Source organism: Cucumis melo, chromosome 9 (genome assembly GCF_025177605.1).
Source record: "Cucumis melo cultivar AY chromosome 9, USDA_Cmelo_AY_1.0, whole genome shotgun sequence".
NCBI lineage: Eukaryota > Viridiplantae > Streptophyta > Magnoliopsida > Cucurbitales > Cucurbitaceae > Cucumis > Cucumis melo.
Genome location: NC_066865.1, coordinates 20,447,540 through 20,569,162, shown reverse-complemented (window position 1 = coordinate 20,569,162; position 121,623 = coordinate 20,447,540). Strand labels below are relative to the sequence as shown.

Here is a 121,623-nt window from a genome sequence, read left to right as displayed (position 1 = left end):
TACTTATAGTTTTTGAAAATTAATTAAGTTTATGCCCTCTACTTTATCTATAAATTTCTTTAAATACAAGCAAAAACTTCAAAACTAAAAAGGGGTAACTTTTGTTCTTAAAATGTAACCAAGAATTTAAGTGAGTCATGGTGTGAAATTTATGAGAATATGAACCTAAGCTTTTAAAAAACAGAAAATTGAAAAATAAAATAGGTATAAAAAATTAACTCGCAATTATATCGTCCTTAAACTGTCAATTGTAAAATTTAAGTCCTCAAACTCATAGACAATGTGTTAATTTTGAGCCCTCAAATAACCTACATAATGGTAGAAATTGTAGCAATTGGTATAAATTTGAGGGTTCAATTTTTATTATTTTATTGTTTAATTTTTACTTCCACTGTAATATACTTTATGCTCCAATTTTAATATTTGTATAAGGTTTGAGTATTGGTTAACTCAATTTTTACTAACGAAAACTTAAAAGGTGCACTTGCAACCTACCACCATATGCTTACAATTATTAACACAAAATGATGATGAAAATTGATGAGGTAAACAAAAGCTTTCATTTTTCTTTGAGAATGAAAATAAAGAAGTGTGTGGAAGCTAAGCATGGAGGGGGTATTGTGTTATGTTGGGGAAGTTAGGAAAGTGACAAGGAAAAAGGGATAATATTCAACCAAAGAAATCAAAATTGTGGTGCTTTTAAGATTGGTTTTTATAGCCATGCACACGTGAGAACCATATAATATATATATATGTATGTATGTATATAATAATTAAGAAGGGGATCGAGGGGGCCTTGTTCATGTGGACTACCATACTGCCCACCATGTGCATTGGCCTCTAAAACACTTCAATCCAACACTTATTACAATCAATGATGTTTTGTGTTTCTATGTGTTTAATCATTCTTCAAACTTTTGGGGTACCACACAAGTTATATAGCAAACATGAGGGTACTCAAAATATATATATATATATAGTTTAATTGTAATGTTTCTGTCTTTCTATTAGGGGCTAATTTTGGTTATTTAGTATTTTTCAGGCCTTTGAGATTGATGTATATTCATGATCGTAGGGATATTCTCTGTTTTTTAGATTATGTTGGATAATTATTTACCCATCGATTGTTTGGTTATCGTTTTTTTTTTAATTAAGTTTATTTTCTATTAATTTCTTATACTGATTTACATTTTTTAAGTCAAATATTTGTGTTCTAAGTTAAATTTCACACACAGGCTGTAATAACTTATTTTTTTCTCAAAATTTGGCCCTAATTTTTAAAAATACTGGTAAAAATCTATATAACAGAGCATGCAATAAATCTAACATATCTTTATAAGATTATCTTCACTCTACTCATGAGAATATTAGAGAAAGTAGACTTAATTTAAAAAGAAAATTAATAGACAAAACAAAAATGTTACCAAACTAATTTTAACAATTTTATTTATATATCTTTTTTAATTTTATCAACTTTGAAAATATTTTCAAGATATTCGACTTACATTTAATATCATAATGATTAATTTTTGCATATAGTTTGTTTTCGATGATATAATGAGTTAGTAATTTTGGAAAAAATAATTAATTATAAAGTAATATTTTTTAAAAAAATTATAAATATAATATAGCAAAGTCTTCTATCAGTGATGTTATTGATAGACGACTTTTATGATTTATCAGTTATAAACCAATATTTGCAACATGGTCTATGAGTGATAGATTTTGATATATTTTGCTATATTTACAATTTTGTTAAAATGTTGTTATCTACTTCATTATTTTGAATATAATTGTTATATTTGCAACTATCTCGTTAAGTTATTTTCACACTGATTTTTTCCGTCACTTATATTTTTCTTGAAAAAAAAACTAATTTAGAAAGCAAGAAGGTCAATGGGTGCACCAAGATATCTCAACTAGGTTGACACTTCTATAGTATCTTATCTCACACCAAGATAAAAAACGATGTCATTAATTGATGAAAAAGGTTCAAAACGAGTTAGAGAGAAGCTCGAAAAATTACGAATAGATTACAAAAACAAATTTAGAAGTAATATTGCAGTAGTATGTTCCTAACCTTAATTTTCAAAACCCAAAAAAGTAAATATTAACAAACCCGGATTTAAGTTATTTCTCTAAAATTTGAGAGGAAGATAATTTGAAAAGTGTCATGTAGTGTATATGAACCTATTGTATCAAAAATATTTTCTGTCTATATTTATGATTACCCTTGCTCATAAAACAATCGTTACAATATTTTATATTTAATTAAGGGTACATCAACTTAACCCTAAAATAGAAATTGCAATTTTGAATATTTATTGTATGTATATATTATTATAAGAGATTTGGAAAGAAAGGAAGAAAGGGATAGAGATCGGATCCTAACCCACAAGGGTGGGGACTCGAGCCAAGTTAGGCAGAATGTGTTTGGACTTTACAAGTCAGTTTGTTTGTGTTTCTTTTAGATTTGAATAATGATATTAGAAAAGAGAAATAATAATTGGAGGAGTGAGTGAGTGTCCCAAGAATGGAGTATTTTAATTTGTATATCTTTGAGTCTATATTTGGTCCTACCAATATATTTGGTTCAAGTCTTTTTACCCTTTGCAAAAGTAGGGTTTGTGTATGTGTGAGTTTGAGAGTGATTGAAGAGTAAAGTTTAATTTCCATCCCCCACACACTGTTTTATTGGAAAGATATGAAGGGATTGTAAAGCTGACCAAAGCTAACCCTTTCTCTCTTCTAATTTTCATTTTTTGCCCTAATATTCATTTGTACATCTAAAAACATGATCTACAAATCTACCACATACAAAATAATCTAATACGATTTATTGTTTGTTCTTTTTTTCTATGTGATCATAGCAAAAAAAAAAAAAAAAAAAAAAAAAAAATCTTCAGTAATTGATATTTTGGATATGCTTCTTATAGTATACTAGTATAGATATTGTACTTCATATACTTTAGACACGTAGGTAAAACTCTCTTTATTCGATGGTATATATAGTGCTCTTTACAAAATTAATATGACGTTTTCAAGTTCGATCCAATTCTCTCATTGTCTCATTTGTTTGTCTTAAAAAACGTGAGTTTTATCACAAAAAAGTCTTAATTATTATTAATGTGTGAGTGGAATAACTCATGGGTTGGACAAGACAATTCATATTTACAACATAGAGGAACCGACAAAAAGGTCTTGTTGATTGCAACTAAAAATGTCAATAATCCCATTCACTTAATAATTAGGTTAAAATTGTTGGTTTAATTTAATATAATACGGCTAGAAAAAAGAGAGAGAAAGGAGGGAAAGAAATGAACAACATACTAAAGCAACTATAACAAATGGAAATTATGTTTTTATCATTTGAAATGGATTATTTGTTGAGAAAGGGTTGTGATCATAAAATGGGTTGAAAGAAAGGGTATTTTGGGTATTTTTGTCGCTTCCTCGTGACTAAAGTGAACCTAAGGTTAGCTGACCTAAAAAACAAAAGTATGTATACTATGAATAAAGATATCTAAGAAATTAATAAAATGTGTGTAATATGAATGAAAGATACTAAATTAAATAAAATAACAATGTTTAAGTGGTATAGAATTCATTTGTTCTACACTTCGAAATTTTGAACGTTTTCCTTTCATCTGTTCAATTAAAATATTTATATATTTAATCAAAAAAGATTAAAAAATACCCAAAAATTTCTAAAAGTTATATTTAGTGTTTGGTAACATAATTGAAAGTTAGATTTTAATTCAAATAATTGTTTAGAATAGATTAAATTTAATATTATATCTATAAATAGACATCATAAAATTTGTAGTTTTTCTTAATAAAATATTAGTCGGTCATAAATTACATTGTTTGTAGTTTATGTGAGGATTCTATATAATTATTATTTTGTAATATTGAACAATTTATAATATATTAGATCATAAATATTATAAAATTACTTTTGAGATCTCTTAAAATCAAATATTAAGAACAAATTAGATGAAGGCTTTTGTAAAAGTTATATGTTTTTCTGTTTAAAAGAATTTATGTATCATAATTTACGAAAAGTTGATTAATTAAAAACCATATATAGGAAATTTTGCTAATTTGTTAATTAATAAGCAAACTAAAAAAAGTAAAATGAATTAGTGGTGATCTGCCAAACTTTTCATCACTAGAAACTTTGAAAATCTTTGCTTTTTATCTGTAAAAGCATCCCAAGATTTGGTTGGAGAGTACCAAACACTCTTTTTTTATCTGTTGAACTTTGAAAGAAGTTTCTTCCTTTTAATGGCAGATTATTATTTTCCTTTTATAATTATGGGCACACACAAAAAAGTAGCCCCCTGGTGTACCATGTGACCAATTGATATCAAAATAGACCACCAAGATCTCGAGATCGATCTCATTTTATAAAAATATCGATGTATATATATATTATAACATAACTCTTCTAAAATATTTGTGATTTAAGATGGTTGAGACTATTTGTTATAATTATTCATATTATATAGTTGAATTCTCTTATGTCATTCTGGTTGGATTTTACTCTAATGTAGGTATTTTTCAAGTAAAATTAATTTTATTCTCCTCATTATTTTGTATTGTTATTCTTCTTCATCTATTATAGTCGCAATCTCTTACTCTATTTGATTGGGATCTTTTTCCAACATAATATTTTGTTTATATTTTTAGTATTGATTAATTTAAAATATCATGTTGTTAGTATATGATTCCACAAGGAAATATGTGTTTTATTACAAATTATGAAAAAAATTGAAAGTTTAAAGTTGGATAAAACAGAAAAGAGAAGAAGAAGACTTTGATTTCTTCAAATGAGTTCTTAAACACCACATGTGACAAATATTTATTTTTATTCCAAGGACCTTAATTAATATAAGATTCCAAATAAAGACTTTCCTCTACTTAAAAGATGGAATTCTAACCAAAATGTATTAACATTTTTTATGAACGTTAGAGGTGTTTTGTTTGTGCTTTTCGTCGAGGTTCATTTCTGCTTTTTTTTTTTTTTTTTTTTGTTAGGTATTTTGTTTATGTCTTCACCTCAAGTTGTAAAACAATTTAATATATTAAAAAAAATCACCAAACACAAAAACAAACGAGGTCTTTTCAAGAGTATAACAAAATGGTAAAATATTCACTGTATATAGGACAATTCCGAAAATGGAAAAAGCTCAGATGTCCATCGTGTAAAATACCAAAAATGTCTCATCAACTACGTCATCAACAACGCGCGTGTAATATATTTGTGAACGTTTAGATTTGGTTATTGTTTGGTACGCGTGTTTAGATATGACTACACTATCTTTTCAATTCTATCGTTTAATTTGTTACACGATTGTTTAATTTGGTTACGCTTAAATTTGGTTACATAATTGTTCACCCAAATCTAAACAATTTTTTTTTAAATTTTGGTACACAATTTTTTTAATTTTTTAGTACACGATCGTTTAGATTTCTCTAAACGATAATTTATTTTTTCTACACGATCGGTTCTAAATGATTTTTTTTTTAAATTCTTTATATACGATCTTTTATTTTTTTTACACTATTGTTTACATTTGGCTACTCCAATCTAAATGATTTTTTCAAGATTCTTTAGACACGATCTTTTTTTTTTACACGATCGTTTACTTTTTTTACACGATCGCTTACATTTGGCTAATCCAATCTAAATGATTTTTTTCAATATTCTTTATACACGATCTTTTAGATTTTGTTATTTTTTGTATATGGTCGTTTAGATTTGGTTACCCAAATTTAAACGACGTAAGAAAAATAGGAAAAGAAGAAAGACGATGGAAAAAAATCAACGATGAAAAGAAGAAATACGATGGAAAGAAATCGCAGCAAAAAAAAGAGAGAAAAAGAAGAAAGTCGATAAAAAGAAATTGCAGCAGAAAAAAATAGAAGGAAAAGAAGAAAGACCATGAAAGAAATCGGATGAGGAAGACGATGAAAGAGATCGTGAGGAAGAGAAGAAAAATGGAAGGGTAAACTTGGAATATTTTAAAAATGGCTAATTTTATGGACTTTGTTACACCGACCGTAAATAGTTTGGTGTTTTGTTACATTTATGAAAGTTTTCCAAAACAAAATGTGATTCGTTTTAAAAGTTATTTTCTTGAGAAAAAACTCATGGTTAATACTAACTTTTATTTGATCATAATCTATCATGTTATTAATTTAAATTAAGTATGAATATTTATATTTAAAAAGTTGGAACTCATTATTCAAATAATCAAGTGTATAATAACATTTTTAATAATTATAAATGTAGCAAAATCTATAAATAGTAGATGATATTGTTAGTAGACTTTTATCGTCAATATAGTGAAATATATAGTTTACCCCTAATGTCCTAGAGCTTAATATACATTTTCTTTGGGATTGATTGTTGTATTTATAATTGTCGCCTAAAAATTGAAAGATAAAAAGAAAGTCATCTTTCACAAAGTTCTACCATGAATCAAAGAAATTAAAGGAAAGATCCATGATTTTATAAGAGGAGAATAATTGTATATCTTTGATGGTATGAGACTTTATAAGGAAAATCTAAAACTTATAAATCACGGGAGACTCCGAATATATGTTTAAAGTGAACATCATCATACTACGTAAAACTATACGTAAAACTATAAATTTCGTAGAGTAGGATTGCTTTTATTGAAATTCTATTTCATCTCTATTTCATATTATGTAAAAATACAATGGAATGGCTTGTTTTTAACATCTTTGACCGAAGTGAAAGAGCAAAATCTTCCAAAGACTTTGCTAAACCTTAGCCTTTGATCAACTTCGGGAAGATTTATTAACTATTTCTATTATATGCTTCTCCAAACTAATCCTATTTTTGTCATTTTGATATAATCGCTACAATAGCTTTCCATTGAAGTATTCTTCTCTTATGTAGCTTAGCTTCTTTAAGCATTGTGTGTGTATATATATATATGTTCCTAAGTAATAGTGATGTAGTTTATGACGAAGTACAAAACTTATTCGTATTTAGGAGTTTAAGTTTGTTTAATTTGGAGTGTACCTTCAAATTAAACAAGATGTAAAAAGAATGCTATAATAAAAATAGAGATGATCCCAATCTTAGAAAGAGATTAAGTTAAATATAAAAGGTAAGTTGTATGAGAGTCACCGTAGAAAGTGATAATATTGGTTACTAGATCTTCGTGTCTTTCTATTTATGTTTTGTTTTGATGATATTGATGGAACTTGTGTTGTTCGGTATTAGATTCATCCATGAAACTTAATTTTTTTCTTACCATAAAATTCATATATTAATTCAAAGCAAATAAGGTAACTATGTGCATTATCCCTTTAATTTTTTCTTACCCTAAAATTCAAAGCATATGAGAGTAGTTTGAAGACAAGATATATAGACAAAATAAGGATAACAAGGCATGTGGATTCTTGGATGAGGACCAAAACTATTTAAAACCCCCCTTGGCTTTGTAATGGTCATAAATAACAATACATTCACATATATATACACACAACAACAACAAGTAATCAATCTATATTGTTAAAAAGGAGAGAGAAATGTGATGGTTCATGTAGGGCGAACCACGGACAGCAACTGGGTCCATAGAGAGGGACCGAAATAAAAACTCAACCATTAATGGTGAATTGGATGAGAAAAAGAGATCCTTATGACAAACCATGTCATGACAACACACTCTTTACTTTTCACTTTATAATTTTCCTACCCTAAATTAGGGTTTAAGTTGGTCAAGTTTTGAAATTTTCTAATTCTATTGTTGTAAATGATATTTACTTTTGGGAGACGTTGTTATATGATATACTATTTTATTTTATCTATCCTAACTCATTCTTAAAAGCTTCGTGATTAATTACGACAAGTTTAGTCTTTAGAATATTTTAAAGTTTGTATATATATTATGGTTTCAAAATTTTCACATAATTTTCTTAAAATTTTTTATTTTCTTTATCTTTTATTAATAATGTATTTTCGGGTCGTTTTATGAATTTTAAAATTTTGAAAGTTTATAAACTAGAGAAAATTTGTGGTTTAGAATGTTTTGAAGATAAAGTTTTCAAAGTTTAAGAACAAATTTATTATTTTAAATGTATTTTTTATGAGAAGTAAATAAATGAATGTAGTGTGTAAAATATTAGTATAATAATAAATTCTCATTTTAGAGTTAAATACCTCATCAATGGATCCTTTTCAAACTCTTCCAAGTGGCTCTCTTTAAAAGAACTCTCCAAACCCACATGCATACACAATACCTTTTTCTTTACACTCAACACAAGTTTACATCAAATTCCCTTTATCAAACTGAAAGCAATGTGTATGTATATTTATATCCTTCAATGTGTAGAAAAAATTAGATATATTCAAAACTTCAATTTTAATTTTAACTTTTAAGTTCCCTTTCTAGGCAAACAGTTTTTTCTAGGATTTAGCACATTTAAACTTTGTTTATAGTATTAAATCTGTGTTTCCTAAATTTAACTTTTACTTTCAAAAGGCGATAGTGGTTTGTTTAGTAAAAATAGCATCATATCGGTGTGATTAACACTAATAAATAATAATACATCCACCAAAAAGTTTTTTATTTTTTATTTTTTGTCGTTGATTTAAAATATTATAATTCATATAATTTAAGCTTTAATTTATTTTTTATTTTATATAATTTTTTAAATATAAGAGTGTTAGATTATATATATAAGAGAAATAGGATCGTTTATAAAAAAAAACTATATTAGTTATTGAAAAAAAATTATGATATTGAATTCATCGATTTAAAATTTTAAGATATATAAATCGGTCGTATAAGGAATTAAATGTACAAAATAAATTTTATTTTACGAAGAATAAATTAAAATTTTTTTGTTAAAAAGTGATGACCCGAATAAAAGTTCACTAAAAAAAGGTATATGCAGTGTAGATATGATCTAAATGACTTTGAAAAGGGAGGAAGATCCATCGAACCAGAAAAGAGACAAGGCCACTCTGGCCGAGGAAAAGGGAGGGAACACAAGTCCCTCACTTGACCTTAAATAGAGGCTATCTAATGCTATTTTATATTGATACACATTCTTAATTACAAGTGTCATAGATTGATTACATAAGAATCACCGTCTAGTTCTTTCGTAATATATTAAAATTTTGGTCATACTTATAAATTTAAATCCTTGCTTGAATAAGTATATAATGAATATAACTTTTATAGGTGATTTTAGATTTAAAAAGAAAAAAAAAACATGACAGTTGACATTTTGATGAGAAGTTTAGAGGACACAAGAAAAAAGACATACTTAACACTAAGAAAAATTAATTGCACTACATGATCCAAATGGGCTTGTGGTAAAAAATTAGACCAATTAGATAGAATAGACATTTTAGGAATAATAATAATAATAACGTATATAACAATATTTTTTAAAAAAATGTAAATACAATCTAGTCTATCGATTATATACTTTTATTGCTAATAGATTCTTATAATTTATTAGTGATAGACCAATATTTATAACATGATAGATTTTCTATCGTTATAATTTTAGGGAAAGAATCTCATTTTTTACTCTCAAATTTTAAAGCTTCCATATATTATTTACTCCTTTACACAAGCATCCAAGAGTATATGTACCAAGTGCAACATCCAATTACAGACTTCATTTCTTTTATAGATCAGTTTCTTTCCCGTTCTAAAAAAATTTATTGTTATCGTGTGAAAGTCATAATCTTTCTCCTATCTAAATTTTGGCATAAACAATAACATTTTCTTAAAATTAAATAAAACACATGTCTGTTTGCACATCTTTTGTAGGTCACGTTCTTCCCTTACTCTAAACAAATATATATATATTATTAGGGATAAACATAATCCTCTAACCTATTTCCATTTTCTATCCTTAATAATATACCACGGATCTTTTACTATCTAATCACTCCAACAATATATGTGATAATCATCATTGATATATATATACATATACTAATTACAATGAACAACTATGATTATTATATGTTGATCACTAATTATTGATGAGTAATTTCTAAATAGTTATTTTATAATACTTTTATCTCAATCATCGAAAATCTTTCCCTACCATTATTGTCAATATGAATAAAACAATACTGAACATCCATAAATGGAGTTGAGATGGGAAGTTGGGTTAATTAATCAAAACCTAAACTATAGCTACTTCCATGAAAAGATGTTAAAGGTTGATGAATTATACACAATGTTACAATCATGGATTTATTATTATTATTATTATTATTTATTTATTTGGAAAGTTAGGAAAATGAATAATTGAAGAATTGAAACAAAAGCATAGCACGTGGGAGAGATCAATAGAGTGATGGGTAGTGTAGTTGGTCCAAATACAATCCAACAAATTTGAGGGTTATAAAAGCAAAATTATAAATGAAAATTTATTCAAAAGGGGCAATATATATTCAATTCATTTAGGACATTTACTTCTCTTTTCAATTGTGGACCTTTTTGTTTGCTATTAGTTTCACATCTTTTTCATCTCTATTTAATTTTATTCTATCATCAAATCTTCTTCTTCATTTTCCCTTTCTTTAATGTGCTTTACTATACGGCCCCATTGATCCCTATATATCACCTAAATATATAACTTCATCATCAAAATTTCATAACTCTCACTTTCCTTCTTTATATCACAACCCTAACAAAATTAATTTTTCCTTGATTTTTCCCATCTTAAAAAGTGGTATTTTTGTCTCATGATTACGATGTCTGTGGTCTCAATTCTCCCTACGAGAAATGGTTAATTAGTTGAATAATTTAAGATAAATATTCTCTTTTTTAGTGGAATACATTGTTTTAGAAGCGAGGGATATTCGTTTTAATTGGTTGTATTTTTACATTTAACAAGTCATTATTGGTGTGAAAAATGTGTTAGAATAATTGTATTTTTCCTTTTAAGTTCAACCATATAGAAGTTAATATTTTAGATATCTTAACCAATATTGAATTAATCTCATGTCCCATGTATTAGAGAACATTTTGTTAGAGGCAATTACATAGATAGCATGAAATAAATATGTAATATTACATTACCAAAAAGTTTGAATTTTAGAAAATTAAAGGATCGAGTAATATCCAAATTAAACTCAAATTCAAATGTGTTACTAACACTTTGAGCTCCATATTGAAGATAACTATATGTTCTTGAAATCTCTCTCTCTTTCTCTATATATCATACTTATACATATACATATATGCATATCGAGTGCAAAGAGGATGATTTTACATTTTTTTTTCCTATAAATATTTTTATAATGACTATTTTATCCTTATACCTCTAGTTCAAACTCTTTTGACGAGACACATATTTATAAAATGACGTCGCAAAATCATAATAATAAAATGAGCAATCTATCAAATGGAAAAGAGATGTCTTTAAATATCTCTCGTGAGATATGGTGACAATCATCAGAGGAGTAATCATCATCATCATAGCCTTAAGTGTTTTCCACAAGGTGCATTTATGTGTGACATTTTCATGATTCAACAACTTGTTTCTTTTTTCATTCTTCCTCTTCGGAGGTTGAAGTTTTGTTCGTTTTTAAATAAGTGATTTTTTTTTTTTAACTCGAAGGGATTTGATTGAGAGGTTTTCTAAAATTTTTGATAACTTGTTTAATTTTTTCTACCTTTTTATTTTATTGAAAATGAAAATGCAGGAGAAGAGAAGATGAGAATGTGAATGCATGTAAGAGAAATCTAAAACAAGTGAATACAGATTTTCTTTTATGATTAATTTTGATTTTGATTTAGGTTTAGGTTTTTTTTTTTTCACTTTTTAGTTATTTTGATATAAATTTTTGTGATCTTTGTGATTCAAATTTTTGAAGGTAAATTCATTTGAAGCAACCAAAGTTTTGAATTTATTTAAATGATGTATTATATTAGGGAAGGGAGATAGTAAGGGATGACTTGAAAAATTAAGGATAAAATTAAGGATATTTTATGCTTAATTGGCTTATGACGGGATTAAATTAACTTTTTTAAAAAAAAACATTTTTTGATAAATCATTTTCATTTAAATACTCTCACTATAAAATATTTTTACATAAAAAAAATTTTTTTGCTATATACTAAACGTGATTTTTTTACTAACGTCAAATTATTATAAGAAATAATTATAAATCAGGATGAACTAACAATTTAAAATAATAGTCAAAAGAGTTGGTGGAAGTGGTCGTCAAAATTGATCATGGTGTGATAGAAATGAGATGTGATGGTCTGATTTGGCCAATAGAAGGTGGTGGATAGTCACGACAACATAGTGAAAGTGAGGAAGATAACTTTTAGAATTGTTTAGGTAATTTTAAGAATTATACAAATTCAGACATATAAACAATTACATAGTTAAAAGGTCATTCTTTCTAAAAATTGTTAAAGGTAAAAATTTATTTTATAAACTCATTTTTTTTTATCTTTTTTAGGAAAAAAAGCTTCAACTTTTCCTTATATGTATTTTAAAAGAAAAATGAAACCCTTTAAAAGGCACAACCAAACCTCATCCATCATTTTTTTGAACCAACATATTAAGTTAATTCAATTACAATGTTCATTGGTTTATTATAACATGTTGTGTTTGGGAGATTCAATTAAATTAAGAAAATTATTTTAAAGGCAAAACTACTAAATATTTATAAATATAATAAAATATAAGAATCTATCTAGTTGTAGATACCAATAAACATTAATATAGATACCAATAAAATAAAAACTTTCATTTAATGTCATTATAAATGAAGTATTTAATTTATATTTTAAATTTTAAACAAATAATTGATATGATTTCAACCTATTAAACATTCAAGAAAAAATATTTAGAAAAAAAAAACAAAATGTTTAAAATAAAAGAAAATTAACTAGATCAATTATCTTCATAATATATTGATAAGGAATAATCCATTTAAGGATTATTTAAGGTCAAATTTCACTGATTATAAAAACAATTTTTTAAAAATGAAGTGACTAACTATTTCTTGAAAATTATAGTTAATTTTTTTGTCTTTTTAAATTTATTAATAGTTTCTTTGCATTTTCAACTTACTAAATTTATAAATATATTATTTTATTAATATTACAAAATTTATCCAAAAAATAACTTTGACATCATTAACATTGCACGTAACAAAAGGTGAGTGTCAGATAAAGTACCTATAAATAATTCTATTAGATGACTTCCAAACAAAGAGTGAGTAATCTCTAACGTGTTTATCATTTGATATCGAAGTATGATAGATTCAATATTAGTGTGGCGATCTTGCTTAGATTGACCAAAATTCAAAGCTTTGACAAGCACGATTACTAACTTTAAAAAAATTAAATTACTAATTTACATAATAATAATAAATATTAAATTACTAACCTGGCGAATATTAAACCATTATCATTATATTCAACTTATCATTAATAATATAAATTTTACTTTATGATAATGAGTTTGAAATGGTAAATCACAATCAACAATTCCCGTACGGGGCTCCAAAAGGCAAACTCATGGGCTTGATTCTGACAGCCCAATGAAAGTTGGGCCTGAGAGTTAGGATGATTGGGTGAAAGTCCAGCCCATAAGGTGGCCTATTTCAAGTCTTTTAGTGAAGCCCAAAATGCAGCTCATGGATAGTCCATAGTAATTTGAGAGTGTCATGTTATCGTTTGTATGGAAATTAAAATTGTTACATTCTATTTATTTATACACACATGTTCATATCTTGTTATTGCTACTTCTTTTAGAAAACTATTTAGAATTTATATTATGTTTGGATTAAATTTACAAGCTTCTAAACTAAAATTTCAATTTCATTAATTAAAATAGTATTATATGCATTTCACGATCGCTATATTAATGTCTTATATCTAATATATTACTAACATACTTAGAATATTTCATATATTCTTGTTCATCGATGAATAGTATGTTGATGAACTAGAGATTTAACATGTTTACTTATTGATATCTCATACACTAATGATTGGACTAATAAATGTGATGCTCTTGTTGACTAATAATATTTAATAGAATACCACATACCTTTCTACTTTGATATATTGTTAATACGCTAAAAAAATCTAAAAAAAAGTTTTAAGTACATTATTTGGATTATACTAGTGTATCAAAATTTACATTTAAATTTGTAATATATTGATGTATATATATATATTCAGTATACCAATTTAGAAATTCTTTTTTCGTAAATCGGTGTGAATATTTGTCATAATGTATGCATTTATACAATTGATTTATTTTAAAGTTAGTATATCAATCTATTCCAATTGAAAAGAGCAATAAAAATAAAAATATTGAGATTACAACAAAATAAAAAATAAATAAATAAGTAAATAAAAAACTAATTATATAGAGAGAGCAAAATTAAAGAAGAAATGAGATTTTTTTAAAACGAAAAACCAAAAAGTAAACCAATTTCACTATTTACTTTTAGCTATTTGAAGTAAAGAGTGATAGGTGGGGATGACATTTAATTAATTTGTTCTGTTCAATCAAGGAAAAAATTTATAATAAATAATTGGGATAAGTTACAATTTTTAGTTTTATCCCTCAATTTTAAAATTTAGGAACAAAGGTTTATATGATTTTATTAAATATGACCTTTATGAAATATAGAGTGGAAAAGGGACTACTTTTTATATTACTTCTTTTTATCTACTTTCTATCCTATTTTATCTCTCTAATAATAACAATTTATTCTATTTATCAAATTTTCTTCCAATAAATAGGTTCATTAATTTCTATAATATTTAAGATTAATATAATGAGAAATTTTTATACTTTATAAATAGTTTAGTTATTATATGGGGAAAATGCGGCATAAATAAATAAAAATTTCTAATTAATTCATTAAATTAAAAGCAGATAACTACTTTTTTTTTTTTTCAATACATCAAAATGAAGGAGAAGAGAGAGAGAAAAATAAACACAAAAGTTCCGGCGATCAATCCGACCTCAGATTTCCGTCCGGCGACGGCGGAGCCACCCGATTCATCATCCGGTTTGTGGGGAGGCTTCTTATAGTAATAAGGGAAGTACGGCAGAATAGGGTCCGGCGGCGGTGGAGTGACGCCGTCAAAGCTGTTGCCGTCCGACGGCGGCGGGTTATATGGGTAATAAGCAGCCGGCGGAGAGTAGTACGCGGGAGGAGAGTAGGAGCTATAGCCAGGCTGAGACGGGGGAGATGGAGTCGCCGGTGTGGTGGTGCCAGGGCCGGTGGGCGGAGGGTAACAGGGATAGGGGCAGGTGTCGTCGGACCGTGTCGCCGGCGGGAGGAGAGCTATGACCAAGGCGAGGAGCACAGCCGGGATGGGAGAAGCCATTTTTAGGAGGAGAGAGGAAGTGAAGTTTAGAGAGAGAAATTTTGGAAGAAACAGAGAGAAGTGTGAAGTGAAGAGAAAGTGTCGATTTGAAAAGGGGAATTTGTCAAGAGGAGGAAAGAAAAAATGGAAAAAGTGGATTTCTTTTTTTAATTATCTTTTCCATTTCCTTTTTGGAAATTATGTAATAAATATATATATGAATACAACTTTTGAACTTTGAAAAGTAGTTTTAAAAAAAAAACTTTACAAATGATTCATCAATCAACTAATAACATATGTATAGCTTTTTCATTTAAAAAAGAATTATTAGTATATTTGCATTATTTTCTCTTGAAGTCAAAATCAATAAGATTTGAAACAATTTTATAAGAAATACTTAAAAAAGATAATAATCTAGTCTAATCTTTTCTTTTTTTTTTTCTTTCAAGGAAATAATCTATAGTCAATCTACAAAGAATACTAAGCAGATATGTCTAAAAAACACAATCAAAGAAATAGATAAAATGGGGATGGAAAAAGAATATTCTAGATAGTAACCCAAATCATTTTGTAGATAAATATGAATATATGATGAGGTGTATATATATACTTTTTCTTTTAATAATTGTAGGTGGAAATAATTCAATTATGTGGACAATTAAGGTGGAATTGGAAATAATACTGAGTGATAAACAATTGATGTTTCTAAAATGGCTAACAATGTCACAATTACATAAGTTGACCAAAAAAAGATATGTAAATTAATCATGTATTATGCTTCGAATAATTACCTAAACAGAGTCTTATTAATCTTTCAATTCTTACATTATAACCAAATACAACTTGAAATTTAAAATGGTATATGCAATAGATTCAAACTCTTCTTTCTATATAATATCTAAACTTGTTAGAAGTTCAAATTTGATTGATGCAAAACCATTGAAAACAACTTAGGACATTAGGTTAATATTAAGACAATTTTGATCGCATTATTAGATTTCCGAGCGGATGTATTTCTCTTTGTTGCCTCAATTCCTATAGGTGAATAGTGTAGCACATTAAAATAAATCCAAGAGATTCAAAAGTTATATAAAACATGATAAAATAGGGTACTTAAAAAGACTATTAGAACTTATTATCTAAAGTAGTAAAATACATATTTCTTTTCAATGATTCAATTATAAGAATTTTAAAGTTAAACTTATTTGAATTTGAGCAATCTTGTACTTATAGGTAACTTTTGGAGATTTTCTTAATTAGGACGATAGAATTATTGAATTGAACCATCTTAGACCAAATGGACAAAAGGACAAATGCAAATTAAAGGCTATATATATATATATATATAAAAGCATATAGCTTTGCCGAAAGTTACCCATTTGTTGAACGACGATACGTCTCGACTTAGAGAGGTTAAAGGGTCTACACCCTCCAATTCCAAATTCTAGATTTAATTTCGGAGTTCTAGGTTAGTTCATCTCGTACATTATAACTCTATTAACACAAGTCATTGTTATAACAAAGACCACACCAATGTGAAAATCTCTCTCTCAATTTTTTTCATCATTCTAAATTTACAAATTGATGCATCAAGTTTGACATAGGATGAGACATTGCACAAGAAGTAATGTAAGTCCCAAAAAAACAAAATGACATTTGGTTAATAATTGAGAATATAGTTTTGGCCTTTACAAGTAGCTCAAATTAATTAAATAATGAACTTGAGACATCCCAAAGGATGCAATGATTATTTCGAGTGTCATTAGGTATAAAATTCAAATTCTAAATCATGACTAACTCTTACACTTTTGGAACATTACTTTTTCTACAAATCAATAATATAAGATTGTGTTGATCAAATTTGAACCCAACTTATACTAAAATATATGCCCTTAAGCTAAACTTGACGTATACCAAAATTGATAAGCTTAAAACACATTATATATAACATGTATTGTTGTTCTAGAATATTGATAAGTCGGTAATTACTTTGTATAATTTTTTATATTCACACCGATATTTTATCATCTTTTTAAGTGTTTTAATTTTCCTCACATCCTTTAGTCCTAATAAACATTCAATTTTGTGCAAAATTTAGCTTAGATAACATAAACACTAATTAATACTTATACTTCAAAAATACTTCACCAAGTGTACTATACTATATCAATTCCATATAAATTTGTATATATATGGATCACTAGACTAAGTAATATATTATTTGAATTGGCTTTGCTTGACCAAATGACTAATTCTTCCACTTTCAAGTTTCCTATTATTGAAGTCTCCACTCTCACCAAAACAATAAAGCCTTGATTATCAGTTTTACCTAAAGATTCCACATGACCAAACACAAATTCCCCCAATTTTGAAAATTCTTTTTTATGTTTCTACCAAACTTTTATTATTATAGGTTTCTCAACTTTTGGTTGAGTAGTTTTCTTTCTTTATTTCTTTCTTTCCTTCTTCCTTTCCTTCTGTCCAAACTCTTGTTATTTGATTCATGGGATTGGAAAGTTCAACTATATATATATAACTAACATTTGATTTCTTTAAATTTTTATATTTAGATTATGTAGGGAAGGAAGGCTTATTTAAAAGTTTGTTTATAAAATCTTAGTTTTAATCGCCAAATCTATAATTTTTCTTGATTTAAAGTATATAGTTAGAATTGAAGACCAAATTTTGAGGAATGTGAATTTTCAATGAGAACGTTGCTTTTCATAATTTGTCTTTAAAATTTATGTTTATTTCATCTCAATTTTTTTAGCATTGTTTCATGTTTGTTTAACTAATACTTGAATTTGTTCTTTTGTCTTTTGTTAAGTTTTCAAATTTTGGTATAATTATTTAAAATATTATTAGAATGTGGATAACAAAACAAACGTATAAGTTGCTTAATTTTTAAAAGGAGAAAAAAGAGTTAAATGAATTTATTTTATTTTGAGAATCCTTAATTTCCTTGTATATGATTCTTTTTATAAAAAATTAAGAAAAAAAATTCTTTTCATAAAACATGAAGAAAAGAATTGTTGAAGGAATGTAGCATATGCATTTTATGGAACAAAAAATATTATAACTATAACTACAAACCCCTTTTCGTAGCTAAAGAATATACATACATATATAGATAGATATTATAAAAATTATTTGATTTCAAATAACAAAATTATCAAAAATATTTAGATATAATAAAGGTTTAAAATTTATCATTGATTTGATAAACATTGATAATATATTAGTGACATTAATAGATAATGATAGAAGTCTATCAACATTCCTAATACATTTTGAAATTTTCTTAAATTCAATATTTGGGTTAGTTTTGCTAAATTTAGAAACAATCTTATAATTATAAATCTGGTCAATTATCGTAATAAAATTCTAATATTACATTTATTATTATTTAAAAATAATAATCAACATGGAAAAAATCGTAAAATAATTTCATACATGGAATTAATTATGCAGAAATTCTTTCCAAAAAAATAACGCCTGCAATTGATTGAATTTAATTCTGATAAACGTAACTTTTTTCTAGGAAATAATTTGTGAAGTATTTGAATTTAATTTTATTTTTTAGAAAAATCTAAATTAATAATAATGACTATTTACATAAGGATATTTTTGTGAGATAAAAATAAGAAAAAAAATATATGAAAATTCAAGAATAAAAAATAAAGTCACCGGAGAGGAAACTTAAAATTAAGTTTACTGACGCAATTAGAAAAATGTCAGTAAAAAAATCAAAATCTACAAAAGGACTAACCAAGAAAACTCAACAGTACGAACAAGAAATCTTAATTTGGAACAGAATCATCTACAAAATTTCCATCCAATCGCCTTAAAAAAATTCTCATCCTTACTTCGAGAGCCAATGCCTCAATCTCCTCAAAAGAAAAACTTACAAAGATTGAAAATCAAACCAAAGCTCATCATTAACCATAGACAATGAGGATTAAAATGAAGGGTAATTCAAATTGGATGAAATCCATAATTTTGGTGGGTTTTGATGGGTAATTCAATTCCCAATATCCCAATTCTCACGCCAAACACAGCTGGAAAGTAGAGTGATTTAGACGTGTAGTGTAGGTTAAGCTTAGTTTAATTTATAACTCCTAATTATGTTTAAATTATTTTAACTAATTTTTTACTTTATTTTATATATATCTTTTTTCAACAAAAAAAAAAAAAAAAGTTGACAGACTTTTAGTGACTTTAAAAATTGTTAGTCACAAAATGTGTTGTTGGAGTTAGGTTTACTTTTATTTCAACGAATAGCCTAAAGAAGAAACAAAAAAGAAGGAAAATAGAAAGCAGCCTATGATGGAAAGGGAAAATGTAGACATAATAGATTCATTAATTTCGTCTCTTTTAAATTAGTAAATACTTATTTAGGATGTATTTAAGTATTTTTTTTTCTTTAAATAATATACATAATCAATAGTGTAAAGTTATTAATTACGAAGTTGGAATTTTTTCACTTTTTTAAATAATTTTCTGCTAAACGGTGTGATGTGTTATCATTAAATTATTATTTTATTAACATATTCAAACATATAAGCATGATGGTTAAGCAACGAAAAACTACTATCACTAAAGTGTACGTATTTGAATATGTGAAAAAAATGATTGGTCATTTTTAGTGATTTGTATATAATACATACATATGTATATGTATATTAAATATATTGATGTGACATAATATATAATAGAAGTAAACCGGTTGAGGTTCGACAAGAAGGTTTGTTTCCACTAGATTAACTAAATTCATATGCATGTTCATCTTTCTTTTCTTTTCTTTTTTCATTAATACATTGTCCTTTTCAACGGGATAAAAACACATACATGTCGTTGACATCAATCCCTATCGATCTTAAAAAGCTATTAGGATAAAGAAAAGTTAAAAATAAGATTTGAAAATGGGTTAGATCCTTAATGAATTAGATTAGATTATTAGAGTTTATGTGTTAGTGTCGGTGGAAAGAGTTTTTGGTTTGAAATTTATATATATATATATATATATATAAAGTGTGGTTGTTATATCTACCATTGATTCCCATTTCCATTAAAAATGTTGGGTCATCTTCTTCTAAAGTCTTTTTCTTTGATTCATGAATGTCCAATATTCCAAAATTTATCAACTTTATTTCCTTTCTATTCATGGTTTTCTTTTTATTAAACAATTCTCATATTTTAGACTTTTTTTTTTTGTCCCTACTAAACATTTTCCAAATTTTATATATACCTACCTCATTCAAAGTAATCCCCTAATGAAAACTTTTAAAAATAAATATACATATACTATATGGATAAAAAAGATATTTATTATTTTACAAAATTATTTCAAAAGACAGATTTACTAAAAACATTTACAAATATAACAAAATGTTTAAAGTATGTCGTCAACATAGATAGTAGTCTATTGTAATCTATCTCATATATCTCGTATAAGTTGTAATATGTTGATATATTTGTAGATATTTTCATTTGTTTTGCTATATTTAAAAACAATTTTTATAGAAAAATTGCATCATATGACAAAAAAAATTAGAAAAAAAACAACATCATATAGTATCTCTTTTTTGCATATTGTAAATATGACAAATAATTAGATATATCATACCGCTATCAAAAGACTGTATACTTCTAAATTTGCTATTTTTACAATTTAGAAAATATAGTGACTTGAGTTTTATTATTATAAATTGTTTTCTATTTTTGCAAATGCTCTATTTTTATATTAATAACTTATAAAAAAAATAAGATTATTATATAAGATAAATGCAATTTCATTATAACATTTCAATTCGATAAACAAGTTTATATATATATATATATATAATGCTCTACAAACTCTTACTTAAAATTCCCTCAAAATATTGACGTACATACTTATTGATTACATAAAAATTTTCAAAAATCTAATTGAAAAAAAGTCTATATATCCTTTGGCATGGACATCTCTCTCATGTGAATATTCTTTAAAGAAATTGTGGAAGGGATAAAAGTTAAAATGCTAAAAAAGAAAAGCTGTGTATCTTTATTTAAAGAAAAATGATACGCAAGAAAATATTTGTCATCCTTTTATGTTTTATGATAATAGGATTCATGTCACTACATCTTTTAAATTGTAAAAGTAGCAAATTTAAAAGTAGATAGTCATTTGATAGTCCTTCAATAATTCTCTAATAGTCTTATGATATATTTAATTACTTTTCATATTTTTCATATTTGCAATATGCAAAAAAAAAAAAAAAAAAAGATGCTATGGACTGTTTTTTCTAAATTGTTTTGTCATATGATACAATTTCCCATGAATAAATTTATTGATGCAATTATTTTATCTATTGATAAATTAATGTAATTGATATAATTTATATTGAAGATTATAAATATATTTATGAACAAAATAACATTCAAACGAGAGAGTACGAGAATATAAAATATGGTTAAAAGAATTTAAAAGAATTAAAAATTAATATTTATCTTCGTAAGCTGTAGCCTTTTGGGTAATTTAGTCCTAAAACTTCAAAATTAAACTTTACCTTCCTACAAAGTTTCATTTTTATAAACTTAAAACTTTTAATGTTATAAGTACAATGTAATATGTTGGATATGATTTTAATTATTGATATTAATAAAATCATAAGAAAAATAATAATTTTGAAAAAATAGATATATATATTGTTTCCACCTTCGTGGATAAGGCTTCCTCCCCTTTGTAAAAGATAAACATATTCTCTCTTTTTCTCCAATTTTACGAACCTTTTAAAAAGATGAAAAGATACTCTCTACTTTCTATTTTTACAAATTAAAAAGAAACTTACCTTAATTTTATTGTCTATTTTTATATTTCATTTATTGTCACCGATTTATTTCAGTTGTAAACACTCTTAGACCAATAATTATTCGGATTGTATATTTCTTCAACCCAAAATAACCCTTATCGGATAATGAATCCAACCCACACCTAAATCTCAATTTACCTCATGAAATTTTTTCTTTTTAAAGTCTAAAAAATGTTTTTAAGAATTGTTGGAGAATTAATTATCTAAAAAATCATAAAAGTAAATTAAACTAAAATAGATATATGTATTTATAATAGTAACATAAGTGGTAGGAAAAACATATTTTTTAAGAAATTAATAATGAATAATCCATGAACTAATCTAATTAACCTTTAAGATTTTTAACCATACGGATTTAGTTGGGTTTAAATTGATCAAATTTTCGAAAAATTGGGTATTTTCAATATGCATGCCTAGTGCTACTTCTTTCCATAAAATGGAGATGGAAAAATAGAAATCAATTGAACCAAAATTTTAAACCATGAAGGGATTATATGTTGATTTAAAACCAAAATTTAATCTTGAATTATATGGTCTAAGAGAGGGAAAGTTCTTTACAACTGCCATATGTTCTCCAAGTTGTTGTACTTAAAATATTATCATTTTCCCTTTGAACTTATCTTTAATGGCAACCACATCTTCAAATTCTTATCCTTAGCTTCTACCTTTTTAACCAAACCAAATTTATACTTCATTAAATATTGTATTGATTACTTTTTTTTTTTTTTCTTTTTTAACTTCATTCCTAATCTTCTAAGCATTGTTGCTTCTTAATATATTATGTTTTCTTTTCAATCAAATATTTACCGTTATTAATGGATTGTTAAAGAAAATGTGTAAGTTTGAAGTTTGTAGTTTTCTTATAGTATATACCATCAAATTTCATTTCTTTTTTGTTGATAAGATTTTCCTCCAAGAATAACTTAAAATGACGGATTTAAAATCAACTTTAATAAAAAGAAAAAAAAATGTAAAATTTATAGTAAATTACAAAGGGTAAGTCTAAATTGGTTTACTTTTCAAAATTTATAATTTAGATGGAGAGTTTTTTATTAATACAACTTAATTTGATGTTTCCCTTAAAAAAGAATGGAATGGATTTCTCCCAAATTAATTATTGTAATAACTAAATTTTGATCCAAAAGAGATAATTTTATCGTGTAATGACTTTGATCTTAATCGTCTCAGAAAAAATATGCTCTTCAAAATTAGCTTAACATATTTAATTAAATGACATACTTGTTAAGAAAAGGATTAGAGTAAAAAAAACTTAGTTAAACGAAGACAAAAAGAAAAAGAGAGAGAGAGAGGAGAAGGCATAAACTTCATATATATTTTCATTGAGAAAATAAAAAATCAATTAAAGGAAGAAAAAGTGGTTTTATAAGATCTAAAATTGATTTTTTAGATCGACAATTAAAGGGAAAACATTATCAACTATAGCCCAAGCTATGCTATGCTAATTTGGCAATTATATATATATATATATATCATGTACATTAAAAAGAAGTATAATTATAAAAACTCTTCTAGATAAAAACAATGATAATAATAAGACTTTAGCCCAAGTCATCATAGCAAAAAAAAGATGGTGGTAGGTTTAATTTCTTTTTATGTATTGGTTGTTGGAATAATGAGGACTAGTTCATCTCATAAAATGTGAATGAGTGGAACTTCCTTCTTCTAATGTTTGTTGGAATGAAAAATGAGAGACGTCTAGATGAGTAAAGGTATATGAACTACTTAAAGTCCATCGCAAACAAAATTTGCACATTCACATTTACTTGGAACAACTATTTGGTGTTTAAAAATTAACCAATTATTGGACAATTATTATATTACTTTTATATTTCTTGCTTTAGTATTTCATGAGTTTTGTGATATACCTTACAGACCTTGAAACAATCTCTATGAGACGTTCAATTGTGTGTATTATACTTGTAACAACTCAAAAGAAAATACAAAAATTAAAGGAAAAAAAGCACGTTAGACACAAATTAAAATTTTTTGAAATATATTAGACACTAAATTTATTGTTTAAGACATAACGGACCCTTTTCAAACTTCATGGACAATATTGATTACAAAACTATAAAACTAGGAATCTAAACGACACTAATTATAAAATTTCAAAAACTTAATAAATATCAAACTTCAAAATCTTAAAAACTAAACTTGTAATTAAATATAGATATTTTTTCAAAGAGTTAATTAACTTTCTCATTTAAATTTGTTAGCAAAATGATGCGTAATTTTCCTTTTTCTTCTCTTTTTTTATAAGAACGAAAAAATAAAAAAGAGTCAAATAGACTTTACAAAGGAAGTTGTATTTTTTTATCTCTTCCTCCTCAACTAACTAGTTTGTTGGTTTAAACTAAAAGTAATGATTTCTATGCAAATTTTAACGAGTTTGGAATAATTTTTTAATTGTATGATTTTTTTTAAAAAAAAAAAAATTGAACGTTATATTAAACTTTATAAATTCTAAACATATGTTCTACAATTTATGAAAAGAAAAGCATATCAAAATATGAACACGTCTTTCCTAATATAGAGTTATGATTACATCAATTACCTAAATATAAGTTACAAGTGTAAGAAACTTTTAATAAATTTAGAGATAGAGGTGAAAAACTTGGACTTTTCTTTTTCCCAAAATATATCAATTAGTATATAGGACACGTGTCAATTTGAATCCCTTGTAGAAAAGAAAAAGAAAATACACTTTTTAGTTTTTAGTCGATGAAGAGGCCATGTGGATAATGAGGTGTAATATTATATCATAAAAAGAAAATTAAAGTGAAAAAGAAAAAAAAAAAGAAAAGATGAAGTCGGAGAGTTTAAGGGAGAAAGAAATCCAGTGGGGCCGCACTTTGGTAAAACCGAAGATGATCATCCTCGTAAGCCAAAAATAAGCCTACACCTGACCTTATCGCATCTCGTAGAACTCTCTGACACCCGATCCAATGGCTCGGGATCGGGTCCCCACTTTCCAAGTACACTACGCATTCCCCCCTCGGAATTTGAACTCCCACACGTGTCATTACAATATTCGTTAGCCCCACATTTTAATTTACTCTTTTGCCCTCTACCACTTCTTTTGGCCGGTGCTTTTCCCTTCTAATTCCACTAACAATCCTTTTATTTTATTCATTACTTTTTAGATCCATTTAATTTAATTCCGCTCCACACACCCTCATCTTTCTAAGATTTTGATTTTAAGGACTTTGATGTTTGATTAGATACAAATGAAAACAACATTTAAAATTAAAATTAATTTGATGTGAAAAAGTAGATAAATTTTATGTGAATTGAACAAGACATTCTAAGTAAGCTTGGTTCCATTGATTCAAGGGGTTGTAACAAACTTAGGTGGGAGGGGAAAAGGAGCTTTTTGCTTTTGGAGAAAACGACGCCGTTGAGGAATATTTAATAATTAAATTAGAAGGAAGATGGGAAGTCGCATTTTAACAACCAATGGGGCCCAGATGACAAATTAATTTTCGTATTCATCTGTTAATGGATGACTCTAGATAATCCAAGGTTATATCACTCTCATAAATAAATAAATAAATAAATAACACATATTTCCATAAATTATGAAGAAAAAGTATCATATGGCTCCGTCACTACAAATTTAAAAAATGAATTCATTACGAATATTTTAAGTTAAATCAATAAAATGTAATCAGTTTTAAGTATAATTATTTGCAACACAAAACTCAATTATATGGTTTGTGGGACGATAGCGATTGAATTCGAATCATCCAAATTAATTCATATTGAAAAAGGGAAAATAATCGCACTTAATAATTTTGGCCTAATTTTCCATATTTTCATTGAGAAAGGAGAGAAAAATAAATTGCTAAACAAAAAACACAGAAATTTTCTCATTTTTTTCTTATCACAAATTTCTGGACAAATCAAATATTTAGTACAAATTACAAAATTATTGGACAAGAAAATTATGATGATGAACCATAAAAATTCTAAAACAATAATATCCCAAATTTAAAAATTTCTCGTACGGGGGAATTTGTTTTACCTTACGAGAAATTCCATTGAGATCCCACCGTTTCTAACCGACCAACAGAAGCCCGGCCAGAACAACCCCAACCGCGGCGGCGGCGGCGGATCTTCGCCCGGCGGCGTTGTAATTCTGGTCGATGGGATAGAGGTCGCCGGGAGGTCCAGTTATGTACATGAACGACGGAGACGGCGGCGGAGGGCAGTTGGGGTTTTTGGGCTCCTTCTTCTTGGGGGGTGGGGGCGAGTAGTAGGGGACGACATCGGGCGGCGGAGGAGACGGCGGCGGGGGGTGAGGGGTACACCAGCGGTGGAGGGGGAGATGGGGGGTTTTGTTCGCATGGGGCGCACTTGACGTTGGGGTCGGTGGGGGTGGTGGTGTCGTCGAGGCGGCGGACGGTGGCGGAGGTGAGGGCCGAGGAAGGGGAAATGAGGAGAAGGAAATTGAGAAAAAGGAGAAATTTGAGAGGAAGCATTTTTTTAGAGAGAAGAAAGAGTGGGAAATTAGTTAGATGGATGGGTGCATGGAAACTGTATAAAACTTTGAAGACTTTTAAGAGAGAGAGAAAAAGGAGTGTTTGGATTCCCAGCTAAGGGAATAGTTTTTTCTTTCTTTCTTTCTTTCTTTCTCTCTTTTTTTTCTTTTCATTTTCTTTCTTCTTTTTAATGTCATTTTTATTCTCCTTCTTATATTTAGTAGTATCGAATCTATCTTATACGTTCATCACTTTTACACACAATGAAACAGTAGACATTTTATATTTCTTTTAATATAAGCATACATACACACACACATATACATATATATATATATATATATATATGTATGTATTAATAAAGTTGAATTGATGAATCAAAATTTAATGAATGTAAAAAATTAAAGTACAAAAATGGTATTTAAATTAATTGGTAATAATAATAAAATTAATAATGTTGGTTGGGAGAAGGAATGGGGGAGTGCATGTGCATGGTCCATGTTAGGGGTCCCACCATTCGGCTTCTCACAAATGCCGTCTGATTCACATTGCTTTTCCCCTCGATGCATTTTATTAAATTAGTTTGACCAACGAAAAAGAAAAAAACTTCTTCAGGAAGAAATTAAATTTTACGAAAAACAATTAATTAATGTCCATAAATTCCTCAATTTAGATTCAAAGTAAAAATTATCTTTCTGAATGAAATTAGATTAAGAAAACTACTTGTATTGATAAATATTATTCACTCTTAATTGTTATAAAGTTATTGGATTTGAGTTTTAGACTATTCACACCCCATTTTTTTATTTCCTAAATTGGAAAATTGTTTATTTATCATTGCACTGATTTTATTTTATTAAAGAAATTTTCATTTTAAACATTTAATTTCATTCAATTTGAGGATTAACATAGGGGTAAAGTTAGTAATTTTGACTTTTATTTGTTTATTATTATAATCTTAAAGGATTCTGCTAGTTTTTTTATGGCTTAATTTTTTAACAAAACATTCAACTATTTATGGTCCATCTATGAAGTTAATTTTTTAAATATTTCAGGTTTTGTTACAATTTTTAAAAGATCAATTTTCAATTTAGTATAGTTTATTTATCTTATTGGTAGTCCTTAATGTTAATGAATGAATTTGGTTTGAGTATGGAAATTTTTTTGTTAATATAAGAAAATTAAAACACTAATATGGATGTTGAAGGGTTTTTCAAAAATAATAATAAAACAACAAATTATTTACGCTTAAAACACTAATACGGATGGAATATGATATATATTCGAGCGTTTACTACAAGAAATCGGGGTTCTCCCGACACCGAGAAAGACGTCGGCAGAAAAATCGTTGGGAATAGCTGGCTCTTCTGACGCCAAGCGTAAGACGTCGGGAGAAAAAGCTTGTCCCGACGCCAAGCATAATGCATCGAACACACGTTGGGAATAAGGTCACATTAATTATGGCAGACATGTATTCTCGACGCATTATGCATGGAATCGGGGCTAGCATCGGGAATAAGGAGCATTCTCGATACTATTATGGTTCATTGGCAAAGCCTCGTCGTAAATTAGGGTGGTGCATCGGGAAAGGTGGAGCATTCCCGACGCCGTAAATGGGATCTCCCAACGTTTTTATGATGCGTTGGGAGATCCACTGTAAATTTATTTTAGTTCTATGAATTACATAACCGAAAAAAAAAGAGTAAGAAAGAAAGGGAGAAACGAAAGACGAACTGTTTCGTCGCCGCGTCCTATCGTTGTTGCCCTCATCGCAGTCCATCCTACCGTCGTCTGCCGCCATACATTGATGTAAGTTTAAAATCGTTAATTTTTAGGTTTAGGGTGGATAGTTTAGGGTTTTTTTTTTTAAAAAAAAATTGTTTTAAGAAAATTTTTTTGAATAAATTTTTTTTGTTAAATGTGTTTTTGTATTGAAAGTGTGTTGAATTAAAAATTTCAATTAATGTTGTTAAATTGAAATTTTGAAAGGGGAGTTTATGGTTGAATTGAAATTTTGAAGGGGATGAATTTAAATTTTGAAGGGAGCTAGGGTTCAGGGTTGAGAATTTAAATTTTGAAGTGTGGGGGAGGGGGGTTTAATTGAAATTTTGAAGGGGTAGAGGGATGAATTGAAAATTTGAAGTGGGGGAGGGTTGAATAGAAATTTTGAAGGGGGTGAGGGGTTTGAATTTAAAATGTAATATGTGTTAATATTGGTTTTGGCTATCCTGCAGTTATGATAGTCTTTTTTGTTTTGAATTTGTTTCTATTTAGGATGATTATCCTGCAATTATGGTTGCCTTTTTTGTTTTGAATTTGTTTCTGTTTGGGATGGTTTCAACTGGTGGTAATAGGATAGCTTGTAAGGTAGTGTTGTTAGAAAGGGTGGGTAGGATGTGAAGATTGAAGTATTTTGTTGTTAATAATTAGGTTGTGTTGGGTAGACGACCAGGCTACTCAAAAGGCCTTGGTTGGGGACCCAAGCCGAAGGCCCACAAGATGACGAGTGCGAGCATTTCCATGACGTCATGTTCTCAGTCGGTCACAGAAAGAGAGATTCAAATATAAGCTAAACTCGATCAACCTTTGGAACAAATTGAATTGCAAGATAGAAATTACCAAGCGTTACCTTCAGAAAAGGAACAAATACGAAAGCTGATACAAGACATGACTCGGGCATAGCAAGGACCACCACATGATCTTTAACTTTGCGGTACGTATATATGTTCCCATTATTCTTAAGTTTTTGCAATGATAGTATACAGTGATGCTATAGATATATGTACTAAACTTAGCTACTTTTGTATCATTATAGGACCCGCGATGTAGAATGGCGCGTACGAGCCTCATTAGGAGACGTATGACTTTGTTTGTTTTTTTTGTATTATGAATACTCAATTTTCACTATTATGAACGCTATTATGTTTTTTAAACTTCTTCGTATTACAAATATTAAATCTTTTCTTTTTTGAATTTGTGTTTGTATTTCGTAATTTATTAATTTATACTGAATTTGCTTTAATTTAATCCAAAACGAATGTCATTATTTCACAAAAATAGAGAACTTGATTGAGCAAAATATTTTAGGAAAAAAGTAAAATTATCTATTTAAAAAAACTACATATAAAAAAGAATTTCCGACGCAATATAACGTCGGGAATAAGATGTACACAACATGTCGGGGATCGTTCTGCTGACGCATGTCCAACGTCGGATAAGGAAACGTCGGGAGATGTAATTTCCGATGCCATGACATGTGTCAGCAAAATGTGCGTCGAGAGAGTTATTCCCGACGTCTTGTTGGTCACGCGTCGGGAATCCTTCTCCCGATGCGTTTCTTCTGACGTGTGTCCCGACGTTTTTTTCATTTCTTCCATACGTTGCTGTGCGTCAGGAATCACTACAAGAGACGGGGGTACTCCCGACGCACAAATACGTCGGCGAAAATGCAAAGTACGTCGGGAAAGGATATCGTCTATGCCGACGCATCTCCCGGCGTCGGGAAAACCTCTTTTCCGACGTTTTTTCCCGACATAATGAACGTTGGGAAATATTTTTATATATTTTTTTAAATATTTTATTTTTACTTTTTTCCTTATAATATTTTGCTCAAACATTCACAATGATGTTCGGATTGCTCAAAAAAATTTCGTGACGTTTTGGATTAAATTAAAATAAATTAATAAATATACAAACACAAATTAAAAAAATAGAATTAAAATTAATAATACGAATAAGTTGACTACAACAAAATATAGTTCTCAAAATAGAAAAAACATAAACATAATGAAAAGTCTCACAACGAGGTGCGTATGCGCGACATTCTACACCTTCAGTCCTAAAAATGGTATAAAAATAACTAAGTTTAATACATAATCATATATTGCAAAAACTTAAGAATAATAGAGACAAATACGACGTACCGCAGAGCTAGGGATCATGTAGTGGTCCCTGTTGTGCACGAGTTAGTTCTTCTATCATCTTTTTCATAGCTTCCACTTGTGAAGCTAATGCTTGGTGATTCTATCTTGTACTTCAACCTGTTCCAAAGCTTCATGAAGTTTAGCTTGTAATTCAATCTCTTTTTTTGTGGATTGCGAACAAGATGTCGACGAATTGCTTGCACTTTCCATTCTGCGGGCCTTCGGCTTGGGTCCCCAACCAAGGCCTTTTGAGTAGTCTGGTCGTCTACCCAACACCTAATTGCATATCTCATCCTCAGAGAGTGGCTGACTACCCTCTGTGGTAGGCTGGGATTCGAGTTCCAACATTTGATTCTGTAACAAATTTAAAAATTATGTTAGGTAACGCGCAAAAATATATAATAAAAGTAGATAATTAATAAGGGTATAACTTACATGCGCATCCTCGGCGGCCTACGACACGAATGTCCCAGCTCGAACGTGTGTTTCCCGGAACAATTCCACACGATCGACCGGCTGCCCTCTTCTTTCAGCAAGCTCATACTGTCGTTGTAGAAACGACTTGGACCCACTACTATGATTGTAAGGCTTCTTCTGTCTAGCAGCCTTGTTTGTCCGTGATTGCTCTTGCATTAAAACAATTATATTGTTTATTTCTTATACATATTAAAACTTGTAATCATAATTAATCATGACAAATACCTGGAATGCACGGCTGATATAATGGTCGCAGAGGAAGTGCCAATCCTCATCACGTCCAACCAATGCGTTTGGTGGGTTGGCACGAGCCTCTTCCGGGTCGCTGTACTTTTTGAAATGTCTATGACAGTCGACCCAGAACTCTTTAAAGGTCGTGAGCATCTGATGCTCAACAAACCTGTTCATTGCTTGATCATTGAAATCAAGCACAAACAATCGCTACACATTACAAACATAACACATTAGATTGATTAAAGTTAGATATGTTTCAAATGAAATCATATATAAATGTGTAGTGCATTTAATTACCTGGAGGTCGCCCTTGACGACCTTAATGTATTCTCTCCCAACGTCCGCACGCACACGCCTATTGTCTGGCTGAAGCGAACGGCGTGTGGAGAAATAGGCTTCTCCGCTCTAGGGGCGATCGTCATCGGAATGCGCCCATTTATTGCAACGTGGCGCTCTAACTCCAAGAGTCGAGACTGCGCACGTCTCCTAGGAGTCGGAGTCGTTTGTTGAGAAGAAGATCCTGCTCAATAAATAGACAATAACATATAAAGTTAGAAACCCCTACATGAAATATTTGTAAGTTAAAAATGAAGAAAATTCTTAGACTCACCCGTATTGTCGCCCACAGATGACGACACTCCCGCAATGTTATCTAAATCATCCTCAAACTGGAGGAACATATCGTCCGTCTCCATAAAATTTGATCGTCGATATGACATAATGACTATGGACATATAGAAAACAAACATTCAATAACCAAATACGAACACATAGCTAGAATCAAAATATATAAACTAGATATAAATATGTGCATACGTGGTTTAATTTGTCACTATAATTCCTCATCGCTTGCATATGACAAGTGTTCATCCACATTCTACAAACCCCTCCAAACTACAGAGGCTACCATAACTGCAGGATAGCCAACACAACCTAATTATTAACAACAAAATACTTCAAGCTATCCTACTACCACCCCTTGAAACCAGCAAATTCAAAACAAAAAAGGCTACCATAACTGCAGGATAGCCATCTCAAATCAACAATAAAAATATTCAACACAAACAGGCTACCATAACTGCAGGATAGCCAAAACAAATCTTAACACACATATTACATTCCCAATTCAATTTAACTATTAACCCCTCCCCCCCCCCCCTCCAATTTCAATTTTCAATTCAAATATAAACCCCCCTCCCAATTCAATTTTCAATTTAACAATAAACCCCTTCCCCCAATTCAACCCCCATTCAATTTTCATTTAACTGTAAAATTCCCCCTCAATTCAATTTTCTAAAACAAAAATCCTAAACCATTCAAATTTCAAATTTCAAATTTCAATTTCAATTCAACCACAAATTACACACACTCTATACAAAAATACATTTAACAAACAAAAATTTATTCCAAAAGAAAATCCTAAACTAATTTTCATAAAAAAAACCCTAAAACATAAACTTAAACTAAATAAATTTTCATTTTCCACTTACCTAAAGTGGCAGACGGCGGCGAGGGACGGCGGCGATGGACGGCGGCAGAACAACGACTGAAGGGCGACGGAAATCGCGACGACGATCTCGACTTCTCCTTTCTTTTCCCCTCTCGGTTTCAGTTCTGTAAAATACAAAACTGAAACGATTTTAAAGGGGATTTCCCGACGCAGTGACGTGGCGTCGAGAAATCCCTCAAAATGCGTCGGGAAAAGGGGAATTCCTGATGCTCATTAAACGTTTTTCCCGACGTTTCATGCGGCATCGGGAAAACCCTATTCCCGACGCCGCTCCCGACGCACTGTTCACGGCGTCGGGAATAGTTCGTTTTTTAAAATTAATTTACCCTTTTTCCGACGTATTCTTCGTGGTGCGTCAAGAAAGATTGTTTTCCCGACGTATCTCCCGACACGTTGTTGACGGCGTCGGGAGAGCCCTTATTCCCGACGTTCTTTATGCCGACGTCCTTTTCGGCGTCAGGAATGCTCCATTTTCTTGTAGTGAATCCCCCCGTCTCTTGTAGTGGTTAAACATTTAGGATTGTTTTGAAGTAAGATAAGATGTCCGATCATTTAGAAATTTTCAAAAATCTTTTTATCTTCTAAAGAGTTTTGGATATTCTTCTCAAATATGGGTTTTTTAGATTTCCTTATAGAAGACATTTACTTTCTTAATTTCATTTCTCTTTATTTTCTTCTTATAATTAAAATGAAAGACTAGTTTACTATGTATTTAAACATTTTTGTTATATCGTAGTTGTTTTTATTCTTTTAGAAAAAATGTTCAAATTTAAAGTATTGAATTAAAATTTATTTTGTAAAAAAATCTTAAATCAATATATATTATTTTTTTCCAAAAAAACTACCAAAATGTAATGATAAAACTATATTAATTTAAGAAAAAATACAAATTAATAAAAAACACATATTTTATATTTAAAAATGTAATCCAACCACACTATTACTATCTCACCAATATCTTACACAAAAATATTATAAGAATAAATTAATTGTCTGACAAAATTAGTCAAAATATACCTATAAATTAACTCAGAATTAAACAAAAAAGAAAAAACATGCATACACCAAAAGAAAAAAGAAAATGTTGAAATGGCTTTGTGAAAGAAAATAATTATATATAGAATATTACTAACTTGTCATATAACTCTAATGACAATACTCTCAACTATAACATGTTTAAGAATATGGAATCAAACATATACATTGTTAATAATAAGCTTTACTTCTTAAAATATTAATATTGAATATTTCGAACATACCTTTTTTTGTATGAAAATGATCACATCGATATATATTACACGTTATTAGGGGTATAGTAAAAAAAAAAGTGACGATAAGAAAATGAAAAAGAGAAAAAGTATTGAGAGAATATATTCCCAAGGAATATATATACAGAGATGAAAGAACCTTTAAAGAAAGTTTCAATATATAGATGAGAATAAGAATATATGTCAAAGTGTATACATTAACCATCACATAATTGGACTAAATCCATTTTTATAGTGTTGCATTACATTGATCTTTACAAATGATTTGTCAAGTTGTTTTATGGTCGGAGGATGTTTGTTTCTCTTTAAGTTTTACATGACTTTGAGCATCCACTTATAGAATTGGATCGTATCTATGTTTTTTACTTTGAATCTTTGTTTTCTTGAGTTGTGTTTTTTAGAGTGTTATGGGTAAGTTTTGATTCGTTTTCTTTTATTTTTGTCTTTAATATTGCTTTCTTGTATCGACTACAAATGCCTTTGCTATTTTCTCCTAACAAATATCGTCATTGTTTCTTTCTTCTTTAATAATTGCCCCTTCGACTACTTCTCCTCTATTTATTTTATCAAACATTTACAATAATCTCATGCCCTCTTCACTTGTATTCATGGACTTTTTTCCTTACAAATATGTTTGAACACCAATAGGAACAAACACTATAGATAATAAGGATAGTTAATTACTTATTACCTTTAATAGGTCTCTCAAGATGATCAAGTCAACTTCGTCGCCTTAACTAATGTCATTTTATCATCCTTTTACTCCTAAATAGTTTTCAAAGGCTTTCTGATCATGTTTAAAATTATAACATAATTCTTCAATGTTTAATTGCAATATTCCAAACTTCTATCAATAATGGAAGAAATTTTAGATCATACCTTGAATTCAACGCTTTTTACACCTCTATATAAGAACGCATTGTGAATATGATCTATTATCTTTTGAAGAACATTAACCTTAAATTACTTGACGTCAAAGATAAAGTCTTTTTAGAAAACTTTTGGTTAAGTCAATCCAAAGAGTTTTATATGTGCCCTTTAAGGCTTATCTAGCTATTAAGCCTAAATCAATTAAGGTCCAAAATGGTTGTTTTATTTATAACCATTAATAGTCAAAGTATTGCTTACAATCAACAAATTACTAAGTTGATTATTACTAGAGATTTAGTTTGAAGACAAATTAAAGTACTTGAAGTAGTTAGAGATTTGAAGTATATGACAATTTTTTGAACCAAGACCAATATTTATTAGCTTTATTATGGTTATATTATTTCTAACATGATTGGTTAAATTGTTGTTGAAAGGTGTGCTAAATTTTTTTAAGAAAAATTAATAGTTGTGAGCTGAGTTGTGGCTATGGGACAACTATCACAATCAAGGCTTTCTTTTATCATACTCAGCTCACACATGATATTGTCTATTATAGAACTCTTGTTGGTCATTAAAGTCAATAATTGATCTCCATAATTAACAAAATGAATATTATTACTATTTTTTACATATATTATTTATTTATTTTTATTATTCTAATCATTTTCCATTTCTTGAGAATATCATTTATGTCAAATATGAAAGTCATTTTGAAACCAATAAGTTTCACGTTCATACCAAACCATTTCAATTTTTAAAATGAAAAACAAATAAATAAATAATAAAAATATATTGAAAATCACGTTAAATTATATGGAAATACTACACTGTATTTGATAAAATTTTATTTATTTTAAAAATGTAACTATCTATTATTGATAGACAACAATAGACAATGATAGACATGAGATTGAAGAAATTGGAGTGCAAGGTAAAGATATCATCTACGCCTTTTGCACCATTCCGTAAACATTTATAAATCTTTAATTTAAAATGTGAAACTTAGATTAAATTTGATTGTGGTATAAAAGGATGAATTTTTAGGAAGGGAATAGGAAATTTTTATTTAAAAGAAACAGTATAATGTATTAATAGTGACAGAGAAAATGATACGAAAGTTAGACAAAAAGTTGCTATCTTTGATAACACATCAACCATGCTTTATATTCATTGTCTTCACTCCCAAAACTATTCCATCATCTGTTTGGTTTTTAAAGATTCCATCTCTTTGCTTCTCTTCTTTTTTTCTTTTTTTTTTTTCTTTTTTAATTTCTTTTTCCCTTTTCCCTTTTTAGATATATTTGTTGCTCCATTACTTTTTATCTAATAACATAATTTTGAATCTAACACAAATCATATATTTATTAGATAGATACTAAAATATGTCAAGATCTTGTTTAAATAATTATTAAAAATTTTAAATTTTTTTTATTTTTACGATGGAGTATAATACAAATACAATAATATATTAACAAAAGAAAAAATTAAAGATAGGTTTATTTCTAATCGTTAAAGTAATCTATTTAAATAGGTGAATGGAAGTAGTTATTAGGATCGAAGGTGTCAAATCGAAAAAAGTGAAGTATAAAAAGAAATGAAATGTATTTGATAAAAGGGTTTAGAAAGACAAAAGATAATTTGGAAAAAGGGGTGTGATTTAAGAAAAAGTAGAGAGGATTGAATTAAGGGGACCGACATGGAAGGCAGTGGAAGTAATAGGGGGGCGGCTAGTGAAGGAGAAAAGTTTGGGAATAATATAATTAAAATAAATATAAAGATTGGAGAATAATTTTATAATATGGCCACCCCCTTTACATATTTCCACACATTTTATCACTCAAATTCCCCAACACAAACAACAACTCTCTCTTTGCTTTCCATTAATTGAAATTTCTAGGCTAATCTTCTATCAGTTTTAAATAACATAATCATAAATTTGGGAAGATCGAAACAATAACCATCACTAAAGACCATGTATGTATGAAAAAAGTATAATTAGAAACAAGTTATTGAAAAGACTTTGAAAAAGAAAAGGATCTTATATCAAATGACCCAAAGTTTTTTTTTTTTTTTTTTTTTTTTTGAAGTATTAGAATATCTTTAATCAATTATGACACTATGATTGACCACATATTAAATTTAATTGAGCTTAAAATTTTACTATATTGCAATCTCCTTTTTATTTTACTATTATTGATTCTTCTTATGTTACACATAAATCGACCATTAGCAGATGCAACATCGACTCATAAGTATCAGATAAAAACAAAAGTCAATGAACAAATTTCATTTCTCTCTACCATTACACGATTAGAGGCATCTTAAATGTGGGCCGAGGCCCGTGTGAGGCCTCACGATAGTGATGGGCTCAAAATGGGCTCCGAAGTAAAAGCATATTTCAAAATTGGGCTGTCTCTCAATGGGCTGCCTAAATTACTGGCCCATAACAGAAAGAAGACAAAAGAGAATTCAAAAGCTTTGGGCCATCTCCGTCAGCATTGTCTGCAGCTCCTCCAGGCTGTTGTACTTGCAATCCTTTAAAACAAAAAATAAAACGTCAACTCTCAAGATGTAAAGTCAAGAGTCAAAGGAAATATTGAAATTATAAAACTGAAGTTAGGAAGAATGTTTTAAAAGAAAGGGGAGCGTAGTGGGAAATGGGGTTTTATGTAATGTGAGATATTATTCAAAAGCTTAAAATCCATACGTACCTCATTCCTTACTTTAGCCATAAGTGACACCATTTCTTGCATAAAATCATAGAATCCCTGCTTCATACCCAACTACAATTAATCACTAATAATAAGAGGCAATAAATAAATAAAATCCACTCTTTTTTTTTTATAAAATTTAGGAACAATGTAACAGTATTCAAATCTTAATTGTTATTCTAAGTCAAGATTTCATATCTCAATTTTGAAAAAATTAAAAGAAATTGTACATCAGCGGCCTCACCTGATCGTGAACATCTTCGTCATCGTCGTCAAGATCATAGAACCCAGCATCATACATTGCTCTCTTCCTCTGGTCCGACAAAACTACACCAAAAATTAAAAATCTCTTAATCAAATTAAACCCAAATGATTAAAAAAGAAAAAACAAGATTTCACAAAAGATTCATGAAAGAAAAAGGGTTGTAGTTAGAATGTAAAGATTAATACCTGAATAAGCTTGTTGAATCTGCTGGAATTTGGCTTTGGCTTCACTCAACAAAGCAGGGGAAGCCCTTCTTCCCGCCCACCGATCTGGATGCCATCGCTGCACAAATCAAACATTATTGGCATTTGGTATTTCCAAAAGAGATTAAGAGAAAAATGTGTTGCAAATGTTACCATTGCCAGGCGGCGATAAGCGCTACGAATTTCTTCGGGTGAAGAATCCGAACAGACTCCGAGAATGGTGTAATAAGAATTGGACCCGAAAATATCCCGCTCCATTTCTTCCATAGACGTACGGTGTGTAGAATTGATTGAATAGTAAGTAAGTGGGGTTTTATAGAGAGACGGGGGGAGATTGGGTTTTGTTGTTGGCTCATCCGGAAGCTTCCGGATGGGAGATAAAGATGAGATATTTTTTAACGTTTTAGATATTTTCATACGATCCTTCTCGACCATTCAAACCCAAAGACATTCTTTTTCTTTTTTTAATGAATAAAGGAGGGAAGAAAAAAAAAAAATTTTGATCGCACGGAATTTCATAGTTCGAAAAAATATGTGTTCTTAATTTTTGAAACTCTTTCACGAAATGCGGTGGCCTTTATTGTTGTAAGTTTGTTTGTTTTTTTAAATGCTATACTTGAAAATATCTTAAACTTTAAGCCAATTTATAATTGTGGTGTTATTTCATCAAATTACAAATTGATTGATTAAAAACGACACGTGTTTACCAATAAACACACATCTTGAATAGACCTTTATATGAAATACCATTATGTGCATCTTTTTTTGTAAGTTTTTGTTTCCAGATTGCCTATAGAATAGATCTTTATAAAATTAAATGAATATTTATTTTATCTATTTGGATTTACTAGAGAGAATAAGATGTTTAAAATAAACTTTAACGGAGTGTTTGAGGTAAATAATAGATTATTATAGTTGCTAACATTCCAAATCTAAGATAATTTTTAATTAATTGATTGATATTTTGGTTCGGAAGTATAATTTGGGTGTCTGGATAATTTGATTTTAATTTACCTAAAATTTTGGTTTTTGTGGATTTTGGATTTAAGGATATTAAATATATACCGATATATATTTAATTGGAGAATTTGGAATAATTAATGAGAGAAAGACATTAAATATATATTGATTTGAGTGATTAAAAGGATACTAAATATATATGTTGGTAAGGGTGTTGATCCCACGACCTCAACAATCCGAATTATACAATCCAAATTATAATAGTTAGATTGGATTAATATTTATTTTAGGTTGGGTTCGGATTCAAATTACAATTTTAAAAATTTTAAGTTATTTCAGAAAATCACTTTAACCCAACTTAACCCATTTATATTTCTATTAGTATACATTTAATTTGGGAAAAGAAATTAGGAACTTGAACTTATATATATTTTTATGACTCGAAGTTAAAAAATTTTGATTCCACCAAACTCAACACGAATTATATATATATATATATATATATATATATATATATATATATATTTTGAAATTATCAAAAATAAAAAAGAATTTTCTCATTTTATTTTGAGAGGATAAATAGTTTGTTAATTTTTTGAAAAAATCATTAATTTTTTATTATTACTATTATTTAATAAATGGAAAAAGAAATAGGTCACGAACTCACGTTTCATCCTTACATTTGTTCAACTTCAGTCTTCACGCCTCATCTCTTTGACTTAGCCTTTCCTCTCTTCACTCTCATCTCCGTCACCGTCTCTTTCTCATCTCTAGCATTCACCATCTTCTTCTCAAACAAACAATAATCAAACCTAACCCATATTTTAAAAGTTGGATTTGGAATATGATACGATCAACTTAGGGTTCGAACTCCTTTTACACTCGTGCACAATGTAGCATTTTATGTGCTCCTTATCTCCTAGCTATAAAAATTTTAGTTTTTAAAAGAGATATTTGGAAAAAATAATTTTAAGCTTTTATCTTGTGGGGCGGGGGAGATGAAGAGCATGTGCAACTATACTAACAACAGTGCCACAAGAATTAAAGGTGCCAGCGTTCAAAAAATAAATTATCCTTTTATCTTCTTCTTCATGCAACCGCTCTCGCCCCCTCCCACCTCTGTTTCATTCGCCGATTGTCGGCCCCTCCCATCGACGCTAACGTCACGACACAAGCCGACGCCCAACGCCACGAGCCATTTCCCTCTGCGCCGCACGCTTAGCTGCCGCGATCCCATGTCAATCTACCAGATTGGGTAAGTTTTTGGTGTTTTCTTGATGGGATTTAGATACCCATTTTAGATTGGATTAAACTTGGATCTTTCTTGACTTTGAAAGGTTTATTGGGTGTTTTTCAGAAGTACTTTTGGGTGGAGATTAAGTCGCTGTCAAGCAACCTTTTGGTGTTTTCTAGCGACTTTTGGTATGCATATTTGAGAGATAGCTGGCGTTTTCAAGAATGCACACCTTACTTCATAGAAAGGTTAACAGATTTACCTCCTAGGCTCAGTAACAGGTCTTTTACTGCCCTTTCCATATTTCATTTTTCAGGTGAAAGTAGAGGCAAGTTGTCGACTAACAAAGCCGTGACCGACTGTTGCTTCTTAACATGTTCACATAACTTGTGTTCACATTATGTTAGATGAGATATATGCAATTTGGACAAAAAATGAAATGCCAACTCCTTGGGTCCAAAGTTGGCTCAGGCTCATTTCCACGAAGCTAGTTCTTCTACTAATGACGTTTGTTCATATTGTTGGTCTCAAGTTTATCAAGAAAGGCATCCAAAGTAATATCCTTAAAGCTATAATTATTTGTGAAGGCCTTCATAGCATTACCTAACACAATGTTTACCTTGTTATTGTGGAGAGATAGAAAGCATTTAAAATGATTGCACTTTAATCTTTGCTTTTTTTTTTTTTTAATAGCGACAATCTAAAGATTTATAGAAGGAAAGAATTGTTTGATTTAAACTTTAAAGTAAGTAAAAATATAGAAATACAAAAATTGTAGGTGAGTAAACTTGTGAAGTTGATTATATACATCTAATTCAAATCCTCACACTCAATAAATGTTGTAGTTCCTAACTAATACAATCCATTAGCAAACAATGAAAATTACTATTTCTAAGAAGAAAGAAAGAAATGAATGAAATTACTGTAAAAATAAAAATGCCGTTTTTTCTCCCAAACACATAGAAATTAGGTTTGAGAAATTCAAAGCAGCATCATACCCCTAAATTCATCAAAACACAAAACTCCATCGCCATCCAAATCAAATTTAGCGATCATTCTCTTACAATCCCCAACACTCCTCGATTCCCCAAGACGGCTAAGCATCCGCCGCAAGCTCACCGGAGTAATCACCCCCAATCCTTCCATTTCATACATCTGAAAAGCCTCCCTCACCTCTCGATCATCATCATCATTATCATCAACCCCCTTCACCAACCTCCCAAACTCCTCCATCCCCAGAAGCCCGTCGCCATCGGAATCGTAGGCAGCCACAGCCGAGGCGGCCTCCGCTTCGGTCAGATCCAGCCCAGTGAGAGCAGGGAGGCGGGTGAAGAGATCGTGAGGGGAAACTTTGCCGTCGGAATCTGTGTCTATGGTGTAGAAAAGCAGAGTGTGGTAAGGGGAGAGTTTGTCCATGGTTATGGGAGATTAAGATCGGAATTGAATAATGGTTTTGAATGATGAAATGGGTATTGATCGAAGATGGAGATGTTTAAATATGGGGAAGGAATTTGCGCGTTAGGGATTGAATTGGCGTGTGTAAAGGAAGAAGTTGTATCGGTTGGCGGCGGTAGGCGGTGGATCGTAAAGTTCTTAAGTTTATTACTTATGGTTTGACTATGCTTTTTACTTTGGGAGACTTTTCTTATGAACGACCCTTTCTCTAACACCTTAAAGCAAAATTATGAAGTACAAACAGTTTGATATTGATTTATTTGTATGAATCAAAATTTGAAATTAAAAAAAAAAAAAAGAGTTTTTACATAAACTTTAAATTTTATTAAATTCAACTTTAAATTTAGATGAATAATGTAATTTGTTGTTAAACAAAAAAAAGTTCCTTTTTCTAGATTAAAAAGTCAACAAATTCAAAGAGAAAGGATTCCCCCATGAAACTTCTCTTAGCATTCATTGACTTCCAAAATTATAATCAAGACTCTTCTTCCATTATATACTGACCAATAGAATTTCATGGATGCTTCAAGATTATTATATCTTTTCCTTGAATTTTCCATATTAATTTCTTTTATCATTATTATTCTTTTAAGCTCAACCAATTATTCTGTTTATTACCAAAAGGTATATGAACATAACCAATACCTCATCATTAATTATAGGAAGATGTGAACTATATAAGAAGATTATATGATTGATGTTTTTAACTTTTCTTGCTGAACGTTTGAAACAATATGCAAACTAGCAAATCAGATTTGAATGTGAAGAAAAAAAACTATTTAACATTCTATTCTGTAGATAGTCAAAAACATGGTTTGGTTCCTGTTCATGATTTTCTGAGTTGGTCCAACAATGAAGCAGCCTTCCGCCTTGCTCTCCCCGTTCCGTTCTCCGCAAGTTTCATCAATGGTGCCATCGCGCCCAGCCTTGTCAACCATTCCAGCTTCTCCCTGTCTCCCTTGCAGAATGCAAGCAGAACAGCTGCTGCATTCTCCTTGCTGCGAGGTGACCCCGTCTTCAAAACATCAGTCAAAACAAGCAGTGAATTTGCATTCCCCATTGCAGCTTTCGCATCCGGATGGCCGCAAAGAATCGACATTATATAGAGAGCATCATCAACCAAGGAACCATTTGAATCAGAGAGCATTTTCAACAATGGTTTGACAATCCCAGCATTCAAAGCCCTGCCCTTGTTCCCTTGGTACATACACAAATTCAATAGAGCTCCTGCAGCATCTTTCTGCCCTCTCGGGGTACCGATGTCGAGAATTTCTAATAAGTCCGGTATGACACCTGAAGCCCCTATTATTGCCTTGTTCTCATCGGCTAACGACAAGCTGTAAATCGTCGCAGCTGCACATTCTCTCCCTTCCATGCTCCCAACTTTGAGGACTTGGGAAATGTATGAAACTGCACCAGAAAGCATAATAAGTCTCTTGTTTTGCTCATGAAGTGAAAGGTTAAGAATGCAAGAAATTGCATTTTCTTGTGTTATAACATCTTTTGAAGATAAAAGGTTAACGAGCTGTGGGATTGCTCCTGCTTCTGCTATTTCAACTCTATGCTCTGAGCTGCTTTTCGATAGCTGTCGAATCTCCGTCACGGCGATCTTTTGCTCTTGAACCGACCCAAATGATAGGTGTCGAACCAGAGTTTTGATTGGCAGAGGAGTTCTTCGGCAGTCGTCTTCAGACGATCTACACTTCTTAAGTTTCCCGTTGGTTAGTCCTTCCTCTAGCTTGACATTGTGCTCTTCACACCATTCATATATTAGTTTTCTCATTATAAAATTTGGAGTGAGGATTAGTGCTTGGAGCTGCTCCTGAGTTTTTGGACATATTCTATTTCCTCTGTCTATCCACTTTTGTATGTTGGATCTTTCATATGTCTACAAATTATTGTAATCAAGTTTATTATTAAATTGACTAACAAAGAAAACAAAAGAAAACAAAAAACGTAAAGAGTAGAGATATTGACAAAAAAAACTTACGTGGTTCATTATCAGTATGTTAGCTACGTCTGTAGCCAATAAAGTTCGAGAGTTTATATAACATACTCCTCTAAACACTAGAACGAATATTGCAAATAGAAACAAATACGACTTGGTCGTTCTAAGCACCAAATAATATAAAATGATTTCATTATAATTGTATGCCTTTTCTAAAAAAAATCAGTGAAATGAAAACAAGCATGATTACATGTTTTCCTAAAAGTATTTGTCTCGATTAATAGAATTGTTAGATCACCAATCAACTAAAAACCTAAATCAATGGATTACGATACATTTAATTATGTCAACACTTAGACAAAGAGTGAATCAATGGTGATCATACCTGTCCCGTCGAGATGATGACAGGATCCAACATCAACTCATAGGAAATGGGGCATAAGAAGTTTTCAGGAATTTCAATTTCCAGAGGCTTCTTAACCTCATCTTGGCTCCTGCTGGCTACAACATCTTCCGTATCAGAATGAACAACACTTGAACACTCATCAAAACAAGAATTCACCGAATCGAGACTAGCCAGATGATCGCGGTTTCGAGGACGATGCTGAGACTCATCTCCATCATCAACGCTAGCCATGCTTCTGACTTCATTATTGATCATCCATTTTACGGAACTTCTTGCTTGAAGCTTCTTTTCTGCAGGGTTAGACATAGATTCATACTTGTGTGATGCTCTCCTTAATTGAGCTCTAACCAAATCAACCTTTAAAAAAAAACAAAACAAGAACATTCTCAAACGTTTGAGGAAAAGGCAAAATAATGTAACTAACTACAACATAGATCATTTCTTTCACTAACAAATGTACCAATTAAACAGCAATCGAAAAGTTCTTGAAGTTGGTCGTTGAGATTTCGGGTTCAAATTTGATGATAAACATGTTATGTTTACCTGTTCTTGTACTTCGTCTGAGACACAAAATTGATCATATGGCAGATTTGAAAGTGCAGTTTCCAATCTTGTTGTCACATGCTTGAATTGTAGAACCAGTTTTTTGGTACCTTCCTCCTTAATTTAAACAAAAGGATGTTAAGAATATATATGTGGAATTAAAAGAAATAACAAGGATCTACTTTAATATACTTTGAATACTCTTTGGTTGTCATATTTCACAACATATTTCCAATTGATTAAGTTAGCATATAGATGATGTTAATGACGAAGGCTCATCAATCACAAAATTAAAAGGTCTAGATGTAATTGGAAGTTTTTATACAATTTTGAATATGAAGTTTGAAGTTTTTTATTTTTTTTAAATGATGGCTTAATTTATCAACAGTAAAAATTGAGAACCAAAAATCATGAAAGTATATATTCATATATGATAAAATATACTCTTGAACTTAGATTATAAGGATCTTGAAGATTTAAATTTAATGTTTAACTGATATTGAATGTTTCATAAGTAACATGTTTGGTCTGATATGAATTTCATTTCTATTTGGCAAGTTTGTTTTCTGGTTGGTTCTTAAATTAGTGGTTGGTTAAGTTTAAAATGATGACACGTTGTTAACATAGGCCAATTAAACTTTTCACATTATATTATTTTTAAAAATGAAAAATTATTTTAAGTGACAAAAAATTTGGAAAATATTTACAAATATATTATATATTATTTTTGACATTTCTCTCCCTTCTCAATCGAATTGAGCTCACCACTTTGTAGTAAAAATTAAATAAAAGGACTCCCACCAAATGGACCATTGACCACGTGTTATTGATAGTTAAATTTCCATTTTGCATTTAACAAAAAAAGAATGTCCATAAAATTATCAATCATTGCCAAAATAGACATTCGAAGGTTATTTTAAAATGGTTGAATCATTCTTATCATGTTCGTAACCATTCTCCAATATGTTGAATAATCTAAAATCAATTTGAATAGTATGATGATCACATCTAAAAAGTATAGAACCACACATCCCAAAGATTAAAAAAATAAATAAAAATAAAAATATAGATAAATCACTAAACTAAAATAAAAAAAAAAAATTCAAATGTAAAATTTAAAAATAAAAATAGAGAGGCAGGCCAACAGAACCAAATTTCCACCTATCAACGAAAGGAAGCTCGAAAGTTGAATTCTCTTACAAAAAAGAATTAAAGATGAAGATTCACCAATCTTAAAAAATAGAAACATAAATAATAAATAAAGAGTAGATGAGGAAGGTAGCACGTAGAATGGGATTGAAAATTTTGCCAAATCTGCACTGAATCAAAAACTCAAAACTGCAGACTTATTACATCAATGGAAGTAACACAAACAAATGTAATCTTTAATAGAAAGACAAGATGAACTCACCGTCGAAGCCGCACAACCCTCCTCGTCGTATGCAGAGAAAGTCAAAGCCGTGTACAGAAGCCGCTTTGCCGCCTGAATTGCTCCAACCACTTCGGAAAGGCAATCCAACCAAGAAGATAAAGAAGTAGAAGACCCATCATCATTCGATTTCTCAAAATTGTCCCCGCTGCCACTGCAGAAGTTTGTTATCTCCTCCGCCAGATGGATCAGGAGGGCAATCCGACGAATGAGATCGGTGCAATCTTTCTTCATAGCGTCTCCAGTGCCAGCGATCGACCTCCCTGACATCAGAACAAAGTCACGTACAAGGTCAAGAAGTTGCAGCGCTAAGGCCCGCCTCCGGCCATCTCCCATGACTTCGCTGCTCATTGCCACACCTAGGTGTTTAGTCTTTTCTCTCTTGATAAAGCAATCAGAATATCAAGGAGAAGCTTCGTGTTGTTTGTTTTAATATTGTTTGTGCCTTTCGAAACTTTTCATGTTTCCATCAATAAATATATTTTTATGAATTGAGAAGACAGGAAGGTAATGATTCAGATTGTTACAACAATGGCCAATCCAATTTTGATTGACTTTGACACTGTCTTAATATCATATATTATATGAAGCAATTTGGTTGCTGATGAAATATGATAGCTAAACAAATTTGAGGATATCATTCTGAAGAATATTTTTATCATATTAAATATTATGGTAAAGACAGCTGTATATCTCCATAAAACTGCCAAAACACGAGGCTTGAGAACAATAGCTTATCCTATAGTTTGGTTAAATCTTCTTAATCGTCCCTGTTGGTGAGGAATTACGTTGATTTCGATGAGAAACTGACCTAAAGTAAAAAACTTCTTCAACTATATTGGTTTTATTATTGCCGTGACTAATTTCTTATTGAGATTGAAATTTCTATAAAATTTGAATTCATTTAGAAGTGGTAGGAGACTGAAGAAAATCAGAAAATTCAAATTAAACTATGGCTATAGGGATAAAATAAAATAGTGAAAAGTACGGGAAGAAGAATTGACTCAAGAGTAAAATACAAAAAAAAAAAAAAAAAAAAAAAAAAAAAAAAAAAAAAAAAAAATTAACCAAATAAAATCTACCTGGTGAGTAGGAGTTGAATATATATAACCAACTTTTGTAGGTGAATTCAACCGACCCTGCAGACAGCAACATTCATATTTAGCTGATAGAGTTCAAAATCCAAGCTCAAAAAAACACCGTTCAAATTTAGCTGTTTATCACATATCCCAAATCAAGATATCGAACAATTGCACTGGATACATCAAAGAAAAAACATTTGACATCACATAACAAGTCCCTTGAGTGATGATGATATTTCGAAAGATAATGTTCCCTTAATAACATTTTATAATTACTAGTTGTACACTATGAACCAAGGAACAACTTTTTATGGGATCAACAAAGTATATGTTTGAGAGTGATTTTGTTCAAAAATCACTGTTGCAATGTTTATAACAAATTTAAAAACAAGCTTTTAATAATTCAAAATCAATTCAATATTTGATTTTACACTTGTGAAAGCATTTTCATACTATCAAACCTGATTTTGAAGGATTTAAAAGCATTCTCCGCATGATCCTAAAAATGACAAAAGTGATTTTACTTTTAACCATTTTAGAATCACTCTAAACATGTAAGAAATAACATTCATAATTGTACACAACTATCACTTATTAGATACCTCAGTGGAATCCTTGAGAGGCACTTGAAACTGCTTGGCCATTAGAAGATGTACTGGAAATGCAATTAATGTTTTTGATTCTATTTCTTCGAAGGGAATAAGGATCTATTCCAGCCTTGTGAGCTGCAACAACACCAATGGCTTCCCAATAATTTGCAACTCTTACCTGCACAATATGCTTAGTTACTCTCTGTGACAAATATCTTTCTGCAAGGGTTTCAATAATATATTTTGTTTTATAAATACGATCAGGGATTCGGATGATTTAACATATTTTTTTTATAAAAATCACGTATGTTTTTAGTTTAAATAAAAAAATAATGAGCCTAACCTATAGGATTTTCTCTACCCTTTTTTTCCATACCCTCACCAGAGTTTGTAGGTCTTTTTCTTCAGTCCATGAGCTAAGACCAATTCTATGGGAGACTTAAATTAATCACAAACACTAAAGCGACCAAATACCATAGGATCAAAATAGCTTGTTTTTGGTTTTAAAAGGTTCCACGATCCTTCTTCCTTCTTCAATTTCAACTTCGGCCAGTACGTAAGAGGATGTAAGTTCACTAGAACTCAATATTTTGACTTCCAGATTGTTCCAATTACAGTTTCGTCAGCAACAACCAGAAAAGTGAAGAAGATAAAGCGTTGTAGAAGTTTTCCAATGCATACCGCCTCAATCCCAAGTGACTCTGGAGAATCGCTGAGAACTGTATCATTTTCCTCTACTGCAATGATAAGTGGCTGCAAAAACGGACAAAGTTTACATTACTTGGTCGATGTCAAAATAGTAATCCAAAGCAGTCTCTTAGAAATGAAATGTACTGACGTCATTGGTTAGATATTGCTTCTACAAAGCATGTATCCGCACCAGACCGTCCAGATCCAACTGCACATTTACAATGTATTAAATTCACAAATTTGATCACCTTGTACTGTTTGCTTCTGGCAAAAGCAAGAGTGCCATCCCCTCCACATGCATTTATAGGTACAATAACACTATCAACATCATTTGCTAATAGGCAGTCCTTCCCCAATGAATCAAAATTCTTACTCAAGTACTGAGGCGCATTACTTAACCCAGAAAGTACACATGGTAAGAATGTGAATCCTAACTGCACAGGATGGAGGCCTTGAAAGCATGAGAATGAGAAAAAAAGAGAACGAGACAAAATTTGCCACCAATGACAGAAAAGAACAAAAGTACGCAGTTCGGTTAATATTGTTTATAGTGGGCATATTTCAGTTCAGATTAAAACAAATGCAGTAAATACAAGTTTTCCCAAAATATGGACTTTAGCTTGTGTGTAAACTGAGTAACTTTTCTTTTCCTTTTTCTCAAATGTATACTGCAAATCATTATTTCCTCTTTTTAAAATAAGTGAGTATTGCAGAGAAATACACTTCCAAGAGTGACTGAACAAATTGGCAACCCCACAACAAGTGATACGAGACAGCTTGACACCTACCAAGAACGTATCACTGCAGGAACAACACAAGGGAAGAACATCTAGTCCACAGTGTTAACTCTCTCATGTAAAATCCGCCCCACAAAGAATTTACCTTCCTAGGGATGTTGACCATCTAGATGGAGAAGAAAGTAGAGGATAGTAGAGAGGGGAAGGGACAAACAATAAACAAAAGAAAGAACTGCAACAGAACCCTAGAAGAGTCGAGAGTCCAAAGCCTAAAATAACTCCTCCCACAAAACATTTGCTGATCCTGAAGAATCAAAACGGGACCCACATTATCTAACACCTCTCTGTTAGAAAAGTAATGTGTAAAACCTAACTACAACGAGGGATCTGTACATGGTAAAATAGAAACCACAAAAAACAACTTCTTGCTTGAAATGCGATATAAACGCGGAACAACTCACAAAGAGTTTTATTGCCCGCCCCACACCTATCTTTCAAAAAATAATCACTAAGCCGTCCTAAACAAAACATTTAATATATGACGATAAAGCGGGGAAGCCAACGGCAATCACTTTCCATTTGTTTGCATTTTTGCAACCCTAAACCCTAAGCTAAAGAAGCGGTTAGTTGCATTGTTTTGAGAACTTCAAAATTAGAGTTTTTTTAAAATAAGAAAAGGAACTACTTTTGCTATTAATTAAAGTTCAGTACACACAATAACCGAGAGAATAAGTCCAGAGTATTACTAACCTCTTCTGCTGCAGATTTTGGAGATAGAGATGTACACAAGGGAGTAGGTGACAAAGCAGGAGCATGAGCACATGGAATCTGAAACTCCTTCACCACAAGATGGCTAATAATAGCCTCAACCCCTGCCAAAGTATCAACTCCCTAAAAACGAAAGATTGAAAATATTAGATATCATATAACTAGATACACAATAGAGTAGATACACATCTTAGAACTGCTTCTTGGATTGTTTACTTAAACATTGCATTACTGAAAAAAAACACATGAAGACAATTTGTAAACAGCGATTCCTTTTTCTTATTATTATAACCGAGTTCTTTAAAACTCTACCAGTAGAACTGTAATAAAAAGAAAAAAAAAGCTCCGATTTAATCAAATCAAATTCACGATAATCAGGAGACTCAGAAAATATTTACAATCATAAATAGTTCTATCAGGTCAAAGGACAAAATTCAACTAGAGGGCTTTCCTTTGAAATAATATCAATGCTAACTACAACTTTGGGGCATACTAATGGTTCCTAACTTTCTATACAACTGTAAGCAGAGTCAACGTTTATGGCCTATTTCATAATGAGATAGACCAAAAAGTATCCTCAACAGCTCACAGCAGTAAAAAAGGTACGGTCCAAATGAAGTACAACGGGAGTTGGAGAAACTAAGAAACTTCCATACCATCCCTTGTCGATAATTATCTGCCTCTTCAACATCATCATCTGGGAAACGTCCAACAACTGCAACTGCATTCACCTTTGACCGGTTGATTAATGTCTGCACGGCTCTAAGCAGTGAGGCAGGATGTCTTATCCTCCCAGTTGATTGCCCAGTCGTTAGATCAATCCACTTCTCTACCTATCAATTATCAGGCAAGCGATCTAAACTTTTATAATCTTACGTTAAAAATAAATAAATAAATAAATAAATTTTGTAGTTTTTCCTGTTGAGCTAAGGCACACAGAACTGATCTTGAAAGCACAACTATGTAATATTCCTCATAGTCAAAATACTCAAAATTAACCAGCTTATGAGATTCATACTATAGATATTATTTATCTATGTACTCCCTAGGCGTGAATATGCCAAGTTAAATTAGATATCTCATGTGAGTAAGAAAATAATACCACTAGAGGTGTATCTGTGACAACATATTCCATCACAGGCAATCCAAGGGAAGCTCTAGCAGCATCAGCCACTTGCAAGTGACGAATTCGAAGCTCTTTCTCCATTCCAGCATCAAGAACCAATCCTACCTGATTCATTCAACTCTAAAAATACATTATCATGTTGCAGGGAAGTCACTGATGCAACCCAGACACCACTAGCCTTAGCAAAATACAACATATGACAGCTAGTTCAAAGAAAAGACAACCACATTAATCAACATATACCCGATTCTGGTGAACAGGTTGTAGAGCCCATGAGCCTTCTGCAAACCGATCTAGTGCATAGCCTTCAACATAAAGCACATTTTGCATCGGCCAGTAAAGCATTGCTGCATTAAGCACCTAAAGAAATTTCCACAATTTCTGACAATAAGCAAAAGAAAAAAAACAAAACTTAATATCGTAAATATATCAAGGCAAGATGAAATAATTACGTTAGGGTGAGTTATAAGGCAATCAACGACGGAGGCGAGGGCACGAGCAACCGGCAAAGCGTCACCTGCGTATCCACCAATAGCAGCGCCTACTCCCGTCGGGACTATCATCACACTTGTATACTGCCTTTTACACTGCGTATTCATTTATAGAAACAATCGGAATCGAATTAGTGCAGTAATTTGAATTTGGAATAACTGTATGCCATGTGGAAATGAAGGAAGTGATATCAAAGAGACGAACTCACTCCGGCGGTAGCGGAGCAGGAAACGATCGACTTTAGCGGCGATGACTGAGATGTTGTCGGGAATCCATTCCGGCGGGGGAACATCGGGAGTGGATAACTGAGATGAAGGGACATTTCTGGCGGTACCAAACTACCAAATGAGAAATGAAAATGCCGCGGAATTGAAAAAGAAAGATAACACAAAAACAAATAAACAAAGAAACCTTAATTTGGGCCTATTATTACCTAACTCGAGCGGCCCAGATAAATTATCATTAAGGTCTAAGGTTGGACGAAGAGAACATACATTCCTTACAAGCAAAATGATAGCGAACATCACCACTTACGAAATTAACTAAAAATTTAGCAAATAATAAAATTCAAAGTAACAAATATTCACCGGTCAACTGGTAAAAATTCTTAAAATACTAAATCTATCTTTGAGCGTTTATCATTGATAGTCATAACAATAGACAACATGTTTCTGAAATAAAAAACTATGACCAATAGCATCTACCAATGACAATGGCTATCAAATATTATCGCTAGTAACTGTTGTAAATATGAGGCTTTTAGTTTGAAAAAAAACTTAGAAGCATCGGTAAGGTGGAAAATAGAAAGTTAACAAATATAACAACCATTAGTGACAGCAATCATCTGTCGTTGATAAATTTTTAATTTAAAAAATTTGGAAGAAGATTCCACGATGGTGATTATACATGAATTGTGTAGTCTTACAAATCCTTATGCTACATATGCAGTTATTATATCTTTCTACTATACATTCTATTATTATATCCTCATGCTATATATATTTTCCTTTTTTTTTTATAAAGCCATTTATGCAAGTGGTCACAATAAATTTGTATTGTCATGAAGCAATCTTAGTAAGTTTGATGTTTGTTTTAGTATTAAGAATCTCTAACTTCTTTTAATACCTTAATTTTGAGAGTTAGAGTTTAGGTCTGTTGTAGTATTGAATTTGTACATGACTAGATTCAAAATTGAATCATAGTTAGATAAATACCTGACCAAACCACTAGAACTTTTAATATATATATATATATATATTTTTCTCTTTTTTGGGGGGATTCCCAAGATCCCAAATATATCCAGAATCTACAAAACCCTAATCCAAATCCTGTTCTTCTGTTCAAAGTAATGCACAGAATCAAATCTGTTCTAAATCCAACGACTCTCTCTAGTCTCATCTCATCCTCACAGTATTGTACGTTTTCTCCACAAGTCCCCCTCACACAAAGACCATCAAAGTCTGTTTTCTGAAACAAAGAAAAACAACAAAGACAACAAAGACAAACAAACAGACAAGACAGCTTCAAATTTCACAAGCACCATCTTTGAAGAACAATAAACAAAATACACTGACAAAAGAGAAAAGAGAAAGAGATCCCCTAGACACAAAAAAACAACCCCCCACCCCAAACATACACAAACAAAATAAAAATAAAAATGACAATGATCTTTGTCCCTTTTCTTTCTTACATAATTGAGCAACTGCTGCTTGTGTTCTCATCACTGAACATATCAGCTGCAGAGTTACTGTTGTAGCCATGAACACAAGGATAACTTGGATGAACAGGGCTTGGATTGTAACTGAAGTAATATCCTGTGTTTGATGGAACCAATTGAGCTCTATTGTACATCATTTGAGGCTGTTGATTCATTGCTTGCCTATTTAGCATGTTGTTCATGTTCATCAATGGTTGCTGTTGTTGATACTGGTTGTAGCCACTCATGAAGGTTGGTTGTTGCTGTTGTTGTTGGGGATGATATTGACCTGTTGCCATGGAGAATCCAGAGGTGGATGATGGTTGATAGCCATAACCATAGCCATTGTTTTGTTGAAGGTGAAGTCCTTGAGAGGCGTTTGTTGAATTGACATCAATTGACGACGGAGTGGCGAAATTTAACAGGTTGCCACCATTGAATCCCGCCATGCTCATCATAGAATTCAGGTCGTTGTTGTTCGCTCTTTTCGCTTCCCCAAGATTGATACTTTCCCGGCCGTTACCAAAAAGTTGAGCATTGTTCATCTTCAGAGCTGCCAAAGTTTTTCTGTCAATCTCAGATGGGGTATTTTTTATTGACATTGGCTGATTCGGGTCTATTTTCTTTCCATTTCCAGGTTTGTTGTTAATACTTAGGTGGTGGTGGTTGTTCATCTTGCCATTTCCCGCAGCAAGCCCGGGAATTCGGTTCATCCCAATGCCACCTTTCCCGGCATTATTCGCTTCGATTGCTCGCTGCCTGAGGATATCTCTGAACTGAAGCTGTGCAGCTTCATAATCATCTCCTTCCTCAACACAATCAACAACTTCATCATCTTCACAGTTGAACGAAGTCAGTTTAAGATGCTTCGGTTCCTTGTTCGGAGTTTTATCGTCTTTGTTCTTTGGTTTCGGGCTTGGGTTTCCTTTCTGTGACCAAAGCTCAGCATGTTTTCCAGCTCTCACCAGCTTATTGATCAAAGTTGAAGAATCCACATTACCTAAAACAGTAACCTTTTGATTCTCCGCACCTATTTCAACCTGAAAAACTCCTGTTCAAACAATAGAAATTTCATCAAAAGGCTGTTGTCAAAACAAAATGACAAAATTTCCTTTTTTTTCACTAATTTACTTACACTTTCCCAGTAAACCAAACAAGCCAAAGCACACAACTCAACTTTCCATCACAACAGACAATTTCCAATTTCTCAAAGCAGTAATCTATTCCCTAACCTACAAAGTTTGCATTTTTTTTCAAGAATTAAACAAATTCCACAAAACCCATGTCTCCTTAGAAACTTTATTTTCCATTTTCTCTCATAATCCCAGTCCCCAAACAAATTCCACAGCAGCATTACATTACCATTGACCCAAAAAGGAGTAAAGACAACAAGAATGAAAAGGAGATAGGCAACAAAAAAAAAAAGGTAACAAAATAGAAAGGCAAAAGAACAAACCTTCTATCCTTTGAAGAAGTTTCTTAACTTTCAGCCTACACCCATCACAGTGAATGTTCACTCTGAGATCACAAGTCTAAAGAAAACAAACCAAAAAAAAAAAAAAATTCAAAAAAAAACAGTCACACATGTAAAAGAAGATTCCTTCATGAGAGCAAAGAAGAACCAAAAAAAGACAACTTTAGAAGAAGAAAACAAAACAAAACAAAACATAGTGGAAAGTGGTTTATGAAGAGAGAAACGGAAAAAGGGATGAAAACCTGAAACTTCAGTAGCTTAAAATCATCCTCTTTAGTCATTTCTTGAGATGAATGTGTTAAGAGGATAGAGAGAGCAAAGAAGAATGGGATAGGAGAAGTGGGGTTTAATTTATTAATAAGAGGAGTTTCCTCCTCAAAAGAAGAGGGCACATGGGAGAGAAGAAAGGACTGTTTGGAGAGAGATTTTGGTCTTGGTTTTGATTTTGAAAAAGGAAAGAAGTCAGCAGCAAGGGAAGAGAGGGAAAAGGGAGGATTTTTGGAAACAGGGGAAAACAGAGTGAGAGGGAGAGGGAGAGATAAAAGGGGTTTTTTTGAATTGGGAGATGATGTGATTCAACGTTAAACTAAACACTGAGGAAACAAATAAAAACAACAGCGACTTGACAGCCTCTCTCTCTCACTTGCCCTATGCCTAAATCCAAATACTTTCTCCATTTCTTTTTTTTATATCTCTCAAATTTTATGAATTGTTTTAGATGACCAAAAATAAATAAATATATATATATATATAGAGAAAAATTAACCAGTTAAAACATTAATTCTACCAATTTTGATATCACTAGTTTATCGTTATTTATCACTTTGTTATACATTGATTTGGTTTAATTTTAATTACATTTTTAGAATATTATAATTTTCATATCTCTTTTCTTGAATTGTATTATAAATTAAACAATTTGAAACTAATGGTAGTTTTCTACACAATTTTGCAACTAATTGTAATCACAATGGTTGAAGCCCTAAACATCCATTGCCTACTTGGAGTTGGTGCTCCAATCACAATGACAAGTTCATATGTCTACATATGATAATAAATCAATAATTTTATGATGCATCGATTTGTTTTCAACAAACTTTAACTGCTTTTACAAAAAAACAAAAAAAGAAAATCCAAGTGAAAATCTTACCATATTAAGAGTGAAAATAATAATTATCACGAATCATTTTCTGACTATGAATCACGTGTTTAGGAAGACAAAAGAAGTGGAGTAAATTGGTCAATGGGCCGAGTGAGGAAAAAAAAACGATAGGCATTGGGCCAAAATACTCTTTTTTGTCCACCTTAGCCTATGAGGGCGAGGAGCAAGGTGAGTAAGGCAAATAGCCCAACTTGACCTCCTTGACCGAGGGGGAGATAAGTTGGATCATTTAGCCAACATACTCCCCTAAGTTGAGGACAAGGCAAGTTGAGTCATTTGATTTAATTTACAATTCTCGACTTGGAGAAGCTAAAGCTGAGAGATGGATCCTTTTTTATCCCATAAATTACTTCTCCCAGGGGGAGACATCAAGTAAAGCGATTCTCATTTGAAAAATGGAAAGGATTTTGAATGACACATTTACTATTACATTCACAATTTTAAATGAACATGCCATGCACTCTCTCAAAGGGAGCCTAAATGTGATTACAAATAAGTAGAATGTTATAATTGATTTATCTTATATTAGTGGATTTATTTTGTATTGGACACAGAGGCCATCAACGTAAGTAACTTATGTCACAAAATTGGGTTGCTAAATTCCATGTGTCTGTTTATTTTGGTTCAATCTTTTCACTTATCATTAATTAACATTCTTTTGACACTTGTAAAATGAGAACAAAAATTGAAAAACAAAATGATGTGAAAATAAAATGTATAGAATTAATTAGCAAATAATGAAGAAATAATAATTGAATTGGTTTTTGTTTGTTTTGGAAATTAGAAAAGAAATGGTGAAAGCAGTTTGAAGGGGTGATTTCACATCTCCCCGTGAGTGGTGGGACCAATCTGATGGTTTCAGTTACGAGGACCAAATGTTTTTTCCTTATAAACATTTCCTTCTTTTCCCTTTATTCCTCATTTCATCCACTCACTCACTCACTCACTCACTCACTCACTCACTCACTCACTCACTCTTTTCTAATTACTCTTTCTACCCCCCCTCTCTCTCTACTTCACATTCTATAACGCATCTCCACGCTCTCCCTTCTCTCTTCTCCCTTCTCCACATCCCTATGCCTCTTTTTCTTCTCCCTTATACCCATTTCTTTCCCCATTTCTATTATAAAACTTAATACCCAATTTTAATTTATTTCTCTCATTGCATTGCATTGCATTTCTTCCTATCTAACATGGATTTATTTCTTATTAACGTCAAAAGTCGGAGGAGATTTAACTTGACTTCCAATGAACCGAAATCATTGTCACTAGATTTTAATGGTAGGACGTAATTCTCAAACATCATCCGATTGACTAAAAATGATATTCACGACTGACTCAAATATTATTTTGAACTTCAATAATTTTTTAGGCATTTCATCTAACATTATCGTAGAAAGTGTGTAATTTTTAGGTTTTTCTTTGTTAGTCACACGGGTAACTTAGTAATCCATGAGTTTGTATCACATGCATGCTCGAAGCAAAATATCACCTCAATTTTTGATGGAAGACTATCTTCCATAAGTGAGTCGTTTTTGTTTTTTAATTTTTTTTTGTTCTTTAATTTGTTTAGTTGTTTTATTGTTTTTCTAAAATTAAAAAAAGTAATAAGAAAAAGCTCTAATCTTGCTCTCAAATTATTGAAAATTTCATTTTAGACAAACCTCGCAAATGGTCTCAATATATCATTTTATTTATCAAAAAGTATCCTTTTTTTTTTTTTTAATAAATCAAAACAATGGGTTTTGACGAAGAACTTGTCAAATTGTAAACTATGAACTTCATCAGACTGTACTTCAAACTTAAATAATAATAATAATTAAAAAAAAATAGGATGGAAACTTTTAATTAAAGTTTTAAATTACATATTTAATTGGAAAAATCTTTTCCAATAAAGTTCCAATTTGATTAATCACTTTTAAACCACTTCCTAAAAAGGAATTTACATATAAATTAGAAACCAAAACGAACCTAGATCAAATAAATAAAGAAATATATATATTAAAATACTAAAATACTAATAAAAACAAAAGTAGTGCATGGGGAACAAGTAAAATAAAATGGTAAAGTAGGAATCTTGGGTGTGTGTATGTGCATATATAGAAGTAATTTATGAAGTGTTGGAAAATGTTTTTGTGTTTGTTTTTGTATTTTGTTTTGCAATTGGTGTAGCTGTCCATTGAAGTTGAAGTCTTCTGTTGACTAACTTTAAAAGGCAAAAAAAGTAAAAATAAAAAAAAGTGAAAAAATAAACTTAGAAAGGAAGCCCAAAATACTCTTTCTCTGAAAGAAACAATAATAGGACTTAGGTCCCCTGTACTATAACCAAGGATCAAACATAAGGTGTCACAATTCAACATACTATCAAATATTACATTTAATATTTTCTAATCAATCATAATGAATTTAATTACATTTATGTACTTGTCCTAATAAAACTCAATTCTAATAAAATTGTAATATAAAATTCATCAGTGTTATTTACTCCTATGTGAAAATGTAATGGAATATATATGATTACCATATAATTGTTTTTTATATTACAATCATATGCTAAATAAAAACAAAGTAAATGATGGAAAGTTAGTACAAAAGAAACTGTGAGTCCCATGTAATAATAAAGTTTGATTGATTAATGACTCCTTCATTTGCAATCAACTTATATTATCAATCTAATGGTCCATTGCAAATTTCTTAATGGAGCTCGCGTTTCTAAGTGAAAATGGATGGATAAAAAACTCAATAAGTTTAATTAACTAATGAAATTATCTTAAAATATAATTATTAAGTGTTTCGTCCATGACTATCTTTTTAATATATAAAGCAACATAAATAGAACACACTATTAAACTAACCTCTCATCATGATCGATAAAGAATGTTATTGATAAACATCTTGTTAAAGGTGTTGGAGAATTGCATGAATGATTTGTATTGTCTTTTGTTCAGTAGATAATTTATTTGTTTAGTTGGTTCCTGCATTTAATAAAATAAAACAAAATTGGTATTCAATTGAAATAACTCAAACAATTAATTAAGAATCCTTTGTGTTTTTTCTTCTCTTATGAAAAAATATCATTTTTTTTCCTAATAAATGTAATTGGGTTGTCTTTTTTTTTTTTTCCTAATTCGTAACAATTTTCATTTAGCAATCAAACTGTTTTATTTAATTATAGGTTTGGAGGTAGGGTGGTATGTATTTGTATAAAATTGCACAAGAGACAACAAAACAATTGTAAGATTAATAAAATTTGTATTGATTTATTACGTTATTTTCAGAAGGGTAAACGCGACGTTAGTGGGGGTGGGTGGGGGTATGTGTGAAATAAAAGAGAGAAGAAGAGTTCACAACAAACCAAACACCAACACAAACACAAACACAAACACAAACACAAACACAGTAAGTAAAACTGTAAAAAAAAGCCAAAGGCTCTCATAAATGCAAAGGAATTAAACAACAGTGAGAGAAAGGGTAAAAACAAATAATTTAAAATTTATGTTGGAAGAAACAAAGAAAGAAATAATAATAATAATAATATGTTGATAGATAATATATACTTACTTACTTACTTACTTACTTACTACTGCTGCTGCTGCTGCTACTTAGTAGAGTAGGGTCATCATTACTTTCTACCTATTTTCTGAAACTCTTCTGTCCAATGTTTTCTTTTCTCTTTTCTTCATCTCTTTATTCCCAATTTCCCATTTCTCAACAAACCCTTTCCATTCTATTCTCCATTTCCTTCTTCCTCAACTTCATCACATTCAATGCTCTCTCTCTCAATAAATAATTATATTTCTCTTCCAACAAATTCTTTTGCCTATTTGTATGACTAATTTACTTATGCACTACTTTAGTTTGACAATTTGTGATGTTATTAACTTAATTATGTGTTTTGGGTATTGGAATTGTTGTGTATTTGAAGGTGTGGGGTAGAAGAAGATCTTAAATTCTGTTTCAACAAATGAGGTAGACACTGGACAGTGATAAATAGAAGTGAAAGAATAGAAACTGTGGAGTGAGTAAAAACATCGTACTAAGGTTAGGTTTTGTAATAATAATTGTCTTATTGTTTATTCATACCATCCAACAAACTAATCTACACTTATTAAATTTCAATAATCAACTAAACAAAATATTAAAAGCATAGGAAAAGTTTTAAAAAGAAATATACGTGCGACACAACCTTTAAATGTTCAAGATTGAATTCAACCGTTTAAACCATCTTTTTCCAATTTTTTCAACTCATTGGATTCGATTTATAATGAGAAAATTTAGAAACGTTACTTTGAATTTAGGGTAATTAGAATGGATAGCAATTGTTAGAATAATTATTAATTATATGGCAACATTTTAAAAAAATTGCAAATATAGCAAAATTTATCGGTGATAGACTTCTATCGTTGATAGACTCATATAGTTTATCAGTGATAGACCAACATTTGCTACATAGTCTATCGATGATAGACTCCTATCATTGATAGATTTTGACAAATTTTGCTATATTTACAATTTTTTTAAAATGTTGCTATATACTTAATTATTTTGAATATAATTGCTACATTTGCAACTATCCCTTGAATTTATTTGGTATAAAATCCTAAACCATGGATCTACAAAAACTCACAGCCAAATATCCTATCGAGATTTAAAAAAAAAAAAAAAAATTTGATTTTCCTGTCAAAAGTAAATATTTTGTCCACTAAGGTATGTTTGAGCATTCAAAAATTTGACATTTGTGAAAAACAAAAGGGGAAAGGGTACACAATTGGGCCTATAGGCCCAATGTGGCCTAAAATGGACATCTTTAGTTGATGCGGCTAACATGCCCCAATTGAGCAAACATTTTCTTGAGGCTTTTAATTAATATTTTAGACCGATCAATTTATCAAAAGTAATTTTATTTTTTTTATAAATATTATTTTATTTAACTATCTTTAAATTAAATTGTATTTAAAATCGACATCGACTTAAAAACTAAATATAAAATTTATTAAACTATAATGACTTAAATGGACAAATCAAAACGATATTGTTACAAGTAATGTTGGAGATGAAAAAAATGTAAAAGAAAGTAGGACACCAATTAGGTCGCTTGGCTTTGGAGGCCGATAGCAAAAAAAAAAGAAGAGGGAAGAAAAACCAAGCTTTAAGCCGCCTCAAACATAGCAACTTGTTTCATTCTTTGGAGCTTATTATTATGTTGGTAGCCCCCATTTGGCACCTACATATGTATAAAGCAAGACACATTTCCTTACTTAATCTTCTTTTCTACATACCTTGCTTTCCTTTTGACCCCTTGTTCTACTACTACATAACTAACTTAAATATCAAACTAACTGTTCTTATATTTTAACTAACATATTATCAATGAATTGGGAAGACAAATATGTGTCTTCATTATGAAAGTAATTTTACACTACAAAAAATCAATAACCCAAATGTTTGTAATTAATTAATTAATGAATGGGGTAGTCCAAGAAAGAGGAAAAAAGATCATACCTAACCAGATAGGAATGATGTCACATTTATATTCATACATCATATTATGGATTAAATATATTAGAGCATTAGCTTAAAATCTACCGTTTCTCTTCGATAAGAGCTTTAACTTCTAACCTGACCATACGATAAAAGATTCCATGTTTAAATCTTCTCACTAAATATTTATACTAAAAAATTCTACTCTTTTCCATTAAAAGAAATTTTTGAATGAAAAAATTAGCCAAAAAAATAAAAATAAAAACCGAGTTCCAAAATTATAAAAAGCTAAACACTTCATAATCTAATTTAGTTAATTATATTATCTTGGTATTAATAGCAAAGTCAATTGGTATAGATTATTTTTTTTAGGTTAGAAGTTAGATTCTTTGATCAACTTAATTATTAAAACAATTATAATGTCTTTTGTTCAAGATAAGGTAAAAGATGGTCTATGGATATGTCGATATATCCATAAATTCAACAACATCTTTTACAAAATGCTCGTAAAAGACAATTTGTCGTATATTTTGTGTAGTATGAATAGAAACACAAATAACTATATTCATAACTCAATTTTAAAGTAAAAATAACTTAATTATTAATCTAAATAAATTTCATAAAATTTGTGGTTTTTAGAAATATTTATCAATATTGAAATTTTATCGATATATTTGTAAAGTTGAAATCTTGATATCAACGTTGAAAATAAGAGCATACTTTAATGTGATATTGCTAATTAATTAGCATAAAGATAGTAGTATAATTAAAAGATTAATTATCATTCTAACAATCCATTTTCCTCATGCAATTGTTGAACATATAGTATAGAAGAAAAAAAAGTACCTTCATTGTGTTTTTAAATATATGTTAATAAACACGTTTAATATGAGTTTAAGATACATTTTGGATAGATAATCTCATCAAAGATAATTTATTGTTGTATTAGGTAAAAAAAAGGGACATCTTTTGTAAAATTGAATACTATGACTCATAAATTAATAAAAACATTATATTAAAAAAAAAAAAGGAGTAAAATGATAACATTAAAAATAGTGAAAATTCGTGGAATATATAGGATCATAATTTAATTTGTACTAGAGATTCATTACATATTGATATTGTTTTTAAACAAAATTATTGGTAATTTTTCTAATAAGACATTTGTTTTTTTTTTTAAATTATAGATTTAATTAGACATTTTTTAAAAAAATTATAGATTTTTTAATTAAACCTATTACATATAATTTTGGAAAACTTACATAAATATAACCGTAAATTATTTACGTTCCGTGTAATAGCTCAAAAAGTTGGCTATTTTTTAAATATTCCAGGTTTGTCATTCGATCTTTTTTTTCCTTGCCATTCGTCTCCCTTCGTCTTTTTCATGTGATTTCGTCTTTCTTCTTCTATGCGATTTATTTCCATCATCTTTTTTATTTTTCAATTCTTTATTTATGTCGTTTAATTTTTTCATCGTTTTTCTTCTTTTACTCTTCATTTTTTTCACTTCGATTTCTTTCCATCGTCTTTTTATTTTTTCTATTCTTTTTTCGCTGCGATTTCTTCTCATCGTCTTTCTTTTTTTTTTTTACGCGTTTACATTTGGGCAACCAAATCTAAATGACTGTGTATAACAAAATAGCAAAATCGAAAAGATCTGTATAAAGAATTTAAAAAAAAAACCATTTAGATTGGAGTAGCCAACAACCGTTTAAGAAGGTAAATGATCATGTAAAAAAAATAAAAGATCGTGTATAAAAAATCTTGAAAAACATCATTTCGGCTTCGATTGGAGTAGCCAAATGTAAACGATCGTGTAAAGAAATCTAAACGATCGTATACCAAAAGAATTAAAAAACCGTGTACCAAATTTAAAAAAGAAAAATCATTTAGATTTGGGCCATAAATTTAATCAATCCTGTAACAAAATTAAACAATGGAATTGAAAAGATAAATTGTAGTCATATCGATCGCGCATACATTGTAGTCATATTTAAACGATCGCGTATATATTTAATCATATCTAAACAATCGCGTATATATTGAACCAGATCTAAACGATCGCAAATATATTATGCACATGTTATTGACAGCGTGGTTGACGGGGCATTTTTGATATTTTACATGATGGACCTTTTGACATTTTCCGTTTTTGGAATTGTTCTATAGACCGTAAATTTACCGCTTTTTTATATTTTCGAAAAGACCCCTATAATTTTACTTATTCATTTCAAATGATTATAGTTTTGGTAAAACTAAATTGCTATTTTTATAAGAGCATTTTTTGAAATTTTTGTAAGGACAACCAAAATAGCTAGTTCTAAAATATAGAAAATTTTTATATTGTATCAAATATAGATATCGATAATAGGTTGCTGTTGGTGTCGTCAAATATGAAATTTGATTATATTTTCGTAAATATTTTAAACATTTTGTTATTTACAATAATTTTTTTCTAAGAATTATTTTCAAACATAGTTAAAAAAAAAACTTTTGAAACTATTTACCAAACATAACAAAATCTAGTAGGTTCTTTATATAACTTAAACCAAATCAAACCCACATTATATCAAAATTTTAAATTAAAAGTATATATTCTATCAACCAAGAAGTTTTAGTTTAGAATCTCTCAACCAGAAAAGAAAATGAAAAGAAGACCCCCTCGAAATGTTGTCAAATACATACATATATATACGTATAGAAACTCTAAGTATAATCTTCTATGCATGGTTGAAGGGTTGATAAAGCCAAGCAGTCATATATCTATTTGCTACATAATAGAACATGCATTAGGATTTTCATCACTAAACATCATCGTCAACCTCTGATCGAGTGCCTCGTCGACGGGAAGGGCTTGAGGGGCCTTCTTGACGTAGCCAGGGGGCGCCTTCTTGTCGTAGGCTTGAGGTACATAAGGATAAGCTACAGAGTTGTAGGGAACGTAAGGCCAAAGCTCAGCCTTCTTTCCTGTGCTTTCAACCTTTTTCAAAACTTTGGTTGCCTCAGCATATCCATTTACTGTTACTTTGCTTTGCTTTCTGTCCACCTTCACTGACTTCACTCCTTAATTAATTCTCATCCATCAACCAAAAAAAAGTGTCAAATTCTCTTTTCAAAACATAGCTAGCTAGGGAGATAAATTACCTAGAAAATTAAGCAGTACACCAACTTAGATTTCTATGATAATAACCTAGAACGAAAATTAGACCTAATTAAACACCATTATATCAACCTCAAGTCATTGTCACATTCGTACTACCAAGTTTCTATCTATAATAATGTTGAAACTCCAAAAAGAAATAAGAGTGTGTTTTCAAACAAATGACAAAGATTAGAGATGAAATTAAGTATTAGAAAATAGAAGACCTTTGACAGAAGAAACAGCATTTTTAATTCTCCTCTCACACCCATCACAGTCCATCTTCACCTTGATTTCTACTGTCTACATAAATCACAAAAAGCAAACATATAAAGTTGATATATTATCATAAATAATTAACAAACTAACAAACATATATGCATATATATATCCATCAATATTACCTGGTTTGGCTTTCTTTTCTTTTTTCTTGAACCAAAATTATCTGTTACATAATCTGAAACAAAACCAACAATTCCCATTTTTTCTGGGAGCAATGGAATTAATGAACTATGTGGCAATGTATATATATATATATGTATATATATATTATATAACATACCAAAAAAGAGAAAAAAAACTTAATTAAACTTTGAGTGCAAGTAGTGAACTCTTTCTTACAAAAGTTTTTAACAAAAAAAAAAAAGAGAAAAAGACTTTTTGACTTTTTGTATCCAATAAATGAAAGGCACCTATTGGAAATTTAAAAATAGTGTTTTCATCGGGCTTTTATCCAAAATTAAATAAATTATCTTTCACATGATTCACCTAATGAAACAACTGTTGTTTGGCGGTGTGTCTTGATTGCATAGCTTTTGATTTCTTAATTCATTTAATTACCAAATTAATTATGTTTTGTTTTGTTTTCTTTCTATTGTAATCAATGTTGAATAATAAGCCTCGTCACCACTCAATCTAATTTCTGTCGGTTTCCTTTCTTATTTGATTGATGTTGAACTAAACCAAATGTTTTCCAATTCTCATATACGTTTTGATGATATAAATTGATGAAATCAATATTCTTGAAAGTTATATTTTACTTTATTGCACGGGAGCGGAATTGTTCTCGTTCATATGTTTCTAATGCTTAATTAGTTTGGATTATGTTATTTTTTTTCTTCAAATGTTCTATGTAATGCTTTGAATTTGGGGCGTTTTCATGGGTGTTTGCTATATATTTTGCTTTGTGATTGGTCTCGGGCTTAGATTCCTTGTTGTTTATATATGTCTTTCAAGAAAAAAAAATTAAAAGTTTAAAAATGAAAATTTACCCAAATTGACTAATAAAAATTATAAGAATTGTTTTCTTTATTATATTAAATTTATTTAATTAGTCAAAGCAATGACTCACACTAAGGTTAACTTTTGGTAGCTATTACTCTTAATTTAGTGTCATGGGTTATTTATTTCAATTATGCAATGCTTTTATTTATTAGCAATATAGGAGAGAAAGAATTAAATAAAAGTTTGATACCAAACAATATTGAAATCTATATTATAGCACTAAAATTACATTATGGTACATGTTAAATATTTATTTTTTAAAAAATAGGTTAAAGTTTAAAGTTATATATAGATGATATAAAAATAAACGAATTAAATTAATGAGGGCTAATTTTCAAAAGTAGACCAAAAGGTCCAAAACGGCCGAAATCTTCATTCCGTTGGGGGCTTAACTGTCCAATGGATTCCCGTTATCAACAAACCAATATTTCCCGCCAAATTCAATTCCATCTTCTTCTTCCTCTCTTTCCCAATCTACCATTTCAATTACAGTCAACAAAGCTCCCCTCCCATGCCGTCCTCTCTCCTTCTCTCTCTCATCCTCCTCTCTCTCCTCCCTCTCTTCTCTTCTCTCTCTCCCGACCCCATCCTCGACGCTTCTGACATCCTCAAGGACTCCGGCTTCTTCTCCATGGCTCTCACTCTCAACCTCGCTTCCCGCTCCTTCCTCCACCATTTCTCCTCCCTCACCATCTTCGCCCCCGCAGACTCCGCCTTCTCCCGCTCTGGCCAACCACCACTCTCTCTTCTCCAGTACCACCTCCTCCCTCACGCCTTCTCTCCCGAAAGTCTTCGCTCTCTCCCCTTAAATGCCAAGATCTCCACAATGCTCCCCAGCCGATTCCTCACCGTCACTAACGACGAAATTCGTATTTCACTCAACAACGTCACCGTCGACACCCCCCCAGTCTACGACGATGGATCTCTCATAATCTTTGGAATCGAGAAATTCTTCGATCCGTTCTTCGAGATCTCTAACTCGAGTAGTAAAAGAATCATAAATCCCAATAATGAATGCCGCCGCCGCCGCGATTCTGTAATTGAGAGCAATTCGGTTGAAGCTCTGGCAGCAGCGCTTAGAAACAGAGGGTGGTCGGTAATGGCATCGTTTCTGGATATGCAAATTCTGGGGTTTCATAAAGAACCGGCGGTGACGATATTCGCTCCAACGGACGATTCTTTAATGAATCGCGTAAGTAATTTCTCCGATTGGATGTCGATGTTTCGGCGGCATGTAGTTCCGTGCAAGCTGTGGTGGTCGGATTTGACGAATTTGGGCGGCGGAACGGAAATAAAGACGTATCTGAGAGGGTTTGGAATCAATGTGAAACGGAGTAATGGGGTTTTGACGCTGAACGACATGTCGGTTATATATCCTGATATGTTGTATAGTGAAGGAATTGTCGTTCATGGAATTGGGGGAATTCTTGAGATTGAAAAGGAAATGAAGGGAGAAATTGAAGAATCTTCTTCTTCATCAATGGGAAATGGAGGATCTCCAGAAAGTGGGTTTGAAGAGAGTGATAGAGATAAAGCTGTAACACATTACCATTTCTCTGTTATCAGGTGATGAATTTCTTAAGCATTTGATTCTCTTTCTATGAATATAATTCTGTGCAAAATTAATGAACAATTTTGTTTCGGATCCACTATGAAAATTGATACTCCTTGATTTGGATCGAAGAAGCTGTTCTTCTTGTTCTATTGTTCGATCTATCTTTTCATAATTATTAAGAACTCTATATTTATTACAACTCTACACTCTAAATACAAGCTAACTTCAATTTGTTAACTTTGACCAAACACCTCGTAAAAAAATGGTTTAGTTCTTAAAAAACATGGATTATTTTATCCTTAAGTCTTTCTTTTTAACTGGAAAAAAAAAAAGTTTGATGTATTTTTGTATGAATTTCTGCACTAATTTTCACTGGATGTTAAACTTTGAAAAAACCATTGAAATATAACGATCTTGAAACCATTAAAGCAAACCTTTATGTATAAATTCCTGATTTAGAACAAAAAGGAGACATTCATATGCAAGATCATTAATCAGTTAGAAGTGTCAAAATTCTTTGAGTTCCTTGACATAATTATGTTTTTATATCATTGCCTATAATCAAGGAGTCATCTCTTCAAACCAAACTTTCAAGTAACTATCAAATAGAACCCTCAACTCACCCGACCAACGGTGTCTTCCTCAGTTTTTTGATCTTCTCAGCCAAAAGCAAAGCAGTATCCTTTCTACCATCATCAAGAAGAGCTTGTTTCAAATTGCTAAACATGGTTGCTGGCGGCCGAATACCAACATCCAACATCTCTTGAAAGTATGTGCAAGCATCCTCCAACTTGTTCTCATGGCACAACCTATTAATCAACATTGAGAACAAGTGCATTCCGGGAAGAACTCCTTTAGCCTTCATTTCATCCCAAATCTGAATCGCCATATCCACTCTTTCTTCGTTGCAAAACATTCTTATCATAATTTCATATGTACTCAAAGTTGGTTCACACCCAGGCTCCCTACTCATTCTCTGGAAAACCGAATAAGCCTCCTTTGATTTCCTACCCTTTATCAAATGATGTAATATGATATCATACGTCCTCGAGTTAGGACCAATGCCAGATTTCCTCATGTCGTCTACCATCCTATATGCATCCGCCATCTTCATTGACCAACAGTAAGCCCCCACAACAGCATTATAAGTCGGTGCCTCCGGAGCAAAGCCGCTTAACTTCAACTGTTCGAAAAACTCTAGAGCTTCTTTCAGTCTCTTCTCAGAACCCAAACCATTGATTAAGGTACAGAACACATGAGGTGATGGCTTGATATTCTTCGCTTTCATATCGTGAAACAACCGAATTGCTTCATCATACTTCCTTGCCTTGCAATGTGCATTGATAAGAATACCGAAAGTAACAACATCGGGTTCGAATCCGTTGTCTCTCATCTCCCTATAAACCTCATTCAACTTCAACAAGTTCTGATCCTGACCCCATCCTTCTAAAAGAATCGTGTAGGACTTAATATCAGGTTTGAACCTTCCATGCTTCATTTTATCAAACACCTCTTGTGCTTTCTTAACGTTTCTGGACTTGCATAGAGTGTCAATCAATCTATTGAAATCTGATACTCCAAGTTGAAATCCAAACTTCTCCATCTTCTCATATGACTCGATTGCTTCCTTAACTTTTCTAGCTCGGGCATATCTCCGAGTTATTAAAGCAAATGTTTCTCTACTTAAAATTCCTTTGCGTTTCATATCACTCACCAAATTCCAAATCACATTAAACTGTTTGATCTTACCCAATGCTTCAATTAAGCAGTTGTAGCTTTCTGTAGTGTGTTTGAAGCCTTTCTGCTTCTCTGCCCACCTGAAGAACGAAAGTGCAAGAAACCCCGCATTGCATAGCTTCTTCAACACCTCCTCAATCAGAGCAGGCGACAACTCCAATGCAGCACCATCAAGCAACGATTCAATGCAAGAATTGGGGTTTTTTGATATTAACTTACAAAACTTTTCAGCATCCTGGGTGATTTCATCACTTTCCATGATAGATTTTTGGCCAGCTTCCAAATCCTGTTTGCTGTGCTCGTTACCATGATGGGTGGAATGTTGAGAGGTGTAATCGCGATTCAGAATAGGCCAAGTTGAATGCTCATTACAGCGAGATGAAATGCAGATTGAAGTTTGATTTCTAGTGATTGTTTTTGAACAAGAAAAAGATCTTGCTGATGCATACTGGAAAGAGCTTGTTCTTGGAAATAATCTTTGGAGGGAACTGAGAGATCGACGAAAACCCATTGGAGTATCAGAGAAAACGAATTACAATCATCTTTCTTGCACCCTTCTTCTACCCATCTTTCTGCAGAATTTTGGTCTAAGAATTAACAAATAGTCATGAATCCAAATCCTAATCTAGATCTCACTCTCTCAAGCTAAAATTTAATTTAAAATCAAGCAAAACAATTAATCTTCGGCTAGAATATTAAAAGGGTCAATCAACAAACACATGGATGAGTTTTAATCACTCTCTCAAGCCAATAGTGAATTATCACCTCTCAATCATTTTTATTTGAAGCAACTTTATAAATACACAGGGTGCTCTTTCTCTCTCGACTCGCTAGAGTACATTAGACCTACAACATACTTCTCTAAACCATACTCTATGTCAAAATCATATAAAATAACAATCGCTTCCATCATAAATCATATGCATAGCAACAGGACATACTCATAAGCCATAAACATATGGTCACACAAATAGTATATCAACATGTCAGTGTTACAAATATTAACTCAACATTACAATATGCTTAAACATCCAAAACCAAAACACATAATTCAAGAACATAAAGCATTTACATTATGAATGATAGATATAACACAAGCAAAACGCTCAAAATGCTAACAATCAACAAACCGACTCTTCAAATAGAATTCCACTTACCTAAAACTTAGTTCAATACATAACTCAGAGTTTTAAAAGTGCAAAAAAATGAGAAATGTTATCCAAAGCAACCTTCAGCCTTAGTCTGAACACCTTGAACCGAGATTACACTGTGAGTATCCAAGAGTTATAAACTAATATACAGCACCTTAGTTTAATTCAAAAGAGACGAGCTTGACGAGCTTAAAGAGCCTTAAACTACTTCAAGAGAAAATTTAGAGTGTTCTACCCACTGAAACTTACCTAAATAGACTTGAATCCTAACTTAACCGTGTATGAATACGCTCAATCCTACATATTAGAAGCGATTAAGAAGACGGTAACTCAAATCTTCGATCGAAATAGAATGAGTAGTTACCAAAATTCGCCGAAATGGGAGAGACGTCGCTGGAACGCTGCTGGAACGTGTAGAGCAGAGGATTTGCAAGCTTTAAATGGGCAGGTTCGTGTGGGTCGCAAAATCGGAGGTGCTCGTCGCTGGAAGGGAAAGGCGTCGTGGGTCTCCGTCTCCCTGCTAGGTGGCAGCGCCGGTGCCGGGACTGAAACGAAAAGGGGGAGGGGCTGCGGCTGACCTCTTTTCACGACAGAGAGAAAAAGAATGAAGAGACGGTTGTAGGTTTTCTTTGAATATTTTTATTTTCTTTCATTTTAGTTTATAAAAGATCAAAATTTTCAAATTAAAATGGAAAACTTATGATTTTTATTTAATTTTAGATGTTTTTCCATTACTTTTCGTAAATCATTTTCTTTCGATTTAAAATTTTATCATTTTAGTATCCGAATTTTTAAAATATTTATTTTCGTTAGTATACTTTTAACTTTGGTTCATTTCGGTATTCATTCTTTCAAAATGTTCATTATTATTCTTGTATTTTTCAATTTTAGTTACTCAACTACCAAATAGTTATCATTTTAATCATTTATAAATGAAATGAAGATGAGAATGAAGGTTTTAAAATGACCCTTTTTTAAAAGTACAAGAAACAAAATAAATATTAAATATAAGAATCAATATGAATCAGAGTTGAAAATAGGAGCTAAAATAAATATCTTGAAATTACGAGAATCAAAATGTACCAAAAACTAAAAGTAGTAGAACCAAAACATCTAACGAAATTATTCAATTTTTACTCGAGCCTGTGTCTCATGAATAGTGTGAATGTAGTGTCATATATCCATATTGAAGGTTTAATAGATTTTATATGTAGCACACTCTCTTGAATTGATATATCACATGATATGGGTAATAATAATGTCACCCTACCACAAAAAGAACGTGTATGAGTGAGCTTATTTGGAAGATAATCTTATGATTACATGATTGTATAACTCTCAAATAATTAATATATGCACATGTTTCTAGACATATATGAGTGCACCAAAAAATGAAACGTTATTTGTAGATGACATAACAAATATAATCCTTACTTGCTTAGGTGTAGATATATACCCAATATGTATTGATACTAAACTGGAACATGTGTAGGTTGGTGATCTTGTAATGACATAGAGAACTCATCATTCCATTTACGTAACATAAAACCCAATGTGTCTATTGTATTTTTTACCATTGAATATGTCGATATTTATAAAATTTTAAATGTAAGTAGGCAATAAGAATCGAAACAATCATGAAATATAATTAAGATTTAAAGAGTAGGCACATCAAATGTTTTGTAAGGGTTTACGGTTTTTTAATATATTTAGAGCTTTTAGGTGGTGACACTACTAGAAAAATGACATACCTGGGATCGTTGTAAGATTAAGTTTAAATGTCATGTATATTGGTTTTTATACTTTCAATTTCAATTTACTTTTATTTATATACTTTTTAAAGCATAGGGTGAAGAGGAGAAAATAGGCTTAAGAAAAAAAAAAGGCCAAATAAGTCTACTTAATCTTGGACAAGTGGTAGAGATCAAGACCAATATATGCATCATAATACACAATATGGGCTCACCTATTATAGACCAACAAGAAGAGGATTGACTTGGCCCAAAGAGCAATTCAACCCGTTAGACCTCGATCTCGCCCTCACAAAATGTTGTCTTAAAAAAAAGAATAGTTGTTGACCGATGTAAAATCTTAAAAAGAGAAAGATTTAGTCACCTACCAAACTTCGTAAATAAAGAAGTAAGAGACAGAAATGTCTCTTCCCTTCATCTTTAGACTTTCTGATTTAGACATCAAAATATATGTAGTCTAAATTAATTAACCGTATTTGTGCAGTTCTTCCTAACTTTTACGAGTAGTCTTCTTTTTGTCCCATTAAGATTATATCACTTTATTTGTTCAAATTTTGGCATGAACATAGGTATACAAATATAAAGGGAAAAAAGTATAAAGTAAAAGATCCTTTGTATTTCATCAAACTAAAATTAATAAATGTTGTAATTTGTAGCATTAAGTAGCTTTCTCAAGTTTCATAATTTCGACCCCTTAGATAACATTAATGCATGTTATTTTTGTTGAATTTAAATTATAACAATGTAGATATATTTTAAACTAATTCATTTGCACTTACAATAATTTTTTTTCAAAGATTTGATTATATATATATATATATATATATATATATATATATATGCACTAAAAGTTTGTAGAGGAGAGAATAGAGACAACTTGCAATTTGCAAAGCTTAGGATAATAAAATATTTAAGTATTTATTAATTAATAGCCAAACAACAAATGTACGTTTGGTGAAATCTAATCATTTTAAAATACAGTAGTTTTTAATTAAGATATAATGGAACTTATAATTTATAAAATAGTGTTTCAATGTGTTGATGTGAATTCAAATAATATAATATATGGAATAAGATATAATAAAATAAAATGGAGTGGTGACCTACATAAATAAAATATATTAAAGTCCTATAATAATATGGGATTGAGTTAATCTCATTATTTTTCTAATGCTATTAGTTAATTAAATTAATAAATAAATAGAAAAATGTCCCAAAAGAAAAGAAAAAAAAAACATTGACGATATAAACGGCCAGCAAATCTAAAATCAATTAGTGATTTAAGATGGTTTTAGAGCATGTGGTCTTATGGAATACAGACATTGTAAAGTTGATTCATGATGATCAAAAAGTCAAAGATCGATCCAAATTGTTCAACAAGATCAACAAATTAACCAAAGATCGATCCTCAGAAGATCAACGATCCCCGAGGCTCATCATTAAAAAAGATCCAACAAAGCTTGGAAGATTAAAATTTATTTATTGAGAGAAATAATCACAAATTGTACTAATTATATTGAACTTAATACAAACGAATACAAAGTTCAAATTCCACGAATTAAATTTCTTTGTAAGTTTCGTACGAACAAAACCAACTAATAAAAATATATTTAATAGGTTTTAGAATATATTTCAAAAGGCGTTTGTCTTTGGTAAACCTAAAGTATACACATATGGATACACTTGGTCGTAGGTTTAAATCTAGGGTGTCGTCGGTTTGAATAACTGTCGGTTGGATTTTCGAATGAATCGTGTTTTTCTACAAAATTCAAACATGATCGAACAATTCACATCCGTTTTTCAAGAAAGTTGAACTCTTGTCGTATATCAGAATTGAACCAAAGTAGACAAGAGTTTAAAATCGGATCAATTTCATTATCAAAAGTTAGATTTCTAACTCAACAATCATAGTATGATTGAAAAAAAAAAAGAAACTCCAAAATAATAAAACTCGTCTGGTTTCATTCCTCGAAATTGATATATTTTTTAAAATGCTTACTTTTTCCTTTTTGATTATTATTATTATTATTAGTTTGCACTAAAGAATTGAAAAAGAAAAAACTGCAACGAATGGGTACGTAGTTTCGAAGCCACGTGGCGGAAAGATCCCAAGTAGTTGCCACGCGTCGTTGATGTTTTCAAAGGTGCACGTGGCAGGTTTTGTATCGGCGCCGTAGAATTTTTCTAATAAACCGCCCACCACCGCCACCGCCACTGCCCGACCAAAAGATATTTCTTTTCAACTTCCAAAACTGCCCTCCATTTCCCACACCTTACCGTTATTTTATTCATTATTATATATCAATTTCTTCAACATTTCTTTAATTAGTTATGATAACAATTAATTAATTTCAAATCTAATCTTCCCCTACAAACAATAATTATATTTCCTTTTTTATCAAATCATTTCCACTCAACTTCCTCCTCACAAAATTTCAGATAATTACTCTCACCATATTAAATATATTTTTATCTATGTTTTTTTTCAATATAATATAGTGATATATTACAATTTTGTTATAATGTATAAATTTAACTGAGAGAAAAAAAAAAGAGTTAAAAGACCAAATTGTATTGCAAAAAAAAAATTTAATTAGCAATATGCTAAAACAATCACTTTTTTCGACGTTGTAACGGAACTAAAATTTGAATAAGTTAGCCGACACATTGCTTTTCAAATTAGTGGTTCGATTCTCTATCTTCGTAATATATAAGAAGCAACATATTGTCAAAATGTCGTATTTTTTTCTTCTTGGTTAAAAACATTTATGGACAAAATCGTAAAAGTTTAAAACATCCCTAGCATGGAAAGGTATATTTATACTAGATGTATATTGCTTTAGTAATTCAACCTTTAAAAATCACAATAATGTAAAAATAAGAGACGATACGTTTATATGAGACTTTTTAAATTCTACCGTCTAAAGTAAGATCACGAAAATTCTTTTGTTGATGAATTACTTTATAATCGAATAAAAATGACTAAAAACAAAAGTAAGAGTAGAACTTAAACTATGACCTAGAAAGAATCAAAATACAAATTTACTTACTAAAATTAACTAATGATATGAATATTATATTAATTAAATATAGTTATATATACCTAATATAAAGTTGAGAGACTCGAGTCGATGAACCTACGTTAAATGCTTTGAGTCCATGTTAGAATGATAATGATGGATCAATACAATAGATTATTAAACTAATTGAATAATTAAGAAGCAATGTAATAATCGTTTTAGTTGGGTAATTAAAGTTCAAAGTTGAACATTAATTGCGGCTCCATATTATTATTAAATTTATAATCATTATTTTATGGATTCCTATAGAACTCGAATTCTTCAATTTAACTTTGTTTTGGGAAAGGCAGAGGTCATTAATTTCAAAATCAATCGAGTAAAAATCTTTAACTTTAAGATTACTCCTTTTGAAAAACGTTTAATCGTCGAGTTTAATGTTGATTTGTGATCACATTTTGAGTAATTTGGCTTAAGAAAAAGGTTTTTTTCTTCGTATACAAACCGTGTTCTTAAACCTTTAAAAAGTCAAGTTTATATAATAAATTGACATTCATTGCTCTTGAGTCGATCCATCATTTTCACTTAAAAAATATTTTTAAATATAACAAAATAAAATAAAATATTTATAAAATATATCAAAATTAATACATAAATACTATTGTAAGATATAAAATAATTTTATCATACTTGTAAATATTTTCAATAATTTTATTATTTACAACCATTTTTGTTTTTTTAAAGAAGTTTTAGTTTATTATGATTTATTTAAAAATCACTATCTTTTAGAATTTTCCTAACTCAAATATTTTTGTTTTACATGGTATGTGTTTTGAATATGTGAAAAGAAAAATTGGTAGGATTGTGATTTATTATTATTTAAAAAAGAAATTTTTATGGATAGAAAAAAGATTGAAATTATTTATCAAATATAACAAAATTTATCCAATTCTCTATAGTTTCATTTAAGATTTTTGCTATATTTTGTAAATATTTTTAATTTTTTTTGTTATATTTGAAAATGTTCTATTTTGATAGTTTTTGCCTCTAAAATCACTTCGTTACTTTTTAAAATTTGAAAATATTTTGCCATTTTAAAAATAAGAAAACTTTACCTCTTATTAGCTTTAAGGCAAGTATGTCATTAGAGTTACACTGTTTTTTTTTTTTTTTTAAATTAATTATTGGGTTTTAATTATATTCTAGAATTTGGTTTATTTACTTTAATTAACTTTGAGTTATACAGATTTTTTTTCTTTTTCATTTTTCATGACATTGTTAGCAAAATGTTGATGCAATTTTTTAGAAGAAAAAAAGCGTCCTTGTGATGCTTTAATATTTATCAGAACAAATTCAACAATTTAGATAAATTAGTCTAACAATTAGATGATCAAAAGAACTCATTTTAAGATAAAAAAAATAGTTTTTTAATATCAAATGAGAGAAATTGAACTTGAACTTGATAGTAAAATTTGATTTTGATTTTCTTTCGTCTTCAAATTTTAGTTTTAAATAAAATGGGTTGCTTATCTAACAAAATTCAAAGATAACAATATAACATTTTAAACCCTAAGTTATCTCATATGAATTATACTAAAAGTAATATAAATAAAAAATAAAAAAATAATAATATTTTAAAAAACAATACAATATTAAAATTATTTACAAAATATAACAAAATTCATCAAATTCTCTTTTAGTCTAGCAAAAAGTTTTATTATATTTTAGAAATAGTTTCGTGTTGTTGCTATTATTTCTAATAATATCTCCATGAAAAATCATAATAATTTTAATTTTATTTTATTAAAAATAAGGGATATAATATATATATATATATATATATATATATTTTTTGTCTTTATCGGAAGGTTAAAATTTAGATCCCTTTTGTATATGGTTGAATTAATCAACCATTACATAATAAATAAATAAATAAATATATATATATATACTAAATAAACCTTAGAATTAATAATACTTCTAATTTTTATATTATGAAACAATATGCAAGATAAAGATTGACTTTGGTTTGTCATTCTATAATCTTTTTTTATTTTCTTCTTTCTATTATTACTATTTTGTTTAAAAAAGAGTTCATTCATCATTACTAATTCTAATAATAATTAATGCTAAATTAAGAGGTAGTAGAAGTTATCAATTTTCCTTTTTCAGCATATGGTTGGTGAATTATTCAAACTAATTATTTAGTGAACATTAAAATAAATAAGTAAATAAAATAGGGGGGAAAAAGAAGAAGAAGGCATGCAGTCAATATAATGGAACAAAAAGGTTTAGCTAAATTCTATGTATACCATTTTGAATAAATATAGGTTTTAATTAGCCAACAAAAAAGATGCCTTTAATAGAGTTGAAAAAAACAAAAAACAAAATATAAAACTTAGCTTTTGTCTGTATTCCATTTTTGAATTTATTGTGTGTATTAATTATATGTTTTTAATTCATATAAAGCTAATAAATCCCAACTACATTCAAACAATATGTTTAAGAAAATCTTTTCTATAGTGTAATTTGACAAATTAGGATACTGTTTAGTATTTAAGGATGACATGTGAACATTAGTATATATAGATATAACTTTTTTATTATCACATTATGGCCATTATGGTAAATAAAGGTAGATTTTTATTTAATGAAAAAAACGTAAGAAATCATTCTATCCTACGATTTCATATTATCATCCCTAATATCACTTTGGATATTATGAAGTGACATTTTAACTACTAAAAATGATCATGTAGGCTTTCTTCTTTCATTGCCTTTTCCCAGTAGCTTAATTCTTTTTTCCCACGGGGCGGTCAAATGGGTATGGGAGAATGTCAAAAAAGACCTGGGCCATGGGAGAATGAAATCAGTCAGGTTTCAGCTTTACAAAATTTACGGTTCAAATATGATTGCTTACTTGTAGTTATGTTCTAACAGATCTCATCGTGACCTACTTTTGAGATTCTACTACATCTTTATTCGACACCTGAGGATCATATTAGTCTGGTTAAGTTAAAAGCATGACTTTGATATCATTTGTTAAGATAACAAACTTCTCGGATATCTTCACCATAGTATGATATTGTCTACTTTGGATATACACCCTCACGGTTTTGTTTTTGGGATATCCCAAAATACCTTATACTAATAAAAATAGTTGTTCAAGATCATTCCCTTATCTAGCCTATGTGGGACTTTGGTTAGATTCATAACATAAATAAAAGTGGAGAAACATTTTATATCGAGTAGTATTCCCAAAAAAGATTAAAACGAATTTATTTTTCCTTACAATTTTAGAAGTTTTTCTTTTAAGTACAATACTTCCGATGTGATTTGGACATGATTTTGGAATCAAATAGATAATAACTACTTTCATTAATACGAGTGTTTTCCCTTGTTATCGTTTCTATTTTTCTCTTACTTAGAAACAATTATGTTAATTAGATTTTCTTTGCTATTACGTGAGAACACGATAATTATATTCTATTTTCATTTAAGTTAATTTTGTCTATAACAATCAAAGAAAAGAAAGACGTAAATCACTAGCTAACAAATTATCTAAATTGATTCGCTTATAAAATATCAAAGTTAAATTAATATAATGATTAGCTCAAGAATTTTAGTTGATACAATTTATAGGTTTCGTATTATTTATTCGAATATTCCAAATACATCCATCGTTATACATAATTAGAAATAGAGAGATTACAATCAAATTCACACAATCAATTTTAAAAAAATGTGTTGAACATGTGTAATAAACTTACTGACAATAATTGATATGTTATATTAACTAGTTAGTTATACATCACCTTCAAATAAATAAATAAATAACGATCATATAATATCTAATTAGAAGAGCTGTTATAATTATTATTTTTAGAATAATCTCAGAAATCTATAAACTATTTTTCACATTTTTGTAATAATCTGCATTTATTTTAGTACACTTGTTAAAACTCATAGCAAATTTCCAAAAATATAAACAAAATTTTATGATATGCTCATTTTATTTTTTTGAAAATTGACTTAAGCTTGTTAAACCATTGATGCAAAGCATATAACAAATAAAAAAACCTAAATGTGAAAAACAATTTCCGTGGATTTAATTTTTAAAATAAAAAAACGAAATAATTATCGAACACTCTCTACATTTTTTATTTTTGTTTTTTAGAATAATCTATAAATACTTATTTCATCTCTTTAATTTTTTTTTTTTTGTTATCTTTTCTTTTTTCATTTTTTTTTTGTCAATATTAAAATTGCTTATATTTATACTTAAGAAATATAAAAAAAAATGGTAAGAAAATTTGAGAAGAAAGGCCATATTTATTTAAAATAGAAAAACCATAATGATTATCTAGAAGAATCCAACTATCTCACTATCACTTTTTTATTTTATTTTATTTCATTTCATTAGTATATAATAGTTGGAAATTTTGAATAAATAAATAAATACATACATACATATATATAAAAAGTAAAGGTAATTAAGTTGGAAATTTGATGATAGTTTTGTGTGGAAAAAGGAAATAAGAATATCTATGAGCCCGAGGTTGCTTCTTGTTACATTAGGATGTAACTTGTAAGCAAGTCACTTGAACAAAAGGTTGATTCTTTGGATAATATTATTTCCAAACTAATTCATATACCAAATCACCCCTCCCATATTATAAAATGGACTTTCATTTATCAAAACCAATTAAATTATTGATAGCCAGATATATATTTAAACACAATGCTTACTTTTTTTAAATGAACTAGGAAACATCATGAGTATTATCGTAGTTTTTATAAAAATATAAAATAAATATTTCTTTTTTACACTAAACCATACTAATGATTAAAGTTTTTATTTAGCACCACAACTGATGTATGAGAATTGGAATTCTTTGACTTTAATAACTTAATATATGTCAATTATAGCCTCAACAAACTCATTTTAGCAAATTCAATTTTTTTAAGAACATAGAGGGGCAAAAGAAAATATATATATATATATATATATATCGTCATTTCATGTTATAATAATAATGCAACAAATCATCTTTTATCTTTACCTAAACAGAAAAGAAAAAAATTTAAGTTGACATATAACATATCCCTAAGAAAAATTTAATTAATTGCGTTTACTAAGGACAATAATGTATTTTGGCACGGGCACAATATGTGTTATAAATACATTTATTAGTATGAGAAATGATATATAATTTACAAAGTTTAGATATAGACGTTGACTATTGTTATACAATCGACAACATCATCAAACAATAAAAAAATTTAATTAACAATAAATAAATCATTTACGCATACTTTAAAATATGTGAGGTTCTTTTATCTTTATCATGTGATCATCGTCTCAACATGTCTTGAATTTACATATGAGAATAAATACTATTTTCATAAATAAATATAGATCCTACGTACACGTTTTTTAACACAAATTTATTCTAAAAATAACAAAATACTCCTAATTTTGTAAATATATTAATGTACGCCCTCGTATATTTAGTTCAACTAATATATTGTGAAACTTCGTTTTTATAAAACTAATAATTTTAAACATTTAAATTGATATAATTATTAAATGTAAGGGAGTAAGGAATCGAACCAAACGGGTGGAAGATTAGTTTAAATGATATTGTAATAATTATATATATAAAAGAATGCGATTACCGACGTGCAGAACTAAGAAAGCTAAAGAAACTCCATATTATATAGTTTAATTACAACATTACACAAATCTAATATCACAACTCATGATTAAGAAACGGAAGGGGTATAGAAATTCCAGAACATAGGAAACGATGAGATTAAAGACACGTCACCTCCCAATGAATTTAAATGAAAATCGTAGCCGTCAATTTATACACGGTTTCCCCCATCTTGCCTCCTCCATTAAGTTAACTCTTCCTTTCCCTCCCGGCTCCCCCACTTGCCCCCATTAAATAAAATATAATCCCTATAAATACCCAATCAAAATCCCCAATTTCTTCCCCAAATTCAAAAATGAAATCCATTAATTCCCTCTCCTTCTCAACCCCCTCCTCCCTCTTCTCCCCCGCCCCCCACCCCCACGGTCGCCGTAAACCACTCCCCGCCGTTACCGTAAGAGCGTCGCGAGAACAAGCTGCTGACAACAACAATAACAATAACAATAATTACAACGATTACTACGCGGGTGGGAAAGTAGTCGACGAGAGTATGATCGTGCTCCGGAAACGGATTCATGAGATCAAGATGGCGGAGCAGAGGCAAGAACCGCCGGCGGATTGGCTGGATTGGGAGAAACGGTATTATTCCGACTACGATTCCCATATCTGTGAAGCTTTAGGGTATCTTCAATCTCATTTGATGAATACTCGGCCTAGTGTGGCTTTGGGAATGCTTCTGCTTATTATTGTTAGCGTTCCGCTCTCCTCTGCTCTTCTTCTTCACCGATTCTTCCACATCGCCGTCGCTCTTCTCGCCGGTTTCTCTCCAGCTTCTTGATACCGGACCACCACAGTTTAGTTACGTGATTGATCCGCTACGCCGTCGTTTTCTTTATTGTAACTTTTTCTTTTTGTTTTTATAAGGACTTTTTGGTCTTTGTACAGCTTACATCTCATTGTCTGTTTCGCTTTCTGTTATTTTATGTAAACGGTCAAGTTTTTCATTTGTTTTTTTTTTCTTTTCATTTTTCTGTGTAACATTTTTAAATATAACAAAATAAAAAAATATCTATAATTTAAATAGACATTAATAAAATATTTATAAGTCTCGATAAAATATGAAATATAATATTTTTGTAAATATTTTAAATAATTTAACGATTTAATAAATGTATTCTTCATTTATTATTGATATTTCCTCTTTTATGTTTTTCTTAAAATTAATTCCTTCCCTTCTATTTTTTTTTAAATATCTTTTTAAAACTAAGTTGTTAGTTCAAAATAAATTAATGTAAAACCTATCATTGCTAGAATGTTATTAAAATTATTAAAAATATGAAACGCATCGAAGTGAATGGAGAACGGAGAACGAGATCATAAAGATTAAAAAGGATGGAAAAGAAAATTGAGATAAAAGCTATAATAAAAAAAAAAATGAATTTGGTAATAGCAATCGATCTAAAATTCCCAATACAAACACGAATTTGAGCTTTAATTACATGTAATTAAAGGAATTTCCCTTCTTCCTAAAAAAGAAAGATATAACACTTATATAGTCTATGTCAATGTTATCTTAAAAAATAAGAGATCATTAAAAATGAGAAGAAAGTCAAAAGGGAAATAATAATTCATCTATAATTAAAGGGTTTTGGATCATTTGATGTACGTATAGTAATGGTGGATGACAATGAATGGAAGATTCCTCTATTATATTTTATGAATATATATTTTAATATTTTAAGCTATGGAAGAACTAACTTTACTTTAAAGGTTCAATTACTTTGCTACACAACTGTAATATATACATCTAACTATATATATATATATATGCTCTATTTATAAGAAGCATATGATCAATTGTATGTTTGAATGTGTGTCTCTTTATTTTTGGTTGTATTTGTAAAAACAAAAAACAATTTAAGTTCTTTCAAAGTTCAAATCTTTCTGTCTTTTATATATTATTATTTTAATGATTTGGTAGTAAACATAACTTTATATTTATATATACAAACAAAAGCAAAAAAACAAAAAGTACAAATACAAACAATGTTTTAGGCAAGCGATCTTACCCCTAATTACTTTATATTAAAATAAAAAACAACTGTTGTTTTAATTTAATATATTGAATTCACACTGAAAAGGAGATAGCAAGTTCAAGTCTTGAAAAGACAAATTTCAAATAATATACATATAAATTAATTATAAATATAATCGATTAAGTTGAATTTTTTTGTTTGTTTTGTTTTGGTTTATCCATATTTATATTTTTAAAATGTTTATTTTGATTTATGTATTTTTAATTTTATTCATTTTTATTTTATTTTGAAGGGTTTAGAATAATTTTTTTAAAAGTTTAAGAACTAAGATTAACTAAAGTAGGAGAATCAAACTAAATTTGAAACAGTGAACATTTTAAAAATATAAAACCTAAATTCTAAAATGAACTAAAACCAAAAGAAATAAAAACTAAAGTAATAGTCAAACTCAAATCTAGAAGTTTAAAAAAATGACTTATTTTGGCTTCAATATTCTAATCACTATTTCATCAAAGAATTTGGGTCAAGATTGTTAAATGATGATGTGAACAATTTTCTAAAAAAACGATGTGACATTACTTGTATTGACAATTATTTTTATATAACTATATCTAATCGTTGCGACAATACATATAAAATAAAAGTTATGGAAAGGAAACGTTGTTATTAAACATGTGCCCAATCAAATAAAGTTTATTTTAATGTTGGTGAAAGTTATAATATATTTTTTACTACTTTCCAAAGTTGGAAAAGCAAAAATATTGTCATCTTCTAATATATATAAGAAAGAAAAAGAACATAAAAAATGATAATTTCAAACAAAAAAACGTCTAGTGTTTTTCCATGTTTATTAAAAAAGAAAAGAAAAAAAGAAATATATATGGATGGAAAACAGAGATGCATTAAATATGAAGAAATAAATTAGGGATGGGATGGGTTGGTTCGTCCAATTATTAGGGCAGAAAAGTTGACACAGTCTCCAAAGTCAACTCAACTGCCCCTTCACTTTCTTTTTTTCTTCTTTTATTATAATAATAATAATAATAATAATAATAATAATTATTATTATTATTATTATTTTATGTTAATATTTATGGGAGTGTCGTGTTCGGTTCGATGATGTTTCTATGTTCATGAATATTTGACTTTTTTTTTTTTTCTTGTTATGTGTTTTGTTCTACATTTTGATTTTGTGCCATCAAGGTTTTATGTCTTTGTTTCTACAATAGTAATTGGTGCATTCACTATTTTATTCACTTCTTTCTAAATCAATTAGATTTTGTTAGTTGGGATATTTTATTTCTCAAAAAACAAAAAATAAAAGAAAATAAAAACTAGTTTATAGCAATTTTTTATATAAAATACAACAAAATATCATTTTTATCTATATTGGTGGCATGGATCAAGATAAACTATTTAATCCTATATGTATCGCAATCGATATAAATAATAATATATCTTTTATGTATCGTCATTTATCATATATAGATTTTGAAATTTTATTATATATTTATGAATATTTTTTAAAAGTTATGATATTTAAAAGTAATTTTATTAAGTTATAAGGTAGTGTTATATTTGTAAATATTTTTTAGAATTAATTTAATAAATATTAACACTAAAACTAAAAATACGTATTTAATGTAAAATTTAAAAACTTATACAAATTAAACTAAAATTTTGGAAAGCAAAAAAATATTTCTTTTTGACTTAGTGTAATATATTTTTCCCTCTACCCATTCTACATATGACATTATCTCAAATTTCTTGGGCTTTTCATTTACTTCTAGAATCTCTCAAATATTGACTAAAAAAAGATTATCGTTGACTTGCCTTAACTATTTCTACAACTTTTTTTTTTCTTTTATATAGAAAAGTTATTTATTTCTAGAACCTCTTCAATTACCTTTCTCTTTCATCCTTATCAATACTTTGGTCTATTTTAGGCTACATTAAAACTTTATATATTCCATTTCATTTCAGTTAAACTAATAAATAAACAAGAAAAATAATAAAATTATTTATTTTTAGTCTAATATCTTTTAGTACGTAACAATTTAGTTATTATAATTTATAATTTATAAAATAAATTATTATTAGTATTTAATAAAATTTCTTGCACGATCAACTTATTAGAGACTTCAAAATATGTCTTCAAGTTCTGAAGTCTACATCATTATGTAATAAAAATTAGCATTTATTTTGTATCTCCTACCTAAAACAAATATTTTATTAGAAAATATTTAAATCAGATGGGGAAGAAAGATAGAGGAGTGGGTGAAAAGAATAAAAAAAAAAAAAAAGAGAGGACTCAAATGCAATTTAAGTCAAAATTTTAGGGGCCAGAAGGTAATTTTTCTTATTTAAAAATAATATAACACCAAGTGTAGTATGCTATTATAATGTTTAGCTTATTAATTAATTAAAATATTTCTCTTAACTTTTAGCATAAAAGAGATTAAATAAATCTTAATTTTTAGCTCTTTAGCTCAACACTTGGTCCCTTTTTGGGCATTATTAAGGATTTTTAATTTTAAATGATATCACTAATACTGATTGATTGGGTTAATAATTAGTGGTATGTTATATTGAAAAAGGAGCAAAAGTTTTAAAATTTTTCCAAATGGAGTTTTGGCCAACTTTGCTGCCAATGAGATCATCTCCACATGGCCAAAAGAAAAGTCCTTTCTAATTAATTAGTTTTTTTTTTTTTAAAAAAATAATCCTCCTTAATTCAAGGTGATTTACTTACACATCTTAACTACTCAACTCTTCTTGTTATAAAATATTATCAAAATTCTAAAGGTCATAAATAGTATTTTAAATAATAACTTTGAATAATAGCTTCAATACTTGCTTGCTTGTCAACTTCAATTTCAGATGGGTTTCATCTTATTACTATTATAAAGTTCATTAATTCTATTCAAAATACGAATCTCACCGACATATATAGTTAGGTTTTTACACCGACTTTGATACCAAATGTTTATAATAACATATCTTTCACAACACAACGATGTGATATTATTCATTTTTTAGCAATAAGACTTCATGGACTTCGCTTTTGGAATTTGAATCTACAAAAAAGTATCATAATCAATAAAGGTATTGTCCTTTAATATTTTATTACATACCATGCATCGGTCGAACCTCCATTCCCTAGCTAATGTGGAGTTTTATTTGTATTTTACATTCTAATGAGAGAAATGTATATTGTACAATGTTAGGTTGGTGCATGGGGTTGGCTGCAACTCAAATAGTCTCCAACCCAATTCTAATAGTGTAAAATATTATTTTCAAATTTGTCAATTTATCTACAATACATCATTATAACGAAAATATGTTGAAGTTATGGTGAATAGACAAAATGATGGTCTCAATTCAATCATAGTCTAAGCAATAACATTAGTGGGGAAGTTTGCTGCCATTAGTATATTGAACAATTTCAGCATTGAAATCAAGGGAATACATTGAATATATAGAAATTGGGTATATATAGCACTAGGAAACGAAGTTGTACATAATTGACTACAAACAATTATAGATAAATACAACTAAAGACTTAATTGGTATATATATAATAAAAATTACAAAGAAGATCCTAATTAGCTAGATGAGATTCAAGAGAAAAAGAAGTCTGGAAAATGGATATAGATGACGATTGTGGCAACAATAATAATGTCAAATGAGTTCGAATCTAAAACAACTACAAAAGAAATGTTTCAATAGAATAATCGAGACACACCTTGTTCTAAAAAATTCAATAACTTAATTGTTAATTATTCACTTTGAACAAGTTAGGTTAACAAACTATAATAATTATCTCAACACAGATCCAATCACTAACAACATAATTTCAATGAATCAAAAGTAAAATATTTAATCAATATAGAAAAAATAACGAGACTAACTATAATCTATATACCACTTATTTTTGTAAAAACACAAATTGTAAAAGATTAACTATTCGAATCAAATTTAATTCATGAATATTCTTGACTAAAGGAACCGTTTTGAAACTTTAGGTAAATAAGACCAACATTTTCATATAATTTACGATGAAAATTCATTTTATATCCCTACCATAAATATATCCACATAAGAGAGATATGTTCATCTCACGATCAATCTAATGAAAACCTTGAAAATTTGGAAATAGGTAGAAAGCTTATTTGCGTACCTATAAACTTTGGTATAACTACGTTAAATCACTGATCAACTAAAAAGCTTAAGTAAAAGTGAAGGAGCTCCCTTCAGTCCAATACATGACAACGATGATCAAAGATTGCTCCTACATCGTTAGATCAGGAGCACATCACACAACTTTGATATAAAAATTATGGAGATTTGATGGATAGTGAGCTATTGAACTAACGAATGAGCAGCAACGTTTCGACCTTCCACCTGTCTCGAGATGAACCGAAGAGAGCTCCTACATAAAGTAAGTTAGTTTTATCCAAACTCAAGAAGAAATTCTTAATCCATATAAACCCTTTCTTTTGCCTTTGAGAAATTTAATTTTGTATAAAGAATTTAAAAGGAAGAAGACAGAGAGGAATAAAGAAAGAGGTGTGGAGTATAGAGGAAGAGGAGAGTGGTGTGGGAGAGAGAAGCTTATTTAAATAGGGTTGGAAGGGAGAGAGACATGAAGATCTATAATTGGATTTGAATTTGATAAAGTTTTGTGCAAATGTTTGAAAATTTTCTAAATTATTTTATCATCTTTTGTCACACTATACCCTATAGTTATCATCTTACCACAAATTAGCTCAATATAGCTCTAAAGTAAATGTTATTTCATTGTGTCACTTTCTTTTTCTTCTCTCACAAAAAAAAAAAAAAAAAAAAAAAACAAAATAAAAATAATGTCAAAATTATTATTTTGACAATTTTTGTTTGTGTGTCAATCAATTCCTCAAAATGTCGATGTTTAATTAGGTTTTGATATCTTTTGCTTTTGTTTTTCATTATTTTGTGAAGATTTTATAGATTTTGTCGGGAATATGATAAAATTTTGATATTATCTAGATATGAGAAGGACCATGAGTGTATAAATGAAGATAATTATATAGTGTGTGTTCACCATTGTTTCAAACTTCTTGTGAACTTAGAGTGTTAGTGCACACTTCTCTTAGTTTGATCTCGCTCTTGGAGCTAGCCTGTGTGAGAGTCCGTCACACTAATGTAGTGTCAAATCTACCACATTTTGATGCCCATAAAGGAAAACCTTTGATCCACATTTCAACGCCTATATGAAGCGTATAGTTCAACTTCACAAAAAAGTAACGTCGGGACTCTCTTGGAAGATTACTTAACAGTCCCCTTTGGAATTGTCGAATGGGGTTATTTATAATGCTCTTCCTTTGACACACTTGTAGTTATTTGTAACTCGAGATTCTGACTTTTCTCTTTTGGGAAGCACATATCCTATGTTATTTTTCAGTTTTTTTTTGGCTCATGAGCTTGGATCTTGCATAAGACTAGAACTTCGAAATGATATAATTGTTGGAAAAAGACTTTTGGTTCTATTACTATCACATGAATGAGTAAAAAAAAAAATAATGGTAAAATAAAACAATACAAATAAGAAACACATGAATTTACATGAAAACTCCAAACTTAATGAAAAACCAAAGACCAATCATAATGAATGAAATTTAGTATAGGTAAAAAAAAATGCTAAAATCACACAAAATAGTACTCTATCTTTAATTCCAATTAAAACTGTATTCTTCCAAATTAAAAATTTTATATTACTCACAAATCTTTGAAGGCCTACTATCAAACAAGAATATAGAAGGGACATCGTTTAACTAGAGATAACATAGTCATAAACTTGAAATATTTTTGATCGGAACAACTTGAAAACCAAAGTTATAGATTTTTGGTATATAGTGATTCAATGCTCATAAACTTTCAAATGTTGGAACTAACTTCTTTTTAATATTTTTTATCGAATCCAACACTTAATTTAGGTATTTATATAGTATATATATGTTAATGGGGAAGACTATCATTAAGTTGTTCTTGGCATGCCACTAATGGTATATCCATGTTGTGAGAGTTCACATACTCAATTCCATATTGTAGATTGGGATCGAATTCTTTTTAAGTCTAGACAGATTCCAATATCAAAACTCAAAGAAACTATCTTGAAACCTAAAGCTCATTTAGGTCTTCTATACATAAAATTATTAATTGAGATTTTAATCGACTCATCCCACTAAGTTTAATGGAAGAAAATTGATAATTTTTCCCTAAAAACGATAACCTTACCAACCAAATACACACACAAAATTAATCTAAAGGTATGTTGATTAAAACTCATCCCTAACACAGTTTCAATACAAATTACATTAAACAAATCACATGTCCCTCACACACATATGAATGCTATAGATATCTAAACACCAATTTAATCATATGGGTTTTCCCTAAAAGGACAATTAATTATGTATAAATGAGAAAGCAAAAGGGCCCCATATTAGGGAAGAAAAAGAAAAGTAATGATGGATTTGAGGGAAAAGAAAGAAAGAAGAAATGAAATGCAAGCACACCCACAAATTTGCATTTCACTTTATGAAAGGGTATCTCTAAAATATTTAGATGTCTAGTGGATGCTTGGCAAAGCTGCTATTGATATAACCATAAACAATATCTTTATCCTATTTGTTTGAACCCAACAAGAGAAAGAAAATGCATGTGAAATGGAAATTTGTGTTCAACTAAAAGAATAATAGATACTAAATGGTATAGTTTGTGGAGGATGATTTCATCTTGTCTCCAAATTGCACCCCCACCTATTATTATCAATCATAAAATGGAATTAAGGAAATTACTTTAATTTATTTTATTTGTGTGTTGGCTAATGTTTGTGTTTGAACACTTCTTAACCATTGTTCAGTGTAACTATCTATCAAATCTTACGTGTTTCTTAAATAACATATATAAATATTCTTATCTTAAAACGTTTCGAAATCTTTTTAGATAGTTTAAAATAAGGTCAATAACATAGGTACTATATCGATTGAGTTATAGTCATTTTGATATTTTAGTACAAGTGGGTTCCTACACTTCACATGAACTCAATTATGGATCGAACAAAATATCAATAAGTTTATTTATTTATTTATATATTTAAAATAAAGATAAGATCACTGTTTTTTTTTCAATTATTATGCCCTTATTTTCAGATTTGTTTTTTTCCCCATATTTTCTTTGAATAAGTTCTATTAATTTCAACACTCACTAACTTTTTCAGTACAATTATTTAAAGAGTACTATTCGTTACTTTTATTTTTAAAGGATTTTCATCTGTTAGATCATCCAACGTAGACGATCAATTGTTATGTTCGTACAAGCACTTCCACCGCTAGCTATGTTCACTCTCTACTATTTTCATGTTTAAATATTATACTAAATTTATCTTCTAACATAAGTTTAAGTTGTTAATGATGTATAATTAGATTTTCTTTTATTCGTTATCTTAACTTTTAGATGGTACTAGTATGAATGGTCTTGAGAGATTCTATGTTCGAACTTCAATGTTGTTATTTCTTCTCCAATTAATATTATTCTAATCGTTGCATTTATTCTTTTTCTTTTTCTTTTTTAACTAGTAAAAGGAGTAAATGAACTATAGCATTTATAGATATTTACAATTTCTCTTTTACTATATAGAGTATGGAAGGGGAAAAATCAAACCTTAAACATCCAAGTCAGTATTGAGCTATGTTTATACTACATGTTTTATAATCATTGAGTTGTGTTTGTATTGACGATTAATATGTATGCTGACGTTTAAAAATGTAAAAACAATTTAGATAAAATTAAAATTATCAATTTATACACTAAACTATGGAGTTGAATGGCGGTAGTTGTATCAATTTCAACCTCAAACTAATAATTGTACCGATTATATCCTAAATTTTTATAAGTTAGTCAATTTAAACGTTGAACTTACATGATTGTATCTATTTAAACTCTCGTTTATTTTTATTTGGATACAATTATGAAGGTTGAGGGTTTTGAAATTGATATATTTATGAAAGATAGGATTTAAATTAATAAAATTGTTAATTTGAGGTTTAAATTTATCCAAATCTGAAGATCCAAAATTTAAATTTATGCAATTATTAGTTTAAAATCAAAATGGATCTAAATTCCCTTTTAATCGTTAATAATAAAACTTGAAGGTGTGTTTAAGATGATGTGGACATACAATGAGCAAAAGTTGTAAGGTTGGGCTGATGTTTTGGGCCAAGGCCTGGCCCAATAAAATAGAATCTATTCATATTCGGAGATTCACATAAAATTTGGAATTCTTGGCTTCTCAACTCAGTTAGAATCTAGTCTACACCGTTAAGATCGAGATGTTTCTATGGTTTAGCTTTCATGTGTCTATACATATTGACATTTTATTATGGGTCTTACGGGCCACATTTTATAGACATATTAATGTGAAAGGCCACATTTTATAGACATATTAACGTGAATTTAACTATAAAACCTTTGCATGTCCTAAGATCAATTACAAAAAAGTAACCAAAAAAGATTTAAGAGACTTTTATGCTACACCTAGCAAATTTACATGAAGCGACAAATAATTTCGAGTTTGAAATTATATACAATATTAGTTCAATGAGTCAATATGAGAATGAATTAAAGATGACACGGAAAAAGTTCTAGAAGAGTTATTTAAGTCATTGTGAAGACTTTCTAGGTTTTTTATTTCAATTTGACATTTAATTTAGCATGTAATCTTATTTTAAGTTCCTAGGTTTTGTTTTCTTAAACGACATTCAAGTCTATTTGGGTGACTATTAGACTTCCACCCCATACATGTATTCTTTTTATTTATTAGCATTTAAATGCATTTGGATGACTATTCTATTGGGCTTCCACTCCAATATGAAGATTTAAAAGTTTGTGCTTATTCAACACTTTTGGTATTATCTTTTTTCAAATTTTGCTTTAGATTTGATGTTAAAAATCAATTTATTGGATTAGTCTTGATCGAACTATTTAATTTTTTTAAGATCTAAGAATGATCATAAAAAATTCTACATTTGGTCTAAGCAGCTTTCTTGGTGAGTGTTTGCAACTTGCAAGTATCCTAAAAGGATCTTTAGCTTTGCATCTAATAAACAAATACTAATAATCTACCTTTCTTTTTGTTTGTTTGTTCTACTAAAAAAATTTATAAGACAAAATTTAGTTTAACTTCTCCAAATTATATGTATTTAATATTATTAATTACTTAACCATTTCTTTTTGTGCAAGATTGTACCTTTGCTAAATTAATTAACTCCACCTAATGTATATTTTTTTAGAAAAAAGTTCTACAAGCGAGAAGGAAGAACCTTAATCATTTATTATATCTTAGATATAATAAAATTTCTTGTTATATTAAGCAAATTAAAATAAAATTTTCTTACAAGGGATTATAATTTTCTAATTTATTATTCCTATTATTGTTTTAGCTAATTTTACTATTCAATTATTTATTTGAAAATGAGGTGATTACAATTTTATAGTAACATTGCTTTTCTTGAATCCTCAATAATTCTTATCTAAATCAAGAAAAAGAAAAAAAAAAAACCTCAATCATTGTGATATCCTCTTCATAAGCTTGCCTGAACTCTCATCTTTTGATTTTTTGTATGAATTTTCTTTTCTTTTGTTAATTTTCCCTCGTTCCATCTTCAACCCGATTGAAGCTTCTGGGATTCTTCTTTTTCGGTAAGTAACTCTCTCTTATCTTTGCTTTCTTCTCTATTTTAATTGAAAAGTTTTTGGTTAGTTCAGTTGCTTTCAATTTTTCTGATAATTTTAGGAAACCCCATTTAATCTTTCAACGAAATTTCTAACTTTCTTTAGCTGATTAGCTCTGAAATCCACTACCATAACCTGTTCTTGTCTTCTGGATGTTATAGCTTTCAGATTTTTATTATAAATCTTTCAATTTCTCTTTGATTCGTCGCAGAAACAAACTATTGGTTGTTCTAATAATTACCCAAAATCGAGATGGATGATTACCTTAGTGTCGTAGTAGATCCAAATGAAGTGAGGTCGACTAGTGGAGATCTTCTTAGCGCGATTGTGCCACTAATGAAGCTTCTCTCCCTCACAGCAATAGGTTTATTACTTTCCCACCCAAAAATCCAAATGATCCCAAGAGCAACCCTAAGGCTTCTAAGTAAACTTGTTTTTGCCCTGTTCTTGCCCTGTTTAATCTTCACCCATCTGGGTGAGAACATTACGCTTGAGAATATTGCTAAATGGTGGTTTGTCCCTGTAAATGTTTTGATTAGTACTGGAATTGGATGTCTTCTCGGGTTCTTAGTGGTGATTATATGTCGTCCCCCTCCTCAGTTGGTTCGATTTACCATCATCTCGACTGCATTCGGTAACACCGGGAATCTTCCTCTTGCCATTGTTAGTTCTGTCTGTCATACTGACGATAACCCCTTTGGAAAAAATTGTCACACAAAAGGGGTTTCTTATGTTTCCTTTTGCCAATGGGTTTCTGTTATTATTGCTTATACTTTTGTATATCATATGATGGAGCCTCCATTGGAATTTTATGAGATTGTTGAGGAAGGCACTGAGATTGAAGAATTGGTTGAAAGTGATGATAATGATGTAAGTAAGCCGCTCCTGATGGAAGCTGAATGGCCCGGGATTGAGGAAAAAGAAACTGAGCATTGTAAGGCGCCCTTCATTGCTAGGGTTTTCAATAGCATTTCAAACGTATCTCAATCTACATTTCCTGATCTTGATCACCCTAGAGATGGTAGTACTTCTGCCTCTGCATACCCCGAATCAATCAGGTGTTTAGCTGAACCTAGAGTTGTGAGGAAAATAAGAATTGTGGCTGAACAAACTCCTATACAGCACATTCTGCAGCCCCCAACCATTGCGTCTTTGTTAGCCATCATTGTTGGGTTAGTACCTCAAATCAAAGCAGTCCTCTTTGGTGCCGATGCTCCGCTATTATTCATATCAAATAGTTTAGAAATTTTTGCTGGTGCAATGGTGCCTTTCGTAATGCTAATCTTGGGTGGTATGCTTGCCGAGGGGCCTAACGAGTCATCTACACTCGGCCAACGTACTACAATCGGCATATGTGTTGCAAGACTCTTGGTCCTACCTGTACTAGGAATTGGGATTGTCATAGCTGCCGATAAGCTTAACTTTCTAGTTAATGGTGATCCTATGTACAAATTTGTGCTTCTATTGCAATACACAACACCAACTGCAATTTTGTTAGGAGCACTTGCCAGCTTGAGGGGATATGCAGTGAAGGAGGCCTCAGCTCTACTGTTCTGGGAACATATTTTTGCCCTTCTCTCCCTCTCTCTTTATGTTTTTGTGTACTTTAAGGTTGTGATATAAGGATGATTTTGCTACAACCTGTTTCATTCTTTTACCAAGCCTCTTCATATTCTAAGGAAATAATTCTCTTCCTTCTCTGTTGAATCATGCTCAGCTTACAGGTTGCTTGTAGGTATGTGAATTTGCTTGATATAAGCTTCAAAATGCAGCATGAATTGAGTTTTTATAACTCACTTTTTAGGTTATATGATATAAATTTCTTGAACAGTGAGCTAATTGCATTCTTAAAGCTCTCTTATGGGTATGGGTTTAGAACTAAGTTGTCAGATTAAGAATTCGAGATTAGAGACGATGTTTTGTGTCCTTTCTCAATCCAGCATTGAGGATGATAATGGATTGCTTCCAATTATTCTTGAACTTTAAGTTTTGTGTTTTAACCCTTAAAACAATCCTTGTTAAATTTTTCTCATTAGAGATTTATGTACGTAAACTTCGTATCTAGTCATGCGAACAAATCTAAACACATACATCGACTAATAGGTGAACCATACCAATTGTCTTCCTCCTTCATCCTTGTAACCCCAACTTTTACTTTTTTTGTTTATGATTTTTTTACCGACTCAAACCTCTTCTTGTATATGTTTTAGATTTGTTCGCTTGAGCAACATCTAAGCATGCACTAACTTTTTCATGTATGAATTTATCAATAAAAGCCTTAATCGATGAGTTTCAAAACGTTTAAACATATTTAGAAGACAACAGTGTTCTAAAAAACAACTAAAACTCAATATTCCCAATAAATAATAGATCAAACGGATACAATTTTTTCATTTCAATTATCCTCTTAAAACTTTTCTTGTTGCGCTCTACGTGTTTCTCACATAAGTGAAGTGAGAAAATGTCTATGGCCTTCAAATTTCTGTTGTGTATGTACAGTCGAATTGAACAATAAACTTACAACTTTCAAAAGTTGAGTCAAATCTTATTTGGACCTAGATGCTTTCGAGGCTGAGGAACTTAGAATCGGTTATGGCCCATTCCTTTCTCTTTCATTGGGCCTAGTCTTGGGTCTTACAGTGTGTTGTTTTGGGCTCCAGTTACCTTTTTTGGACTGATTTAATGCATATCAAGTTTCTCACAACAATTTTGTCCAAGATCAAGACAGAGAGGTTTGGAATGAAATAATTTTTTCTAAAAAAAATGTGTTTAGTTTCAGAAGCTACTTTGAGTAGTTGTCAAGCCTTTCAACTTTTTTTCAAGATATAACTAATCTTCGAAATCAAACACTTTCAAAAGTTAAACCAAACACAAAATTGGTTGCATAATCGGATGTTTATTTTTTTTTCAAAATTTGAGGCTTTAACTTGTATGTCATTTTCCAATGAAAACTACAATTTCTGCAGTTCTTTCATGAAAAAGGAAAAAAGAAAAGAAAATAACTTATTTCTTTTTAGCATTACAATAACTCAAAACTTCGTAAGTTTCTAAATCTTGGTTTTTTTCATAAAAAATCAAATAGGAAAGTGACATATTGATGGCTAAGTGTATTCAATTTGTTATTGTCATCTTCATTAATTTCTTCTTATATTTGTCCAAAGTCCCAAAATTTCAAATCCTTACTTTAAAGAGCAATCGCTGCATTCTTTGATCATTAAATTTATTACATTTTCATTGGAGCTGATATATTCATATCTATTACTATATACTTTTAATGCATGTTCTTAATAAACATGTTCATTTATCTAATACGAAACGACTTAGCTCCTTTCTAATAAATGAAAGTAGTTTAAGTCAAAACCTAAACGTAAGTCACATTTATCGAATTAAAAGAAATTAAAATAGGAAATGAAATAGAAACGAAAATGCTTATCTAATTTGAAATAGAAACTAATAATAATGGAGTTAAATTTAGATTCTAATCATATCAATTATAATATTGAAAAAAATAAAGTTAAAATATTATATATATTTGGAGATTCATTCTAATTTAATTAATGGTGCTTTTTAAAGATCTATATTTTATTAATTTAATCTTAATAAATTCTAGAAAATCTATTCTAAATCACACAAACTCCCAAAAATATTTAGAAATGATATTTAAAAGTTTGATGGAGATGGTTCATGGAATCTCTAGCAAAAAAAGAAAGAAAAAGAAAGAAATGTATTACTTCACAAAAGATGGCACATATAGTACACACACTCATTGACATTCCAATCTATTTTAGTTAAAGTCTTTACTTATTGGCTCAAACGCCAAGAGAGTGTTGGCCATCCAAATTGCCCAACTTCATACTCATCCATTCATAGTTTCACTTCTCACTCTTAATTATTTTCTCTAAAATATTATATATGAGTTCACTAAATTGCATGTTTTTTTCTTCTGAAAAGTTAAATTGCATGTTGTCGGTTTTAAAACTCTCATACTAATATCTATTAATCTCTAACAAGTTTTTTTTTAAAAAAAAAATCAAATATTCATCCACATGTTAAACTAAACAAAAACAAACACAAACTTCAAGTATAGTTTTTAAAAAAGAAAAAAAAAACGTTTAACAAGTTATAAATTTTATTAAATATGGAATTTTAAGTTAATAGAAAATTTAAAAGTTAGAAATGGACTATAAAAATTAATGAATTATATAAACTTATAATTTAATCAATATTATTTTACGTTGACCATGCATTTTAAAAAAGCGCTTCACTTAGGTTAAAAGGTTACATGTTAGGGAATTATACGATCTCGTATGAAAATTAAATTCCTAATTTTGTTTTGTCAATTATATCAAATATCAGAAAAGCCAATGTTAGCATAACTCAACGATAATAACATCTATTATCTTTATAATATGGGAAGTTGAAATTTTGTACGAGAAGAAAAATAGGAAAAGAAGAGTATTCCAAAAAGTAGAATATAGTTTGACATTTTAAACTGTATGGCGTTGTCTTTTAGAAAAAATTGAAAAATATATATTACTCGAATGAAACTATATTATCCAAAGTATTGCATATTTGAATGAAAGAATATTTTCCAATCAAAATTACGAATGAAGAGCACCACTAGTTTTTTTATTCTTTCCCTTTTATCTTCCACTTTTAATTTCTCTAAAAAGTAAAAAAGTCCGAAGAAAAAATATTAAACTCGCTCTCCAGGCATTTATATATTAATTTTACTTCTAGAGTTAGAGCTGACTTGGTATGGACTGCTATATTAGTTTAATTTTTGAAGGTTGCTGTGGCGATTGTACTATGAGATGTTTGTCTATCTTCTCACTTGAAAAATCTCATACCTAACCCTAGCATTTAAAGAATATACTGTGGCCTTGTGAGGTTGTTGAGAGCGTCGAATTTTATTAGAATGTCGATATGCGAGATTGTAATAAGTGTTTCTTGCTGACGACCGTGAAGTGTTCTTTTGATAATATTGAATATCGCATCTTGAAAATGGATTTTCTCACTTAGAGAAAGTCTAAGTATTTCAAGTGAAGTGGTTTCATTTAAAGTTGGAGAGTGTTATTATATTTTTTTGATAATATCTTTTGTTTATTTTTAAATCTCTTCTGGATCGTTAGAGAAATTATATTGCAATTCTTGACGTCAAAGAAATTATATTATCTCAGATTATTAGGGAATTGATGACTCTCTAGTTGATGGCCTGATATACAGCAAAAAGATATTATATTGCAATCTTTATCATCAAGTCATTCTCAGATTCTTTAGCCAGTTTCTTTGGGGATAATCATCGCATCATGTTTGGATTGCTACAAACCTTTTCTTTAAATATCTCCTCGACTACCTTGAGGTTTGTATTGAGAAAAAATAAAAAGTTATGTAGTTGTACCTTATTGATCAAGATATTCAATTGCAAGGTAAGCCTTTTACCTTCAATTGAAAAATATTTCGCATATGTAGTGTTGAACACTTCAGTCCAGTAAAAGTTATTGATCCATGAATATGAAGAAAGACAAAAGATTAAGGAAGATTTAGTCGATTTGAAGATTTGATTATATTAATGTCAAGGGGAGCTTGATATCTAGTAGTATAAATGTTACTAGGAATATCAATCTATGGGGAGCATCGTGTGAAGAACTAGAATTATTTATAATATTATGTTTCGTATCAGATTGATATTAGCATTCTTCGGAACTTGTACTCATTTGAATCTTAAAAAATCAATCTCTTCTTCATCTGAGCATAGAAGCTCCCTAGGTGTAGGTGATTTTCAACGAACTAGGTTATCAAAGTTGTGTTAAATTTCTCTCCTCTTCCTGTTCCTTTAGTTATCAACCTTGCTTTTAGCTTTGGTAACAACTTTTTGAAAATTTAATCTATTTTACTTTTTCAAAGAGATTATTGTTGTTGTTTTCCACTTGCAAACTAACCCCAAACATAGGTGGTGTTGCGCCGAACTTGATTTTCTTGTGTTAATTTTTTATGTTCTTGAAATTTTACTGGGTATATTGTTGCATGCTTTATTAGATAACCCTTTTTCAAGAAATAAACCATCTAGAAGGCATCATACCAATGAAAATGTTGCTCCTTATTTGCGTACCCATAATCTTCATCTTATCTCATCAATAGGAAACTTAAATCTCATTTTCAATAAACTTTTCCTTAAATAACGAAGGATCATTGAGTCTTTGTTCAAATAGTTGTTCATTTGTCTAGCTCTTGTTCAAGCCAACCTTTTTTCTTCTTGCAAACAGCTAGTAAAGATAAAACTCAATCATAGATCTCAACTATAACTATATCCTCCAAGGCTCATTACTTTTTTATTAAACACTTAAGATTCAACCAACATGGGTTAGGGTTAAGTCGAGGGCATGAGTTTGACAGCATTTTGGTAATGAGAACGAATCTCCACATATTTCTACATTGTTATGATCATATTGTATGCTTTAGGCATAAGCCTTTTAGTATCACTTATATATAAATCCTTATGCCATCAAAGGTTATTCTATTCGCTTATATATATAATATAGAGGGATTTTATAAAAGTACCTTAGTGGAACACAATGCTAAATGGATCAAATAATATCAATGAAGAAAAATAAAAGGAAAAAGTGAAGATAACAATGTGCTTAGTAATGTCAACCATTGATTTGGGAATATGCTCATGAAAGAAAAGGATATCAAAATGAAATTTTAGATATTTGGTCAATCCTTTTCAAGATTTAATTAAAATAAGAACAATAATAATCAATATATATATATATGAGTGTGTGTAGAAAAGGCAAATTAATTATGCTCATGCCCTCCTTCCTCCTTCATTTCCAAAATCTTTTTGCCAAAAAACCTCACCAATAGCTTTCCAAGAAGCCTTTTTTCTGTATGAGAATTAAATTGGACCACCATTTTCTACCATACATTTAATTCAAAGTCAAGACCCCATACTTATTAATTATTTCTAGGAAATAGGGATTGAACTTTATGGAAAAAGTAAGAAAATAGGGATGGAACACTTCATGGGGAACAAGTTCTCTCTCTAATCTACTACCCATCTCTTCAAATTGGAATGTTTCAATTGACTACCCAAAGACAATGAAAAACAATTAAAAAAAGTCATTTTCATTTGGTATAAACTATTTCAAAGGAAAGAATTTCTGTGTTTATAACTCTCTCTTATATTTTTACATTCAAATATTTTTTTTTATTTATTATATATTAAAAGTATATCTCTTTTTTCTCGATTATTGCAATAATACAACTAGATAGATAAAGAGGATTTGAACTCGATACTTCTTATTCTTGAATACATACAAATGTGAATTGAGTTGAGTTCATGATGATAAAAATATATATATATATATATTTATTAATGTCAAATTGCTATAAGTAAACCACTACAAAAAATGAACAAATAAATTAAAATAAATAGGTGTTAGAATATATGGTGGTGGTTGTTAGAGTTGGCTATTGATAGTAGTAGTCGGAGGAGTTCACGAGAAGTTGGTCATCATGGGTGGTGGTTCATTGAAGTATATAGATGAAAGACAGTGGCAGTTATAACAATATTGTGGAAGTGAGGTATAGATAAATGTTTCGATGCTAGGTGGATTATCTCGTAGACTAGTCAAAGTTCATGCAAATATATATATATATATATAAAAGAAATTTATGTTAGACATCAAAATTTTTGATAAAGAACTTAGATAAATATTACAAAGTGTACCATAAGGATTTTGCCATCATTAACTACAATAATTGTCACCATTTTGATAGTTTTTTCTTTCTAATTGTATAATCATGCCCTTGAATGAATTCAAAATATAGGTTTTATTTGCAGTAAATAGAACAACTTACATGGAACATAGTTAAAATAGACTGCAGCTAGAGTTTACTTTTGAAAAAAAATTACAACTTTGACTTTAGTAATTCATCGATGTTATATCTTTTAGATTATTGACCATGAACAACAATAACATTAATCTTTATACACAATCTTTTATATATATATATCATTCAAATTTAAATTTGTATAGACAATTTTCACTGATTTTTAGAATAAATTCAAAAGTACTTTTTAAAACAAATTTGAAAGGTCAATGGTAATATATGAATATTTCAAAGTGTAGAGCATCCATTAAAAACTTATCCAAAAGTTGAAGGAATATTTGGTACAATTTCGTTGTTTTTTTTTTTTTTTTTAATGCTTATTGGAAGGTGTAAAAACTAAAAACCAAATTCCAAGTCTTTATTTTGGAGCCGTGGATGAACAAAACTCTCTCTAACACTCATCCACATGCATCCCTTCTTTTCTTTCTTTCCTTTCTCTTTTTCCATATCACATCTTAATTAATATTATAGGGAAAAAAGAAATTCTAAATTCCATACATTCAAGAAGTGAAGATATATGATAGAAGTTTGATTTGGGAAGGGGATGTTATTTGGCCATAAACTTTTATTTAAGTTTAAACTTTTCTAAGGATAATTTTTATAAGAAATAAAATGTTCAAATCGATCCATTTTAAGTTTAGTGTTAAAATTAATGTAAGTAAAAAAGTTTAAATGTAAAAATTATTTTTTCTCATTAAAAAATGACAAACTTTTAGGTTAGTTTATGCATGTTATGACCTAGGTTAGTGTTAGATTGAAGGGTACTACTATCTTTTTATAAACTAACGTGTTTTAATTAGGTTAAAACAATGACATTCGAAAATAAACAAAGTTTAGAAAGAAAGTATGGCACGAGTTAGGTTCATACCACAAGCTGTGGGTTAGACTCCACGAGAAGCACGATGAGAATTAGATCCTAAGGAAGGTTCTAGCTCAAAATTAGATTACGAAAACTTGATATACTTTGAAATTCTAGAAGAAAAAGATATAGATTAGTTTAGTGTACTATAAATAAGGGGTAAAACCCTGAGGAAAGTAAGTCTTCTAACCGACTAAATTTGCATACTTGTTATGGACTTTTCCTTAATAAGTTAAGCATCTTAGACTTGTGCGACAAGCACCCCTCCATATGTGTAATGATCCTCTTTGTTTGTACAAATCACATTTTTTCCTGAATTTAAACTAGACTTGGTTGTTGCTAAAAAAGATTAAGTTCTTCATTATTACAATATTAAAATTTTGACATCAACAATGTATATAACACCTCTATACCTCATAACTATATTAGAGACTTTCAATTTTACATGAATATATCATTAGTCTAATTCAACTATTCTTAAAAAGTATACTATTATTGTGTACAGAATTTAAAGTCAAGTAAACATAAAATTTATATCTACTAAGGAGTTATAAAGTTAGAGAGCCATACAGTTGATGTTTTGTAAATATTTGTATTAATTTTGGAATTAAAAAGAAAAAAGAAAAAAGAAAAGAAGAGAAAGATAAAAACAAAAGAAATTAGTATCCCAGGCTTTTGCTAAAACTACGCCAAAAGCAAGGATTTATTAATTATTATTTTTTAAGAAAAAGAGAGAAGAAATATTATTTTATTTATAATTTTAATTTAGGAATTTTGATTCTTTTTGAACTTGGGAGGACCAGTAGGTTTGTTTCCAGCCTTATAAATTCCCCATTTTCCCTCTCTTTCTCCAGAACCAAACACAAATCTCTCCTTCTTCTTTAAACTTAAACCCTATCTTTCTCTCTTCTTCTCTCTATCGCTTCCCTTCCATTTCTCTCCGCCACACATTCCCAATCCCAATCCCAATCCCAATTCTCTTCCATCAACCCTTCTCCCCCCATTTCCCCATTTTCCTTTCTCCTCCATGAATCCCCAGTTTACCTAACCTCCTTCTCTCTGTTTTTGTTCCTCTTCCCTCTACAACCATGGCCATTCCTTATTTCCCCAAATTTATGGGGTCCGATAATTCCTCCATCCCTCTTCTCCCTCCTTCTTCCCTCCCTCTCTCTCCCCCCATTTTCACACAAGACGATTTCAAGAAGGCCGCTGCTTACAAGGCTGTCGAATTCGTTCACTCCGGTATGGTTCTCGGCCTCGGAACCGGCTCCACTGCCAAACACGCCGTCGACCGGATCGCCGAACTTCTCCGTCTGGGGAAGCTTAAGGACATCGTTGGAATACCCACTTCCAAAAAAACCCACGACCAAGCTGTTTCCTTGGGTATCCCTTTGTCCGATCTCGATTCACACCCTGTCATCGATCTCGCTATCGATGGCGCCGATGAGGTCGATCCTCATCTCAATTTAGTGAAGGGTAGAGGCGGTTCTCTCCTCCGTGAGAAGATGGTTGAATGTGTTTGTAAAAAGTTCATTGTCATTGTTGATGAATCTAAGCTTGTGGAGTTCATTGGCGCTAGTGGCCTTGCTATGCCTGTTGAGGTTGTGCCGTATTGCTGGAAATTCACTGCCGTTCGTCTTCAGAACCTTTTCGAAGAATCCGGTTGCATCGCCAAGCTTCGGACAGTAGGTGGAAAAGATGGGGAGGAGCCTTATGTCACGGATAATGAGAATTACATAGTGGATTTGTATTTCAAGAAAGATATTGGCGATTTGAAGATCGCCAGTGATAGAATTTTACGGCTAGCCGGAGTTGTTGAACACGGTATGTTTCTTGATATGGCTACTACAGTTATTATTGCAGGAGAGTCAGGGATGACAATAAAGAATAAGGAATTAGAACAATAACCCATTAATGGGATGAGCTTAGATTCAATCTAGATATTATAAAATTTTGGTTCCGGAGATGAAGAAGAAAGAGTTTGGTTTCATAAAATCAAACCCTTTGATTATATAAACACGAAAAAGAAAGTGAGAATCAAAGAGGGTTACTGTGGTTGTGATTGTGACTGTCTTTGAGTTTACAATATGTTTAGTTTAGTTAGATTAGTCTGAGGTGAGTTATTTAATATAGAAAGGAAGAGGGGCAGTCCAATCCTATCCAATCCAATATTTGAAGATTGTCATGTCATATTAGATTTCAAATAGTAATAACTTATAAAAATCAGCCCCATTATTCTCTGTTCTGTTGCACTTTCTTCCTTTTTTTTTTTTCTGTATGAGATATTCAGATTTTGGGAGTTTTGGTATGCACTTCAAATACCCAATTTGGGTGGGGGTTAGGAAATTTGAACTTTGACTATGATTACAGGACATATACAAGGAATCAGCAGGTGGGTTCAACATTTAAGGCATTTTTATAGGGTAGGGATCAAATCAGAACTAATAATATAGGTGTCTTGTGCTCTCATTGACATAGTTCTAGTTTTATTTCGTTTTAGTTTCCTTACCTTCTCGAAGGTTTATAATTGGTCAATATAATTTTGATGTTGGTTTTATTTGCATAAAGTGTGTTTACTTGATCAAACAAATCTCGCCTAACTCAGGTTGAACTCTAAAAGAATAGCCACTATTTCCATATCTATAACCAATTTTTGATCTAAGTTTAGAACCAAAGTCTTCTAATAGATATATTTTAAATAATATGACAAATCAAATGTCATTCTAAAATTTTCAATAGAAAAACGAGCTTACAGTATAGGAATCAAAATGACCAATTTTTGTTTGAAGTAAGTGAAAACCTTACACAACTACAAATAATATTATTTTGAGATTTAAAAGTAAAATACAAGATTTTTATAGTGGTGTCGGACCACTCATAATTATTAATTCATATTTTATCATTCCTTTTAGACCAAAGAATGATAGAATAGTTATAAAATAAATATGATAATCAATTTTTGAATGAGTTGTTGGGTGTTTAGTTGCTTTTAACACTTAATTGGTTCTACATTTTAAATCTCGTTATCTAGGATTTCTTCTTTTAAAAAAATTAAAAGGGTTATCAATCATACTGAGGGGAGATATGATGTTACACACACATTAAATAAACATTAATTAGATATGAGATTTCATCTTTTTGGATGTAAGATTCTCACCGTTTCCTACACCTCCATTTTAATGAATTCAATTTATTATTGAATAGACAAGCAATGGGCACCACTGTGACATGGTATGATAGTAAGTAAGAATTATATTGAATCCACTTAACAAATATTTAATAAAATAATAAATCAGTTAACGATATGTAATATATACTACCACAACATTAAAATTGATTTCTTCTATAAACGAGATATGTTTGTATAGACAAGTATTTGAGCCAATGTGATATATTTTTTTCCGTATATGAGTGTAAATTAGACTATGATCTAAAGGTGTAGATATGTTTGAATTAATAATCACGTCCTTTCCACTTGTGACAATTAGGTAGTATATATCACGTATGAATGTGATATAAACTATGGATGTTGGAATTTTGTCTTATTAAAATCTCATAAATTTCAATTGTGTTTTCTGATTACAACTATTTTAGTAAAAAAAACAAAGTTGATATATATTGTAATCTTTAAAAAAAAAAATTATCTGTAAACTAAAATAAACTAAAAATTGCACGTGCAACACACGTGCAACAAAAAAAAGCAAGGCCCATTATGTAAGCCCATTAGTATGCCTTTTCTTTCTTATGAGAGGCCCATGATCTTCCAACTTGTTCCATTTACCAACCCCAATTCAAACCTTTTTTTTTTCCCCAATGATTAATGATAATTCATCTGCTGTTAAAATGGTAATAATAATTATAATTATTATGCTTATGTTTAAACCATGGGTTTAAATTTGGAAATCTTGGAAGAAAACTAAGTGAGATAGAGTGAGAAATAAGAGTTAGATAGAAAGAGTAAACTTAGACATTAATTCATAATATTCTTCTCTTGTGATTTAGTTCATCTATGGCTTCAACTTTATTAATTAGTATTGCTTCTTCCATTTCCCCATCCTTAGGCTTCTAATCATCCTTTCCTCCCTATCTATATACTTCCCTATAACAATAATCAAATTTCTCACCTGTTGTCTAATTTATTACTTTGAGATAAAAGTATATACTAACACTACAAATTATCATCTACTGAAAAATATTTATAAAATATAGAAAAATCTCATATTCTATCCATCATATGCACTTATACACTGCTATCAATATCTATCAATTAACTTGCAAACATGGATAAAATCTGAAATTTTACAATGTTTTTGTAAATATTTTGATTCATCATCCTATATTTAAAAATATTTAAATTCGCTTAAATGATTTTGCCATGTGGTTTTTTTCCTTCCTAAAGAATTGTTCTTCACAAGGAGAGGAATGTAAAAGAAACAAAATCATGGACCAATAAGGATGATATATTTTAACTCTTATTATTTCTCCTTTCAAACTTCATGTTGAATGAATGATAAATTTACAATTGGTAATTCTCAAATTCACCCATTAATGTTTAGAAATGCTTTAGTTTAGTAGGTTTACTTCACTATAAATTTTTTTTTGTTCATCTACCATCAAATGATAATTTGTTTTATTAAACTATTTTGGATCTATAGTTAATTTAAATATAGTTAAGTAGATAAGACATCAACAATCATTTCAATCATTGTTGAACTAAATATCTCATATTGGATGTTGAACTAAATTGTTGTATAGATGATTCACACCTTCAAAACTAAAGACTCATTTTCTTCGAGTGTGGTATTGGAGTGTCATGCATGCACACATTTATAAACATTTGTGAAGCATCTTTAAGTATGTTGTCATTATATTAAGTACAAGCACCAGTATGTTACTAAAACAATAATCTAACAAAAAAGTTTACGTTAGAAAAACAGAATTAACATGTATATATAAAGTTGTTCGAGACTCTTAATACTGATTTCGTGGTTGAGGATTTGGAACCTTTTTATATTTAGAAAGAGAATAAATAAACAATTAATAATTAATGAGTCATGCAATGGCTACTTATTGGACAAGTGTATAAACATTATAATATAGTAAGATGTAAATAATTGAAACTTTTATTGAACCAATGATTGGTGGAATAAGGAATAAAGTCTCTTTGCCAAGAGGCAATAATGAAATATGTTGGTTCAACTACACCTCTTTGATCATAGCTAGAATATAATTTATATGGTTTAGGTATTATTCCTAAAAACCTAATTTCTTTTTCATGCCTAAACAAATTCCCATAAAGAGTGGCTACAATAATATAACAAATACCCTATGCAACTCATTTATACTATGACTTGTATCCTCCTCTTTTGTGCATTTACGTGATGAAACTAATCAAGAAAATCGACAAAATGTTAAATGTTTCTCTTTTTTTTTTATTGATTTGTTCAAGTTTTAGAAATTAAGAAATGAAAATTAGACAATTAGTTTGTGGTTTGAATCTATTTTGATAAAAATAAAAAAGAATTAGTAAAATTGACCTTTTTCTTGTTTCAAAATTATGGGGTTGGAATGTGTTTTTGGTTTTGTATTTGTTAAACCAAGATGTCAACTTTAAAAGAAAAAAGAATATCAAGTTTCATAAATAAAATAATAATTAAAAAAAAAAATCAATCAATGGAAACTTAATTTTTTCTGTCATTTAGTGATTAACTAAATGCTTCATTTTTCATCTTGGATACAAAAACATTAACCAAAATCTCAACACAAAATATGGATTTTTAAATGTTAATTCTTTAAAATTTTCAAATTTTGACTTTATTTCTTAAAAGAAAATATTGGTAAAAGTGGATAACAAAAAGGGAAGAAAAAAAAAACTTGTAGTCTAAAAGGTTGTTGTTGACTTAATATTTAAAAACCAAAAATAAAAAAGTTCAAATGATTAATGGGGCTTTTTAGTTTTTAAAAAATTAAACTTATAATGGGCATTGTCCATAAAATGTTATTCATTCAAAAACTTTATAAAATAGATTTTTTTTTTCTTTTTTAGAATTGAACTAAAAACTCAAGTGAGAGAGAGCCTATAATTTTCTATTTGGTTTGGAATTTTTGAAATATTTATTTGCATTAACATCTGTTGAAGGTATTTCATTCAATTTCTTGCCATTAATAAAAATTAATTAGTCCCAAATCATTAACATCTGTTTAATTGCACTTTGAATAACAATTAAAATTAAGAGGTGTTTCTAATGTTGAAAATTAAATTTTTGTACAAAAATCTCTTAAATTTAGGAGGCACATCATTCTGCTGTTTCTTTTTGTTATCCATTTTATCTCATGCAATTAATTCACAATATAACCAAACTGAATCTCACAATTTCTTGATGTTTTTCATCACCAAAGACCAAAGAAAGAAGCATTTTTTTTTTTGACCCCATTTGATTAGCTCATGCAATGATGCGGCTTAAAACCGCAAAATGAGAGAGAGCCATCATGGCGGCCCCCTCTTCCTCTCTCTCTCTCTATAAGATTTGCCGATTAACATAAGTGGGAAATTTTCTATCAATATATAACACGCACCCGAACTGTTTGATGAAATGCCAAGCTGAGAATTATGGGCAGAAACCCATTTTCATAGCTTCTATTTCTTGGTTCTCTTGATGCCACAAAGCTTGGAATACATTCATCCATGTGTCACACCCACCCATTTATCTTATTTCCGAAAACTCTGGCTAATTTCCTTCAGAAACATCGGAGGGGGGCAAAAGGGGGCATACCAGTTTTCTTTGCTTCAACAAGATTCCATCCCCTTCTTGTAAGTTTCTTCCTCCTTTCTTTCCTTTCTTTATTGGTTTCCCTTTTGTTATATTCCCGTGTCCTCTGTTTGATTCTTTTGTCTTTCATCCTGCCTTTTCTGTTCTGGGTGTTTACTTTCCTCCGTTCAACCTTTTTCTTGTTCTAAACTTTTGCCTCTACTTTTTCCTGTACTTCTTTTCTGGGTTTCCGTTAGGAAGGTTATTGGTGGATGGTGGAGTTTTAAATTAACATAGAGCTCTGTCGAGGACATGGGTATCCTATGGTCTTTTGTTTGTTGTAGCCGGTATTTCCTATTTGTCTAGTTTTGTCGTTGCCTCTCGTGTTTTATTTAATCCTTAGTCTTATGTTCTAGAACTTAGTCCATTCATTGGAAAGAAGCAAGGCTTTGTTTCTTATATCTCTATGGTATTTGGTCAGTTCAAAGATTGTGAAATCATTTTTTCCTGATATTGGAGTTTTTGAGTATGGGGGATCACTTTGTTTTGCTGGTTGATCGGTTGTTGACGGAGTCGACATTAGAAGCAGCGATTGAGAGCCGAAAGCCATCGACGGAAGCAACCTCCTCTGCCATGGATGGTCTGAAGAGGGACAGGTCTTCCCCAGATATGGGATTTGAAAACATACCATCTCCAAAGAAGATTGTGGAATGTAGAATATGCCAAGATGAGGATGAAGACTCGAACATGGAAACACCCTGCTCGTGCTGTGGCAGCCTTAAGGTGTGTTCATGAACTCATTGCTGATCATTGAATGAAATTGCCAAATTTTCCATATAAAGTCATTACATAACAAATATAGCTGATTTTCTTGTTGGCTTGCATTTGATTTATATATGGAGCCTAATGACAATTTTCTTTACATTTTTGAAAAGCAAGCACATTGATGTATGATAGTTGTCATTATAGTTCACTTTAGCAACACGGATGCATCATTCTAATGCACCTTTACTATGAAGTTTACACCTCAAACAAAACTCACGTTTCCAAACTGTGCTGCTTTTAAATTTTCTATATCAATTATATTTCTCCATATATGAAAATTTTCTCTTCCGTAACTATATATTGTGCCTCAAATAGTTTTATCATTTTCATAATAGTGTCCGAATTCCGAGGACTGCTGATATTTTCTTTAGATTTTCCCCAGATATGCAAGTTTTTTTGACATGTTCCATTGAATTTTGCAGTATGCACATAGAAGATGCATACAGAAGTGGTGTAACGAGAAAGGAGACACAATTTGTGAAATATGCCGCAAGGTAGAGTGCAGTGTTTTTTTGTTCTTTCTCCCTAGTTTTGTTACTTTTTCAAGCAATTCATCTATGTAAAATTGCAATCTTAAGCAGCATCGCTTTTCGCCTCAAGCATATCAGTTTGTTTGGTGGAGTTTGTATAATGAAACTGAAATGTGGAACTGTGTTTTGCAGCAATATGAACCAGGTTACACAGCTCCTCCTCCATTATTCGAAATGGGTCGCATCCCAATGAACTTCAGGTAATGCTCTTGCAACAATTCATCCAACGTAATGTTTTTTCTCCTTGAACTTGAGAAATTTCTGAAGTCCTTTGATTGACCTCTTTTTCATTGCAGGGGGAACTGGGAGATTTCTAGAAGGAACTTGGATAGTCCGAGCTATATAGCAATGGTTTCGTCAAACCGTAACGTTGCTGATCCTGGCTATGATGAGTTCTCAGCATCTGCTGCAACCAGCGTGCTATGCTGCCATTCAGTTGCTATCATTGTAATTTTTCTATCCCTTTATACACAAAGTTCTTTCCAAAATCACAATTAATTTAATGGATGTCATCCAAAATAACTTGTGTTTGGAATCTTAAATTCGTTTTTAGGAAATTCACAAAATCTGAACACTTCATTCTCTTTTTCTAGTTCATGGTTCTTCTGGTTTTGAGGCACTCTCTTCCCCTCATATTCAATGAAAGCGGCGGTTACTCTTTCCCTCTGCTTCTGGTAAGAAATCTTACATTCTATCTTAGTTTAGTTTTCAAACAAATGCAAAACCAATCTTTCTTCCTAAAGTTCAATTATTCCTCATTAACGACAGACGATATGCCTGCGAACTTTTGGGATCTTTCTACCAGTATATGTTATGTTCAAAGTAGTCTTTGCAGTTCATCGCCGCCGACTTCTCGTAAGCACCTGAAACAATATAATGAATCATTCCCCTTCAATTAACAGACATGTTCGTAATATCCTCAGTGATAATTCTAGTATGTTCATGGTTTTTTTTGTTTTGGGTGTCTATGATCAGCTGGCTACGTCTCATAGTTCACTCATTAGTTCATCCAGTATTGCTCGGAGTTCGACATCCCAATCACCCCAACCTCAGCCTTACATTATTCGTGTTCGGTAAGTTTTATACCAGCTAGAAGAAATTTAATTTCGAGGCTGAAAGATGGTGTAGCTATGGGGATATCTAGATGCAGAAAGTTTCATGGCTGTATCCTTGTCAGCTTCAATAAACATGGTGGAAAGACCGATTGTAAAGGTTAGAAAAGAAAGGAATTTCTCAAAAGAGAAAAAAGGAAGGGTTAGATGTTTGAAGTTGTTATGCAGTTGATTAGAATGACTGCTTGTGTTAGAAATTCTCTGTACAGAAAAGGAAAATACAAAAGAAAAGATATGTGTATATATATTGTAGCCCTATGTGTATTATTGGGCTAATTGTGTCATGCTTCAACTCGTTATTCTTTTTTAGAAAAAGTTAAAACAAAATACTGGGTGTTTATCCGAACTTATGATCTCTTGGCTGGGTCTATGTTTTATGTCGATTAAATTATATTTCGTTGGCTTATGTTTTAACTTCGGTATGTCTAAATTGACTGCATATTTTAGTTTTTAAAAATGTAGTGTTCTTGTTAGTTTAGTTTTTAAAAATGTAGTGTTCTTGTTAGTTTCTCACCCGCCAAAATAATAGTATATAAAAGCTAATTATTTGTAATGGGATTGGCTTGGTTTCGTTTGGTTTATTAACAATGTTTGGATTATTGGAGCAATAATAATTGGGGTCTAAATATAATTCATTTTAACCTTTCATAGTTTAAGTTAGTATTAATTTTGAATGGGTGTCAGTCAAGTTAAAGGAAAGAATGACTTTCATCCTTTAGGAGTTCTTTATATAGATGGTTGGAGGCCTAAATGAAATCTAACCGACAATTTAATTTCTAATGTGTAATGGTCTTATGATGACATCAGGAATCTACCAAAACAATTTCATTTGTACGTGAGGTCAATTTGTTACGAACTTTTTTTGTTTCTATTTCTAGCTTTCTTATTCTTATCCTTTGTTACTTGTTCTTGTCAAACACAATATTCAAAATTTCCACCACGTACCTTTTTCTCACTCATGAACAACTTCTCTTTTCTCTTTTTCATTCAAAGCACCTATTTGTCGTTTGAGATTCTTGTGCCTAAATACATTTTCTCGCTCGTGAATAATTTCTCATTTCACTTTTTTGTTTCTCTTTCTCGTTCCAAGTACCTATTTCTTGTTTCTCTTTGTTGTTTTTTCTTTGTTTAGAATCTTCTTTCTCTTTCTATCTCCTACACAACGAAGAAAAATTTGGAGAATAGAGGAGAAGAAAGTAAACATAAAAAAAGAAGAAGACGACGACAAAAAAGGAAGGAAACAAAAAGAAAGAAGAAAGAAAATGTTAAAGTGTCGCCAAAAGTGTAATTTCATAGGATGATGACATCAGCAAAAGATCAAACCACATTTATTTTTTAACTTAGAACTATTTTTCATTTGGGCCCTTAAAGCCCTTTAAACAATCATTCTCATTTTTTATAAGTACGTATTAAATCTATCTTGTCATGTCTACTTACTCGTATCAAATGGCAAGTTGAATTTAAAATATTGTGAAATAGATCAAACCCTTAGATGGTTAGGATCGAACCAAACATTATCTAGCCTACATCTTGTCATGCTAACATTGTCCATTTTTTGTATAAATCTTTGTGACTTAAAGTTCTCATCTTTGTTCACACATGAAGATTTAATTTAGCCACATTACTAAATTAGAAGAATGATTCTACATCAGTTGTTAGTGATTTCGGTTTCCACCGAAAAAAACCTTGTACCATTGCATTCCCAACAAAAATAAGTCTAAGGTTCTAGAACTCAGAATATCTAATAATAATAATTTCTTCATAATGCAATTGTCTTTTAAAAATCTTATAAATATGAAGCTTTCAAAATGTACACATGGTAATATATAATACCTAATTCGAAGAAGATAACAGCATGCCAAAAACAACAAACAATAATAATAATAATAATAATAATAATAATAATTTGAGGAGGTCACAACGACAAGTACGGTCGTTGGTGTCAATTGACTTTTTCATCATCACATAAGACTGTTATGCCCTTCTACAATATCCACCTCTTTATTTTTTATTTATATACATATCTATATATATAAGATTTAAACTGACACGTAATTGAATATTTTAAATTTATATTTTTCATTATATTCTACATAAATCAATACAAAAACAAGATCACATGCAAAACAAAACAAGAAGAAAAGATTATTAAAAAGAAAATAATCAATGTTTACAAAATTAAAGAAAAAAAAAAAAGAGGGAAAGGAATGCCATTACAAAGATGAGATTGTAGGTAAAAGAAAAGGCAAAAGTTTTAACAATATATATATATGTGTGTGTGTGTGTGTGTGTAAAGTAAAATGTAAAAAATTGATTAGAACAACTTTGTCAGTTGAGATTGCACTTTTCCTTAGGATTCTTTTTTTCTTTTTGAAATTAAGGTCCAAAATCACTATCATAGATGAAATTTTTGTTATTTAGATCCAACAAACTTAAGCTCCAAACCAATCTCCTTTTTTTCCTTGCTTTGATTTTCAAGTCACAAACACAAATTTAATCATACTTTCCCATTTCTCGTGGCTCTTTCTTTTGATTAAAAAGTACACAACACAATTAAACCAAGAAAGAGATAGGGAGAGGAAAAGTAATTGTAATCTCAAATCTCAACCACGTCTCAATGCATGTTATACGTTTGTAGATGTAATTGTGAGACATTATAACATCCATTGAAATATAACTTCTCTACTCTTAAATAAAAATGCATTTTTTTTTTACATATTCATTAATATAATCCATTAGTTACATTTCTTACTTGATTTTAATTATCAGTTTTAATTATCATTGTAACTCCTTCATTTCTATTTCATTATATATATATATATATATATATATATATATATATATAGGTTGAAAATGCAAAACTCAAAAAAGAATTGGTTATTGTTGTACGATCGGCATATTTTATATATATGTGTGTGTGTGTGTGTATATGTACATATTTTTCTTTTACAATCACAATAAATTGGTAATTTAGTTTTAATTTGAGGCTAATGGTGAAAAAAAATGGGAATAGAGGAGAAGCGCGAAAACGGCGTCGTTTCGCCATTAAATAACTTCAGCTCATATGAAATTTCAATCCCCCATCGAAGAATTCATCATCTTCTTTAAAAAAAAAAAAAATAGATATCGAGATCATATCATATCAAATCAGATCAGAGAAATTGAAGTTGGAATTTCATTACAATCTATTGAAATTTCCCTACCTATCTTGACCTAATCTGTTCTTCTTTAATAGTCTCCAACAATGGCTTTCTTGACCGGCAAACCGATAATCGATGCATCGGAAATCCCTCAACTCCTTCCAAACTCAACCTCGGTCCTTCATTTCCATCGCTAATTCTCGGCATCGCTTCCGATTCTTGAAGATTCCGATTCTCATGTAAAACCCTTATCTTAGCGCTCGAAATCCGTCTGGCTGCAGAGTTGGCTGCCATGAAGAACGTGGCTAAATCCGCCGCTGTGACAACGGAGTTAACTCTCTTCATCGGAAACATTAGGTAGACGTTTCCGAATTCCAACTCCTCGTCGGCGGCGAGGGCGGAGAATCGGCGACCGATGTGGAGAGATTGGGCGTTTGCGAGAAAGTGACTGGGAGATTCGAGCATGAGCTCCGCCGCCTTCACCGAGTCCCGGAACTGCCGGACCTCGCCGCCGGGAAGAACGACCCTGACGGCCTTGGAATTCTTGATCAAGGGCGTTGCTAAGGCGCAAGAAATGTAATTCCCCATGAGATGATGACGACGATGATGATGAATGTTGAGGGAAGAAATAGGGAGAAAGAAAAAGAGAGAGAGAGAAATGGATTCAAGTTTTGGTTGGAGAGAAAGAGAGAGGATTTATATAGTAACGCCACCCGTAAATTATTTATCTTAGCAATTAAATTTTCTATACTTTGTATTTCCACATGAAAATCATTTACTTCATTTTGTGGTAAAATAAATATATATATATATATATATATATCTCTTTTTAAGAAAATAAATAATAAAATACATAAAATTGTAGTTTTATTTTTTGAATTTTTTTGTTAGTATTTTTCTAGCTACATTTTTTTAAAGAAAATATAATTGTCAATTTTATATTTTAAGTTTTCAATTTTTTATTTATTAAGAAAAAGGAAGGTAATGAATTTTTAGGATGAGGAATAGATTTTTATTTGATGGATACATTGTTTTTCATCATTTAATGATGCATTGAACTTTTTCTTTTTATTTAGGAATATATATAGAAAATAGCTCAATTAAAAAAATTGATACATTGAAAGGCTAAATTAAGAAGGGATTACAAGATTTGATATCATACTCTCACTTATAAAATATTACAGCTTGGTTGGATTGTGGGATTACAATTATAAAAAAATACCAATATTATCTCAATTTTGATATAAGAGATTATTTTAAATTAGAAAATTAATTTTAAGATTACTTATTCTCTCTAAACTTATCTTTTAAACATTTTTTAATTCAAAATGTAATATTGCTACATACATTAATAATAATAATAATAATAATCATAATAATAATTAAGTTGATAGATCTTTTAAACGACAACTTCTTGAAAGCTAAGGATCAAATAGTAGCATTTTGAAAATACAAAGACCAATTGTACCTATTCTAGAAAACTTAGAAAGTAAACGGGTATATGGTGTTGATGCCAAATTTTGGTCGAGGAAAAATGCATGTGGGGAGGACATGTAAAACAAAGAAAAATTTAGACTACGATGTCTAAGTCGGTTAGAGAATTATTGAGCATTTGATATAGGGTTAATGAATTTGTCCAACTAGGAAACTTAGTTTCCTAGTCGGAGATAATACATTAGGTTATATCTCAAGCTCACACCCTTAGCTTGCTCATATCATTGGTCGATGTCGAGGACGAGTGGTTGGTTTGGGCTTTCTACTCGTACCATTTGAGGTCGAGGATTATTTTGGCTCAAACTTCCATTAACCCTTTTTCCTTACAAATTTTTATCAACGATTTCTCACTTATTATCTTACTAGGGTTCTACATTGGACAAAATTGCATATGAATCTTCTTTGGGAGAAGGTCGGTCGATCGATCGATCCAACATCCTTGCATACCTAGACTATGTTGTGTCTTACTTGGGTCGAGGTTGGCCGACCAATATTCTTGCCATATATATAAGATTTCATCCCTTTTAGGACTTGGCTTCAGATTAATTAACATAAAGTTTGTGGTGAAAAAATAAAATGATAGGGAAATAGAAAGTAAAAAAGAGTTAGGGAAATAGAAAGAGGGGAGTGAAAAGAGAAGAAGAAAGAAGAAAGGGGAAGGAAGGGAAGGAATAGGTGTTAAAATGAAGAGCGCGTGAGGTGTGGGAGAAAGAAAGAAAAAGGTTTGATTTAGTGTGAAGCTGTAATTGCGTGTGGGACCATAACGGAAGAGAACAGCCACGTCCATACGAAACCACCACTCCCCCCCCTCCATACACCGCCGTCTTCCTAATATATTTATTTCTTCTACTAAAACCATTTTTTTCTATTTTACTTTTACTTTTCAAAAGTTTCAAAATATTCCATTTTCTTCTAATTTACTTTATTTATATATCTAAATTACACTCTAATTTTTTTTTATCCCATTTTGCCTTTAATTTCTATTTTCTCCTTAATTTATAAATTATTTTTATTCTTTATTTCAGTTTTCTTCTAATTATTTTCTTTACATTCATTTATTAATTACACTTTCACTATTTCTTTTCTCTATTATTTATTAAATTTATTTTTCAAATTTCAAAATTCACAACTCTTTTAAAACTTAAGAATAGAAATAATGTTTTTTTTTCTCTTTCCTTCTTATTAAATAATTCCATTTAATCCTTTTTACTACCATTGATATTCATGTTTTTTTTTTTAAGTTTTAGAATTAAAAGGAAATTAGTTTTTGTCAATCATGTGATTCAATTATTGCATACATTTCAAATTCAAATCCACTTTTTTTTTTTTTTGTATTAATTTTTTGGATACTGAATCTATGAAATATATTATAGATTTGTTTATCCACCTACATTTATGGGTATTTAGTTAGTGAGTTTGTTTTGTTTTCCTTTTTTTTTTTCTTCTTGATTTTATTACTATATTTGTGTATCTTTATCGGTTATCATTTGAATTTGGGAGGGATTTATTTCAATGTTTTAGTTAGTTTTTCAAAAATATTAATTTCACAATTTTTCAAGTTTAAGATTACTGATATTAAAAAAAATGCTTCTATGAGTTTTTTTTTTGTTGGGTTAAAGTACTCTTTTAAAAAATATTTAGCAATTTCTTAAGAGAAGAGCTTCTAACGTTTTATTAGTGCTAACTTATTTAAAATGAAAAATAGTTATAATTTATGAAAACCTAAATAGGCAGTTGTAATTATCCGAGGAGGATTCAAAATAAAAAGTAATGAAATTTTAAATGATAAAAGATCACCTACCTAGTAATTAATTTTCTATGAGTTCTCTTGACATCCAAAATAATTGTTTCAAGATTAGTCTCGCATAAACTGGTCCGGACACTCACGAATATAAAAAAGACTATATATATTCAAACATATTTCTAACATTACTGTGTCATTAAACTGGACAAGTAATTATATTATATAATATATTGATTATTTAAAGATAAGCTAACTTAATTAGCTCAAATATGATTTTTTATTTTATAAGTGAGAGAGGTTCAATACTTCATTTTTACTATTGTTGTCCTAAAAGTTATTTTAAGTTTTATACGACTCTTAAATATTTTTAATTAACTAGAAAATGTGTCTAATTCTTTTTTCTTTTAGTTTAATTTTACGAAAAAATGGAGACAAAATTTTTATATTCTATAAGTTAGTGATGTTTATACGCCACTCGTATTTTATCGGTGGATTTAGAATATATGTGATTGTGAAAAGGTGGTGTGGAACTTTTTTTTTAAGGTATTATAGATTATTAGCTATGTAGAATAAGAGAATCCAATATCTAATTTCGAGGTTGATATTATACACACTATGTCATTTGAAAGATACTCGTTTTGATAGTGGTATGTAACACTTAAAGTAGGGTTTAGAAGACAATATAAGTCACAACATATATAATCAACTTATTTAAGACATGTGTACGTATATTCAATATGAACAAATCTCAAATTGACATCAAACTTGTAGTATAATCTTCAAATTTGAAGTATTACTCTATATTGTTAAAAAAAACATTCAAATTATCTAGTAATTCTTTTAAATTATTCATTTATAAAATTGATTCTTAGTTTAGGAAAAAAAATGGTAATCGGTTAACTTCCGCCGTCCGATTTTAAGAGTTGTTTGAATGCATATTAGATTATAATAACCCCTAAAGTATGTTATAAATGTAATTAGTGAAATTATAGTAGTATGTGAAGTTAAATAGTATTACCATGACGTACGATCATATTATTTCATATATGTTTTGGGCATAAACTATTTTAGTCTTTAAGTTTATGTTTGAGTACAAATTATTTTAGTTTGAATTAAAGATTTATGTGTTTAAATCGTTGGTTTGATTGGCAGGGGATTTTTAAGTATGAATTCACGATTTTAAATTGTATTCTGTTTTGTTATTATTGTTATTATTATTATTATTATTATTATTATTATTATTATTATTATTATTATTATTATTATTATTATTATTATTATTATTATTATTATATTATGCATCTAGTACCTCAAGTGTCATTTTTTAAAATGTAAATAGACAAGACTTACTCCACCATCTTCTTAAAATGTGTTTGATTTTAAGTTACATTATTCTTTATCCATAGATCATTTTAGGGATGCGTACTAATACTATTCAACATGCACCAAATATGTGATATTAAGTTTTAAAAGTCATACAATTGGTACAAAAATAAGAAATTTTGATATTTGGGGGTGAACAAAAGCATCGAATTTCTTAACACTACAATATTATAAATAAACGTATATTTAGGAGTTGGTGATTTCTAAGTATAGGTCATCATCATAATGATACACAAAAGAATATTGCTAACTTTCATATATCATTCCAACGAAAATGATAGTTAATTATCATTAGAAAATCGTTCTAGAAAAATGGTTGATCCAGCACACATTTCTCGAGAAAGAGCTCCTAATACTAACATTTTTAAATCTATACCCATAACATTTTTAAACATCAAAATTCAACTTTAAAAAACCATCTAAAAACAAGATTGTTATCGAAATAGAATATATCTCAAGATAATTCTCAACCGCTTAAAACTTATAATTTAACCAAACCTTAGCACAAACTTCAATAGTACTATAAATTAAACCTCTCTAGGGTTTATAACTAAATAAAGACTCAACCAAAAACATTAATCCTCAAAATTTGTGACTTGAAAAATTTAAGAAGGTGTTCTAATAACTTATTAAACAAATAGGTTAAGAAAAATAGATGCACAAAAGTTGGGAACCATAGTTTATGATTAGTTTGTGATTTAGAAAACTTAATTTGTTTGGGAGTGGGAGTGATGATGTGTTTGGATTAGGTAAAGTTAATTTATTGTCCAAATACCGGCGTTGAGAGCGCAAAGTTAATTTAATGAGTTTGGCAAATTTAATAGTAATGTCTCCAAATCAGATTAGGAAACCCCCAATTAATAATATATGAAATAGAAACATAATTATAATAAATAATAATAAAAAAAAATCACATGTTTGGAAATTTCTAGGAATTTGGTAGGTTTTAGTTTTAGTTTGTTTGACTTTTATTCTCCATTGTTTTTTGTGGACATAAACTCAGTCAACTTTTGTCAATTCTCTTTCTTTCTAAACTCTTGTTTTCTATTTCTACCATTCTCTTCATTCCTTATTTATTAACAATTCTCTTTTAAATTTTCTTCGCTTTTGTTTTCAAATCCATCAAATAAAAGAAAATATATTTATAAATATGGTAGAATTTTGGTATCTATAGTTATTAATCGACAAACTACGTACTATCATCTTTCACTGATAGACTCGACATATATGTCTATTATTGCTACAAAATAACATTTTGCTAAGGGTGTTTATTATTGCTACAAATTGAGTTAGGTTGGTTTAATTTTTGGGTTCGATTGAGTTGGGTTGAGTTTAGATTACATTTTAAAAAATGTTGAGTTAACCTAATTTAACATGAATTTCTAATATTATTTATTATATATATTATAATCCGTTAAAAATTATTTCTATATATTATTATAATATTTGTTTGAAACTTGTAATAAATATATTAAATTTTGGTATTTAACATTTGAGTTTTACGAAATTTTAATTATTAATGTGTTCTAGACAAAAAAAAAATTAAAGTATTTTAAGTTAATAAAAGAATACTTAAAAAAGAAAAAAATAAGAATAAATAACACGATAGCGATAACCCAATCCATCTCGACCAAACTGATGTACACCGGTGTGGACTTTGGCATTTAAACAATTACCCACAATTTTTGTTTGTTTAGTCTTTTTCCTCATAGAATTTGTTTTAATTAGGAATGCCCCAGACTAGACTAATGTAGAGTCACCAAAATCAAATAATGAGAGATCAATTCTACCATCAAAGTCCTAATAGCATTAACTTTTGTGATAGTGAGTAATGTTGGAAAATGAAAACATTTTCTCAACCTAACACATTAAAATTGACGGCGTGGCGTAACTGTAAAGTGAACTCTTTTAAAAATTCTCATTTTTTCTAGTTTGGAGAATCTTAAGATTTTGTCTTGTTTTCATATGTTTTTGTTTTTATTATTGTTGTTGTTGTTGAATGTTGTCCTTTTAATAATTATAGCCATTGGATTGCTCAATAATAATCACAAATTCACTATCTTAAACCTAACTTTTGTACTTCTTTTAACCTAATTAAGAGAGGAGTTTTGGTAATATAACTCTCCAACCAAGAAATAATTATCATTTACATTCCAAGTCTTAACTCAATATCATGTCCTTGGCGTTGGTTACAATCTAAGTCTTTCTTTATTTTATAATCAAGGGATATAAAAGCTTCTACACACTATTTTACGGCTTTCAATGTTTAAATTACGCAATATTTAGGTAAAGATATAGGATAAATATATATATATATATATATATATATATATATATATATATATATATATATATATATAAAATATACAATCTAGCTGAAACATTAAAATGGAAATTAAAACATTCATGAAGAGATAGAGGAGGAGCAACCATTACTTTCTTTATCTGTGCAGTTCATACCTATAAAAACTATAATTCCATGAGATTCGGTTATGTCATCCTCTCATCCTCTCTTGTTTTTAGAGGTTTCTAAGAGTAAAATTTCTAAGAAATCATCTAATATAGGGCTGATTTCAAATTCTCATTATTGAGTCACTAAAATAGAAGGTCCACCTTGTAGGTATAAGTGATCATTTTCAATTCTTTTAAGTGTTTTTAATTAACCATAGTTTCATATTCTTACAATCTCCTTCATTCAAACGTGATATTGATATATTTGTATCCCCTTTTAAACTTGGGACGTTACAAAAACTATAAGTGCATATGTGTTTTGTCTCATCTTTTTAGTCTTTCAAATTTGAAGAGAGATATAATACAATAATAATGGAACATGTATTAAAATAAATATAAAAAGACCGTAAAGAGTTTATAGTATCTAATAAACTTTTAGCCCCAAATTAAAGAATAAATTAAAATAATATCAATTATAATAAATTGCATCTATCAATTGTTATTCATATTTGATCTAGAGTGTTTACTGCTGTATATTCAACTTAAATGAGGTTGGTAATCACATTCACATTTTTTTCATTCAATAATAAACTTTTTTCTTTCTTTCTTTTCTCTTTTTAATTTTTCGTTTATGAAAATATTATTTGTTTCATTCTAATTTTTTGGGTAAAATTCTTGCCCAGTTTATAAACACATTTGAATTTTAACCGAAATTTCAAAAGCAAAATCAAATTTTTTTATAACTATTTGAGTTGACATTGATTTTTGGTTGGTGGTGGATGGTATACAGGAAAAGAGTACTTTCGTTTCGTTGGTTGGAGGGGAGAAGAGTAGTTTTGAGAGGGCAAAGGTATGCATGTCAATCAACCAACAGTTGGTTAAGGCTT

The 121,623-nt window shown here is 29.9% G+C and overlaps 16 protein-coding genes, 1 non-coding gene and 1 pseudogene across 26 annotated transcripts; 6 read left to right on the top strand and 12 right to left on the bottom strand.

Annotated features, from left to right (window-relative positions):
• Positions 1-14,885: 14,885 nt before the first annotated feature.
• On the bottom strand, positions 14,886-15,541 carry LOC103504577 (proline-rich receptor-like protein kinase PERK8). Its single transcript, XM_008468935.3, has one exon. It carries the CDS (start codon positions 15,381-15,383, stop codon positions 14,946-14,948), a length of 438 nt encoding a protein of 145 aa, XP_008467157.1. The 5' UTR covers positions 15,384-15,541; the 3' UTR covers positions 14,886-14,945.
• A 10,534-nt stretch (positions 15,542-26,075) lies between these two features.
• Positions 26,076-26,904, bottom strand: LOC103504576 (leucine-rich repeat extensin-like protein 3; annotated as a pseudogene).
• Positions 26,905-37,252: 10,348 nt separating this feature from the next.
• LOC103504575 (uncharacterized) lies at positions 37,253-38,501 on the bottom strand. 2 transcript variants are annotated; one of them, XM_008468933.3, is made up of 5 exons: positions 38,330-38,501; positions 38,159-38,255; positions 37,953-38,035; positions 37,709-37,765; positions 37,253-37,532 (listed from the first exon to the last, which is right to left on the bottom strand). In XM_008468933.3, the coding sequence occupies exons 1-5, from the start codon at positions 38,441-38,443 to the stop codon at positions 37,467-37,469; spliced, it is 417 nt and encodes a 138-aa protein (XP_008467155.1). In that variant the 5' UTR covers positions 38,444-38,501; the 3' UTR covers positions 37,253-37,466. The 2 variants fall into 2 exon arrangements, with proteins under 2 accessions (XP_008467155.1, XP_008467153.1); XM_008468931.3 differs by having other exon boundaries at positions 37,709-37,780; positions 38,330-38,498.
• Positions 38,502-40,040: 1,539 nt separating this feature from the next.
• LOC103504574 (uncharacterized) lies at positions 40,041-41,975 on the top strand. The gene is made up of 3 exons (XM_008468930.3): positions 40,041-40,391; positions 40,494-40,558; positions 40,687-41,975. The coding sequence occupies exons 1-3, from the start codon at positions 40,135-40,137 to the stop codon at positions 40,779-40,781; spliced, it is 417 nt and encodes a 138-aa protein (XP_008467152.2). The 5' UTR covers positions 40,041-40,134; the 3' UTR covers positions 40,782-41,975.
• On the bottom strand, positions 41,146-41,786 carry LOC103483041 (probable calcium-binding protein CML31). The gene has a single exon (XM_008439475.3). The coding sequence runs from the start codon at positions 41,784-41,786 to the stop codon at positions 41,352-41,354; it is 435 nt and encodes a 144-aa protein (XP_008437697.1). The 3' UTR covers positions 41,146-41,351.
• A 502-nt stretch (positions 41,976-42,477) lies between the features above and the next one.
• On the bottom strand, positions 42,478-48,394 carry LOC103504572 (U-box domain-containing protein 11). 5 transcript variants are annotated; one of them, XM_051089716.1, is made up of 8 exons: positions 48,167-48,394; positions 47,836-48,001; positions 47,695-47,732; positions 47,234-47,290; positions 46,134-46,494; positions 44,723-44,839; positions 44,159-44,536; positions 42,478-43,713 (listed from the first exon to the last, which is right to left on the bottom strand). In XM_051089716.1, the coding sequence occupies exons 5-8, from the start codon at positions 46,485-46,487 to the stop codon at positions 42,652-42,654; spliced, it is 1,911 nt and encodes a 636-aa protein (XP_050945673.1). In that variant the 5' UTR covers positions 46,488-46,494; positions 47,234-47,290; positions 47,695-47,732; positions 47,836-48,001; positions 48,167-48,394; the 3' UTR covers positions 42,478-42,651. The 5 variants fall into 5 exon arrangements, with proteins under 5 accessions (XP_050945673.1, XP_050945671.1, XP_050945672.1 ...); XM_051089714.1 differs by having other exon boundaries at positions 46,134-46,414; XM_051089715.1 differs by having other exon boundaries at positions 46,134-46,414; positions 48,206-48,394.
• On the bottom strand, positions 47,837-51,258 carry LOC103504573 (uncharacterized). Its single transcript, XM_051089579.1, has 6 exons — positions 51,121-51,258; positions 50,675-50,851; positions 50,001-50,141; positions 48,762-48,947; positions 48,439-48,576; positions 47,837-48,001 (listed from the first exon to the last, which is right to left on the bottom strand). Exons 1-6 carry the CDS (start codon positions 51,256-51,258, stop codon positions 47,837-47,839), a joined length of 945 nt encoding a protein of 314 aa, XP_050945536.1.
• On the bottom strand, positions 51,123-52,013 carry LOC127150922 (uncharacterized). The gene is made up of 4 exons (XM_051089719.1): positions 51,845-52,013; positions 51,597-51,731; positions 51,388-51,504; positions 51,123-51,264 (listed from the first exon to the last, which is right to left on the bottom strand). The coding sequence occupies exons 1-4, from the start codon at positions 51,956-51,958 to the stop codon at positions 51,259-51,261; spliced, it is 372 nt and encodes a 123-aa protein (XP_050945676.1). The 5' UTR covers positions 51,959-52,013; the 3' UTR covers positions 51,123-51,258.
• Positions 52,014-53,135: 1,122 nt separating this feature from the next.
• Positions 53,136-55,348, bottom strand: LOC103504571 (heavy metal-associated isoprenylated plant protein 37). Its single transcript, XM_008468926.3, has 3 exons — positions 55,049-55,348; positions 54,789-54,864; positions 53,136-54,383 (listed from the first exon to the last, which is right to left on the bottom strand). The coding sequence occupies exons 1-3, from the start codon at positions 55,085-55,087 to the stop codon at positions 53,323-53,325; spliced, it is 1,176 nt and encodes a 391-aa protein (XP_008467148.2). The 5' UTR covers positions 55,088-55,348; the 3' UTR covers positions 53,136-53,322.
• Positions 55,349-64,120: 8,772 nt separating this feature from the next.
• LOC103504570 (heavy metal-associated isoprenylated plant protein 22) lies at positions 64,121-65,127 on the bottom strand. The gene is made up of 3 exons (XM_008468925.3): positions 64,996-65,127; positions 64,819-64,894; positions 64,121-64,515 (listed from the first exon to the last, which is right to left on the bottom strand). The coding sequence occupies exons 1-3, from the start codon at positions 65,071-65,073 to the stop codon at positions 64,223-64,225; spliced, it is 447 nt and encodes a 148-aa protein (XP_008467147.1). The 5' UTR covers positions 65,074-65,127; the 3' UTR covers positions 64,121-64,222.
• Positions 65,128-66,386: 1,259 nt separating this feature from the next.
• On the top strand, positions 66,387-67,445 carry LOC103483040 (putative fasciclin-like arabinogalactan protein 20). Its single transcript, XM_008439474.3, has one exon. It carries the CDS (start codon positions 66,387-66,389, stop codon positions 67,443-67,445), a length of 1,059 nt encoding a protein of 352 aa, XP_008437696.3.
• A 439-nt stretch (positions 67,446-67,884) lies between these two features.
• Positions 67,885-70,952, bottom strand: LOC103504569 (pentatricopeptide repeat-containing protein At1g71060, mitochondrial). 3 transcript variants are annotated; one of them, XM_051089712.1, is made up of 3 exons: positions 70,683-70,952; positions 70,568-70,615; positions 67,885-69,739 (listed from the first exon to the last, which is right to left on the bottom strand). In XM_051089712.1, the coding sequence occupies exon 3, from the start codon at positions 69,676-69,678 to the stop codon at positions 68,050-68,052; it is 1,629 nt and encodes a 542-aa protein (XP_050945669.1). In that variant the 5' UTR covers positions 69,679-69,739; positions 70,568-70,615; positions 70,683-70,952; the 3' UTR covers positions 67,885-68,049. The 3 variants fall into 3 exon arrangements, with proteins under 3 accessions (XP_050945669.1, XP_050945670.1, XP_008467144.2); XM_051089713.1 differs by lacking the exon at positions 70,568-70,615 and having other exon boundaries at positions 67,885-69,754; XM_008468922.3 differs by lacking the exon at positions 70,568-70,615.
• A 10,087-nt stretch (positions 70,953-81,039) lies between these two features.
• LOC103483039 (uncharacterized) lies at positions 81,040-81,747 on the top strand. The gene has a single exon (XM_008439473.2). It carries the CDS (start codon positions 81,099-81,101, stop codon positions 81,579-81,581), a length of 483 nt encoding a protein of 160 aa, XP_008437695.2. The 5' UTR covers positions 81,040-81,098; the 3' UTR covers positions 81,582-81,747.
• Positions 81,748-87,010: 5,263 nt separating this feature from the next.
• On the bottom strand, positions 87,011-87,217 carry MIR319D (microRNA MIR319d). The gene is given in 1 exon segment (NR_120749.1): positions 87,011-87,217. It is a non-coding gene; the product is annotated as a microRNA MIR319d (primary transcript).
• A 4,917-nt stretch (positions 87,218-92,134) lies between these two features.
• Positions 92,135-94,260, top strand: LOC103504568 (protein PIN-LIKES 2). The gene is made up of 2 exons (XM_008468920.3): positions 92,135-92,520; positions 92,765-94,260. Exon 2 carries the CDS (start codon positions 92,806-92,808, stop codon positions 94,174-94,176), a length of 1,371 nt encoding a protein of 456 aa, XP_008467142.1. The 5' UTR covers positions 92,135-92,520; positions 92,765-92,805; the 3' UTR covers positions 94,177-94,260.
• Positions 94,261-102,064: 7,804 nt separating this feature from the next.
• LOC103504567 (probable ribose-5-phosphate isomerase 1) lies at positions 102,065-103,548 on the top strand. Its single transcript, XM_008468918.3, has one exon. The coding sequence runs from the start codon at positions 102,397-102,399 to the stop codon at positions 103,213-103,215; it is 819 nt and encodes a 272-aa protein (XP_008467140.1). The 5' UTR covers positions 102,065-102,396; the 3' UTR covers positions 103,216-103,548.
• Positions 103,549-107,722: 4,174 nt separating this feature from the next.
• LOC103504564 (uncharacterized) lies at positions 107,723-110,938 on the top strand. Of its 3 annotated transcripts, none has more exons than XM_008468913.3 (8): positions 107,723-108,119; positions 108,577-108,840; positions 109,305-109,376; positions 109,545-109,612; positions 109,709-109,859; positions 110,006-110,086; positions 110,181-110,267; positions 110,388-110,938. In XM_008468913.3, exons 1-8 carry the CDS (start codon positions 107,994-107,996, stop codon positions 110,487-110,489), a joined length of 951 nt encoding a protein of 316 aa, XP_008467135.2. In that variant the 5' UTR covers positions 107,723-107,993; the 3' UTR covers positions 110,490-110,938. The 3 variants fall into 3 exon arrangements, with proteins under 3 accessions (XP_008467135.2, XP_016898873.2, XP_008467137.2); XM_017043384.2 differs by having other exon boundaries at positions 107,727-108,119; positions 108,641-108,840; XM_008468915.3 differs by having other exon boundaries at positions 107,727-108,119; positions 108,539-108,840.
• Positions 110,939-113,534: 2,596 nt separating this feature from the next.
• On the bottom strand, positions 113,535-114,368 carry LOC103504565 (uncharacterized). Its single transcript, XM_008468916.3, has one exon. The coding sequence runs from the start codon at positions 114,250-114,252 to the stop codon at positions 113,728-113,730; it is 525 nt and encodes a 174-aa protein (XP_008467138.1). The 5' UTR covers positions 114,253-114,368; the 3' UTR covers positions 113,535-113,727.
• Between the last annotated feature and the right edge of the window lie 7,255 nt (positions 114,369-121,623).

What these genes read in the sequence shown, in the direction of transcription:
- LOC127150922 (XM_051089719.1), bottom strand. Translation starts at nt 51,958, where the DNA reads ATGTCCCTTCATCTCAGTTATCCACTCCCGATGTTCCCCCGCCGGAAT. An exon ending in CCTGCTCCGCTACCGCCGGA is followed by an intron (nt 51,732 to 51,844) that starts GTGAGTTCGTCT and finishes ATGAATACGCAG; the next exon opens with TGTAAAAGGCAGTATACAAG. An exon ending in GCCTTATAACTCACCCTAAC is followed by an intron (nt 51,505 to 51,596) that starts GTAATTATTTCA and finishes AAATTTCTTTAG; the next exon opens with GTGCTTAATGCAGCAATGCT.
- LOC103483041 (XM_008439475.3), bottom strand. Translation starts at nt 41,786, where the DNA reads ATGGACAAACTCTCCCCTTACCACACTCTGCTTTTCTACACCATAGAC.
- LOC103504567 (XM_008468918.3), top strand. Translation starts at nt 102,397, where the DNA reads ATGGCCATTCCTTATTTCCCCAAATTTATGGGGTCCGATAATTCCTCC.
- LOC103504573 (XM_051089579.1), bottom strand. Translation starts at nt 51,258, where the DNA reads ATGAATCAGGTAGGATTGGTTCTTGATGCTGGAATGGAGAAAGAGCTT. An exon ending in CCAGAAGCAAACAGTACAAG is followed by an intron (nt 48,577 to 48,761) that starts GTGATCAAATTT and finishes CCGTTTTTGCAG; the next exon opens with CCACTTATCATTGCAGTAGA. An exon ending in TGGTTGTTGCTGACGAAACT is followed by an intron (nt 48,002 to 48,438) that starts GTAATTGGAACA and finishes CATATTGTGCAG; the next exon opens with GTAAGAGTTGCAAATTATTG.
- LOC103504574 (XM_008468930.3), top strand. Translation starts at nt 40,135, where the DNA reads ATGAAGAGCATGTGCAACTATACTAACAACAGTGCCACAAGAATTAAA. An exon ending in ATGTCAATCTACCAGATTGG is followed by an intron (nt 40,392 to 40,493) that starts GTAAGTTTTTGG and finishes GGTGTTTTTCAG; the next exon opens with AAGTACTTTTGGGTGGAGAT. An exon ending in GTGTTTTCTAGCGACTTTTG is followed by an intron (nt 40,559 to 40,686) that starts GTATGCATATTT and finishes TTCATTTTTCAG; the next exon opens with GTGAAAGTAGAGGCAAGTTG.
- LOC103504572 (XM_051089714.1), bottom strand. Translation starts at nt 47,728, where the DNA reads ATGCGGAGAATGCTTTTAAATCCTTCAAAATCAG. An exon ending in CAGACGAAGTACAAGAACAG is followed by an intron (nt 44,537 to 44,722) that starts GTAAACATAACA and finishes TTTTTTTTAAAG; the next exon opens with GTTGATTTGGTTAGAGCTCA. An exon ending in TCATCATCTCGACGGGACAG is followed by an intron (nt 43,714 to 44,158) that starts GTATGATCACCA and finishes AATAATTTGTAG; the next exon opens with ACATATGAAAGATCCAACAT.
- LOC103504577 (XM_008468935.3), bottom strand. Translation starts at nt 15,383, where the DNA reads ATGGCTTCTCCCATCCCGGCTGTGCTCCTCGCCTTGGTCATAGCTCTC.
- LOC103504569 (XM_051089712.1), bottom strand. Translation starts at nt 69,678, where the DNA reads ATGGGTTTTCGTCGATCTCTCAGTTCCCTCCAAAGATTATTTCCAAGA.
- LOC103504571 (XM_008468926.3), bottom strand. Translation starts at nt 55,087, where the DNA reads ATGACTAAAGAGGATGATTTTAAGCTACTGAAGTTTCAG. An exon ending in TTAAGCTACTGAAGTTTCAG is followed by an intron (nt 54,865 to 55,048) that starts GTTTTCATCCCT and finishes TGTTTTCTTTAG; the next exon opens with ACTTGTGATCTCAGAGTGAA. An exon ending in ACTTCTTCAAAGGATAGAAG is followed by an intron (nt 54,384 to 54,788) that starts GTTTGTTCTTTT and finishes TTGTTTGAACAG; the next exon opens with GAGTTTTTCAGGTTGAAATA.
- LOC103483039 (XM_008439473.2), top strand. Translation starts at nt 81,099, where the DNA reads ATGAAATCCATTAATTCCCTCTCCTTCTCAACCCCCTCCTCCCTCTTC.
- LOC103504570 (XM_008468925.3), bottom strand. Translation starts at nt 65,073, where the DNA reads ATGGGAATTGTTGGTTTTGTTTCAGATTATGTAACAGATAATTTTGGT. An exon ending in AGAAAAGAAAGCCAAACCAG is followed by an intron (nt 64,895 to 64,995) that starts GTAATATTGATG and finishes TGATTTATGTAG; the next exon opens with ACAGTAGAAATCAAGGTGAA. An exon ending in TGCTGTTTCTTCTGTCAAAG is followed by an intron (nt 64,516 to 64,818) that starts GTCTTCTATTTT and finishes GAATTAATTAAG; the next exon opens with GAGTGAAGTCAGTGAAGGTG.
- LOC103504575 (XM_008468931.3), bottom strand. Translation starts at nt 38,443, where the DNA reads ATGGAAGAAATGGAGCGGGATATTTTCGGGTCCAATTCTTATTACACC. An exon ending in ACGAAGATGTTCACGATCAG is followed by an intron (nt 37,781 to 37,952) that starts GTGAGGCCGCTG and finishes GATTAATTGTAG; the next exon opens with TTGGGTATGAAGCAGGGATT. An exon ending in TGGCTAAAGTAAGGAATGAG is followed by an intron (nt 37,533 to 37,708) that starts GTACGTATGGAT and finishes TTTGTTTTAAAG; the next exon opens with GATTGCAAGTACAACAGCCT.
- LOC103504564 (XM_008468913.3), top strand. Translation starts at nt 107,994, where the DNA reads ATGTGTCACACCCACCCATTTATCTTATTTCCGAAAACTCTGGCTAAT. An exon ending in CGTGCTGTGGCAGCCTTAAG is followed by an intron (nt 108,841 to 109,304) that starts GTGTGTTCATGA and finishes TGAATTTTGCAG; the next exon opens with TATGCACATAGAAGATGCAT. An exon ending in ACTCTTTCCCTCTGCTTCTG is followed by an intron (nt 110,087 to 110,180) that starts GTAAGAAATCTT and finishes CATTAACGACAG; the next exon opens with ACGATATGCCTGCGAACTTT.
- LOC103483040 (XM_008439474.3), top strand. Translation starts at nt 66,387, where the DNA reads ATGCCGTCCTCTCTCCTTCTCTCTCTCATCCTCCTCTCTCTCCTCCCT.
- LOC103504565 (XM_008468916.3), bottom strand. Translation starts at nt 114,252, where the DNA reads ATGGGGAATTACATTTCTTGCGCCTTAGCAACGCCCTTGATCAAGAAT.
- LOC103504568 (XM_008468920.3), top strand. Translation starts at nt 92,806, where the DNA reads ATGGATGATTACCTTAGTGTCGTAGTAGATCCAAATGAAGTGAGGTCG.